Below are 144,179 nucleotides of genomic sequence, written 5' to 3'. Positions count from 1 at the left end.
CTCTCGATGAAAAAGGGTTGGCAGACCGAAAACGCGAATATTGCTGCTGTAAGGCAAACCGTTGTTGAATAACCTTCAACCATCAATGATGAAACTCATTTCACACTGAATGGACTTGTCTGCAAAATTGCCGCATCTGGGGAGAAGAAAACCATCGAATAATTTCAGAAAAATTATTACATCCACTAAAATGTACTGTTTGATGTGGTTTTTAAGCTGGTGGAATAATTTTTCTTCGAAGATGAAAATGAAAGAGTTGTTGACGACTGATTGCAGGGTTTTTATGGCTTAAGCTTGAAGGCAGTAGACTACTTTTTGTGGGGTTGTTAAAAATAAAGTCTATGTGAATAAGTCAACAACGATTCTGCAGCTGAAACACAACATTCAGACCGAGATTGCTGAGCTCAACACGATAATGTGTGAGCGAGCCCTTAAAAATTGTAATTCTCACATGACGGCCTGTAGACGTGAAACGAGCATTGGACATTTAATTGATGTAATTTTTCACATATAATTGAATAAACATAGTGAATCTTAAGAAACTAAATTTTTACACTTATTTTTTTAGGCGCGTCTTTTGAAAGATCCTTCATTTGCATGCAATTTATTCACTTTCAATGTATGTATGTATCCTTGCATCACAAGCCATTAAGATTAGAGGAACGGATTTATAATATTTTTGCACCAGCTCAGTTAAAGCTTTAAAATTCTAAGAGAAATAGTTATTTCATACCATTTACGTATACATTGTTTCCAAACACGTTGTTAACAATTTCATATTCACAATTTTTGTTCATGAAGCAATTTTATACTCTATATACTGCAATCTACTGAAGCAGTTGTTATGTTATTAAGAAAATCACTTCAATTGAATAAAGAACGGTTCTTGCAAGAAAGCTCCATCACATAAAAATACTCACAGCAATCCGACACGTGAAATATTAATCCGAAATTTAGCTAGCATTCATTTTATTTATGTTCGTAAAGTGAATATCTTAAATTATACTTTTTTATTAGTTTTTATATGAATTTGTTCTAATATTTTAAGGGTTTACTTATAGGGTTCGTATTGAACCCACCTGCAGAATCGCCCGTGAATTGAGGGACTCTCAATGCTAAGCTCAGAGAATCTCTGCTAAGCCAAAAAATCACAGTCTTAACACACTGATCTCCGATATAACGAGACACTGTCCAATAGGCAGTCATTCCTAGAGGATTAATTCGCAATCACATCACTTCTGCAGCAGCTGTTTATATAGGGAAGAGGAAGAAACGATCTCGTTACTTTTCTGCCATTGTACTGCTCTATCCAAACGTAGATTCACCATTTTAGGTAGACAATTTTTAATGAGTTATACCATCTTAGTACCTTCGACTCGTAGATTGTAGATGAAGAGATCAGACGGCATGCAAAATCTTATGACCCACCTACAACTACAATCAAATGTCAACATTGATAGTGATAATCGGCTATTGACCCAGAGGAGAGCAAGCAGCCAAATTGGGTATGCCTTACAATTCATACTGCCTTAGTTGTAATCAACCGGAGAAGAAGGAAACTATTTTCCACTTCCGCTGTGAATGCCCTGCCTTATGGTAGCCGAGGTTATTAGACCTTTTTGAGAACCTGGAAGAGCTGGTTGGTATAGACGTAACAATCTTATAATGTTTCTCAATCGCACAGACTGGATATGGTCGTGAACGTATAGCCCGTACAACTTCTTGGTGGCGAGGATGTGGCAACAAAATAATCCGGAAGGGCTAATTGGATTCTTGGAGAATCACCACTTTAATCAACCACCAAGCAATATTTCAGTACTAAGGAAACCAGGGATCTTCCAAAATGTTTGTAAACTTCACACTGGTTTTAGGAGAGATAAAGAAAAGTTAACCACATAGCATCACAGTGGACTATGAACCCGAGTGTGTGCATAGTGAACAAACGCTACCAAATCACCTATAAGTATGGTGTGAGTTTTGAGTTTTTGAATGAAGAATTCCATACCTGAGAGAAGGTTCACTTTCCTTTAAGAAAAAAAAAAACATTAAAATTCTGTATACAACTTTAATATGAAAAAGAATATTTTAAAACGTTGGAATGTTTTTTTTTATATTTTAACTGGTCCAACACTGGTTATTTTAGAAACATATTAGACTAGAGCTTTTTGTGGCGCATGAACTCATTTTTGACCGGAGATTGACATCGCTGTATTAAAAATACTAATTCCTAACATGGAAAATGGATAGAACACAAACTGGTTGAGCTGAAAAGTGAAGTGCTAGTAGTCTAATATAGTTCACAACCAGCACTTTTTCCTGCAGAGCATATTTTAAATATGCTTTACATTTACCTTGCCACATATGTATGTACATATGTGAATGCAGCTTACAACTAGTCGCCAGTCTCGTATGCAGCAGAGATTTCGGGGCTCAAATCCCCATTACTTTAGAAAACGTTCAAAAAATTACTGGTTCAAAGAAGTCAAAATTCAGAACAAAATCAATTTTTTTGAAGACTTAAAAGTTTGTTGGAATTGTAGCCTTCCAATATGATGAATCTTATATGAAAACAAGAGCAGGTATTCACAAATTCGTTAGAAGCTTTGCCGCCAGAAAAATAAGAAAAGCTACTTGATAAATTTCCGCACAGAAAGCTCCAATATAATATATGTATAAGGTTGGCCAAAAAGTCTTGCGGTATTTCCGCAAGCTTGTCTTTGCAAGCGCGTAGTTCTAGTTGTATTCGTCGCATCGGAGCATAGAGCTTTCTTGAAAGCTCTTTTCACGTGCTAACACGTGTTTGATTAATTGTTGTTTGCTTTTAGTCGTTCGTGAGTTATAGCGTCGCAAACATGGAGCAAAATAAAGAGAAAATACGGCATATTTTACAGTACTACTACAATAAAGGCAAAAATGCATCTCATGCTGCCAATAAAATTTGTGCAGTTGTGGACCCGATACAGTTTCCATTTCCACCGCACAACGATGGTTTCAACGTTTTCGTTCTGGTGCAGAGGTGATCGAAGATGCGCCACGGTCCGGAAGGCCTGTCGTCGAAAATTGCGATAAAATCGCTGAATTGATCGAAAGAGACCGGCATAGTAGCAGCCGTAGCATCGGCCAAGAGCTGGGCATGAGTCATAAAACCGTTGTAAACCATTAGAAGAAGCTTGGATTCAAAAAGAAGCTCGATGTATGGATGCCACACGACTTGACGCAAAAAAACATTTTTGCCCGTATGGATGCATGCGAATCGCTTCTGAACCGCAACAGAATCGACCCGTTTTTGAAGCGGATGGTGACTAGCGATGAAAAGTGGGTCACTTACGACAACGTGAAGTGCAAACGGTCGTGGTCGAAAAGCGGTGAAGCTGCCCAGACGGTGGCCAAGCCTGGATTGACGGCCAGGAAGGTTCTTCTGTGTGTTTGGTGGGATTGGCAGGGAATCATCCACTATGAGCTGCTCCCCTATGGCCAAACGCTCAATTCGGACCTGTACTGCCAACAACTGAACCGCTTGAATGCAGCACTCATGCAGAAGAGGCCATCTTTGATCAACAGAGGCCGAATTGTCTTCCATCAGGACAACGCCAGGCCACACACATCTTTGGTGACGCGCCAGAAGCTCCGGGAGCTCGGATGGGAGGTTCTTTTGCATCCACCGTATAGTCCGGATCTCGCACCAAGTGATTGCCACCTGCCTGTCCATGGCGAACGAGCTTGGTAGTCGGAAGTTGTCCACAAGAGAGTCCTCTGAAAATTGGCTCTCCGAGTTTTTTGACAATAGGGAAGCGAGCTTCTATAAGAGGGGCATTATGAAGTTGGCATCTCATTGGGAACTCGTCATCGAACAAAACGGCGCATATTTGACTTAAATCGCATTATTATAACCAATTTTATGAACAATTGAAAATTCAATAAAAATACCGCAAGACTTTTTTGACAACCTTATACATATATATTGCAATATTTTAATTTAATTTAGGTCCAGCATCCTGCAACCGTATCATTGTTTTATATTGCATTGGGGATCTTATTATAAATATACATAATGGGCGCTTTCACCCTTTATTGGGTGTTTTTGGCCGAGCTCCTCCTCTATTTGTGGCGTGCGTCTTGATGTTTCTCCACAAATGGAAACGTTTCTTCGCCTCTGAATGGCAGATAGCTTTTTATGAGGAGTTTTTCACGACAGAAATACACTCCGAGTCTTTCCATTGTTCGCCGAGGGGCGACAGCTATTCGAGAAAATCTTTTCTATCATTTGGTATTTCATGCCCAGGACCTGACATACCTGAAGTAAAATGTTTTCCGACGATGAAATGAACCTTTTTTAATTATATATATTATTTAATTATTCTTATACAGAGCACTTTGACTATTCTTCAATTCCTGGAAAATTATATAAGTACTCACATCTCTGTCCGACCCAACCATTTTCCATCGTTTTATCAACATTTTTGACAATTTGCATAAATAGCATAGTTTTTGGGCACTCACTCAGGTTTCTCAATTCTGAATGTAGTGGTGCCGAAGAGTGTATCAAATTTTTACTTTTTATGTACCTCTAAAAATGGAAAACTAACTGTTATTCAAGCAACTTTAAATCGCAGTACAGTCTGATTCGATGCAATACACACATCGTGAGACATACCTAACTCTCCAAAGGCATTCAGAACAGTTTCCTTCACCTAATATTATATAAATAATAAAGTTTTTTAAATGCTAGTAGCTAGAATCTTCAATAAAATTGTCCACTTATGCTAAGTTTCCACGACACGTAATCCGTTCTCTCAGTAATTCGCGAATTACTGTGTTTCCATGGCGAATTCGTTATTAATTTTGGCAGCTCTCTCCTTCTTCTTGTTCTTTGCTATTTTTATTAGTTGAGAATGTCGGTGATTGCGGAAAAGGGAATGTAAAATTAAAATTTTGCTTCATTTATTCCTTCCCTTTCCCAGCAATAAGAAAAAGGGGCAGTAAAGTCGGCGAAAGAGCCTTATTGCGTGAGTCGGGTGCCTGCTGTTCTTCCGGCCTTCATCCTATGAGAAAAATCTTTTTGCTTTCATTATTAAAATTTAACTTTGCTTGGCCATTACTCAACGAATATTAATTATGCTTTGGTTTACTTCCTTCATTTTGGATCGACAGCTAAAATCGATAAATTTCTGGAAAAATTAGGGAAGACAACAATTTATTTATTTATTTATTTTCAAGTTTTGTTTGTTTTGTTTTTATTCCTTTATTATTCCACTTGGGAACATAGAGCTTCAGCAAAACATTTATATCTTATTTTATTAACTGCTGTTCTCTTTGCAACATCCCACGTTTGGTTAACTGCTTCTAAATCAGGAAGGTTAGAACGCCTCCAGGTAGTTCGTGGACGACCGTCTATGCCCTTGAGCGTTCCATTCCAACGCTGTTCTGCTTATGCTTACTCTGTAGTTTCTGAGAGTGTGTCCGATCAATTGCCATTTACTACCTCTTATCGTCTTTTAGATTGGTTCTTGCTCGGTGATCCGTTCCGAGGGCATCAGATCCTCATTTCGGATGCCTTTCAAGTCTTTTCAAACCTTAGAATACAAAATATTCTTACAGACTACGCAGTGCGAATCAAGCTTAAAATTAGGTAAAATGTGAAATCCCTGAGCTAAGATGAAACACTAGAGATGTGACACAGAGGAAAACATTCGCAAATATTTAATTAAAGCAGGACTTTATTTATTGAAATTAAAATCTAAAGCATTGAAGACTCAGTTTAGTTCAGCACAGGCTTTAGAAAACTACTTCGAACAAAAAAAATTTTAAAGGATTCCGAATGAGGAAGAATTCTAGAGGGAATATTAGAAGTAATCTTTTCTTAAAGAGAAGGATAGTCAATAAAGTCAGTTATGATGTTAGGTTAGGTTAGGTTTGGCAGCCGCATCGCCAAGTGATGCCACTTAGACCACGAAATGGATCCGTTGTGAGTCGCAGGGGCTGGACTACATTTCTCCTTCCATATTGAACCATCCTGAGCTTTTGACAAAGCGTAATGTTAATAGTTATGATTTTAATGACAAATGAGTAGAGGAAGGCGAATTAGTTGGCAACGCGAATAGTCAGAAGTAGTGATGGAGAATATTTAGTGAGTGGAGAAGAAATTTTAGAAAGCGGTTAGACAAAATTTTAGTGTAAGGCAATTCGCAAGGTAATTGAGTGTGAATTACAAATGAGCTTGACTTTTGTATGGGGAATGACATAGTTCGAAGTGTAATTGAGAGAGCGAATTATGTGCTGTGCGCATCAGCTATTAATATAATTCTAAAAATATCAACGAGTGCTCCCCCATAACGATTTTAGAGACGCACCACTGTTTTTATGCACAAACGTAAATATGTAGTACAACCATTACTATTTTGGAGAGTGCCACGACCCATTGTGGACCCATCAGCGCGCACATCTTCATCTCCTCCTATGCGTAATCGTAGTCTAAACATTCGTAATTGCTTGCGGCTAAGAAAAATAGACAGAGATTTATTTACATATACTAATGTAATAATGCAACAAACACGCTTGTGCTGCTGTTCAGAGTTGAAGAAGTTATTATAATTTTCTTGTTGCTGTTGTGGTTCATTTTCAACTGGAGTGCATGGAGAATCGCTTATAATTTATGACTTGCAATGTTTTTTTATTTAGTTAAGCATATTTATTTGGATTACACTTTATAGTCATTATCATTGGTAAATAAGAAATTTTTGATTAACAAAAGCATAAAGGACGGTCGAAACTTTTAGAGAAATATGTTTGGGCTTTACGATTTGTCTACTGCAGCAATTTTCTGCATTTTTTTGTTTACTAATGAATTAAATATTACATTGCTTGAACATTTGAAAAGTACCGTTAAATGCGAAGTGAGGCAATATTAATCATTCAATTGTTTTTGAATAAGTTTTTTAATAAGCAAACAAAAAAAAAAGATTTTGAGTAATGGAAACTTTTATTCGAACTTCCAGCGTTTCGTTGTCTGTTCGTTTATATACTGGAGCTCTCTAGTTTACAAGCGTCAAATATAATTCACGTAAGACGCCATTTGCGAAATTATACCATCTTCCGACAGGGTGATTAATTTTTGCGCTATTTATTCATAAGGGCTTGGGTCACTGTAGAAATTGCAAAAATCGATATATATATTTTCTTCATTAAAAAATGCCCTAATATCTTAAAAATAACATACTTAAGGGCCTAAGCTGGGAAAATACTTGAATTTTGAATTTCGGTGCAGCTCCTCTCAGGCCCGAAACAAAATTGTAGCGGGACAGCGGGTAACGGGTTGACGGGTGGTGATCAGCTGATCCACGTCGGTCGGTTAAACACAATTGCGACGGGGCGGTTTTCAGCTGATATTTTGTGGTTACAATAAAACTAATTTTCTAGTGAAATATTTTCGTTTGCAATATTCGTGAAGTCACTCGTTGAAGCTCATTGTTACAAAAAACAACTTATTTCTAAATTATTGGTGTTTCGGGAGTTTTCTTGTGCAAATCGTGTGAACATTTGCTTGTTATTTGCCTGCTGTGGCTTGGGAACAAACAAATTTTCATCAAGTAATCAGAAAAGTAACCCTGAGTCTTCAACCCGTTAGAGAAAATAGAAATGAATCCTATTATTTTGGCGTTGTACAAATAACCCACGCCAAGAAATTCGCTCCCGCCACAATTTTGTGCAATTTCATGCTACTAAATGTGTTCTAATTTTGTCCGTTGCTATTCTGTTGCTGTGAACCCTTAAGTCAGATAAGTATCATACCGAAAGCTTTAAAGCTACAACTTCTAGGCGTTTTATCCAGCTACGAGATTTGCCAGCCCCCGGAGGAATGCTGGGTATAGAGTCCTAGTTTAACGCATTTTTTGTAAAACTTCAAATCGCTCGGACCCATAACTTGGTAAAATGGTACAGCTTGCCGTTGGTGAGTCCATTAGTCTTATCGTTTTTGCTGCTTCAGTCAAATGGTTAAAAAGTACCCTATGATCAAAAAGTACCGGGAAAGTGATGTTGACTGTTTTCTTCGATTGCCAAGGCGTAGTGCTTCATGAGCACCTTCCATCGGGCCAGACAGTTAATAAAGAATATTATTTATCCGTTTTGAAGCGTTTGAGAGATACTGTACCTCGCAAACGGCCGGAAATGTGATTGGATTCTGCATGATGATAACGTGCCATCGCACCGAACCAAAATTGTGCTGGATTATTTGACGCAACCCCAAGTAAATACCATCATGCAAGCACCGTATTTATCTGATATGGCCCCGTGCGACTTTTTTTGTTTCCTAAGTTGAATGTATCACTTCGTGGAAGGAGATTTCAGTCGATAGACGAGATCAAAGAGAATGCGACGAAGGAGCTGAAGGCCATCCCTACGTCCGCCTACCAGGGGTACATGGAGGAATGGGTTAAAAGTTGGCACATGTGTAATGCTTCAGACGCGCCATATTTTGAAGGAGATAAAATAAATTTGCCTGAAATTTAACTGTGTTTTGTTTCATTTACACATTTCCGGTACTTTCTGATCATAGGGTATACTAATCGGTGGAAGTTTGAAAATAATTTAAATAAACCATAAACTGCGACAATTTCAATTAAAGTTTGAAAAAATCAGCGTTTAATGCCAAATGAGAAATAAGAAAGTTGTTTCTCACAAATCAGGACTGGACTGACCACTGGGATAATTTAAGTAATTTTTTTTATTAAGAAAATTCTTTAAAAATAAACTGATTTGCTTAAAATTCAATATATATTAAATTATTTATTCAAAACTTTTTAATTGCCACAGCCATTTGGGAGCCATGAGGAAGAGCAAAACTAACAAAAATAACGAGAAAATACACTTCCACATAGACATGAAGGCAACACTATTCCGAAACAAATTATGGAATCATGGGAAGGCAACTCCAGCCATCAGCCAACCACACAGCACAATGCCACACACAGACTAAACGAAGGAAGGCAGCGCCCATTAGTGTCATTAACACCCAATTATGTTGCATTACTTTTTTTAATTTGAACTGCAGCGAAATTCCGCTCCAAAATACGGTTGAGCAAAGGAAGTGGCGGCAGCAAGTGGAGAATATGTAGAGCATTGCACCGAACACTATTTATGTATGTGGGTATGCGCTTGATCGGTGGCCGAACGATTTTCGTGCGGCAGCCAGCTTGGCTACCAGCGTTCAATATAGCAGCCAAATCGTCTCTTCCGCCGCGATCGCGTTGCTTGGCGCGCGTGAGGGGCGTTTCCGTGGGCACTTACTGCACACCAGCTAACTCACTAATTCACAAGCGGGCACATGAAATGCCTCTAGGGCTGTAGCAGCAGGTCTTTACATTTTCATCAGGTGAATTGTGCACATCAACAACGGCAACAACAACAATGGGTCTTATTGGCAACATGGCAACAACAGTGCCATCATCAACACCATCAACATAGGCGTTTGGGACTGAGAATGTGAATGCTGATGGCAATGCTGATGGTTATGCTTGTAGCAACATTTACTCTCCCAATTGATGATAAATAATGCAATCTTTCAATTTGTGGCACAACATTCACCTGTGTTGCTGTTCTTGTACTGCGCATAAATTTGTAATGCTGCCGTTAGTGGTATTTGTATTTGCCTTATTTGGCTCTAGGGCGGGCATATCGCAATGCTGCTGAAGCTTTTGTGGTTGTGGCTGTGGGGCGGCGGCCGCATGGCGTTAATTGCTGCATTTTAAATTGAAGCAAGAGGAATTAATTTGTTGCCACACGCATCTAGAAGCGCTAATGCTTTTCTTTTTTCTGTGATTTGTGATAAATGCTTCGATGCCAATGGTTTGAATAACTTAAAGCGAATTTGGAAAGTTTTATTTCTAATTGCAATAAGCGGTTTTTATAGTAAATAAAATAATTATTGCTGAGTTACTTTTATGCGTTTTGCACGTATGCGCATAGAAGCTGTAGAATTGTTGTGTATATATAATTTTTTCTTATTAAAACTAGAATTTGAATTACTTATATACAAGGTGGCGCAAAATTAATCAACCAATTTAGTCTTCAATAAAAATACCATTATTAGTGTTATTACTATAATAGCTTACTACAAGGTGGCGCAAAAATAATCATCCAATTTAGTTTATAATAAAAATACCGTTATTAGTATTATTACTATTATTATTAATGAAAATACTATTATTAATAAAAAATAAAAATCTACTACAAGGTGGCGCAAAGTGAAATATCCAATTTTGGTTTTGAATAATTTTTTTACTAAATAAAAAAAGATCTTAAGTAATGATAATCCTTATTCTGATCTTCGCACGCTCCATTGCTTATCTGTTTGTATAGGGCCAATGTACTGCTTTAATGATCCATTACTCCTTCCAGATTTACGAATAAAGAAGAGTAGTTTACCAGGGGTTGTAGTCCTCAGACTTTATTATTAATCTCCAATTAGTTGGCGCATAGTGCCAAAGTTACTGATTTCCACTTATTTCTATCGTTAGCGTTTTGTCTCAATTGAGTTCAGGTAAAGTATTTGCGGGTTATTTCGTCATGCATGCCAGATTTTCTTGGTCTGCCCCTGCGTCTGTACCCTTGTGGGTTCCACTTCAAAGCCATCGTTGGTATTTCTTCGACTGGTTTTCTGAGGTTGTGTCCAGTCCATGCCCACTTCCTCATCCGGATTTCGACGTCAATTGTAGCTTGATTGCGTCTTCTGTACAATTCAGCATTCGCTATCCAGTTTTTTGGCCACCAAGCGCAGATTATTGTGCTAAGGCATCGATTTAGGATACAAAGTTGGAATAAATGCGCAAAATATATTATGTCGCCTCATTCCACAAAAGGCAGGTAGGGAAAATTTACTTTTCTTGTACGCTATTCACCTCTTTACACGGTAGGCAGGAAGCATCGATAGGTTGCACAAAAATGTCGACAAAAACTGCAAGCTGGGTTGTATTTGTTGATGATTATAGGTGCAAAATCCGTTGGGATTGAAACCCTATCTGCTAATTTTTCAAAAGTTATTCATATTTTTATATTTCATGTTGGGACAATTTGGAATCAATATCAATAGTTATTTTCTAAATAGATATGTAAAAGTGTTGTATACTCAATACATGGTATATAATACGTATATCAATATTATGTAGCTATATTATATATAATAGTTACGATAAATGCCGCTAGGTGGCAGAGGGCAGTCGAGTGCTTCCCGCAATAAAAAAGTACAGTTTAAACTATTAATATTAGTGTTTTCTGGCAAATGTATTTTCTAGTTTTAGAAATTCTTATATGAGAAGATGAATTAATTATGAATAGTCAGCTGAATAGTCGGGTGAATAGTCAGCATCCGCTTTATAAATGCGATCATGAAGAAAATCGCACAAAAGTATGCGCTCTTTGTGGGGAAAAACTTATTTTCCAAAATAAACCTTCCCATCATTTCTTGCTATCTGAAAAACATATTGAAGTTATAAAAAAGCACATTAATGGTGAATTTAATATTTATAATAGTAAATTCCCAAAAAGTTTATGTAGCTCTTGCCGACTAACTATAAATGAATATGGAAATGATATTTTGTCCAACTATGCCCAATTACGAGGGTCTTAAATTATCAAAAGAAACAAGAACGATGGGTTGTAATTGTTACATCTGTCTAACATCACGAGTTACGAGTCATAAAAAACAAAAAAAAGGTAGAGGTCAAATTAGGGATTTCTCTACAAATATTGACGTAAACAAGTGTTTTGATGATACTTCGCAACAAAAAGATTTACTTTCTAAAAATGAGACAAAGGCAACTAAACCGAGAACTTCTACTGAGTTATGTAAGAGTTGTTTTCAACAAATAGGTAAAGGCATATCACATTCTTGCAGAGGTCCTTCTACTTCTAATGCTCGTAAGAATGTTTTGAATATAGTACAAAAGTTACCCGAGAAACAGCAGAACCAAATAATAACTAAAATTTTGAAAAAAAAAATATCCAACAATGATAACGAAGATAAAGTGTTAAATACTCTGGGATCGAGGGTTCGGGTAACTGTTAATAAAAAAAAATAAAAAGAATTAAGATTTTCTGCCGAAAGATTAGACAATTTCCAAGCTAATACTGGATCGTCTACAAATGATATAAAAAAATTGGCTAACTTCATTCGTAGTTCTGCTGGTAGAAACTCAGTTCCCAAGAATTACAATCAACATTTGTATGAAAAATTTAATATCCTGGAACACATTTATAAAGAAGGTTTCTACGAATTCGAAACATCCCAAGATGGTATTAAACAGAGACCAGTTGTGTATGCTACTGCATCAGAACTCGTAGACTTTGTCTTTGAAAATCGAAACATTGAACATATTGAACAATCAAAAATAAAAGTAATGGCAGATGGAGGACAAGATTTCTTCAAAGTTTCTCTTTCAATATCAATTCCAGAAGACGACTTGAAAGAAAATGACTTGGATAAAAGTAAAAATGTTTCAACTTACTCTACTGGTGGAAGTATGGCAAATAAACGCAAGTCTTTAAATTGCTTTTATTAGGCATAGTGCCTCGGATTAAAGAGACCTATGATAATTTTAAAATTTTGGTTGAATTGACGAAACTCAATGAGATACCATTTAAATTTGTTGGAGATTTAAAGCTCGTTCTATTGGTCAATGGGCAGCAAACTGCAATGGCTTTCTACCCTTGCCCTTATTGCTTCGTCACATTAAATGAATTAAAAAGTTATAATAAAATGATTGAAGAAAATTATATAAGCAGTGATGACAAAAATCTTGATTTAAAGACCTACAAGCATTTAAAAGATGACTACTTTAAATTCAAGAGCTTGGGTAATGACAAAAAAAGTCTAAAGAATGTCGCAGTACAGTAAATCACCCTTTATTCATTGAATACGGCACTACTGAAGATGATAACTTGTACGTACTTCAGAAGTGCATTCCTCCTGAACTACACCTATTACAAGGGTTTGTTAACCATCTTTTCTGGGACGGTATAGTTAAAATTGAGGAAATTGGAAAATATAGAGCGTTATTGTGGCCGAATAAATTAGGTATATCTCATAAGAGCTATCAAGGAGATATGTTTGAAGGCAATCAATGTCGAAAATTACTTAAAGAGGCCGATAAATTGCAGGATCTTGAAATTTACGAGCTTGCAGGACCATTTCGTTTACAGCCTTATATTGCTGCATTTAAAGCTATGAATAAAATTGTTGAAAAGTGCTTTGTTGCCAAAAAAGCTGATCTTACTGACTTTAACAAAAATTTAAAAGAACTCCGTGAAGCCTTAAAAAGTACTGAAATTTCTCAAACACTACAAATTCATATTATCCTGGAGCATTTGGAGGAAGCAATCATATTCTTGAATAATGATGGCTTAGGTTTATGGTCCGAGCAGGCTGGAGAGTCAGTTCATAGCGAGTTCAATAAATATTGGAATAGATTTAAAATAAATTTGCTAGATGAACCATCTTTTATAAGTCGCTTAAAGAAAGCTGTCGTTACATTTTCATCACAGCATGTTTAAATTTACAAACTTAAGTTTACAAATTCTAAATAATATATACAGAAATAGTAACACATCTTAATATCTAAAAATAAAAAAATTAAAAAAAATCTAAAAAAACAAAAAATCTGAAAAAAACAAAAAACTGAAAAAACATAAAAAAATAGAAAAAAAGGTACAAAGTAAGTTACCTCCACGTGGTGTAAACGTGGAAACGATTAAAATCGGCTAAAAACTTACGTAAGATTCTTTATTATTCTCTTGCATAATACAAATTCAAACGAGATTATACTTTTGATATTGATTCCAAATTGTCCCAACATGAAATATAAAAATATAAACAACTTTTGAAAAGGAGCAGGTAGGATTTCAATTCCAACGGATTTTGCACCTATAATCATCAACAAATACAACCCCGCTTGCAGTTTTTGTCGACATTTTTGTGCAACCTATCGATGCTTCCTGCCTACCGTGTTTAGCAGTGACCTATTGCTATTTCAACAATTTCTAAAGCTTTTGAATATCTTCTTTCGTCTCTATTTGCAAATTCTTAATACAGAATGTAAGTGATAAGAGTATAAGAGTAATAAATTATTCAATAATTTTAATACATTTAACACCATTAAAAAATATTAGATATTATTTACTGGTAATTGTCTCTGCTTCGTGCTGCTTCAACCAGCTGCCCAATAGTCTTTAATCCAGCCCACTCTTTTATGTTACGTAGCCAAGACATTTGCTTCCCTCCAATTCCTCGATGGCCTGCCCTCGATTTTACCTTGCACAATCAGTTGCAACAACTCATCTTTAGGACCACGCATAATATGACCAAAATATGCGTTTTTCGACGCAGCCATCTATCCTTTTTCGTTAATACTTCTTTGTTACTAACTTTGACTGTGCACGATATTTTCTTCATCCGCCGATAGCACCACATCTCAAACGCCTCTAATTTATTCATACTCGTAACCTTTAGTGTCCATTCGTCTGCACCGTACAACAAAACAGACCAACCTTACATTTAAGGTACCGAAGGTGTAATTTCATATTCAAGTGTTTATTGGAAATAAGAAATCTTCCCTTCATGCTTCAATCCGACAGCATAAATATTTGAATAGGTCATTAATTTTATCAGCCAATAGTGTGGCGTAATCGGCTAATCGTATATTATTTATTATTTCGCCGTTGACTTTTATTTCTTTGTTTGAATATATTGTTGAAGAAAAGATAAAATGTCTGACTAGGGAATGAAAATTCGTCAGTTTATTTGCGTCTTGGTTCCTGTATATTCAGAAAATTCATAATAAAGGGTGATTTTTTAAGAGCTATAGGAAAGTTTTTCAAAAAAAAAACACACGTAAAATTCAGAAAAATGCATAAAATTTTTATTTAATTCGATAGTACAGTCCATATAATTTAATGTTTGGAGATTATTTCATGCAAATGTTGACCGCGACTGCGCTTCAAATGGTCCATCCGCTTAGTCTAATTTTGGCATACTCTTTCCAATGTTTCGGCCGGTATCTCACATATAAATGCTTTAATGTTGTCTTCCAATGCGTTAATTGAAGCAGCCTTGTCTGAATAGACATGAACTTTAACATAGCCCCACAAAAAATAATCTAAAGGCGTTATATCGCACGATCTGGGTAGCCTATTGACAGGTCCCGAACGTGAAATAAAATGTTCACCGAACTCGCCTCTCAACAAGTCCATTGTTACGCGTGCTGTGTGGCATGTGGCACCGTCTTGCTGAAACCACATGTCATGCAAGTCAAGCTCTAGCATTTGGGCCAAAAAAAGTTGGATATCATTTCACGGTAGCGCTCACCATTCACAGTTACGTTACGATTCGCAGCATCTTTGAAGAAATACGGTCCAATGATACCTCCAGCCCATAAACCGCACCAAACTGTGACCTTTTCTGGATACATTGGTAGCTCTTGCAATTCTTCTGGCTGATCTTCACTCTAAAATCGACATTTTTAAAAAGTTTAAATAATTTGTAACTGGTCTTTAATATTTAAGCAGGTTTATTTCCAAAACTGGAACAGATATACGAGGTGTGTTAAAAAAGTATCGCGAATTTTGGATTTTCGCAGGTTACGTATATTCGAATTTCGATTTTTTTGTGGCGATATGTTGGTACTCATATCTCTCACTCATGCCGACGAGTTCGGCCATTTTGAATGTTCAGTGAATTGTTGACGGCTGCTTTCCTTACATGTGTTTCGGCTCGTCTTTGATTTTTACCTATTCAAAAAGATTTGATCCATCTGTACCAAATTTTGTGTAAAAAACGAAATTAAGTGAGCGGATGCATTCCGAATGTTGACTGTGTCATACGGAGAAGCTACTTTGGACCAAAGCAACGTTTATCGGTGGTACAAAATATTCTCAGAAGGCCGAGAAGATGTGAACGACGAAAAGTGTGTCGGACGCCCGAGCACATCAACAACAACGAACAAATTGATGAAGTGAAGCAAATGGTATTAGTAAATCGTCGAATCACCGTTAGAGAAGTTACTGAGGACCTAAATATATCGACTGGCTCGTGCCATTCGATTTTTTTCAATAATTTTGCATGAGACGGGTCGCCGCAAAATTCGTATCAAAACTGCTCAATTTCGATCAAAAGCAGCATCGCATAAACATTGCTAATGAGATGTTGGACTCTGTTCTGAACATAAATTGGCTCTTGCATCACGATAACGCCCCTGTTCACACATCGTTGCTTGTGCGCGACTTTTTGGTTAAAAACAACACACTAATGTTGCCACAACCACCGTATCCCACAGATCTGGCCCCCTGTGACTTTTTCTAGTTCCCGAAACTGAAGAGGCGCATGAAAGGACGACGCTATTTGATATTTTTTGAAATGGCATTAAAATTAAGACAGTTTCAACGTCAACTTGAATTTGTTTCTGAGCTAGTTTAATAATGTTGGTGAGCAGAACAACTTCCGAAAGTGGAAGCTCATCCTTTGGGGCATAACCATCCGATCGTGATTTGGGAAGTTTGTTTTCTCAAAATCAGCTTTCCCAAAACAAGTTTTCACTGTCTGTGGACTCAATTGCTTACATGTTTTGTGAATAAAATAAACTGATCGGTACCCTCCGTGTCCGTTAGGAGAGAAGACTCTGTACTCTGTACTCGTATATTTTCGTTTACTAGTAGAATACAGCCCTGAAGTGCGCTGGAGAAGGTCTATTGCACGGCTAATTAACATTTCAATACGAAATCAAATCATCTTAAAAGAGAAAGTCAAACGCTTGATTATTGCCTTTTATATTTACAAAAATGTACAACTTTTTTAAACTGAAATCAATTTATTATGTCCAATTTTTATTTCACCTACACAAGTGGAGAATGACTATTACAACTATTTGTCAAATATGTCGACAACAACTTAGCAGAAGTTATCATTCACTGGAAATTTGCATAGCTCTTTGCTGTGTATGTAATTTGTTATGCGCGTGTGTATGTACACAAGCATATGCATACACATACAGATGCGAACAATCATACTTGGATACATCCATACATTTACACATTTACACGAGATAGAATTCAAAACGCAGCATAGCATTCACGGTGTATTCATAATTCGTTTAACATTTTGTAAATCATTTGTTCGACTTGCTGCAGTGATGCAACATCTCTCCGCTTCAGCTGGATGCTTTGCATAACTCTGCTGCGCCAGTGACTAGCATTGGATTTTCACATTTGTAAGCCACAAATCTTCATTCAACTGACGCCCCATAACAATGGCAAAAAATGAAAAGCAAAGAAAGTATGAGTCAAGCGAAAAAAGAAGAACTCAAAAGCATGAGAGCAACCTGCCACAGCGTCTTGTGGTCGGATGTGCCCACATCCAACCTGCAGCATCAACCTCAATGGATGCATGTAGAACACTCAACTGGATGCGTGTATGGATGTGTGCGACCAGCAGATACATGCGCATGCCCTTGCCACACGGCAACGTTTGTACGTTCCAGGTTGTATGTTGGCATTGAAGCGTTGTAAAATTGAAGAAGAAGCACAAGAAGAAAATATAGAGAACTATCAGTCCAACTGACAAATATGCGCTGAGTTGAAGCAAATGCTGGTCGTCGCCACGGCTTGTTGCTGTTGAAGATGCGCAGGATGCCAAGGACGCATGCGGTGGATGCAAATATGCATGGGCTGACGTGACGCTCGATATGAATACAATTTCACATCTGTCTGCACTTGCGGATAATTTCGATCGCGCCAACCATAAGTCACACGCTCCTCACGCTTGAACCGTGCGCGGTTCTCCTGCACTCCACCGCTCTTCCTACTCTGGACTCCTACTCATAATACTACATCCAGCATACTCAGCTTTTTTTCTTTTTTTGTTTTTCCTTTGCCGTAATTCTGCTCTGCTTGGCTGACTTAAGCTGTTGGTTTTGGCGGTTGATTGGTTATTTTTGTTGTTGGCGCATTATTTATACTCCATTCATCCATTCACAGATGTGTGGCTTGCTTTGGATATGGAGAACACCAATCCTACTTGGGTTATTTCGCTTGTTTTTATTCATATTAAGTTTGGATGTGTAGCGAGCGTTTTTTTGTTAGCATCTTCCTTGGTAAAGTGTTTTTTATTTTTTCAAAATTTGCATATGATGACGCGTATGGCATTGGGCTAATTTAGTTTACAGCAAAGTGCTGCATCATCATTGTCAATGTTGTTTCTGTTGCGCGACTACATAGCACGACGCTCACTTTTCACAATCTGCATACCCCGTATTGTGAAGCAAATCCATAAAACAAGAAGAAAATTCTTTCGGAGTATGAGACGTGCGAACCTCACTACCGTTTTCGGTTCAAAATTAAGATAAGGTACTGGAAATACGTTTTTATCTTATGCTGTTTTCTTTTCTCGTAATAATGCCGCATTTATTCTGCTTGCGTCAGTCAAATTTGTGTATTCTTTGCTCAGTGTATTCATAGGGTTGCACTCTTCTCAAACGACCAAGCGCGTAGGATCAGAGTCAGAGGCTATTTCTTCACAGTTGCTGTTCGTTCGCCTAGTCAGTTCCAAGGAGTATTTGCTCGTAGGAGAGGCTTTCTGTAAAATTATAAAGCTTTCGTTGTTAAAGGTATTATTGGTGGTTCCCCCGTAAATGAATTTTTTACTTTAATAGTTTTAAATGATAACGAAAATATCCATTTTATAATGAATTCAACATTGCTCCATAATCGAGGTCTATATTACACAAGCCGATCCCATTAAACTTTGTGGGTGGGACGATTCTGGCATCTAGTGCTCTTCACTACCAAGTTCCATGTCGTTACGAAGTCGGTTTGCTTCTATCTGTCGTTGAAGGTTTTTCAGGGTGTACAACCTAATCCGAAAGTTTGCATATAAAACATTGGTTTTAAGTCATGCTTGCACTCATACACTTATTCTAGAGGCTAATGGAATCGCTCTTCGATCGTCCTTCTCCTTCGTCAGAGATTTCAAACCACAAATTAGGCTGACGTTGTTAAATTTAGCATTGAAGCGAATCGGGCCAATTTACTGGGAGAATGGAGATAGGCGGATGAAGTCTTGTCCTAATTACGAGCCCTGCGCCGGGTTCCGACAACAAAGTCGATCGCGAATGGCAAATGGTTTTTTTAGAGGAGCTTTTTCATAGCAGATATTCAGATGTAGATTTGTCATTGCCTACCGTTGGGCGACAGCTATATAAATATTAGCAAAAGCTCTTGTATCATTTGGTATTTCATGCACGGAGAGTCGAACTTTTTCACTTCCGAATGATAGGCACGTACCAATCCATTCTGATGCGGCGGGAGTTGTCACATGCCACACATTTTTTCACCCTTGTCCCATTCACTGCATTTGCCTTACTGCGGTGATGTTAACCTTACATTTGTTTACGCAAGTTGCCTTTGGAAAGTTTAGATACGAGTATATCGTATATTTAGTTTATTTTTGTCTGATTTTGAAATATCCTACAATTGAGCGAATCTATAGCTTTGTGTTGTGTTCCCTTATTTGTTCCTCCTATATGCCAACGGTGTTCTCACTATTGTACGCAACCTTGATAGTGTTCCCAAGTTAACCCGTTCAGCATCGCGGTTACAACTTAATTGATCGCTTGTAATCGTAGGCCACTAAGATGAGCTTCTTTTAAAGGATAAGGAGGTTAGATGGTGCAATAAAATGGGTGCGTTGATGTTATTGTCCAAAACCTCTGGCATAATGAAAGAGAATTGGGCAGACGCACTGTTGTGGTGCATGATCCAGCAGTTATCGGAGAGTTCAGGCGTGGCAGGTTAACAACTCCAGTCATTGTCTGTTCGGTAGGAACATATTCAAGATAAGTAGAGCAGTGACTATCGAAAAAAACGAAAAGCATTGCCTTCTGTTGCAATGTGGACATCCTCACCTTCGTTGGCCGGTTCTTTTCCTGCTTTAGCAAGTACAGCTGACTTCATTTGTTGGTCTCGTCATACTCAAACTTACATGCACTTGTTGCCTGGCAAAAACCGCTATTTTTGAAGGAATTCTGGGAGTGTTTGGACGGAGTTCATTCAAAGCTTTATCATTTGTAATGTGAGTCACTCATTTTCACGATACCACTAAAGAAATCGCTTTCGAAAACCACGCATGAAACGAACTATCGTCTACAAATTTCGGCTGCAACTAAAGGAAGCTCCGCTCTGTTCAGACCTATGACGAATGATGCTATGTCGCAGTTCTCGAGTTATTTGTAAATTTCTGGAGCTTAATTCTCAAACCTTCTCTTCTTTTTTTGGCGCGATAACCGTTTACACGATTTTGGCTGAGTTTAACAAAGCGCGCAAGTCGTCAAGAGGACTTTGCTACTCAAGTGCCTACTTAGTCCAAAGTAGCCTGACATTGTTATCGGTGTTAATGCTGATTCCTAAATAAACGAAGTCTCTTACAACCTCGAAATCATAACTGTCAACAGTTACGTGTGTGCCGATACGCGAGCCGCGACTGTTTGTTTGATGATAGGAGGAACTTCGTTTTGTCCTCGTTCACCACCAGACCCATTCGCTTTGCTTCTTTTCCCACACCTGCTATTATAAAATTATGGTCTTTCAACTTATGTTTTATTTTTTGAATTTTTTGCTCCGTGTTATTTCAGTGCTCAAACACGGTGCGTTGTTTGCTGAAAAATTGGCCTTATTTGTACGAGTGTTGCAGTCAAAGGGAGGATGCGTTGGCGGTTTAAGGCCTTATATGTAATACTTTTTTCACATGTCTGCTTTGCTACACTTTTGCGAAATGTCCATTTGCTGGCCTGGGAAAGTTCTTGCTGCGGTTAAGCCCTAACTTGCTGTCCGAACTGTCTTGGTTAACTTTATCCCCACCTCGATATTTCTGTTTCAGTTTATATATTCATTTGCTCACAGGTATTTATGTATGTGTATGTTTAGAAGAGCAGACACGTTGGAGGCCACATTGCAATGTGTCAGCCAAGTAAAAAAATTCCTCGTAGAAAATTAATTACCTAATTTAATTAAAAGCAACATTTAAATGCGTGAGCCAATCAGGTATATTTTACCAAACATTTTTTGCCATTTAATGGATCACTTAGCGTCGAGCGAAAAATGCAAAACTTAGTTATACTAAAATTGTATTTATTTGGGTAAAAAGCAGGTACACACAAACATATTACATATGTCTGTTAGTATGCTAGTTTAAAGTTGCATTTAATCATATATCTGTTCGGCACTGTTTGGCATTAAACCGCAACAAAAACGAATTTTTAATTGCCTCCAATTAAGTCATATAAAAAAATCGAAGTTCGAACAAGCAACCAAATGGGAGTTACCGACGCAACTAACCGCAGCAACTCTACAGTATTTATACACTTAAAAAATAGACAAAATAAACAATGTAACCACACACCGCAAATAGGCGAAATTAGTGCAACCGCCAAGCCAAATCGATGAAGCATTTGCAGCAGATTGTCAGCAACTTGTCAGCCACTGCGTTGGGTTTCCATTGGGGAGGGTGGCGGGCGCAGTCGCGCTTCTAGACCGCAAAGTCCGCGGGTTTAAAAATCGCATGCATTTGTATTCATCTATGCGTATGTGTATGTGTATGCTTATGTGTACGTGTATGTATATTGATTAGTTTATTATTTTAATAATTGCCACAAACTTGTTCGCTACAGCAACTTACAAATTTATATACAAACATCAATCCCTATTTGTGGGTATGTAGAGGGTCTTTCAATAGAGACGTTCAATGTTTAAATGTCAAATGCAAATAAATCAAATTTTGTGTGAGATATTCCATTATTTGAAGGAGCATATTAAGTAAAAGGTCTTCCAAAAGTGACGTCTAGATGTCAGTAGTGAATAATTCCTAGATCTGTAATCTTTCACATTTGCTAAACAGACCGATGTGCAATTTTAGACGATAGAACAACGCGTAAAACTTATTGAAACTAATTATGAAATGGTGGATACTTAAAAGCAACATATGCCAATTCGTGATTTTTTTGTTCGAAATGATCGTCCGCTGGAAATAATCGTCGTTTTGTATTTGCAAGGAGGTTGATGGGCTCAGAAAAAGCAATACGTAAGGAATTTTTTGGACGACTTCATGGAACACATTGGCCCTTGCAAACTTCGAAAATCATATGGATAATCCAGCAGTTATTTCTGAATTAATTACTCGTCTGGCTGTCCAATCATTTTGTAAAAAACCAATTACTAACCCTGGGAATATTGCAGTCAACCAACCAACTGGAGCTGATACACTCACAGCGAGGAGAGATGGCCGTCTTTGTCTACAGGGAGACGAGAAACTCGTCGAAAAACTCGCTTCTTTTGTATTCCATGCAAGAATCCAGTACGTCGACAGCACTCATAAATCTCTTGTGCACCGAATCCAAAAATAACCAACTTGTTTTTAACCTTCTTCGAAATGAGTCAAAATAAAGAGCAAAGCAAAAAAAATTTTCATAAACCAAAATATTTTCAGCGATTATTTTTACTTCTGTAGGTAGCTCAATGCATGCGAAAACCAATTAAAAAAGTAAAAAATCAAAAATATATACGTGCGATACTTAAAAATGAGTTATAAATGTGGTGCATTTGTCACATATTCCCATACAAATGCATATACAGATACACAGGGGGCAGCCAGACCCGAGGTGCCCAACCGAAGGTGTAATTTTTTAAATCCTTTTTTTTCGTCTTAATCGAGGATCCTTTTTAAAAGATTATATTCATAAATCGATAGAAAATTTAATTTTAGGTTTTAAATCTTCTACCGTGAAGTTTAAGTCATTAGCTGTTAATTCACGTCCAAAGTCGAAAAAGGTCTGGCCAGATCAACGGAGGGTTAATAATATAAAAAATGCAGTATTTCTTACAGCGCCCTCTTAAAAGTAGCATTCATTCCATAAAAAGTTTTACCGATACCCTTCCGATACTGAGCCCACACAAACATCAAAGACAAAACACATCGACAAAGAGCACGCGTAGACTCTAAGGAGATGATTGACAAGATTTATTAGTGAGCAACGCGAGCGATAGGATGGAATGGGATCAACGAATTTCATCTAGTGTAAAGCCAAGTGCACAAAAGCTTTCTGAACAGACTCTAATCTATTAATATAGACTGCATGAAACTGTCTCCAAACGAATACCTCGTATTCTAATCTGCGCCGAACTAAGGACTAGCGCAACAGTTTGAGAGTATATGCATCAGAAAACGAGGAACTATTTCGACAAATAAGGATTTGTATTTGCATCCTTACAAATTCAATTAACAAGAATTGAAGCCAATGGATCATTATTAATGCAGAAATTTCGTGAATCGGTTCTTCGAAAATGAAGCTGGTTTTTCGCGCATAATCATCTTTAGTGATGCAGCGCATTTCACTCTGGATGGGTTTGTCAAGAAATAAAATTTGTCGCATCTGGGGAGAAAAAAAGCTTCGAGTAATTTCATAAAACTCATTATTTCTTCTTCTTCTTCCTTAGCATGATAGTTCTAGATGAACTACTGCTTCCGCAACTGTCTTTCTTCAGATTTCTCGATCCGCTATCAGTGCAACGTTCTTCTCTCGAAAACTGCGTCTACCCATCTTTTCTTTGGTCTGCCCTCAGTTCGCTTCCCATACCGTTGTTTATTGAAGGCTTGTTTTTGTGCTCTTTGCTTTAACATTCTTGTGCCCAAGCCAGCGTATTCGTTGGGACTTTTTTTATTTCATAAAATTCATAAAAATCACTACATCCACTAAAATGTACAGTTTGGGCTGATTTTTGGGCTGGTGGAATAATTGACTCGTTTTTCTTTGATTTTTGTGGTCTGATCTTGAAGGAAAAACATAGACGATCTTTATATTCAACATTTCTAAGTTTTCTTAATTTCTCGTAATGGTGACATAAACTGGCCACTTTTGGTCTCCTTTTTTGAAAAAATATTAGACAATTTACGACCTTAATGAACCATTTCGATCCTTATATATTATACTAAGATTATGCCGAGATTTTAACTCTCATTCCATGAATACTCAGATGGGCCTCGCGCCAATTCAGTGAGCGCTGCCTTAGTACGCAGACGGGCAAAGTCGCGAGATCCTTCCGATGAAACTTGGTGGTGGTCTGCACCTTCTTCTAGCTGCCCTGTTAAGATCGTCGGGCTAAGATTCGGATATCTGGGCTATCACTTTTTTGCTACACCTGCGGATATGGCTGGTTTAAACAATAACCCCTGGTGAATTTCATTAGCAGCTTGAAGAAGTTAACGTAATAAATTTCTAATTAGTCACCATTTAGTCATCATCCACTGATCTCTGAAAATCTACGTTTTTTTTTAATTTTCAGCATTTCAAACGGGAAACTGATTTTGAAAAAAAAACAAAAACTTGATTACTTGCCCGCATTTCTCAACAATAAATAACCTTTCACTGGTGATTTGTTCAGCGCATTCGCAATAATATTGCGGACCTGGTAACATGGCCACTATGAGCTAATAATTCTCGAGCGCTCCTTTTAATACACCCTTTACACTTTTTTTTTCATATGCATTTTATATACAAGCACATACATCCATACACATGGAAACAGTTTCACATTTCAACAACAATTTTCCTTGCTTCGCTAATAGCAATTTCATTTGGGAGCTCCCAAAATCAACATAAAATGGAATCACCGAAATATCAGAGAATTGCAAATTTCATGACAAGTTAAATGTTAAATTTTGACAATTTTCCTTTTTTAACTTGCCTTTAAATATCGAGCAAAATCAATATTGATTCGCATTTCGTGCCACTAACTAAATCGGTGTATGCACCAACAACAGCTCATTGTGGCAATAGAAACCCACTTCGAATAGTACAGGGGCGGTTTATAATAATTTAAGGTTGCTAAATTTTCTCCCTCCCTATTCAGCGAGCCTTAAAGTAAGTACATATAAAATTCTGTAATAATTCTAAGCCAGATAACTGGCGCAAAATTAATCATCCAATTTTGTTTTTTTTACTAAATATTAAGTGCGCAACTAAGTTCTCGCTGTTTTTTTGATGAAAATACAACTTTATTCTGAAAAAATGGTTGCAAGTGAATCATTGAAAGTATTGCCCATAGCTGGCTACTACTTTTCCCCATCTTTCTGGTAGATCTCGTATACCTTCGAGGTAAAACTGTTCATCTTTTGAGGCTATCCACGGATCAAGCCATTTTTTGATGTCTTCATATGAAGGGAACTGCTGATCAGCTAGACCATGTGCCTTCGATCGGAGCAGGTGATAATCGGAAGGCGCAATATCTGGAGAATATGGCGGGTGGGGTAGAATTTCCCAATTTCGTGTTTCCATGTAAATTTTAACGGGGTTGGCAACGTGAGGCCTAACGGTGTCATGCTATAGAATCACTTTTTCATGCCTCTCCGCTTATTGTGGCCACTTCTCGCGCAGTGCTCGGCTTAATCGCATCAATTGAAGTCGATGCCGATTCCCAGTGATGGTTTCGTTTGGTTTTAACAGCTCATAATAAATAACACCAACTTGGTCCCACTAAATACATAGCATAACCTTCGCAGCATGAATATACGGCCCAGGCGACGAGGTAGAAACATGACCGGGCAGTCCCCATGACTTTTTTTCTTTGGATTGCTTTTCACCCGTCACGATGCGATGAAGAAATCCCTTCCTTTTTTGCCGCTGAAGCAGTTATTCACAGGCGAAAAAACGACGTTCAACATCCCTTGGTTTTAACTCATAAGGAACAAAATACCCCTGTTTCTGCATCATTGCCAAAGCATGCAATCGCTTGGAAAGGGATTGGCGGGTAACTCCTAATACTGAAGCAAGCTCTTCTTGCATTTGACAAGGATCCTTATTAAGCAATGCCTCCAATTCAGCGTCTTCGAAGGTTTTTGGCTTTCCTTCACGCGGACGGTCGTCAACATTAAAATCACCGTCTTTGAGGCAACGAAACCAATCTCGGTACGTTGTTTCACTTAAAACAGCATCTCCATAAACTTTTTGTAGCGGCGTTTTTTTCCGAATGAAAGAGGAAAATCAACACTTCCCGCAAATGACGATTATTTGGCACAAAATCGGACATTTTCACAAAACCAAAAGTATATGAGACGAAAACAAAATCACTCATGTGTCGAAGCAGTTTGTTTTCCATACTATATGTCTAAGCTTGGTTTATGACGTTTAGGTTATGTTAGAATCGACTAACACACACTGCTGGCGGCATCTATTGACAAACAGCGGGAGCTTAGTTGCGCACCTAATAATAAAAAAAATATTTTGAGTGATGAAAATCTTCATTTTGCCCTTTATGCGCGCCATTACTTGTCTGTTTGAATATTGCAACTGTTTAGTTCTCTTCTTCTTCTCTAGTTCATGAAAGTCAAATATAATTGGTGTACGACGTCATTTGCTAAAATTATAAATCTTACGATAGGCTGATTGATTTTGTGCCACATGCCATTGTTGGTGGAATTAGGAAAATCACGGTCGCATATTTCTCTGTAAACAGGGATACCCTTAACTTCATGACACCCACGAACATGTAAATGACTTCTGAGCCTACAAAGGCCTAAATTAAATCTTTTCATTTATATTTTCAGTCTAAAGTTAGGAACGAAACCACGAGACAACTAAGCTGAGATATAGATGAAACATTTGATTTTAGAGAGTACCTTCGAAAAATCGTTTTTTGTGACCTTTGACCTTCAATATCTTAAGACGCGGACACGATAGCATTTGTGACTTTTGAGACAATATTTAGGGCGACAAAACAAAGGTTTTTACCAATTCCCTGCTTATTATCTTTCATTCCGAGGTTGATCCCTTTTTTTACCTAATTTCACTGGGCTATTCTGCTTCTACCCAAATCTCGCCTGCTCTAGATCCGCTCATGGCTGGCATTTTAAGATTTATGACATTTACAAATAAGTCGAATCGAAGTAGTGACAAGCGTCTTGTGATACTTTATAACTGGCCCACTTGAAAACATTTACGATTGCAAATAAAAATCGAATGTTTCTGTTGTTGGTCTGGTGTAAATGCAGCAATCAAAATCCAAGTCGACATTAGGACAATTAGTTGCCAATATTTACAAAGAATTGCATAAATTGCAACATCGTGCCCGGACCACAAATCGAAAAATAAAACAAAGGAAATAATGCTCGTAAATATGTGATATGAATGGCAACAACCGCAAAAAGTCACAGTCAAATCAGTAAAATAAATTCAACTTGCTTGTCTGCACAGATTTGTTGTTGGTGGATTTAAGCAGCATTTGGAGAAACTGTATGCGATCTAAAAATGGAGTGTAGATAATGTGCCGGGCAGCACAACACAATTGACAACAAATGGCAGTAACGACAACATGTTCACGTCCATTGTTGCCAGCTCATTGGCTGATCGTTTGCCAGCGATCGGCGCGTATGCATATGTTTGACGCTTGCTGGTGACGTTTTGCTGAGCGAGTGATTTATGACAAGCTGAAGTGACACACGTACCTATGTACAACGAAATTGGATGGAAGGAGTGTTTGCTGCCACACATTGGCCTCGACGTGCCGGCATTCGCTACGAATTGGAGCCACAAAAATGATAGGCTTCGCGCTATATTTGAATGGGCTGTGGTTTCGAGTTATTATCTGTTATTTAAGGGCGAATTAAAGATGGTATAGATTGGATTGGAATGTAAAAAAGGCATATAAAAGGTGTATTCAACTTTTACTTTAGTCTGCTTTATTTTAAATGCTTAAATTATAGCTCATAACCATTTAATAACAATAAAAGGGAGACCCCGATTCGTTATTTAAAAAAAAAAGTAGCAAATAAAAATCTACTTTATCACCTGATTTTGGGTTAAATAGAAAAAATTAAAAGCTCTACGATTAAAAGTGTGGACAAATCTCTCCTCCAATGGTGCGCAGCAGCTAGAATTCAAAGCATGTCAATATCCGGGGCAATATTGAAGGGCAAAGCAATGGAACTTGCAAGGCAATTTGGCGGTGAAAACTTCAAGGCAAACACAGGTTGGCGTGATCAATGGAAGCAGAGGTACTTGAAAAGCACACTTTGCTTTATTCTAAGCAGTGCGTGAGCCAAAAAAAGCTGTGTGGTGATAGTGATGGTGTTCCTGACGCCAACTGTGAGAAATAGAAAACTACAAATTTGCCGAATTCACTAGAAAAATTTACCAGACAAAACATTAGCTTTCAAGAAGAAAACATGTCATGGTTGCAAAAAGAAAACAGCGAGTTACATTTATGGGTTATATAAAGGGTGGCTAAGTTTCAAGGGCCGGTGTTGATTTTAAATAAAATACAATTTTTTTAAGAAATTATTATCATTTCCCTTTATTATGATAATATTGGTATGGCTCAATTAAGTGTGGAATAAAATATCGGCCAAATGGCCTCGGCGGCACACCTCCATCCGATGGTCCAAATTTTCGATGACGCTGAGGCATAATTGAGGTTCTATGCCTTTAATGTGCCGAATTATCTCATCCTTTAGCTCTTAAATTGTTGCTGGCTTATCGACACACAGCTTTTCTTTCAAATAACCCCAATGAAAGAAGTCCAACGGTGTCAAATCACATGATCTTGGCGGCCAATTGACATCGCCGCGACGTAAGATTATTCGGCCTTCAAATTTTTCGCGCAAAAGAGCCATTGTTCCGTTAGCTATATGACAAGTGGCACCGTCCTGTTGAAACCACATATCGTCCACATCCATATCTTCCAATTCGGGCCATAAAAAGTTCGTTAACATCTCACGATAGCGAACACTTTTCACAGTAACTGCCTGACCGGCCTCATCTTGGAAAAAATGCGGCCCAATGATGCCGCCGGCCCATAAACCACACCAAACATTCACTTTTTGTGGGTGCATTGGTTTTTCGGCAATCACTCTTGGATTATCATTCGCCCAAATGCGGCAATTCTGCTTATTGACGAATCCTCTGAGGTGAAAATGTTCCTCATCATTGAATCACGAAGTGTGCGATATGCATTTTCATTTGAACGCCCGTTTTCATAATAAGCCTGAATAACTTTAACGCGTTGCTCGATTATGTATCTTTCCACGGTTCAAATTGAGTTAGTGTAAAATTGAAAAATGTCGAATGAAATGCAGAGAAAAACTTGACGCTTAGGTGTGGTTCACATTCAACATCGGCCCTTGAAATTTAACCACCCTTTATAATTAGAATTTTCAAAAAAATCGATTTTTTTTATGTACATATATTTAAAAATACACACAGGAAATTTAATATCGTTCCGGCGAATATTTTCGAAGTTACACGCAAATTTGAAAAGGCGTTTCAGAGGGCTTGAAAATGCTTTTCAAACTTTAAGCGCGTTTTTCTCAAAATGGTGTTTTCAAAGTCGGTGACCAACGTTACTCCAAAACGGCTAAACCGATTAGTCTCAAATTTTTCCACGAGCTTCTTAAATATATTTTTTAGTAATTAGTCGAAGATTTTTTTTCACCGGTATATATTTTAAACAATTTTAGGTCAAAAATCGATTTTTTTTTTGGGAAACCGCCATTTCATCAAAAAAATTATTTTGCTTATTCCTTCGAATTATTACTAGATTTAATATTACTTTAACGAAATCTGTTTGGTTTTTTAATTTCAGAGGATCCACTTCAGAGACATACTGGTCACTGTAAAAGTCTTTTTAGAGAGGAGCTCCCGGAGATGAGCTGTAGTTCCTTTCCAAATAAATATGTTTACTAATACTAATACTAATATACTTAAAATACAGTTAAAAGATAACATAACATGCGTACGAATTTTTAGATCAATAAATTTTAAAGTTTTTATCCGTTGATTATAAAGCAAATTCCAAAGCATGGATGACCTGGCAACTTTTTGTCAAGGTCAAAGAAATATTTCCATCACTCAAAACTATTTTTTATTCAGTAAAACACCAATTCAAAACAAATTGGACGAATAATTTTGCGCCACCTTGTACAATATTTGTTATCCAGCTACATGCGACCTAAAAATTACGTTGAAATTTTAATGCACTGTTGGATTTAGTTAGTTCTGAAATGTACTTAATGCTCTTACACAAAAACCTTTACTGACATCCTTTTAGTAATTATGTTTGGTTTAGAAAAACATTTTTTGCTTTGAGATTCGTGCAAGAACGAAAATTTCGCGTAAAAAAGTTTATTAGTGAACCGTGTTATTTGAAAATCGTGTAAAAAAAGACCGCGTAAAAAGTGTATTGGTGTAAATATTTGATTTCTTTTGGGCGAAACTATCTTGTAAGCCAAAGGGATGTTTGCCGTTGTTTTGTATCTACAATACCACTCTAGTAATGTACCCAGAATACGTTTGACTCTTACATTCACATTTTTTGCTGCAGAGCTACCATTGATAGAGTAAACATTTTTGGGCCGAAGCGACCGAAAGAATGCAATAATGCGCATACATACGTATTAGCTGCCCATAATATGTACGATCTTGTCGCCCATACAAATTACCAATCAACCTTTTTATATGTAGGTATGTGTAAGTATATATATGTGCCCACATACGGAAGTTCATAATATAGCTGCGCTATGATTGCGTGAAAACGGCATTGCAACTATAAATTTTAATTGCACTCCTCCGAATACTGCAAATCGAATCAATGAACTTTTCTCTACTTCTTCTTTAGTTTCTTCCGCGGAATTGAACTTATCACAAAGTGCAGTGTAATCATAGAGCAAACACCCGCCAGCTTCTTCTCTTCTGCATTTAAAAAATAACTCCAATTCATAGTGTACAGGGGTGTGCGTATGTTTGCCTGTGCTTATGCACGTGTATATGTGTGTTTATGTATGTAAGTAACTCTACTTACTTAAATTGTATTGTATCTACGCTCATCTAATCGTTTCAATCGATTTCTATTCAATAAATCAAGTGCGATTCGTTGTGCCGCCATCGCTGCTGAGTGCAACAAACTAGTGTACGAGGAGTAGCGTACTGTTAGTAGGGCAGTCCTTAAGAAAGTTAAGTGTAAATTAAATATATATTTTTGGAATTTCTTTTAAATCCTTGCATTACGATTAAATCTCGATGAATAGAACGCTTACAGACAATTAAATTTAGCGTAATTCTATGCGTGGAATTATCGTAAAATAAAACTTAAATATTTTTGTTTTTCTATACTAATATTATAAAGAGGAAAACTTTGTTTGTTTGTTTGTTTGTTTGTTTGTTTGTAACGAATAGGCTCAAAAACTACTGGACCGATTTTAAAAATTCTTTCACCATTCGAAAACTACATTATCCACGAGTAACATGGATTACATTTTATTTTGGAAAAAAATAGGGTTCCGTAAGATATTTGGATTTTTCGGACACAAACTGAAAAAAAATCTTATATATAAAATAAAGTCAACTTTTTGTGTGTGTTCGCTAACCGGCCGTGTCTGCACCGAATTAAACCAAACTTACACACATTGTTAAGAAGGTATTGAAGATGGTTTCCGTATAGTTTGGATACCTATTGGTGGATAGGGCTCGAGATATAGGTCAAAACGTGGACCCGGATAACCTTCGGATGTGTATGTACAATATGGGTATCAAATGAAAGCTGTTGATAAGTGCTTTAATACGGGGTAATTTTCATACCTATTGATGACTAGGGTCTTGAAATATATGCCAAAACGTGGACCCGCCGTGTCTTTGCACCGAATTAAACCAAACTTACACACATTGTTAAGGAGGTATTGAAGATGGTTTCCGTATAGTTTGGATACCTATTGGTAGATAGGGTCTCGAGATATAGGTCAAAACGTGGACCCGGGTAACCTTCGGATGTGTATGTACAATATGGGTATCAAATGGAAGCTGTTGGTGAATGCTTTAGTTCAGAGTATTTTCATCCGCTCCGTGGCTAGGGTCTCGAGATAGAGACCAAAACGTGGACCCTAGAATGTGTTTGTACAATATGGATATCAAATGAAAGCTGTTGATAAGTGCTTTAATACGGGGTAATTTTCATACCTATTGATGACTAGGGTCTCGAAATATATGCCAAAACGTGGACCCACCGTGTCTTTGAACCGAATTAAACCAAACTTACACACATTGTTAAGGAGGTATTGAAGATGATTTCCGTATAGTTTGAATATCTATTGGTAGATAGGGTCTCGAGATATAGGTCAAAACGTGGACCCGGGTAACCTTCGGACGTGTATGTACAATATGGGTATCAAATGGAAGCTGTTGGTGAATGCTTTAGTTCAGAGTATTTTTCATGCCGCTCCGTGACTAGGGTCTCGAGATAGAGACCAAAACGTGGAGCCTAGAATGTGTTTGTACAATAAAAAAAAAAAAAAAAATAAATAATTGGCGCGTACACTTCTGTTAGGTGTTTGGCCGAGCTCCTCCTCCTATTTGTGGTGTGCGTCTTGATGTTGTTCCACAACATTGGAGGGACCTACAGTTTCAAGCCGACTCCGAACGGCAGATATTTTTATGAGGAGCTTTTTCATGGCAGAAATACACTCGGAGGTTTGCCATTGCCTGCCGAGGGGCGACCGCTATTATAAAAATGTTTTTATTAATTTTGCTTTCACCGAGATTCGAACCAACGACCTCTCAGTGAATTCCGAATGGTGATCACGCACCAACCCATTCGGCTACGGCGGCCGCCCCGTGTGTTTGTACAATATGGATATCAAATTGAAGCTGTTGGTGAATGCCTTAGTACAGAGTATTTTTCATGCCGCTACGTGACTGGGGTCTCGAGATATAGGTCAAAACGTGGACCCGGGTAACCTTTGGTTGTGTATGTACAATATGGGTATCAAATGAAAGTGCTTTAATACGGGGTAATTTTCATACCTATTGATGACTAGGGTCTCGAAATATATGCCAAAACGTGGACCCGCCGTGTCTTTGCACCGAATTAAACCAAACTCATGCACATTGTTAAGTAAGTATTGAAAATGGGTTTCGTAAAGTTTGGTTGTAATTCGGAGCAGTGGCAACGGGTACAGCGTTCTTTTGAGCCAGCCATAATGACGCTTACTTTTTTAACGCTTGGGGCGGAACTGAACTGTCAAATTGCCAGTGTGAGTTACAATGTGTCAATATTTCTTTCTGATTTGGATGCCATAAGGAAAAAACGTAAGTACAACATGTAAAAATTGTTTGTGAATTTTTTTGGAGTGGATTTTGGAACAAGTGAATAGTTTCTTACGAAATTTGAGAATTTAATGTGAAATCCGAATGAAATTATGTGTTCGTGGAAAAAATAATTTTTTTCGCTTTTTTTTTTTGAAAAATATAAATGGATAATGGTTAAAAAAGCTCCAATGCTTAATAAAACATATAAATTAAAACGAAAAATTCATGGATGATCAGGAAAAAAGACAATTGTTTATTCATGTGCGTTGATTTGAAATTTAAAAACAATCTTCTTTTTTCCTGATTTTCAATTTATATTTTATATTTACTCAAAAACAAATAGAAAAACAAAAAATATTGTTTATGCCAAAGCGCTTGAATAAAGAATAAAGAAATAAATAATATGAAAACCATATATTTTCTGTTCTAAACCATATCTATTCTATATATTTTAGTGTGCCCAGCGAAGGGGGCTGGGTTTGCTAGTATTTAATATTTTTTTATATACTTATATATGTTTGACCGAGCTCTTCCTCCTACTTCTAGTGCTCTTCTTGATGTTGTTCCATAAATGGAGGTTAAGGTACACTCTGCCAAACTACTGTGAAAAGGTTTACACCCGAACAATTTGTTTTTAAATAATAGACATTTATTATAAAATTCACATTTTCGCTCTTTGCTCCAGGGAACCTCGCGATCAGTTCAGTTTTGGCTTACCTTATTTGAAGTGAGAATTTCCTCCAAGAGATTCTCGGGCCCTCTCACCTATGGAAACATTTTTATTTAGTTTATTTATTTCCAGTATTTGTTCATAACTTTCCAAAATTGAAACGTTATCGGCAAATAAGAATCCAACAAGCAAATGATTTGTAACTTTTTGGTTCCCCGCATCAGCATTAATGACTGATAAGCCAGATGCGGTTGATGTCATAGGTGACCTCATTCGACGATATAAAGCTGATTATCTTGAAAAATGTTACGAAATTGGAAGACACAAAGGCATGGTGGTCTAGAAAAAAACATATGGTTACACGAGTTTGAATAAATTCAACCTTAGCTGTTTGAAAATTTAAACAATCTTGCAAAACCTTCACTATGCTGTCTCAGAAAATCTATACTGTTGATATGATGCATAGTACCTAGTAACACTGGTAGACCTTAGCAGCTTTTACACTCTTCGAATTGAGCTTCAGAGACTATTAAGACTTGGAGTAAAATTCTGGTCCAGCATACAGTATGAGGGTTACGTTCTCTAAAGCAATTTGATTGCCATATAATTTTTTACGCTCTTTTTACACTAAGTTGTTATTAGAGAACTATTGCTCTAGTAACCTTCGGCATACTATTTTTTAGCTATATTATATAAAATATCAATCATACAATAATAGTTTTTGAGAAAGATGCATCTATTAAAAAATAAGAAGTATGACACCTTCTTCAAGCTTTAAATTGTTGAAGTATTGTTTTTTTATTATATATATATGTAATAAATTTTTTATTAGTTACGGATATATCGTGCCTATTACACTTTTGAAAGCCACGACTTTGAGGTAGACATCCATTTGTTCCTTTATCATTTCAACCCTCCTTATGTCGAGGGTATATTTGTACAGATGCTCTTTAAAATATAATTTTTATTTACCCGGACTCATAAGATATGTAACTGGTTTGATTTTCCAATCACGGCTAATTAATGGAACATATGTAAATGTATAGTAAGGCAAACTAGCCAAAGAAATTGTCCTACGAGCCATCATGTGAAACCCAGCAGGCGTAGAGAGAGGATGGCCAGCGCATACCTGGAGAAAGCAACTCGAATTCGAGCTTGAGAAACTTGAACTATGGCACTGAGAAAGTAAAAGGGTTGCTAACGACAGAACGGATTGGAAATATCTTTTTCCAGAATTTTGCTCCTTAACGGATTAATAAGTCTATATATCTATGTATAAATATAATGAAATGTACTAAATTTGGTTGACTTTAAATGCAATATTTTAAGAACTGCACATTTGCTTTAGAGTGAGCAATGAAAGCTGTATTAAATTTTTTTTTTCAATTGCCTCATTTTTCTTTAATCCTTTCATTTCTTTTTTTATTTTTTATTTCTTTGATTATATTAAAAAGGGAAACACTTTATAATATTAAAAATATAATATTAAGTTTTTTGGTTTTGAAAATTAACGGTTTATGTAAGGTAGGCGTAACTATTGGCTTTATTTTAAAGTTTACCAAGTAATGTTGAGATTCCCAATTATTTACTCGAGTTAACCGTTGATAGAATAATCTAACTAAAACACGTTATGTACGTGCATTGCATATACATATAATTCAGGACACCCCTAATGTAAATACTACGTAATATACACCGTCACAACAACAATAACCACAATAGCAACAACAAAGGCAATAACAGTTTAGGCATAAACACGTAACAAATTGGGAGGTTAATTAAAAAAATATAAATCATACGGTATTCGTTTTGACGCAGCCGTATCTGGCTACAGATTAGTCTGCGTGCTTACCAACCGCCATGAACCAGTCAAAATTTAAGAAAATTCGTTGGCAAATGACTATGCAAGAGACAAGTATGATTCGTGTCTGCGAGCAGCGCATTTCTCCAATTGCATGCATTGAATGAAATCTGAGAAGTGCCGAAACGGCAGCAAATTGCAGCCACATTAATGGCGACAGAATGGCTACCGCCATCACCAAAGCCATCGCCATCGCCTCCACTACTCATACTTATATGTATGTATGTACCCTCGCCACAAGCAGCGACAACACGGCCGCCATAGCACAAAATGATGAGATAAGACAATGTTGGCAAATAAAATTAGAAATTTAAATAAAACCTGTCATTATTCAGATATTTAATACTATCCATGTCGAATTATACAGATGCTCGTAATTTTGTTTGTTTTATTGGATTTGTGAAAACCGGAATCGGGTGGCGATTAACAGATAGTTTAGGATTTATGTCGAAATTCAAGCAATACACGAACAGTAAGAGAAATGTCATGTGATTTTATGAGATAACAACCAGTGGACTGGTTTACTATATATCAAGATTCGTAAAATCTCAAATAAAAGCTTTGAAGTTCAGGCGTGTGATTGATGAACAATTTTAATTTAATTGCGCTTTCTGGAACCTATTTGCCCAGCATCACGAGTAGTATTTTCGAAGCTAGGTTTTCTGTGTTTTCAATTCTGAATCAGTTCAAATATATGTACGTATATATAGATATACAGTTTTACATTCTTTATTAAGAGTTTGACAAAGCTTTTCCTCCAATTTCACTCCACAGGACTCGGACTATTGCTATTGCTATAACTCGAGTTATTGGCTTTAGTAAAAAAAATTATTTAAAATTAATGTTAGTATGTACTTAAATAACTTTTTACTTTTTTGAAATCAAATTACCCCAATTTCGAAATGTTCTGACGTTAAATTATTCACGATGACTTGCCAAACCTTACTGAACAAAAATGTTAACTCAGTTTGCAATTCTCAGCTGTCAAACCATAGTTTTCGATATCGCATGAGAACTGCGATTTTTTTAAACTCTATTGAACATTTCCTCATTTGGTCTCAAATCGATCTACTCGTATAGAAGTACTTTAACCATTTATACTAAACGGTTTTCTAATAACAGGTGTTATTTAAATATATAAAAGGCTATCGAGAGATGATTAACGGTTTTTTATGGCCAGAATTGGATGGTATTGATCTGGACAACATTTATTTTCAACAAGACGGCGCTACGTGCCACACAAGCAACGAAAGCAATGATCTTTGACGGGAAAAGTTTCCGGACCGTGTTATCTCTCGCAGAGCTGATCACAATTGGCCACCGAGATCTTTTGATTTAACACCTTGTGACTTTTTTCTTTGGGGCCACGTAAAAGAGAAGATCTACCTCAACCGTCCAGGGTCGATTCCAGACCTCAAAGACCCAAAGACCACTTTGCAATTCGGTTATGGAAAATTTAATTTGAAAAGTATTTTGTCCTGTAAGCGTGGTCGTGGTGGTCATTTGCCTGACGTTATTTTCCACTATTAACGGCATACCTTCCTCTTTATAATGAAATAAACATCCGATGATTTATATTAAAAAATAACATTTTTTTTTGAATATCAAAATAAAACCTCTGCTTAGAAAATCCTATATATCTAAGAATTTATAATAAAATTTAATGGCCCTTCCGTCATTTAATAGAATTTCGTCGAACAATTTAAAGTAATATTTCTCATCTATGTAGATAATTTTAATTTACTTTTTAAAATCTGCAAAATATTAGATTCAGAGCAATGTTCAACCAAAATATTTTCACCACCCTTGAAAGGAGAATCCAAAAAGTGGTCAATGGGTTCAGATACCTTCACTGGAGGGGTGAGTAATTCGCTTTTCACCTGGTTGCGAGCCATGGCAACATACCAAACAACAATGTGGAAAACGAAGTTGGCGCAGAGCACAATCCGGTTCAAATTTCGCCAGCAATAGGTTAGGATTGACACTCGTTTACCTGCAAGCTCTTTGCAACGAAAAATGTTTCCAAACAAACGGAAACAGAATGGAAACACCTTAGCACCTTTTTCAGAGCTAAATTCATATAGACAAAATGGAGCAAAAGATAATTATTTACAGCCATGGGCTCTTCCAAAGTGATTTCTGTAGAAGCTGCAGAAATATAACAAAACCACACATTATAAAACTCCTTCATATGCACCATGCGAATGCCTCGTACTTTGAAAGAGGAGGCGATAATTCATTCATCTGTGAATGGTCTGAAAAACACTATTAATTCAAAGATATACCAACTATTCAAATTTATTATTAAAGTGCGCTAGAAGTGACTAAACTACCTAACATAATAAGCAAACCTACAGAAGCTTGCACATTAAATTGTAACTAGTAACTCTAGGATCTTGAAATAGAGTACTGTTTCGGAAAATTAGAAAGCAGACTAGTAAGTGATGCAAGGCTGTGAGCCAAGACGGGTAATCGGGTCTAAGCACACAAGCGCCTGTAGGCATTCTATGCTCAGAAGCTGAATAGAAGTTTACAGCAGTGTACACTGCACTGATCGACACTCGACGAACGTAAAACATGGATCTTATTAAAGCTCATAAAAACAGATGCATTACTAGACAGTGAACCCTTGGTCATATGGAACCGACGCTCGGAGCCACGATAATGATTTTTGTAGAAGCTGTTGAAATGAGGAAGAGGGACAGTTCACCGGAAGTTTCTGTGAGAGTTGCGAGTGTTTCAGATTTCTGGAGAGGCTTATTGGATTCGCCAACAGAAACTGTTAAAGCTTAAGGGTAAGTAGGCGACATTACGTTATATAGACCAAAACTGATCCCTAGTGTTGCCAAGAGGGTGTATGGACTCTTCAAATCACACCCTTGCTTGGTGCACATACTGTTTCGCAAGTTTAAGTACTATATAACTCTGATACACTGATCAGCGATAACCTCTAATTGGAGGAAGAACGCAGAATTACTGCAGCTTAGTCACGATCAAGAAAATGATGAGCAGTAACACGGAAAAGGTCCGCGATGCACTTAACATAAGTTTTGTTATCAGCTAGGCCTAGAGCCCCATTTTTGTCTATTACTTGGTGTAAAACAGAATGCTTCATGTACCACAGCTACTAATATACTTACACAATCCAGCCTTGTATAATGCTGATTTTTACATTGCATGAGCGAAACATGTTCTTCTTCTTCAGCATGTTAATGCATTCCTCAAGGTATTTGTCTTCGATGTCGTTGAAATGCTAGCTAAGTGAGCATTAGTTGGTTAAAATGGGATTTTTTGTCTCACCTACTTACATTACCTTCCATGTATTACAGAAAACTGTTTGTTTCCATACTAAAGTTTCATGACAGAAAAGTAGGCTTCGAACCGGCCACCCACCGGCGCAAGCGAGGGTGGCGCAATGCGAGACATTGTTAGAGTGATTTCGTACGTTATTGGGCACCTAAACAGAACAGCACAGAACTCACTATTAAAATATCAACAGCTATTTTACACTCCCAAAGGCACAGTTTGGTGTTCATTGTCAAGCAGTGAAATAACAGACCAAATTTTTTTGACTCGTCTCTTATCGCCGTTGCTGAACGACTAATTTCAGTCAATAATGAGTGAACATTCTTCCCCCGGTATGCACACAGGGTTTCCAGGGTTTCAGTAATTCGTTACTGCGTGATTTCCTGTCTAACAAACTGATAAGCCGTTACGATGACATAACCTGGCCACCTAGGTTTCACCCCGATCTTACCCCTTTGGACTTTTTTCTGTGAGGGTACCTCAAAAAGTAAAGTCTTACAAAATCAGCGACTATCTCAAAATAAAAGAAATAAATAAAAGGAGTGAACTTTTATCGTTGATAATTATTTTTTTTAATTTAGATTTAAATTCCTAATTCTGGCACCGGACATCCTGTACTCTTGCCTGTAAGTAGATGAAATGGTTGAGGTACCACTCTGGCATTTCCCAAGTAGTACTAAAGCGTCGTTTTGATACCATTATGAGACCTCTAATGAGGAGATATCTAATGTCAATCAGAGCTGTAGATTTAATGCTCCGGCTGTCGAAGAAAGGAGCACGTAGTGACCTTAATCGTCTAGCAACCAAACTCGGACATTTACAAAGAAAGTGTTCAACGGTTCCCTTCTCTGAAAGGTCCCTACAGCTTCTGTAATGGGAGTTAAATGGTGAACTTAGCTTATTCGCGTGTGTGCCGATCGTTCAATGACCGGTAAATACAGATATGAGTTTGAAAATTGAATCTCGTGGAGTCTCCAGTACTTTCTGAGTCCTCCGTATATTGTACGGGTATACAGAGCTTTCGAAATAGAAATAGAGCTCCATTTTTTCTGCGGTTGCCTGAGAAATAAGTTGTGCAATTTCCATTTAACGATAGTCAGGGGGATGTCGATGAACGGGTAGGAGGACTCTGAGACCAATTCAGTCCCTTTCCTGACAAGCTCATCAGCAATTTCATTTTCCAATATATGCCGTTGTCAGAGAAATGTTATCTGCACACCCAATAGATTTGATCTTCTCCTTACAGTAGTTGATTAACTTGGATCTTCACCATGCGCCGTCGAAGCCTTGATTGCGGTTTGGCTATCGGAAAAAATGTTAATATCTCCCTCGTTTCGTAAGCATTTTGCATGCCTGCAGGAACACAAAACACTAAGCAGTATTCGGCAATTTTATGGAAATAGAGAAATTGGCTTATTTAGAGAAAACCCCCTGCTCCGACTCCCGATTCCCTCTTGAAACCGTCAGCGAAGACAGGGGTACCAGCCACTCTTGCCTGCAAAAATTGATAATCCATGCGAGTATTTTCGCTGTAAAAAATAAAAATGCGAGTAATCTGTGTTGCATTTGGAATTAATAATTTATTTACTCAATGAATTTCTAATTTTTTTAAAGAATTATTCATGGCTTAACATATTCTTTTATTTTTTGTAATTTAATTTTAGCTCTTAAACATTTGCAATTCACATAATGAGTATAATAAATTTTCGCTTCTATCATTCTACCACGCTCTTTCTCTTTTTAATTAGTTATTTATTTATGTAGCATGTAAGTATGTATGTATTCCATTATGTTTCGTGTCAATGTGAATAGATTTATGAATGCACATGTGTGTGTGTGTGGGTGTACACTCTTACAGTTCTTTGCAGTGGCTCTTCAACTATCCACCTCTACTCATCTGCTATCTCATGTGTGTTGTGTGGGAATTTCACTATTTATTTATAATTACAGTATATGGTACGTGTATATGTATTTGAGTATACGAGCATGAGCATATGATGGGGTGTGATTTGAAATGGAAGATTAAATAGCGTAAATACAAACAATTTAAATTAATACAATTTATACATAGAATACAATTAATACATTATTATTAACTATTTTCGAATTATTTGAAGCTTATATTAAGTGAACTCAAAAAAGAAAAAAAACACAAATTATTTAGTTAATGAAAAGAAACTGAAAAAATAATTACCAAACGGTATTTGATGCAATTAATTAGAATTTTGTTGGTGACAATTCAATTTATGGAAATTAAATAATTCTTAATTACATATGTATGTATGTGCGTATGTACATATATCATTTTATTTTTTCTTTAGAGACGCACATATTTTAAGGTTAATGTCAGTTAAAATGCCTTTAAAATAATTTCTTTACTTCATTCTACATACATATACATTTTTTAACGGCATTCCAATACATACATACAAAATTATTTACAATATTACAACAATTTTTGGATTTAATGGGTTAAATAATTAATATAGTAATATTTATTAAGTTTGCTTGTTATGTGTTATGTGTTATTTGTGATTTATTCTTATTTTTGTTTTTGTTTAGTTGTTGTGGAGGTAATGAGTGTCGAAAACTAAGTACTAAGTCGAATAAGCGCACGCCAAACAAGCGCGGCAATACTTGCAGTTGCTCGTACATGCACAGGCTGAATGTGGAGAGGGGCGCGCTGCATTGTTTGGCTTGTCGGCTGAGCGCACGCAGTGGCCCTTCGGAGAGGCGTAGAGGAGTGCGTTGATTCTTTGCATGTTGAGTATTTGATTAGTAGCAATTTTAGTTGGAGTTTAGTTCTTTTATGCTTTAGTTTATACTTCTCTGCTATATACAATACAATAAAATACATAAATAAAAATGGCTCAGCAGATATTTTTGTTATTGGGAACAGCAGGCACTATTTGGTTTTGTATTATGTATGTATGTATGTAGATGTTCATTTAGAGACTCTCGCTTCGCTTTGACTTTGCGCCACTTTCTTGAGTATAATTATTTGCATTTTGATTAGTTTATCTGATATTTTATTAGACGTTTTAAGTTCACATCAGCACTCGCTTTAACTTTAAAGTTTGCAAGTTTAATATCTTTATTGGGTTTTTGTTTATTTCCCTGCGCAATTCTATTTGTGGCGGAAAGTTCTTTCTTAGCTCTTATAGATGAATTTCTCTATGCAAAGCACCAAGGAGGCGGGTATAATTATAAATTTGAAAAGCGGCACAATTTTCAATTTTTACATGTGAAATGTTAACAAATTCTACTTCTGAGATTTTAAGTTTTTTATGTATTAATTTAATGAATTTGTACTAAAAAGCCTTTTTTGAAAGTCAAGCAATGTTTATTTTCCCAACACGATTGTTTTTGTTTTTTGTAAATTTTAATTTTTAATGATGTTCTAAGAAAAGAGCAGCCGTTTCAAGCTTACGTAAAAAGAATGTTCCAAGCTTTCAACTAAAAAGATGTGCGAAACTTAAGAATTTGAAGATTTAAATACCTTTTTTTTGTGAGGCTATATTTAATGCTTCAAATGAGGTTTGAATGAAGATTTTGAAATATACACTTTAATACAATACATTTTAAACTTTTTTTAACTAAATAGAAACATTAAAAACAGCTTGTTTTAATTAATAAAAAGTAAATTATTGCATTTTCTGTTTGTATTGCAGTTGCAGATCTTCCCTTCTCACAACTGAATACCCCAGACTAAGTTAAATGATCAGGTAAAAATTACGTGCATGTCTAATGCTTCAATGTATGCACTTCTTTTGTATATATGTACGAGCGGGTGTGAGTATGTTGCGTAAAAGTTATTTGGCTTAATTCCCAATGCTTTGACTGAAAGTCAAATAATTGCGGCACATTTTTCGCATTACAGTAAGTAGCCGCCGGCAGACCACAAACTTTTTCCAAACTTGCCTCAAACGCCCGTGGATACCACAATAGGTGCAACTCACAGGCAAGTGAGCCTCAAATATCTTCGTGTTATTTTTTTCCTGCCCCCCTTCCGCTCCCGCTCTTGACTACTTCACCAATTTCAATAAGCAGTCGCCGCACCTGGATGCATTAGATGGTGATGATGATGATGATGACCGAAATGATTGAGCGGATTCATCGCATCAGCGGCTGCCGGCGGTGTTGCTGTGTGATACCACTCACTGGGCGGATGATGTTGTGCGGCCGGATGATAGAGCAGATGATGATTATGATGACCGGTGACAAGCATTGAAGCGGCTGCGGCATTACTGCTGCTTGGTGAACCTGCCTGCTGGTGATGATGATGATGCGTGCCGGCGGCCGTGAGTGATGGTGGTGGTCCGAGCGGTGGTGCCAAGTAAGCAGCTGCTGAGGAGGCCATCAATTGAAGAGCTGGTGATTTAGTTGAATGGTTGTTGCTATTACTGTTACTTGCGCCACCACCGCTGCTGTTGACGCCGCCGCCGCCGCCGATGGAAGTGTGATGCGAATGTGTGTGATGTAGATGTGAACTGCTGGTGGAGCTGCTGCCTCCGCTAGATGCACCCAAATGGATGACGCTATGCATGCCACCAATGCTGTGATTGCTCGGTTCCGATTTGATGGAGTGCGGTGAAGATTTGTTACCGATGCCATTGTTGTTATCAGAGGTTAAGCGTGCAGACGGTGGCGTTTGTGCACCACCGGTAACAATGCTGGAGGAAGAGGATTCATCGCCGTCGCTCTCGTAACCATGTGAGGGTGATTTCTCATCTAAATTACCATGTACCTGGAATGATGATGGAAACAGCGGATAAGAGGTGATGAGAGGGAGACAAAGGAAGAGAAAGGAAGAGAGAGAGAAATTGATTAGTTTTAGATGTAAATTATGATCGGTAGTAATTCTGACCAGTGGTCAGCAGAGTTGAATGTTAATTTGAATTAGTAAGACCTCTGTTAGCCTAGACTTAGACATACTTTTACTTGGGCTAACCTACCATACCAGCATCACAAGCTTCTGGTTAGCCTGAACTTCACTTAACTTAGAAAACATAAAGAGCTGTAGGTTTTGTAATTGTAATGAAGTGCTGAGTGTTTATTCTTCATGTTACCGTTTATATGCTCATTATGAAGCGTAGGATAGGTTTTATCCCAGCATCGGGTAGTCCCTTGAGAGAGTCAAAAGAGTAATTTCCTAACTGCCGAGGTCTACTCCTAACTAAGGCTGCACAACCACAGAGGAAGTGATCTACTGTTTCTTCCTCGTCTCTACAACATGTGCAGTATACTTGAAAAAATACTATTAGCCTATAAGTGTTCCTACCTAACAGCGAATGACCGGTGACACAAGCCACGACCTTCGAGATGTTCTCTCTTGAGATATTGAGCAATTCTCCTGACCTTTTCTTATCCAAATTAGCCTGGTTGTACCACAAATACTGTACCAAAAAAAACGAGTACATTTTAACTTAAAACCGTATAAAACAGCTGGTATCAATTACAAGAAATGGGCACAGTAATACATTACTTCAAATGTCTGAAAAAAATTCATATAAAAGTTTAGTCTTAATGCGACTTCATTCGGCTTAATTACTCTTACAGTAGAGTCCCCTTTCTCCTCTTGCTAAACGATCTAAAATTGCAATTTTGATTTTTTGTTTTTCTCCATTGGGCCAAATAAAAAAGAAATTAGAAAAATTTTGACTTACGATATTAAGAAGGTAAAAGCTTTTTCTATTGAAAAATAAAACTTTACGACTCTCACTTTAAACATTTCAATCCAGAAATCAAAATGTGCTGCTTATTGCTGCAACTTGAAATCAGCAAAATTTAGACTCGTTGCTTCGTATAAAAACAAACAACCCCGCCAAAATAAAATTTTATTTCAAAACAATTACAGTTTACACCTTTCAATGCGAAACTCAGAATGATGTAATAGCGACTTGTCGATGGTTAGGTTGCACAATTACAGAGGAAGTATCATGTACAAGGGGAATCCCCGAATTGCAAAAGCTCACTCTAAAAACAAACTACTTGCATCTGGAGATCTAATGTAGATCTAGCTGTCCTTTAACTCCATAAACGTTATACGTCAGTGGACCAAATCGCGTGAGCTCCAGGATTTTTGGATACTGTCTAAATGCGGGTTTCTTAAACAAGCCTTAAGATATAGTTTTGGGGTGAAATACAGAGCGCATAACTCCAAAATCGTATAAAAATAATCCGCATAAAAAGAGGACTTACAGTATTTTCTTCTTTCCATGACCTAGTGGGCTCCTGGAGAATATTATTTTTTATCCCTAGTTTGCAAATTTCCGTAGCAACTCCAATATTGCCTCTCTTTTCAAGCAGTGGAAGATAGGATACTAATCTGACTAGCTTTTGGGCTTTGCAATTTCCTTTAATATCTCTATGACCTGGAACCCCTAGAAGGCTGATCTTGACGACGGTGCTAATATAATTTAGAGCTACCAGTCATTCCTGAGCAATCATTGATTTTAGTTTTACTGTCTCTATAGATGGAACTGTCCGAGAAGACATTTATAGTAGCTTTCGTTACGGCGTGTGTGTTAAGATAAACAGTTACAGCCATTATGGTTACCGGTCAACATTTATGGGAAAGAATTTTTAGAAAATGAAATCTGCACTCGTCTACTTAATAAATAAACTTGTATCATTGATAATTTTTTGCCACCGGACACCCTGTATTATGCATTGTGCGGTATTGAAAAATTTTAAAATCATGTCAGATTACCCCAAAACATTTTTTCTATATAACTTTGACTTTAACTTATCGATTATCTCATTTCGTTAAAAACCACATTGCAAATAAATTAAATCTTGAATCATTTCTTGTAAGTAGTTTAAATTATTTAACTTAATTAAGGACAATTCAATGACAAAAAAATTTTCTTATTATAAAAGTTAATTATATTCTGAACATCGGAAGGAATACTCAGACAGACTGCGAATTCGCATCATAGAGACACGATCGGAAGTCTGTGGACTCGGGATAGTGGACCTTGGCATTAGATGCCCTAGTTCACACTTCGTGTTAACTTACCTTCATGTGTTTACGCAGTGATGAGGGATGAGTATAAGATTTATCACAGCCATTGATGCGACAGTTGTACGGTTTGTCGGATGTGTGCACGTGCGAGTGCTTCTTGCGATCCGAGGAGTTAGCGAAGCGGCGATCACAGCCCTCATGTTCACATTTGAACGGTTTCTCGCCTGAAAGAGCAGAAAAAAGAAAATATTTCGTAAGTTTAGGAGGGCAAGAGATTTGAAGGATATAGTACTTTAGTCATAAATATTTAATACACACACTTGCATACATATGCACAGTGTGAACTCTCGCAACCGACACCTCTATTAGTTGGATATCTCTATTAGCTGCACACCTCATTTGAGCAGACATTTTTTCTATACCAAATTTTATGTATCGGAAAAGCTGAATGGCGCTGAGTGTCCTAGGTTTCACTGTATTTCATTGTTTAAATTGTTTCATTTGAAAGAAATTTTCGAAAACACAAACTAAACAAAAATGTTGTTAAAGTTTAAGATCTTATTTTTTCATTCATTAAATCTTTGTGTTGTCTCCATTTGTGGAGCAACATCAAAATACACGCCACACATAGGAAGAGGAGCGCGGCCAAACCCCCAGAAAGGGTGTAAGCCCTAATTATACTTATTTATTGCATATGAACCTTTCCTCTTTTTTTCAAATATTTGTGTAACGCTGTGTGGTCTCTGTAGTGCCACGAATACCCCTTCACAATTTCACAACTTGCAGTCAAAATAAAATAGAAAAAAAAATCTGTTTCTTTTACAAGTTTCAAATTTATAGCCTCGTTTGTACGTTAAACAGCCACAATTGGACTGATGAGTGTCATAAAATGCTACACCAACACCCGCACCAACAAATCATTAAAAAAACTCGTTTTTTTGCATACATTTTTTATCGCCTCTACTTTTTATTATGCTCGAAATGGTCACGCTTTCGACCAACATCGCCTTGGTGGCAACGATAATAAACAAGGGGGAGAGCAGGCAACACCACAACGTTATTTTATTTATTGTATACATGTGCATATGTATGTGTGCATATTGCTTGTTGCCATCTCTTTTGTAGTACTTTGCCTGGACTTGGATTTTTGCGCGAACACTAAATAAAAATATAAAAAAACCATAATATATTTATAAATCGAATTTATTTGTTTCGATCGAAATTCGCCTGTCTTTATTGGTTTTCTTTAATATTATTATTGTTTCGTTTTCTGTTTTGTTCTTTTTAGTTCCTTTTTGTTTTCGTTTTGTGAATTGCCTTTCTTTAAGCAACTTTGCTTGTTGCTGTGAATTTTAGGAATTCCTGGTATTGAGATTTGTGGCAAAAAATATGATGCTGCTGTTGACTGCCACTAGGCAGTGATAAATAATTTTACTTTTGCCATCTCGTTGCCTCGCTGCCGGGCAAGCAAAATTTATGGCAGTTCAAAATTTTTCAGCAAAAATCGTATGCAAAATAAGTAATTCAATAATTCTCAGTTTTACTTTGTTGAGAAGGGATATGAATGTATGTGCGTTGACAACCTGCGGCTCCATCTGGTGGTAAGCTTTTTGCCGTCGGTGTGGTCCTAAATTATTGGAATTTAGGGAAGCTGCATACGGGTATGCGAGAATATTTTGAATATTTTGTGAATTATTATTAGTGTGTGAATGAGATGAAAGAACATTGAAAATTGAATATATATATTTAAAATTATATTACACAGGCAGGCGCTGAAAGTCCTTCGATTGGAAATCGGCAACATTTGCTAAATATTTTTGGCCATGTCAAACGAAAAGACCAAAAACTTAATATGAAAATAATAAAATAAGCATCAGATGCATTCAGATAAATCGTTGTTATAATTTTAAGTTTTTTTATTAAATATTTTCAAAAATATTTTCGAAATTTGCTAGTGCGATTTCTAGTGCATGCTTGATAAGGTATTTGTATTGAAATAATTAAATTAAAATGACTATAATTTAATTTATGACTATAAAACGTCAGTTTCCTTTTACTTTTGCGTTTGAAAACTATATCGGAATCGGCATAAAACTTTAGGGTTCCTCTATTTCTGGAAAAATATCAAGACACACACCACAAATATGAATAGGAGCTCAGCCAAGCACCAACGAAAGGGTATAGCGCCGATTATTATTAAATTAAATATGCCAAATTATTTAAGCCTTACATGATTCCTTTAATATAGGAATTAGTCTTAGAATTCGTAAGGTTAAGCGAAATTGCATGAGAGTTTTAGAGGAATATGTTCTAAACTTTTTTCAAACAACCGATTTTTCCACAATTTTGAGTGTTTTCTGGCAAGAACTCACGATCCACCACGCCGTTGTAATCGAACAAAACAATGAGAAAAACCGAACATTTGAAATAATTTGTCGATCGTTTTCGGTTTTAGCTCTTCTGACCATTTCCATTGCAATGCATTGGGACGATTGAGCTTTGATGTAGACCTCGCAATCCTATACCTTTGTTTCGTCACCAGTTATAAACCTTCTGAGCAAATCTAAAGCATCGTTGACTTGTTTTAGTAATTTTTTTTTAATTTTTACCAATATAACAGAAACAAAAACAAAACAAAAAAACACAATCGAAAGTAAAGCATATTTACGCAAAGAAATTTGAAGTCGCCTTTTGCTAGAGCAAACCACGTATGTACATATTATATATGAAAAAAAGTCGATAAAATACAAAGGAGTAATAAAAGCCGCAATCATCAAGTAATGAGACAAATTGGACTCTAATTTACAAAACAATTTAAGGTAAAGAAGCTTAAATAACTTATTGACTCAAAAACAAAAAAATTTGCTATGAAATTAATCGAGCATGAAAAGCAAGAAATCGTATGCTATGTTTCCAAGGGACGTAATTTTTGTGCAAAAGCTTCTTCTTAGTGGACAATAGAAGGAATAAATTAATATTTAAAGCCTTCGTTATAAAATAAAGTCAAATCGTTGTTTTAACTTAACTTATCGTTGTTTTAACAATACACACGTATTTAACTCATTACGGGGTTTCTTAATGTCTCGCGAAACACTTGCAAGGAATAAGAATTGCAATAGGTGCAACGACCTAACAACAAAACACATGTAGACAAATATTTCCAATCTATTTGAAAATTGCTTCAAAAAATATATTATGCCAAGAGGTATTAACCGTAAGTGGTACCTTACTATGCAAAACAAAAACAATATTACCACCTGCTAAAATGGGGTAAAGCTAAAACGCGATAAAATTATCACACCAGATGGCATAGAATAGTGAGCAACACTAAGTAACTATTTGTCGCATTGCTTTTTCGAGGACATATTCACATACGAGTACAAGTGTGTAAAATGAAACGTAACGTACTGAAAATGCATACAGAAAAATCCAATTATTCACGCTTTAGACAGAGATGCCTTTAATGAAATCATCGAATGGGCTGACGAAAATTGTATGACAGATATTGGTGTTGGTGAAAAGCAGAGTACAAGTATTGGAAATAAACAAAAAAACTAAAAAAATTCGTATTGTTTTAAATTACAACTGCGAGTGAAAGGTTTTATATTTGTGCCTTAATACAAATAATTGGCCAGTAAATATTTTTTTGGTACTTAAAATGCAATTTTTCAAGTTATCATATAAGAGATATGGCCGTAAATATACGAAATAACTAAATATATATACGAGGTGTGTTCAAAAAGTAAGTTGACTTTTCAAATTTTATATTGATTTTTTTCAATTAAATTTTTTTTAATGTTTTCAATACCTAAATCACAATTTTAGAAGTTTTCTTATAAGTGGTTAAAGGGTAACGACACATACGAGGTGCGTTCCAAAAGTAAGTTGGCTTTTAAAATTGCGTAGTTTTCTAAAATTTTTCTAGTATTTAAAAAACAATATTTTAAGTTATCTGGAGGTATATATAGTTAATACGAGGTGTGTTCAAAAAGTAAGGTACTTTTCAAATTTCGCTAGCAATATACTTTAAATTTATTTTGAAATGTATTATTTAACAGATAATCAGGTTAAACGCGTGTGGTAATCGCGATGAATTTCTGCTATCAAAAAAACTAATTAGAAAATCTGAATTTTTTTAGCAAAAACGCCTTTTCTTCCATACAAAGTACAGCACAACCTTTTTTGTATGGAGGTAAAAGTCTGGGCACCGTCAACGAAAAAAATTGCCAAAAATCAGTGGCTATTTGAAGTTATGCCAACTTCTACTTTGTTGCCAAAATTCACTTTGCTCTGAAATAAAGGGCGATAAAGTTGCATACGTAGAAAAATTCTACAAATTCTGATTAGATTGAAAGTTTTGATGAAATTTTGTGCAAAGTTTTTAACTTGAACTTGGCCTGTCTGAATTAGTGTACATAAACAAGCGGGTACTGTAAGGTATGCAAAGCGTTTCCTGGTATTATTAAGTATTTATATTATATTATATTTATTTTTATTTTACTATTTACACAACTTATTTGATTTCTCTAAAGGTGTAGGTTGTGGCTAATCTGCACTTCTTGCAGCAACTGCCATGAGAAAAAATACACAGAAAGCCTAGAATAATAATATTATGCCACAGTATTTTTATGGAATAATAGTAAGAATAGAAAAAACGAGCATTATTTATGTTGCATTATAAAATGCAGACAAAACACCAGCGAAATTGGGGCAGGATCAAGCAGACAGCAACAAGAAGAAAATGAGAAAAAAAATAAAAAAATAGCAACAAAAGCGATTAAATACATGGAGAGGCAGCAAAGCCAAACAACACAGAGTTGCCCCGAAAACCGAAGAGCTAAAAAGGAATCGATAGACTTGATGAGTACAAAACAATTTGGGGGAAACAATTTTATAGAAATTTCTATGACGTCTACAAGCAACTAAACGTAAGTTTGTACAGCAATAAATGCATATAAGAAACGCTAAATCCAGCCAACGACGAAGAGGCATAATTCAATGAAACCTATAAATTATGCTGGATAAAAAACAAATAATCACCTGTTTAGAGGCGGGGGACTCAAGCGCGCATAGGCACACTCTTACACACACACACACACGAATACATGCCCATCAAAAATAATAAGTGACAAAAACTCACACACCAAACTCATATAACAAAGGTCATAGTTGCCACAATTTTCGGAGACACCAAATAGTGGAAAGAGATGAACAAATATTTAAAATTCAAGTGTATTTTATAGCATTACCTATGCACTATTAAATAAAAATTCGATGACGACAAGAATCTATAAAAAGGTCAGCGAGTTAAACATGCGCACATTGGGTCATAAAAAGGTGAAGGATCAATTTTTATTTGAGTTAAATGGGCAGTCACCAAATGCGCTCGAAAAGAATGGGAAATAAAAAAAATTGTGTGAGAAATGTGAAAATGTGTTATTTTATGGGTTATTAAAAGGCATAGAAATAATTTGTTAAGCATGAGAGATAACCGAACACTTAGGACTAAAAATGTCGGCTTTGCTTTTGCGCGCGGGACTGCGTTTAATGGCATTTATTAGCCATAATTTATATACTAATAAAATTTAAGGTAAATGAATTGCAATTGAATTGTGTGTAGGTGGTTTCATAACACATACACATATAATATTTGGAATAAAAAAATAAAAAAACGCGTAGTTATTTTGGGTTTAATGGAATCGAGTCAGATATTTAGGGAGTTTGTTTAATTCCAAGCATTTCTGGGTGCTCGGACAATAATATATTTATAATGCATTGTTAAATTTTTAATAAAACGGTTTTATTTCAAAATTTTTGGCGCAAAATAAGTCACATCTGTATTTATATTAATCTTTGTGCAATTTACATATTTCAATCAAACGTAAACATAAATTAAAGTTAAAATTAATTAAGTAAAATTAAAAAAATTTATTAATTTTATTATATTAATTTAAAAACTAGTTCCACTTAAAACTAGGCGTAATTTTCATAATACACGATTATTTTTAGCTGTTAGTATAAAATGTCTTTAAGGCTTTAAAAAACGGAAAAACTCTAAAATTTCGTCGTATTTCAGTGCTGCATCATACCTTCGTGGCATAGAGTCTATAAGGTCTTTATAACAGCATTCTTAAACAGGCTCTTTTACTAACTTCCATTGAATTGGTTGGTTTCCGATTGGCAACACTTCTTTTGTTGTCGGTCTAAGAGGTTGAGGTTGATTTTAAGGAAAATCTTCAAATACTCCCACTTCTCAAAAACAAAAAATTCCAAAAAAATAACTCAGTGAAAATTTACAAATATTTCACATTCTCAAAAACATATTTAATAAAAATTTTCAAATATTTCACATCCTAAAAAAAAAAAATAATAATGAAAATCCTCAAATACTTCTTTTACTTCTCAAAAAAAACAAAAGAACAATTTTGCAAACAAATTTTTAATGAAAATGCTCAAATAATACCACTTCTGAAAAAAAAGAATTTCAAAATTAAAAAAAAAATCATTGAAAGCCTTTACTTCTCAAAAAAAAGTTTCAAAAAAATATTTTGTGAAAATTTTCAAATATTTCCACTTCTCAAAAAAAAAAAAAGCTCAAAAAAAAATTAATAGAAACCTCAAATACTTACAATTCCAAAAAACAATATTAATGAAAATCCTTAAATCCTCCAAAAAAAAAAAAGATCCAAAAAATATTTAATGAAAATTATTAAAAACTTCCACTTCTCAAAAAAAAATTTCAAAAAATATTTAATGAAAATGGTCAAATCCTTTTATAACCAACAAAACATTTAAAGAAACCCCTTAATTACTTGAATTTTAATTCACCGATATTTTTTTAAATTTTGATTGTTCGATGGTAAATATAAAAGCCACTTTTCGAAAGGTTTGGAAAATTTCAATTAAAAGGTATTTAGTGCGATGCTGAATGGAATAACAGCGTGCGGTAAAGAATGTGAATCTATGAATGCAATCACTTATAACAATAAGTACTACGCACTTACTGCTATATAAAACAGTTTGAGTGAATAATTACATGACATTACACAAGGTGGCATCAAACACAGAGGACAACGGCAGTAACAACTGACCAGGTATTCACATATGTATTCATGCTCTGCAGGGAAATCCATTAGTGTCGTACTGTTCACGCTAGCTACGCGATCGATTTCTTTCTCATACAAAGTGGCGCAAAATTAATCATCCAATTTCTTTTTCATAACTTTTTTACTAAATAAAAAAGGCTTTAAATTATGCAAATATTTTTTCTGACCATGACGCAATAAAAAAAACATAGTTAAAGTCTTCCGATAGGGTGATTAATTTTGCACCACCTTGTGTGAGTATCTACAAAATATGTTTTTGTCTAGATCGTTTCGAACACTATCAACACAAAATGCAATTTAATATTTAGCAGTAAAAGCACTCAGTGATTGGCACTGAATGAAGAAATACACATAGAGCGAAGACTGCATGCATGAATATTTATTTCGATGAGATGTACATTCATATTTCCTTTGTGTGAGTGCGGAATTTAAAAACTAAAAGTTCCAAACGAGGAAGTAAGATTGGATATTAGTAGTAAATAATTAATGAATTCAAAGTGCAGATGCTTTCACACACTTGGGGTTCTGTAGTAGACGACGGTCGCTGAAAGTACGAAGGTATTTTGAACCCAACCTCACCCACCAAAAAACAAAAAATATAGCATTAGATCAGACCGTTAACCGACTCTCAGCAAATTTGACAGGGTCAGTTTATTGGGTGGCGTAACAGGGGTCATGGACACCGGTTTGTTTTATAGAAAAACTGAGATTGTGTTGGTGACATACGAAAAAAATCAACACAGCCTTCGCTCATATTACTTCGTTGCTGTCTAAACAACGACTCATTGGACGAGTGTATGAATACGTGTGAAATGAGCGCGCAGATTTCTGCTGCCGAATTCCCTATAATGTCGAAGTTACGCTCATAAATTGGCTTCGGAAGATCAAATCTCGTAATCTATCATCCTTGACTTGATCTAGTAGCAATCCTACGTATCGAAAGGGGAAAAACTTTGTCTTAATCATTGCAGCTGAAAAACAAGAGTTTTCACAATTTTGTTTTTCACCATAGCGGATAGCTAATTCTGGTAATCTATCATTCTTGGTTATAATTACCATTTGCGCATCGATAGTTAAATTGACCGAGACTGGGCTTCTGGGCAAACTCCATTATATTACTTCCGCAAAAGTAGTGATTTCCCCTGTATTATGCAATGGTTAATGTACTCAAGTGAGTTGTTGACTAATTCCTCTGTTGCACAGCTGTGTTGGATATTTTTGCAACTATCATATTAAAACTTTTTATTTCCCCCCGAGCCACTAATATTATGAGCAATTGAGAGGATACAGAGACTTGCGCTTATTGCGGTGCTGCTACCTGGCTCTCAGTGACTTTGACAGAGCCAGCTATTGCACTGACGTAGTTGTAGTTTTGTTTACATTTTTGTATTCACAAACCACAATTTTATTTTTATTATCTTTTCTGTTTACATAAACCTAACCTATTACAATTTGGGCAACTCCTTCATAGCTCTCTCACACAGCTGAACTGTAAGCACTTCACGCAATGCTATGTTAGTTTTTCCATTTCATTTTGTATGTATTTTTGTTTTTATTTAATTTTCAGTTTTTTTTTTTCAAAAAACGTACACAATCCTGTTTTGAAATCGCTTATCTAACTCATTTGCAGCTCATTATTTATTCGAAAATCGCGGATGCTCACCTGTCCACAAATTTTCAGCCTTGACCTTAAAAAAATGTTGATCCCTATTGGCTTTTCTCCTGAAATTGCTTTAAACCCGTTGAAAGCTTTCACTACCTGATTGTATTTTATTGGTCACTTTTAATAGTTTTCTTTTTTTATTCATTCCTTGTATCATAAAGAAATTATCACTGCATAGCGGGCGGTATTTGTCCACCAGCGCTTTGACAATTGAATCTACACCCACCGCTTATTGCGGATTAGCGTGACGGAGGCCACGGCCAACACTTCTGTCCAGCCGACTCTGCCGACGGCCATTGAAGCCAACATCGCCTGACTATTGGAGAGTTTATTAAAACTTTTTCTACAGTGTTCGCCTCAGCTGTCTATCTCTGCCCCCACTCTCGCTCCCTCTCTCTTCCGTTTTCCTTAGTTTTGGCTCGCTGGTTCGCGCTGTTGAACACGTGGAGATCAATACCATTTGACGACAATAATCGAAAAGTTTCACACTTCCAGCTTAATGAAATAAATATGACAAAAGCCACAAAGGTTTGTTGGAATTTCTCGCTTGTTTGTTTGTTGTTGTTATTATTGTTGTCACTACATGTGGCTGCGTATGCTTAAAATTCTTTTTTACTTTTTTGTCCGCTGCTGTCACTTTTACTTTGACTTTTCAACTCAACACCATGCACATATGTATGCTATGTATGTGTGTATGTATGCTGTGCCTGATTCCACGCGAAAAGCGTCAACTACGGCTTAATGCCGTTGGAGGGGGAGGAGTTTAACTCCTGCTACTGCGTTTGTGTTTTTACTCCATTCACCACTTGCGGCTTTTGCTTTTGTCAACATTTTCTCACTTGCCTTTTTATGACGTCTGCCACTGGTGTTATTGTATTGTAATTGTTGTTGTTGTTGCTATGGCATGTAATTTAATACTAATTTATGCCTTTTTAAGTATGTTTAAGCGGATGAAAAGTTTTCGAACAAAAGTAGGCATACACACAATAGCACAAACGCATATGCATTCATACATACATACATGCATATGTAATTATGTTGTGGCTGGAAAAATCATAAATGTTGACAAAACAGGTAACAGATAATTGAGAAGTTGCAGCAATTCGGTAGTAATTTCTATATAATTTTTTCCAAAAGAATTTTTTCATTTAATTTGTGGACAAAAATGAAATAGAACTAAAGTAAATTATTTAAAAAGTAATTAAAGAAGGTTTTATTATTTTAAAGCCTAAAATATATTAATATATTACAATTTTAGAAGCATGTGCTATTTTAACGTTATTTTTATTTTTGTACTTTACTAAAAATATGTGAAACATTTTTGTACTGAGGTTAGGGCTACACGCAGCAGTAATTTATTCCAAAACTTTAATAACATTTTTGTATGCAAACAAAACATCTGTGCATTGCATATCATTTTCTGCTTGAGTTCTCCTCCATCCATAACTGCCTAATCAGCGCATTTTTCGTCTCCTTCAATTTGTTAGCAGTTCATATCCACTTAATTGGGTATTTCCATTTCCCCTCTAACATCCTTTACAAAATCCCAGCAGATTTACTCAATTTTCATACGCAATTTAACAATTTATAACAATTTAACGACCATTTAACAATCACCCCCCTCCACTACTCCTCTTCTTACATGCACACACGCACACACACTTCTCATGTTTGTTGGCATGCATCGTCGTTGTCAAATCACATTAACCGCTTGACAGGCGGCACATTCGTACATACTCCCTCACTCTTTGCCCCTCTCTCAACGCAAACGAATAAGCTTACGTCAAATGACTTGTTTCATGTATGTATGTATATTTAAGAGCGCGTAACAAATTCATTTATTACGGTATTTAGGTGTAACCAAAATAAAACATTGACAAGAGTAACTTTGTTACAGTTATTGTTGTTGTTATGGTTCTAGTTGCGTACAATTTGACCTAAATTTAATGACGTTTCGGATTATGAGGGTTGACTTGCCGTATACATATGTACGTATGTATGTATCTGGTATACTTATGCACATCTAATGTCAAATGTCAGTGTTGGTAAATCATACAGCGAAAATTTCGTGACGCGGCCTACTCCACATGCTTAGATTCGTATGCACGACTACGACTATTTGATAAGCGGAGTTTTACAAATGCCCGAAGTTAAATGGCTTTATTCACCGATAAGTCTGCAAAGGTCAAAACCAAAATAAGCTGTTAGAAAAGTTTAATGCATGAGTTTTATTGAGAAATTGGTTTGTGGTATATACATATATGTATATATTTCCCCTAACTCCTATTGGAGTAATGAAGTTTGGAGGTATATATCCCAGTTAGTTTCATGTAAGACCAAGTGAGTTCATGTCGGAGTGGAGCGTCAGGTAGGTGAAATGGTTGAAGTACGACTCCGGCACTCCTCAAGTAAAACTAAATCGTCGTTTTGATACCATTATGAGACCTTCAACAGCCAGCCAGAGCTGTTAATGCAAAATACTGAAATAGGATGCAAAATACTGAAATAGCTTTGCTATACCTACACTCAAAGTCTACCTCAGGGTCGCCTTGGGGGCTTTCTCTATACTTTGATACTGTTGTGCTCCCACTACAACCGGCTCTGATGTAATCTCATTGAGATGCAGCGCTTTCGCTGTTTATAGCGTTGATCTTGAGGCCAGTACCTTGAAGTTTTTCCTGCATGGCTTGAGTAAGCAGTTTGAAGTCGCAAAGTTTATAAGTTTATTAAGCAGATATCAGCATTGCTTCCATTGCAATGTTTGCTATTTCGGTCGGATGTTTATATGTTTATGGCTACAGTACAAAGTATTTAAATATAGTTTAATAAAGCAAAAGTAAACATCTCAAATACTTTTAGAGACACTAATTTTTCTGTTTATTTATATACTAGAACTAAAACAACTGTAAATGTGCTGTTGTGAGACTGTGGGCTTGCGGATGTGTTGCTTGTCAAAATTCCGAAATTCTTTCTACAAAAAGTCTGTATCTCTTACGAGCATAAATGCAATAATGCGCGATATTTTTTCCACTTCTTTGAGTGTATTTTGAAGACAAAATTCTTTGTACAAAAGGACATTTTAAAATTTCATATTCATTGCGAAAGTTTACTTTTATAGATAAAAAAAATCTTTTGCAAATTTAGCATAAAAATTGCTTGGAGATGCAAAAATTCCAAGAACAAATCCATTATTTTCCCGGTAGCTGGCTGTAGTGATCGATATTTCGTAAAGTATCGATCAAGCAATTTAAAGTTTGTGCGTGTTGTCAAGGTGACATTTCACACTAAAAAAATCTTTTGCTGTTTTTTGCTTGTTCCATTCAGTTGCGAGTTACAGGGTGTTAACAATGGAAGTCAACAAAGAGAAAATTCGGTACATTTCACAATTTTTTTGTGACAAAGGCGAAACTGCAAGCAGGCCGCTGAAATTATGAATGGTGTTTATAGTGCCGATACTGTAACTGCTAATTATTTTGCTTTCGTCGATTCCGATAATGCCGATAATGTCAATAAAAAAAATCACCATAAAAGAGTTTTAAATAATTTGCGCAAAAATCTCACGCAGAAATAATGGATTTCTTTTTCCCCAAACTAATATTTTAAAATTTTTTTTCGTTATTTTATTGGCATTTTCCTATGTTTTCTGCAGCAACTTTCGCTGCACTCTCTTTCGCATTTACCCAAAAGATTATGTCTTCGCCCCACATCAATGTTGTTGGAACTTAATAAATTCTTGGAAAATCGCTTTAATATGCGTCAATGTGTTTTTGCAAAAGCCTATAAACGATTATCAAAACAAAGTAAATCTCAGCACAAACATCAACCAACAACAGCCATTACCAGCATTTTTGCTACCACCACAAAGCGGGTCGAACATGTGAAAAACCAAAATACAATAACACCCCTGGCTTTAGGCGCCAACCCGTAGCACATATATACATACATACACACACGCATACAAATGCAAGTATATGTGTGTGTTTTTATGCAGCAGCTACCTTATTTTTGTTGCACAATAAGAAATAAAAAAAAAAACATATTGTTCCTGTGACGCAGATAAAGCACAACATAAACATACACAAAAAAGCACACACGCACGCACAAATTGTCGGCTGAAATGTTCATTTTCTAGAGAAGCTTTACTGCTACATGTCGAAGTCTGGCAATGACAGGCGTACTGGCGTAAATATTGTGGTGGAAGAGTAAGAGGCCGCAGAGGCATCACTATACAATTTCGCCCATGTGTGCTTGTAGTTGTGTGCATGTGCGTATACGCCCCTGTGTGACAGTTCATACGGAGAAAAGCGAGGCAAAGCAAAAGCAACGAAATGAAATTTCAACCCCCGAAAATGTTGCCACCACCCAAGCGTCCAAAATATCCAGCACACAGCCAACCAACCACCCAACCTCCCACCTACCTCACACCTCACTCCCTCGTTCAACACGCGTTCAACATTATTATTTTGCATTTTCCATTATGGCGTTTATGCGTGTACGTTCGTATCTTCACCGCCGTGGTAAATATAAAACAGCCAGTCTGCGCGTAAGCGTGGCAGAGTTGCCAAGCGCACTGGAGCGGCGAAAAAGTGAAGCGCATCAATAATGGGGAACAAATAAACTACGTAATTTTTATCATAAAAATTATTATGTAGATATTAATAATTAATGATAGTTGAGTTTGAGTTGAGGTGCTATGCTCCACGAGGAGTTCAGAGTAGTAGTAAGCAAGTAATAGGTGGGCTTAAATATTATGAAAAAAATGATAAAAGCGCGACTATTAAAAGAAATAACGGTCAACAAACAGGCATCAAATATATTCGTACCAGATTTCAAGGTAATATGTAGTAAAAGTACGAGAATCCTTGCCTGGGCGCGAGTTGTGCGGCGTCAGCTTGGAGGTGTGACTTTTTGCTTGCGACATTTTACAACGGCCAAATAGGCTTGCCTTGCCGCCTTCCAATGCTGCAAAAAAGTGGCGACTGCGGCTGCTAAGTGTTTGTATGTGCGAATGTATGTAGTAGTGGTAGGAAATAAGGGCACTGAACGTTGGGAATTTCAGTATTTTGCCGCCTGCGCTTGGCAGTTCCGTAAATGCGTACTTAAATAGACGCCTATTACAATGCTTCGTAAATATCCATACATTATGTGATTATGTGCGTCTATATTTACATATACATATACATGGCATAGCGAGCTCTTTGGGGCATGCTGCCAACATTAAAGTTCACGCTGCCAACATACAGAAATCGCTTCTTTCATTTACCGTTGCTGCTTTACTTCAACTTTTCTTCGACTCCAACTACTTTTGGCTTCATTCACTGCAGTCAGCCACACTACTTTTCCGCTGTTGGATTTACTTTATTGAAATATTCAAATAAGATTGTCGATTTGCAGCCTAAAATGAGATTTAAACGCTGAGCCCCCAGCTTCTTCACTTCCCTCTTTTCATTTTTATTCTACGCCATTTGAGCTGTTTGCGTTTCATTTTGGCCATTGTGTTTGTGTCGTTATGTTCCATGGCGCATGAAAACTCAGCTAACAAGAAATAAGGAAAAAATTAAATAAAAATTGGATAAGTAACAAAAAGCCGAAAATGCGGGTAAGTTGTGGCAAAAATCTTCCTGCGATTTTAAGAATAGCTTTTGCACATTTCCATAAGGTTTTTTGTTATTTTTTGTTTTTTTTTTTTTTGGTGTGTTATATAATGCATTATACTCGTACATACATATTATTTAAATAATGTATATATGTCAGTAAGTGCATATGTATGGTATGTATGCAAATGTGTTATATACCTTTTTTGTGTGCGCACAACAAAGGCAAATAAGTAAGCGATGTGGCTGAAATTGACATTTTATAAATGGCGAAAAAGTCAGGAAAATTACTTTTTACACTTCACATGCATACGATTTAATGAAATTTTGCGTAGGTATAATTTATTTGTACGTATTTTTGAGCTGTAATTTAAGTCTATTTATAGACGGAATTATATATCCCCTGGCAATGCGGATTTTACTTATTTATTTTGATTATATATAAATATGTACATATACACACTTATAGGTATATGCACATGTATGTACATATACAAAGATATGTATGTATATATGTACATATGTGCATATACAAAGATAAATTGTAAAATTTGTTACATTAGGCTGGAGGGAAAAAATCAATTAATTTTTATTTTTGAGCAAATCATTTGAAACTGTTCTATGGTCGATCTTTAGCTACTGGGCGTTGCTACGACTACTAACATACCGGTCAATTTCGATTATTTCTGTGATTTTATCGACATAATCGACGTTATCTTTAACATCAGCACGTCATTTCTGATACAGTATCGGCACCATAAACACCTTCCACAAATTCAGCAGCGTAGCTTTCATTTTCATTTTGTTAACACCCTGTAACTCACAACTGAATGGAAAAACCAAAAAACAAAGATAATTTTTTTATGTAATTAATATTTTGGGCGCATCCTATCTTGTTCATTACGAGCATTGCACATAATCAATTGAGTCTTGGAAAATTTTGTTATTCTTTAAATTTTTCATATCCGCCCTGGTTCCCAATTACATTTGAAAAGCATAAATCTTGCCATTACGCATAAAACTCAATTTCATTGCAATAACTTCCATGGCTAGTTTTGCAATAGCCCATTTTGTCAACCCGACTTTTAAGTACATTTTCGGGAGTTTCAACACTTTTCTCACCGATGACAACTTGCATTTCATGTTTCAACGCTTGAATCGTATCTGGATGATTGGCTAACTCTAATTTTCCGAAGTCTTTCATCTGAGATACCTGTCAAGGCAAATTTATTAATCTTAGTAGCGATAAATCAGCTGATTTGATTTTTTTTCTTTCGCCGTGTCCATGTGGCTGTCAGCACAGAATGAAACAAGGCGAATTCATTTTTTGTTTTCTACTTTGTCAATACTTTACTTTAACAATCAAATGTACGAAACATTATTGTTGGCCTAGTACCACAACCTTTAATGAATGCGCCTTGATACCTATGGTGTCAGTAATTTTACGCGTAATAGATTTCAGCGCTTTATTCAGCCGACAAATATTATAGCTGAAGGTTATTGCGGAGTTCAGTCTTTGGATTTGCTCAATGATCTCTTGCATTGTTACATTTTTTGCATATCCACGCTTGCTTGATCACGTTAAGACTCTCAAATGGAAATGAGGGAGCAGATTTCTTCAAAACTTTCACAATTTTTTGTGAATTTCTGTGTGAGTGTTCTGTGCTTCACATATTCGGTTCTTCCAATGTTAAAAAATACCTGAACAAGTTAACTTCAAATGGCTTATGAACAAAGAATGAATTAATCTTTCATTCAGCCTTATCAATCAACCTATCAACCAACCAATAACGAATGATAAGTTTTGCAGCAAACCTACAAAGTTGAACCTCTAATTTGAAGCGCCAAGAACAATACCCTAAAGCTAATCAGCAAAAACGCGACGCAAATGATGGTCATTTGATTCCATTCGTATTTATGGGCGCGTAAGCTAAGATCCTTACTTAAAATTGTCCACGTAGGGAATAGGACAATAAGTTGAGAACAACAACGAATCGTCATTTCGGTGTCTTCTTCAAGAACAGAACTTCGAGAACAGATTTATCCTTAGTAAACAGATACCAGCACAGTTTGCCATTCTCAGCTGTCAAACCATAGTTATCAATATTGATAGTTCTCATGCAGCTGGGAGAACGCACGATATTATATTAAGTTATGTACAATAATAAATTACAGTACGCGATACTCGCTACGTGGCTTTCAGTCGTTTACAATAATTTATAATTTTATTTATATTTAATAACATTTCATTATCCCCTGTAAATATTAAAATCATAAAAATCAAAAACTAATTGTGAATATTTAATTTTCCTCCACACCTCCGCTGCCACCCTTCATTCGCGTTCATTGAACCCGCAGTGCCAGTGCATATAAACAATAGCTACTTTTGCGCCTACTATCACGCATCGTTTTAATTAAACGAAATCGTTTATTCGTATTAGTTCGATATGAAATCGATGCAAATACACACAAATAAATAACTGCTTATTTTTAGTGTGCCACCAACAATGTAACGCACAACAACTACTCGCGCAACGATCATATGATGTAAATGCAATCAGCATTAGACAGGGGGCGTAACCATGGCATGTAAATTGTGACATGGAATAAAAATAACAGCAACAACAACAGTAAGTAAACACCACAAAATGACAACGCTGATTAATTAACACGCAAGCGTAACTACCAAGCGAGCGAAGCTGACTCAGCAAAGCAAAAAATGAGAGAATTGACAAATGAAATTAAGAAAATGTAGCAATTAAATAAGGAAATAATGTTTAAAAATAAATTATGAAGGTATTTGTAAAATGTATTGAATATGTGGCGGCGGCAGCGGTGCAGGCAACAGTGGTGAATGCAAAGCGAGCTCTGGTGGAGCTGACAATCGAGTTGGGGACTCAATTCACTGCATCCAATGTTGCGTACTGCGGCGAATGGCCGCCGATTCACTCGAAAGGTGGCAGAGATTAATGACGAAGCGGGCAGAAGGCAAAGTGCAAAGATATAATTTAAATTAGTATTAAATATTGGGTAGATCGGTAACGATCCGTGGGAATGAATGTGCAATTTGCAAAATGATTAATTTTAGCCAATATTTTAGTAAAATTAACCTAATAAGATATTTATAACGCATAAGAAGTTAATAATGATAAGGTTTTTTGCAATAATTTTTGATAAATTGAAATTTTCAAATTATTTTGTTATATGTAGAAATCGGATGTTTATATACATATCTACATCTAAGAATGATAGAATACAAGATTGTGTCTGCCCAAGTGCCGTGACGTCAGTACAGAAAATATGAAAACATAAATGAGAATAAGCGAAAGTGGGGGAAAGGCCAAGAATTCGTGCACACGTATATCTGCACGTGCATACATTTGCTCACAAAGGCTGGTTTATTTTCTGTACTTACGCACACCTTGGCAAAATTCGCCAAAAGTAAAGTAGCGGTGGAAAGCAGAAATTACTTTATATGCCTGCAAACGTATGCTCGGAAGAAGGTGGGGTCTATATAAGGCGGTTATACAACCTATTTTATCGTATGGTTCGGTAGTTTGATGGAATGCTCTAGAGAGGGTACAATTCCAAATTACTCGGCAAAATACAAAGATCAGCCTGCGCAATAACGGTCGGTGCAATCAGATCATGTCCTAGAGAGGCTCTCTATGTACTGACACACGTTATTCCAATAGATCTACATATTCCAATAGATCTACGACGACAACCATGAGTGCATTTAGGTTAAATGAAGCGGGTCGCTGGAAAGAAAAAACTTATGGTCACGCTAGTCTATTATTGCGACAAGCTCAGTTAATCACGGTGAGGACTGACTACATCGTCCCGATGGTAACTGTCAATAGGAATTTTGACACACTTGGATATTACAGTCTATACAGATGGCAGTAAAATGGATTGTGGTGTTGGAGCTGGTATATACTCTCATAGACTTAGAATGGAAAATCTGTGCGTCTCCCTAATACTAGCAGTGTCATCCAGGCGGAAGTACTGGCAATTGGGGAAGCTTGTAGGCTATTCTTTCGGATAGCCAAGCTGCAATCCAGGCACTGGCAAGAGGGGGATCTGCCATGAATAGCGTTCTTGCAGTACCGGTATTCCAACCATTAGGCGCAGTCAAGAATGCAATTTCCCCAAAATATCTTCGAATCGCAGATTGTAGATGGAGAGACCAGACAAAATGCAAAATCAGCAGGATGTTATGGCCCACCTCCAACCACAATCAAATGTCAATATTGATAAACATGAAACGACGGGACGCCTGTAGACTAACGGCAGTCATAACTGGCTTCTGGTCTATCGGAGAACAAGCCGCCAAAATGGGCATGCGTCACAACACATAGTGTCATAGTTGTAAACAACCCGAGAAAAAGGAGATAATCTTCCATTTCCTCTGTGAATGCCCTGCCCTATGGAAGGGCAGAATGTTAACCATGGGCAAACCGCTATTCGAGAGTCTCGAGCAACTGTCTGGCTTAGACGTCAACAACTTAATAAAGTTCCTAATCCGCACAGACTGGATATAGTCTTGCTATAAATAACTGTTAAACAAGTTGGTAACGAGGATGTGGCACCAAATGGTGCGGAAGCGCTAATTGGATTCTGGATGAATCACCACTCTAACCAACCAACCAAAGTAGCGGTTTTCGGAAGACACCACCTTCTGTATTTTCTACACTGGGTATGCAAATAAGATTAAATTTTATTAGTTAATAGTTTTAATTAAAAATAACCTGTGAAAATGTAAAATGCCAAGTGGGTAATTCAAAATGATGTGTTTTAGATAAACTATTTCAATTACTTGCGCTTTTTTTTTTAATTTGCTCTACATTCAAACAAAAGTCATTTTTGCTTAACAAAAACCCGAAAAAACATTAAAGATTAAAATAAAAAAAAGTCAAATAAAAAATTAAAATTAAAACAATTTTTCCAACTATGCAAAGTTTGCAATAAACAATTTGAGTGCTTATTTATGTATGTATGCATGCATTTTCTCTATTCCTAGCGCCTTACTGCTTTGACACATCGATTTGACATTTGCCAGTTTCTGCAACAACAACGAGAGCTGTAGTAAAATCGATTGCAATTGGAACAGAAAAACACAAATCACAATGGAAACTGTGGCGATTTATAAATGGCAAACGAATAGATGTTAAATAACGTTTATGTATGCGTGTGTGTGTGTGTTTAGGAAAAATAACAGAGTCAGTGAGACAGCCAATTAGACAGCACCTTTTTTCGTTTTAAGAGTATTTCATTTCAGCTGCGGCTGACAGTTTTGTCGCTTATGCTAAGCCGGAAAAGCCAAACCCCTAAATATCGAAGAACGGGAAAAAAGGAATGTGAAATAGTAATAGTAAATGCTCAAAAAAAGGGAACTAAAACTGCAAAAAATTAAAAAATATTGTATAATAGTAAAGTAAAATCCCGATAATTTGCATTCGCCAGGGGCCAACTATAATTTAGGAATTCATAAGGTTTTTGAATTTGTGAGATTTCGTTTCAGCGAAGTTAAAATAAGAAAACAACGAAGTACATAGAGGGCAAGTTTGGAAGTTTATAAAGAACTACGTTTCTCTTTCCCTCTTAAGTTTTCATACAGCAAAGTTAAGTTAAATAACGGAAATTACGTCAAGACTAACTGGAACTTAACCACTTTATCCCCTTATGCAACGCTTTGATTTCATAATCAATCGAAATTTAATTTCTATATCACCACAGCGCTGCTACACTATCATCGTAAAATATTTTAATAATTATAGGTATCACTCGCTACATTTACGTCAACTTTAAGCTGACAACTGAAATTATTATTTTCGATAATTATCATTACTGATTTTGCAAGCGAGATGCCAATAATGATTACCCTAACAAAACTACTGCAATGCTCATTGCATTATTGCCATTTGAAACTTCATTATATCATTTTTTATAAGTATTATCCTCAGTCCCATATATCCCTCCATCTTTGCGGCTGTCACAAACACGCACATGAACACTCGCACTCACACTCTCTAATCCAGCCGTTGTCTCTTTGCCATTTTAGCTACTATCATTTTTCAACATTCTCATCCTCATTGTCATCGGCCTCATAATCACCATTCATACGCAACGTTACGCAACCTTCAGATGCATAGGGATGATTTTCATGCCTTTCTGCAATACTTTAAATATTATATATGTATGTATTTACAGCCTTCCGCACAACCCTCGCCAGCCGATATAAATATTTTATTATGATTGTGTTTGGTGTTGCCGCTGCCGTTGCCGTCGTCAGAAAACCGTTGAGGGGCAGCGAGATTTATGATTTTTGCATTTCGGTGTTGAAATCTTTTCGAATGTCTGTCTGCCTGTCTGTCCGTCTGAGTTTATAGCCCGGCGAACTACCTACTTTCAAGCGCTTATACTCTCATCCTCCTCATTTTAGCATTGACATTTGGTATTTTGTTTGCACACGAATTGTCAAGTGATACGTTAATAATTGACACTGGGGTCAGTTTCCACCACACTCCATTCACATACTTACACCAACAAACAAACAAGCAAAACAAAAACACACTCTGCTCTTCTACTTTCGATACTTATTTTCCATCATTTACGCGTTCTTCATTCGTTCATAATTTTCTATGCGGTTTTCCGTCTGTTTTCGATTCAATGAACTGAGATTTTCAAATGCAAACAATTGTTGTTGGAACGGTGCGCATGTGTGTTTGGCCTACAGTTTACGGTTTGTGGATTGAGTTCGGTTTGTATAGGCTGAATTGGGTTGCGTTGGGTTGGGTTTTGGTTTCGGGTTGATTTAGTTTTGACGGCAATTTGGCTACACTTTGAATATAAACAAAGTATCTACTCATAGATTTAACGGCTTGGCATTCTGAGAGCGATAAATAAGAAAAGGCAAGAGGAGGGAGCATGATGATTTTTAGAAAACTTTCAAATGAGGAATGAAAGAACAAAACAAAAAATAAATTTTACACTTGAATAATTAAATACTAAAGTGGAAATGAATAATGAATGTAATATTTCAATAATTGCTATTATAATGAGGGTGGCGGGCGGTTGCTTTTGTAATGAAAAGAAAAGATAATTATAAAGATTTTATTACTACATAATTCAGCAGTGTGCATGGCGGTAAGACTTAAACTGGAAGGCCTGCGGAAAACGAACCTCTCTGAAATGAATCTGTAACGCACCTGAATTCCGTTCAAAAATTTTCAAATAAGTTCTCACCTAAAAGAGAATAGAGCTGAGCACAATTTGACGTTAGTGAATGCTTGTCTCTCCCCATTGCCAGCTCAAGATTATTTATGACGTGCATCAGGTAAATATTCCGAGAAACGTTGTGTTGCTCAATACCTACGGCTGGGAAATCAGCCGAGCTTTTTCCAAGCAAAAGTGTTAGACCCTTGCAAGGCCCATACATCCATATTATGAATAATAGCTTCTGATTGAGGTGCAATTGCGGCCGCCGTAGCCGAATAGGTGACTACAATTCGAAAGTGCTCAGATTCGAGTCTCCGTGCATGAAATATCAAATGATGGAACAAGTTTCTTCTAATAGCGGTCGGCCTTAGCAGGGAATGCAAACCTGAGAGCGTTATAGAACTTCTTGCCCAAACTAATATGTGGAGCAGTGGACAGAAGCTGTCTAAATAAAGAAGAAGAAGAGACGATCTCCCTGCTCTATACATACGAAGTTTCATCACTTTAGGTAGACAATTTTTTAACGAGCTGGCAGATCTCTGCACTGCGGAAATCTTCTAAAACTTTTGAAAAAATCACGTTGGTCGTATGAAGATGAAGACAAGTTCCTCATGCGGTATGAGCCTGAATGTGAGCCATAGCGTAAAGTCGCTACAACCTAATCTTTCCCTCGTCTAAAAATTTACCCCTCCTTCGTATCATTCTGGCGTATTGAATCATAAATATGACAAGATTTCAGTGATTTTTTTTCTTTTCCTCAACATTTTCATTCTTTCAACTGTGAGCTCATTTGCACCTGCCCCATATTCATCCCAAATGCTCATTGCCAACAAAACAAATTGCATTGCAATTAAAATGCGTATTCCCGTGTAATGTAAAGAAATATGTACGGATATATCATCCAGCCATGCCAAAAATGGTGATGCCTGAAGAGTTGGCATAGCCGACTGCCTGCCAGTGTGCCGCACATGCCTACCTGCCCCTGCCGTATTCATCATCAATAACAAAATTAAATTAATAAAATTACTGCCACTACTACGAGTACAACTACGAAATTTCAAAGGACACGGCTTGAAGACCAAGCACTCTCTTCTTCTCTATGTATGCATAGATGTAAGTGGACCAGCGCAGACTAAGAGGCCGTGCAACCGAAATAAGAAAGCAAATAAATAAAATAAAATAAAACTCCAAACCGTAATGCAGTCATGTTAAATGGTGAGCGGGTGTACCACAGGCAAAAATGGTTGTATATGCCGGTGGCGAAGGAGACTAAAAATGAGTTAAAGAAGAAGCAGAAGAAGAAGGCAAGTGCTTTGGCAGAGCTTACAACCGCACTACGACTGGCTGTGCATGACGGTGGAGATAGTGCCGCTGATGGCACAGCTAGCTCGCTTCGTGGCGATGATGGTGGTGCTAAAACGTTGATAGACCATTTATGCAGCATTTCACAAGAAAGCAGCAAAACAACGCAACCCCCATACCCCTGCTCTAACTCGTTGCATACAAATTGTGGTCTAGCAAAAACAATAACTGCATGTCTGCAATTGAAAGTGACTAGCAACGTGCAACGACATCGAAATGAAGTAACTGCATGGAACGCACACACATACGCACACACACACATTTGAACGAAAGCAAGTGCAGCAAAGAAAGCGTATTGTTGCAGACAACTAATAGACAATGAGGCAGTCAACGAGACAATGCACGTCGGTGCGCATGTTGAGGGCAAGAAAATGTGCTTTACATATGTACATAGGTATGTATATAGCAATGAACTTGCCTACATAAGAGTTGGCTTCAAATAGTCACTCAGCCAAAGCGATTGTGTAGCACAAATTTCTACAAGCCAGCTTTAGGTGCATCGCGCTTGTGTGGCTGGCTGGCTGCTATGCCACATATTATGCAAACATATACACACATGTGTATGTGCTACAGATGTTCTTGGCAGCAAGCAGCTATGCGTATAATAAAATCGTAGTCACTACAAATAACTAACTATTTACTGCCATTATGCAACTCGAGTTTCTTTAGCCAGCTTTCGTGGCGTTCTAGTCAATTTTTTGCATATACATACTTATACATGGGCATGTAGCATGTGCATGTATGTGAGTGCGTAAGCACATATGCCACTACTTACCTCCCTACACATGTAATAACCGCTCGAATTGCTTTTGCAAAGATGAGTGGCGTATAGCAGGTGATTTGGCCTGCCATACAATTTAACTTTCCAGAACTGAAATGACTATGAATAGTTTTCTGCTGTAACACCATACTCACTTAGTATTAGTATGGCTTAAATGCATTTGTTTAAAGCACTTTTGGACATCACATTTTAATATACTTTTAAATTAATATTCCTTACATGTGAGTTTATTGAGAAAATTTGTGTTGAAGAGGTGCTATTAATTTTGTGTTTAAAACATTTCCATCTGCATATGTCTACATATATATGTATATACTTTTAGTGCCTCGAAGACTATAAAGAAAGCAAAATATTTAAATAATTTAGTACGGAAATCTTGAAGGGGGAAGGCATGCGCAGAAATGTACGTAAAAGAATATTTTTTACCTTAAAGAATGACTGAATTATGGTTATGGCTATAGGATGGTATGAAGTACATGGAGGGCCGCGATTGGGAAAAAGTGGTTAACGACCAACTCAAATTTTCGTGAAGAATTTGTTTGAAATTTCTCATCAAAGTATGGGCGAGAATGTCCCAATCCACTTTTATCTTAAAACAACCTATATTTTCATATATATGTATTTGGCCGAGCTCCTCCTTATTTGTGGCGTGCATCTTGATGTTTTTTCACTAATGGATGGATCTACAGTTTCAAGCCGATTCCGAATGGCAGATATTTTTCATGAGGAGTTTTTTGATGACAGAAATGCACTCAGAGGTTTGTCATTGCCTTCCGAGAAGCGCCTGCTTTAGAAAAAACTTTTTCTATTATTTGGTATTTCATGCACGGAAATTGGAACTTGCACACTTCCGAATGGTAGTCATGCACTAGCCCATTCGAGTACCGTGGCCACTATTTTCTTCAAAAAACGTATCAAGTCTTCAGGTAAAATCCGGCAAACTGTCGATTCGTGAATGCCTAATTGTTGAGAACGTCAAGATGTCGATGTTGATAGTTGTTCAGCAACTCTTTGCGCCAAAGCAGCCAGCCAACTTTCGTCTGCCACTGCCAGTTCTTTTTCTATCCTCGATTGAACCAGTTTTTTTGAAAATTTTCCACCTACCTTTGAATTGTCGACTCATTCGGACGATTATTTCCACCAGAAAATTATGAATTTTGCGATATGTTGTTCTTAAAGATCGACTATTTTCATAATAAATTTAAAAGTTTGGAATTATTGCAGCTCAAGGACCTTAAATTACGGAAAAATATTTTCACAGGCCGTACCAATTAAAAAAAAAAAATAAACAAAAAAGAAGCTTATCAGCCGAAACTAACGAGAAATTGCCAAAATATGCAAATATAAACCGAAATGGGGTCAAAATGAACCCACATTTCAAGTTATGTATGAAGTTTCAAAAAACAATAATTAAATTATAAACAAAGAATAAACCACTCACAGAATAAAAAAATTAAGTTTGCGTGATCGTTCGGCAAGCTATAATATTTTTGTTCTCTACTGGTTTTAAAATTGGAGGACTGAAATTATCGACACCACCGACTGAATGATGACAACATTCAATGAGGCGTGCCTTGAAGTATTTGAGAGAAAGATTCTGAGTAAGATTTTTGGGCTTTTGCATATTCCCTACAGCGAGTATAGCAGACGATTGAACCATGAGCTATATGAGCTTTACTGCAACGTAAACATAGTGCGCTGAAAAAAGCATGCCTTGCGACTGCTGGCTAGGTCAGTCTGATGGGGAGCCCTTCGCAAAAGACTCCTCCGCCAACCTTTCCTTCTAACTTCGATCCATCCGTGAACAAGTTCACCAAGCCCTGCCCCCAAGTGTAGCCCCCCGTCCACTCTTCCCTTGACGGGATGTGAGCGGAGAATGTTCCGGTTGGACTAAACGAGGGTATACACTGGTCTGTTGACAGAGGGATGAACTCAAAGCTTCTAAGGATGCTTGAGTGCCCATAAGGGAGGTTGAGCTTATAGCTCCAGCCCCTCAGTCTGATTGCGGTACATGTAGCGGCAATTCTGCCTGCGATATCTACGGGTACCACATTTAACATTGCGTTGAGCGCCAGAGTAGGAGTCGTTCGAAGCGTCCCACTGATTCCAATGAGTGCCGACCTCTGAACTCTTTCCAGCTTCTTCACCAATGTCGTCTTCTCTAGTGAGTTCCACCAGACTATGACTCCATATAACAAGACAACAGTGGCGGATCCACGCCATTGGAATCATGCTCTAAAATTTTTTGTTTCAATTCTGTATGAGTCAAGTTAAAAAAAACAATATTTTTTTATATGCATTAGCAGTTTATTAAATTTTTCTTCCAGTTTTAATTTATTTTATAATAAAAACAATTATAATACGACGGACGCAATTCAAAATTTTGAATAATTACACAGGCCTGCGTAATTTCATTTTTGACCAATTTCTAAAACGGCTACGAGTGTCTCTTGAAGTTTTTTTTGTGCTGAAAACGAATTTGATCTTGAAAATGCTCCAGCACGTCAGGACTTTTGGCAATTTGTGGTTAAATAGTCAAGAAATGCCGATTTTGGACATCTTTATGAATTTGTTTTGAGTAAGGTAAATTTTTTTTTTTATTTTCCACAACGGAATCGCAAAGTAATACTCTGTAGCTTTAAAATCCATTTTTTAAAAGACTTCTAGGATGAATGAAAAAAAAGTTATACTATTTTGAATTTAAGACTTTTAGACATACATAACAAGTTTCAAGCGAATTACATTAAATTTTCGAAAGATCGTCCGCCATATTGGATCAGCCATTTTTAATTTTAAAAAACTAACACCAGATTTGTAATCATCGACACCAATGTCGAACATACATAGCTTTCTAAGAATCTGTTGCGCCATTAAAGAGGGCGTTAAGAAAATGAATTTGCATGTCTAAAAGTCTTAAATTCAAAATAGTATAACTTTTTTTTCATTCATCCTAGAAGTCTTTTAAAAAATGGATTTTAAAGCTACAGAGTATTACTTTGCGATTCCGTTGTGGAAAATAAAAAAAAAATTTACCTTACTCAAAAAAAAATTCATAAAGATGTCCAAAATCGGCATTTTTTGACTATTTAACCACAAATTGCCAAAAGTCCTGACGTGCTGGAGCATTTTCAAGATCAGATTCGTTTTTAACACAAAAAAACCTTCAAGAAGCACCATAGCCATTTTAGAAACTGTACCTCGCAGGACTGTGTTATTAAATATCTTTTTGACAAATCGATAGATGATGAACAATATACAAGAGGTTTTAAACACTTTTAAATTTTCGAGGCTTCTCAAAAAACTTTCTGAGAATTTCCTCATCAGTTAAATCAATGCGATGATGGATGTTCAAAGATGCAAGACCGTTGAGACGCTCCTGTCCCATTGTGTTTCTCAGATAATCCTTTATCCTTCTTAAGGTCGAAAACGATCGTTCTGGAGTTGCTGTTGTCACAGGTAACACTGCCAAAATTCGCAACATTTTGTTGACGTTTTTGAAAGTTTCATTATTCATGATCTGAAAAAATTGCTTCTGCTTAAATTCTCAATAGAAATATTTATTTACCTTATTCTGTTCAAATCCACAGTTAAATTGCTTTTTCTATATTAGGAGTTACTTACTGATAATGCATCAAGTGAATTTTCGATGTTCTGATTGCGGATTCGTTGTCTCCACATTTTGACTTCTGAAATGAAATTACTCTCGGAACAATCCAATACTTCTTCGTAAAATAGGTAAAGATCGGCGCATTTTTTTTCATCAAATTCTTGTTTGAGAAACAGCTGTCCGAAACTTTGAAAGACTGTTTTGTGTTTTTGAAACCGACTCTGGAGATGACAAATGTACGTATCGAGAAGTGGAATGTAGAATGCGATTTTGTAGTATTCTTCAACTGTTTGCGTTTCAATGTTGCAACGGTATTTTTGTCCTGGGCATCGACGAGGCGTTTTCATTTCAATTTCGTATTTAGAACAAATTTCAGAAACTTTTTCATAAACAATGTGGAAGCATGAATCTACGTTTTCCCGCTTTTCCTTGAAATCATTCAAAGCATCATCAGCCAATTTTGTTGCTTCTCCTAGATCTTGATTCTTCAACTGCAATTCTTGACTTAATGGTAGAACGAGGGAATTAATCGATTCCATTATTTGGCAGGACATTTGAAATTCGACTGTGAAAATTGCGGTCAAAAGTTGAGATGCTGTGCGCGAAGTATCTCGATCCTTCCATGTTTTTATTTCTTCTAACGCTTCAATAACAGCCGGTTGAAGTTCGACGTACGTTTATACAACTTCATGAGATTGAGCCCATCTTGTAGGACAGATAGACTTCAATTTTTTTTCTACTTTTTCACTTTTATTCGTCATTTTGGCAATTTCGTTCTTCAAGATGCTTTGTCTCTTGGGCCAGTGAAAAAATGCTTCAATTGATCCCACAGTCCCCAACGCGTTTTTAATACTGGTTACTTCGCAAGATGCATTAATTGTTAAACAGAAGCTATGTGCAGCGCAATGCACATAAATTGCAAAAGGGAAAAATGATTTCAAATAAGCCTGTGCTCCGTGAAATTCGCCACTCATTGCTGGAGCTCCGTCATATCCTTGGCCATACATAAAAGAGCAATCCACGCCGATGTCGATCAGGTAATCCTTGATAGAATTCGCTAAAGCTTGTCCAGAAACGTCAGTTACAGTTACCTTCTAAAATACCCCGGACCCCCCCCTTTATGAAATCCTGGATCCGCCACTGCAAGACAAGCTTTACAATAGTATTATACAGCCAGAAAACAACTCGAGGCGAGAGGCCCCATCTTTTGCCAATTGCGCCCTTGCACCCATAGAAGGCGATTGTTGCCTTCCTCACCCTTTCCTCAATATTGGGCTTCCATGTAAGCTTGCTGTCAAGGATAATACCTAGGTACTTCACCTTGTCAGAAAGCATCAGAGGAGCGCCCCCTAGTGAGGGAAGTTGAGCTCTGGGTATTTTATATTTCCTCGTAAATAGGACGAGCTCCGTCTTAAGAGGATTCACCGACAGGCCACAATCCGTTGCCCATCTAACAACTGCATTCAGATATCCCTGCATCAAGTTGTACAGAGTATCCAAAAATTTTCCTCTAACAATTAGTGCCACGTCATCCGCGTAGGCAATTACCCTGCAGCCCCCCTTCACCAGGTCCTCCAACAGATCATTTAGAACAACAGCCCAGAGGAATGGTGAGAGAACCCCACTTTGCGGAGTGCCTCTACTCACCTGCCGGTGGATGGAGATACCGCCCCACTCTGCCGTGACAGTTCTGTCGCTAAGCATTTTGTGGATAAATCTTATAAGGTCGGTTCCGACCCCTAGTTTACCTAGAGACCTGGTAATTGCCTCCGGGAGGACGTTGTTGAAAGCCCCCTCAATGTCGAGGAAGGCGCCTACCGCAAACTCCTTCTGAAGAAGAGACTCTTCGATTTCTTCCGATTGTATGTAGGGCATATTCCACCGATCTACCCTTGCAATAAGCATGTTGAGTATGCGACAGCCGACCCCGAGGAATTTCGCTTCTTATGTGCAGGTCAATCAGTCTCTCAAGGGTTTTCAGTAAGAAATCTATCTCTGATACCTTTTTTTTAATTTCCAAATTTTTAAAAATTATTTATTATATTTATATTATCAAATATAGTCCTAACTTGCATATTTCTCAATTTTAGTTATAATAAGTAGCAAAAAGCAGTAAAAGAAATTAATATAATTAATAATAAATGAATTTAAACTTTCCAAGATTGATCTGCCAGTTACAAAACTATAAACCAGTTGCTGCAGTGGCTTATTAGGAAAAAGACTTAGTCTAAGCTTTTTGCAAACATATGCGATTGTCAGAACTATATAAAAACTAATTAATTCCTTAATGTTGTAATTAATGACTTAAAATAAATATGCAAATTGTGCAAAGGAACACGATCAAGTCAGTTAATGCCATATCAAATAACAAACTACAAACTACAAAACCTAAATAAAAAAGAAAACATTTATATTTAGAAGTAACTCAACATCAACATCCATCTAAGATAAACAAATTTCCAAGACAAAAGTCAAGGTAATCTTGACTTACCAGCACGCATGGAAACTCTAGTGGGCATGTGAACTCAGTGAGTCAAACCGAGTATCAGATTGGATCGCAAAGAGTAGGTGATTGAAGTGAAGTGAAGTGTGTGAAATGCAAGCAGGAAGTGTTGCTAATATGGATAGTAATCCAAAAAACAAATACACAAACAAAGAGATTCTTATGGCATATGCTTTGCAGAGTGAAATGCGATCGATGACTTGATCGTCACTCTGAATGCCATTTCTCACTCTCGCACTCTTTGCTGCCTTCTTCAAATGCGACAAATTCCTTGTTTGCATTTATTTGCTGAAGTGCTGATGTAACAATGCCATACACAAAAGCATACAAGCAGTCTTTCAATTGGAATTAGAAAAACACGCAGACAACAAAGCAGATGAGGAAAATATTGTATGAAGTGAATATTCTGAACACAAGCATGTAAACGAAGCAGGTAGTATGGCGAATTTCGCCGACCTTCGAAGGATATCACCAAAGAGTGAAAGAAAAATAAAACGAGAGCAGAAATATTTTAAAAGTAAAAGGAAGGTAAAACATGTGTTGAGTGTCGGCAAACTCCATGCGCTAAGGGATTTCGGGCAGATGATCTCTTAAAACCGCAGTAAACAGGATTACGTGCACAAAGGTAAAGCAGATTTATACGTATGTGGAGCAGATGATAATGATGAGTAGGCTTTACACGTTAAGTAGGCAAGACTGCCAACACCAAAAAAACCAACAAATACACAAATATCTTTAAAGGCATAGTTAGCTGCAGAAAAAAATATAATAACAATAAAGGCCAAGGCGAACCACTTCATTCACAGCTGAGCAAAAAAGCCGTAGATTGTAAGTATGCATGTATGTGTGTATATTTTCTACCACTTTTCTTTGCCTTTTGTCTTCCCTTTAGCAACATTGACAACGGCTTAATGTCACAGCGCATTTGCGGAAATCCTCAAATGAAAAATATACACATCCGCACATGCACATGTGAACTTATTTAGCATCCGAAGAATGCCGATGTGACCAAGCAACACCGCCTTCTCTAATAGCTGTAGCTTAGCATTTCATTGGAGCACCGATCAGTTTACTGGCTATATGACTGTTAGAGCATCGTGTATACCTACGACATAATCTTAACGAAGGAGGAGAGCGATCGGTTTCATTTGAGATCCCGTTCCCGTTACGCTTATCTGCCAAAGGTGTTGGCTCAACAACACTCATTGTCGCATGCACACAAACAAACATGAAATTAACTACGCCAATTGAAGATCGACATACATATGTATGTGTGTATGTGAGGCTGGTTGCAATTTAGGCCCTTAAGATTTTAATCTCCGCAATATCAGCGAAGGTATCTTTAGGTCAATGCGTAGTAAATATGCTCGTGTACGAATACTTTGAGTGCCAGTATTTTGTTTCGTCAAGTAGAAGATTTTTTTAAAATTAAAATGTCATCAAGATTGTCATCAACCACGGCACAGACAAACGGACGGCGCAGGATGCACAAAGTTTTACTTTCGGCTCGTTAGCTGTTAGCTCCGCTGTCAATGGCTTATTTACTTGCTGCTGACTGTGTTTATAGTTGTCAACTTTAACAAGATTTCTATGTTGATAAGCATCGTTCTGTGTCGCCGCACGTAGGCTAATTGTGAGTTTTGATGTTGCGCCAGAGCGTGCAGTAGTGGTGTGGCAACGTGTTAAGTTTTTGATCTTAGAGAGTTTTATTTGTTTATTTCCTGCTTTTTATTTAGCTTGTTTTACAGACATTAAATACTGTAATTAGTTTAGATTGAGTAACGAGATGGCGTCATCCGAACAAGTCGTAAAGTGCTACGGATGGGATTAAACTATGTTGAATATATCTCTAGAATTAACTTAAAATCAAACATATGATAAGGAGTTGATTGTCGATTAGGAATGCAGGACTCAACTTAGATTAAAATCTCGACGTAATTTATGAAAGCTAAAACGTGGCATTTGAGTCAAATGGCAAAATCAACTCAATGTTACGATGGCTACAACTTGTCCTTAGCCATTTGAAATAATAATAGGAGTTTTGCTTAAGAAAATCCATTTCAGAGTTTTCTATAACACTTTTTACAGATTAACCAACTGGATATAGATGCAGCAATGATTGAAGAAGCGAACTCAAGATGGTAAAGAACAAGCTCACGCAGGATTGCGAAAATCATGCTACGCAGGCACAATGTTAGGACTACAAACTATATTTTAAATCTTCCCAGGAAAGAGTGTAAACTTGTAGTGGGGATACTGACGGAACACTATTTTACTCCATCGTACGCGGCCAAACTGCTTAAGTGCTGCATCATTTTCAGCCTTAGAAAGTGTGACAGACCAAAAAATTAGCAGCCTACTTAAATTATCTAAACTGTGCATTAAAGATAAAATATAAAATAAACTCTCCGTACAAACACTTGGTATCACTATGGATCATTTTCTGGTCTAAGAGCGATCTACAGGATTGTGGGAATGAGAATATCTGTATTGCCTTAGGAACTTTACCTTCAACAGTTCATATGATTCATTCAATAAATGAACCGTGTTAGCAGCCGAACTGACAATTCTTCACTTTCTTATCATATGTATATGAGACCGCTCCTCTTCTGTCACTGTACAAATTTTCATGCATGGCAACGAAGTTGTTTTGGTTTTACGATCTTCATCTCACTAAGAGATATTGCGGATCAGAGGATCAGCAATTTGCTAAAGCTCTCTGAACAATGCGCTTGTGCTACCTTGCAATTACCGAGGTTGTTAGATTACCAAGTTTGGTCATCCGAAGCAAAATTGTGAGAGTAACTTCTACTGCCACGCCACTGGGAGCTCGACAGCATATTTCTGTCCACTCATTTCATACAAATTTACACACTAATCGTTGCTCAGCACCATGGAGAGAATAATAATGTGGCGCCGTTCATGGAACAGCTACTTTGCTCTCAGTGAATTTGACAGCATCGCTCTGTGTATGCGTCGCACTTGTGAAATTTATTCGTGTGCTGTTTGTATACTTTTTTCTTCTTCTTCCATTTTTGTTCGCATTTTCACAGCTCTCTCATGCAACTGCACCGATGTGATGTTTCGCACTCTCTGATGGTAATCTTTTCTCGCAAACTTTTCTATCATTCTTGATTGTTCAAGAAGTCAGTCGAGTGAAGGCTGCGTTGATTTTTTCATATATCACCAATACACAATCTCGGTTTTTTCATAAACAAATCGCTGTTGTGACCCTGCTTGCGTCAGCCAATAAGCTGATTCGTTCAAAAGCGGTTAACGGTCGCATGTTGACCACGCCTCTTCATTTTGTACATCGTATGACAACGCGTAGTACCAGTTCCCGCTTACTTTAATCACTGGCAGAAGGAGACTCTTTATAGAGAAGAAGCTAAACATTTATTTTGATTAACAGTTAAGTCAAAGCGAAAATCTTAAAACAAGCTGACACAGGGGCACAGGTACAAATCATCAGCTCTAGCACAGAACTTACAGCTTCCAATTTGTGTCAATTCAGCTCACTCTCTTCTATTAAATTATGTATTTATGTATATTTTTAAGTCTAGCATAAATTCTAATTTGTACTAATTTATAGCCTGATTGGTGAAAAAGTATCAGATCGTAGCAAATCAATTGCAGTCATCAACCCAAACAGTAGTAGTCAGTAAAGTATGTAAGTATCAGCGACCGCCAGACAAGCAGACGGGATCAGACGAGTGCTGAAAATTACACACACTTAAACAAATTTGAATGACTCCCCTACATAAATACTTCCAAACTATTTATACATGATTTTGTAAGCGACGCCCAGTTTTTTGGTTCTTTCCAGTATACCAGCCACTACAGCGGCCGCCTTGGCTGCTGAAATTCAATACGGCTGAGAAAAAACCGCAAGCCAACACTTGAAGTGCGAGAAATCCGGCAAACCATGGTGGAGCGCCTACAAATTGGCTACCGCCAACGAGGCGCAAATGGAGCGCTAAATTGTTTGCTGCCTTTGTATTGATATATAGTATTGTATTGGTTGTATGCGGATTCTTGTTGTTTTTGCTTGTGCTGTGATTTTAACACTCGCGCCACACACTTGCAATAAAATACGATATCTCAATATGTATTTACATTTATTTATTTTAAGTATTTATTTGCTTGTGATGTAGGTATTTGGAGCAGGAGTCGAGCTCGGAGGCGTCAAGTCGTTCACTGCAAACAGAAATTGGCTGCTGCTAACTCACAACGATGAGTTGCCTAATCGTTGGAAACCACAAGACGTAAACCAAGATGCGAGTAAGAAGATTAAGAAGCGTGTTCGTGGGGCACTATTTATGCGTAAATTTTACCGACGGCATATTTTACTTTTGAAATTTTCTAAAGAGGATTTTCAGAACAGAGTTGTTGATAAATACTTTTAAACTTAGAGACATTTAGTATCCCGACAAATACGACTTTAGTTTTTTTAGAAAAATGAAGATCGTCGGAAGGAAGAGAGGGGATTATTTCGTAAAATATTATGTATTCAGTTATTTGAGAAAACTATTTTTTTGCTGCTACAAATCCACAGCCACCTCTCGGAATAAGATAGTGAATGGAGGGAACATCCTGCCAACGAAAAATTAAATATTTAGCCCAGACGGGATACTGCAAGTGATTTTTTTGACTCCCCTTTTATTTTTGCTAACCTATCAACATCACTGGTTACTTATAAATACCGATATTTGTCATGATAAATACTCGAGGCGGCCGCCGTAGCATGACTACCAATCGGGAGGGCTTCGAATCTCTGCGCAAGAAACAAATGATAGAAAATGTCGGCTTAAGGGGGGGAACCAGTTTAGACTGATCAAAAAATCGAAAATTTTAAAAGGAAATTCGTATCATTCCCGATTCTATGAGCACTTAAGTGACCGCCCGTCGATTCAGCTCCGTAGCGCGCGGTAGTTAGAGCTGCGTTTTTCTCGAAACGACTTTTTTCAACTGGTGGGCGCTCTAGCTCAAAAACTTATCGACCAATCGTTATGAAATTTTTGGGGAGTGTTCTTTATTCAATTCAAATTTTTATGAACCTAATTCTTGGATTATATTATCATCAAACATTTTTTTTTAACCAAAATAAATGAAAAAGTATGGTATGAAAAAATTACATTTTGTTCAATCGCCTCAAAAACATGCAATTTTCAATATTATTTTAATATATCAAAATTAGGTTCATATTCTTAGGAAACATGTTGTGAATGAAAAAAGAAATTGTTGTTGATTACAGAGAAAAATTACAACTTCAGGAATGCCCACCAGCCAGTTACTCGGATGGCGATCGTCCATGAACAGCATGCTCTAACGCCACTATTTCGGGCGGAAATAGCTTGGAAAAATTGAAAAGTGTACTTAAAAATATGAATAAAATACCCTCTAAGTTTAAACAATTTCTGATTATTACGAAAAACACAAAAATTTCGGCCTCCTAAATCGGGTTCCCCCCTTAAAGGAGGAACCTACAGGAGGGAGGAGCTGAGCCAAACACCTAACTGAAGGGAAGTTTTTTTTTATGTATGACGAAAAATCTATTACCACATCTGTTTAGCCGCAATCTTCAATCCTGGACTGAGCGATTTTGATTCCCTAAAACTCACCAATACCTTAAACCCAAAGGGTGCCTCATTTATCGATAGGAATTGCACATACATACAGAAATATTTATATGTATATCAGAATGTAAAAAAAACGATCATTCCTAGGAAGTTCAGCAAAATAGATATTCACTCCCTTTACCATGCTTCTCGCTATTAAAGTGTCAACAAATTTTTGCGTTTGTCAAATGTGACAACTGTCACCTGACTGAGTGACCACAAAACAATACTAAATAAAACTAAACTTAAAATACTCGGAAAATAGAAAGCAATTCTGCACAATGTTTTTACAATTAATTGCGCCCAAAGAGAAGCGAATAGCACAAAAATGTCACTTTGACGTTAGATATTTAGGTTATGTTTTTGCGCTACATTATGCTTACGTAAATAAATACATAGCCGAACACACACACAAATAACCGGAGCAACAAGAAAAGGGCACAAAACACCAAAAATTAAAACAAATAGAAAGTCTCAAAAATAAAAGCTAACAAAAACAAAGCAAAAATGCAGAAAATCCAAGCAGTTGGAGGCGTCAGAGCGTAAAGAATTTGTCAACAGCGGTATTAGCATACTTGGTACGTTATTTTTGTTGTTGCTCTTTCTTTTTTTTCTGATGTTGCTTTTAATTTTTTGCTGCCGACGCACCGACTTGACATGAAAATTAAAATTCGGTTCGCTGCGTTGTTGTTGGTCGTATTGCTTATGGTATTATTTTCGCTGTAGTGTTGTTGTTGTTTCATGTTTTTAATTTTTAACTTGAACCTGTCAAAATCATTTTAGCAAAATGCAATGTAAAACAATTTTTGACAAGCGCTACCAACAAAATGTTGAGGCGGAGGAGATGATGAGAGGGCGTGCGGGTGCGTACGGAAGGCAGGCGTGTGACACATAGTCGAAGCATAATTTTGTAAGTTCGTTTGTATGTAAGCATGCGTGGATGTGTGTATGTATTTTGAGACGTGGCTGGTTTTTAGATTATACGGAAGGCAACGTCGTGTGGGAATTTATTAATTAATGCATGATTAGGGAGTTAATACCCCTTGTTGTTGGAGTTTTTTTGTATTTTGAAAAACTTGAAAAATTAAAACCCTACCTTTTTATGTTCGTAATGCAAATTTATAATTTGAATAGTCATATGCGTGTTTGGAAAACAATTTTTTATCAAAAAAATACAGTCAAATCTAAAACAAGTATGAAACTCATATATTTTCACAGAAAAATGGTTTGCGCAAACTTTTCGTCAATAATTTGAATATATATGTACAGTGAAACCTCAACGGAAGGAACTCATTTAACCCTTTGTGGTCGTATAAAATTTGGACGACACCCAGGTTTATGTACTGGTCAAAACTAATTTCCGTTGAAAGAGCAGTGATTCACAACATTTAAGATTGAAGCATAAAGAAGATTCTATAAACAAATATAGTATAAAATTAGTATGGTCACTTGCTGTAGTGACTGAGAGTAGTCATACGACCGAATGGGAAAATAGCTTTCGTGACTCAGAGTACACATATACCGCAAAGGGTTAATAAGCGGACATGCTATAAGCGGACCTCACACCCAATAACAATTGAACCGATAGCGTGCGACTATGAGAGACTTCACTGTGAATATGTACATATGTATGTATAGGGATTTTCCAATAAGTGCGATTCATATGGTATAAAACAAGGTATGAGCGATTTTTTTAAAGGCCTTGAAAGGCCAATGCAATGCATGCATGCATGCAATATGAGTTTATTTAGGGTCGCAAAATGAAATTCTCAAACTCTTATGAAATCCACTTAAGAATTATACGCTGTGTAAGAAATTTTTATTAATTTTTGTTTCCCTCATACCAAAAAAAAAAGATTTTCGGTTCTACCCAGACCAATAGTCTTAGGATTTGTTGATAAAAGCAAGACTACATAGCCGCCTTATAAATTCTAACAAGCATCCAGGAATCTACTTTTGTGGCTCTCAGCCAGTATGAATTCTTTGTCTCGGAAGTCACTAATTCATCGATCGCGGTTTAATAGACTATTTGTTAAAATTCTTTCCGTAATAATATAAATAAAAAATATCAAAATAAATATATTTAATAAATTTATTTTAAAAAAAATTGCAAACAAAAAATTGTTTTATTAAATATTTTTAGCTGCGAAATTCGTTGAATCTCCTGTTTTGGTCGATTTTTTCCACCCTCTACTTATTTCTTCTACCTGCATTCTTGAATGAATTTTATGAATAATGATTTCATTTTTCCCATAAAGTCATTTATTCAAGTCAAATATGGATTTTAGTTTTGCTCATTTTCTCATACCCTCTTCATTACCCAACGATTTTTTCGCTTTTTCTTGGCGGCTTTGTGCAATTCGCGTTGAATTTCATAAGTAAAATGCTGTCTGAGTTTTGAGCTCCTCGAATGTTGTCGACTTGCCGCTTGTTATTTTTGTTGTTGTTTGTTTATTGTTATTGGAGGTATACTCACAGAGTATACGGCCGTATGTGAGAGATTTAGAGGATTAGTCAGGGTATAATATTGCGGTATGAAAGGAATTATAAAAATTCTTAAATATGTATGTTTGTATATTTGTATGTTGGTATGTAGGTATCGGTGTAGTTGAACACGCGTTTCAGTGGATACTATGTGCGTTGTTATTGTTGTTTTATATCCACTACTTGTTTGACTTTTTGCTGTAGTCATATTCCTTTGTTGTTTTTGCATATCGGTCGACTTGTTGTTGTGGCAAATAAAATGCAAGATGACAGTTTAATTTTATGGTTTGTCTGTGCTGATCAGTTTATGAGAAATTTTCGATTATGATACGATAAGAGAGCAGTGCATGCATACGAGTAGATACATACAAAAACAAATGATATTTAAAATTTTTTAGAAGAAGTATAAAAAAGTAAAAAATCAAAACTCAGATCTACTCACAGCGGCCGTAGGCGTAGGCCCGCTTTGGTCAAATCTGCAACAGCCGGCAAAGGAGAGCATTAACGGAGGTGGACTGGCCTTCGGCTGCCCCCAAGAATTTGTATGTCCTTTTGCGTTTTGTTCGGTTTTCCTTTTTTAATTGTTCCTCCCCTGTTTGATATATGAGCCAGTCACATTCAGTAGTTTTGCATTTAGTGGAATTTATGAGTGGCGAATTTTACCAAAATAGCAGTTCAAAGTGTTGTTTGCACGCAATCGACACATATCCGCAATCTCTATGCGTTTAAGTCACGGAATGTCTTTGCCAAAGGTTATGTACTTTTTGACAACTTTTTTTTTTTTTTAATATTTTTAGCGAAATGGTAGCAACGTTTTCGGTTGCAGAATAGGGCGTGCGTTTTCTAACTGCGCATATAATTAATTTAAATGATAACAGGTGGGGTGAGTTAAGGCGGTTTGACTGAGAAGCTGGATTCTCTAGGAATTTAGAAGAGAAATTGAAGGAATTAAGAGAGAAAATAAATGCTTGTATTGGTATATTTGCAACAAAGAGAAGATTTAAGATAAACCAAAACTTTACGAAGCAATCGCTTTTATAGTAAGACGAGAAATCTTAAGAAAATAAAAGACAAGTAACGAGAAGAGAATATATCGAAAAGCACTCGGCACACCTCTGGAAATCAACACTTTCAAAAGTTTAGAGACAACTTCGAATTACTGATTTCAGGCATACTTTTCATAATTTAGAAATGGTTGCGAAGCAATTGCGTTAAAAATGTTTTCCTTATAAATTAAATTATCAAATTTATATCAAAATTTAAAAAAAATGTTGTGCAAAGAAAAATCGCAACAGTGTCAATGAAAAAAATTAAAAAAAAAGCAACAAGACTTCTCAGCACTTCAAACTTATCACTTTTTTATATTAAAATTTAATAAACTACAAAACTGCATACCAAAATTTTTTCTAGAAATTCTATAATAATTGAAATACGTAGAACTGAGACGAAATGTTTGAGGAAATTAAAAAAATGCACCTTAAAAAAGAAAAATAGTCCAAAGTGGTAAAAATGTTGTTCTGCCATCATTTGTCGTGGCTGTATACTTATAACAGGCGTCCTGTGGCAGAAATAGGTTTCAAATTTAAAGTTTCCCATAACCAAAGTGACAATTTCAAACAGTGGAACATTTTTTTTTTTGGAAATCATCGAGCAAGCACTTTCTGGAGTGGGACAGTGCCGCTTATCGGCGCATGCTGAATTATTGTTTTCTGCTAATAATGAGAAAACATTCTTCCTCTAGTACACACACAGGGTTTCAACGAGATGGTGCCAGATACTGCGTAAATTCTTCCGTAACAAATTGAAAATCGATAATCGTTGACATATCCTGGGTACCCGAGTCTTAACTTGATCTTATCCCTTTGAACTTTTTTCGGTAGGGTTACCTCGAAAGTAAAGCCTATGAAGCAAACCAACGCTATAAGAAAATATCGTTTGCGAGGTTAGTGCCATCTCGACATAAATCCTGCAGAGAGTGTCAAGGAGCGCAAAGGGCAGTTTCGGAGAGTGTATCCGAAGTAACGATCAACATTTAGAGGAAATACATAATTTTTAAAGAACGGAAACTAGAGTGGGCTTCAATATAAAAAACAAAATACAATTTTATGATTAAATTTTTTTTTTAAATTTAGCTGTAATGAGGAATTAATTCTGTCAATGGACACCCTGTAGCTACTTATATATTTTCTATGGAAAGCGTGTCTTTTTGTGACAAGGTATCGCAAATGAAGTAAATTCGTACTATACATTAAAAAAATGTATTTATAATATTTATTTTTTGCCCATATAGCCATTTGACTAAGGCACAAACTGTGAGTGAGAGTAAGTTTCAACAAATAAATAATGAGCAGATGCACAAATACATGCACATATGCATATGTACATACATATAATATAATTGTATGTAGGCATATGTCCAACAAAGGGAAAGAGTTACACGCGCCCCCTTTTCCGCTGAGATAGCTGGTGATTTAAGCGGCTCAGGCATGCAACGTTGCGCTTATCAGCAGATAATAAAAATAACCAGTAACAAAAAACTATCTTTTGTCAACCTACCATGCCATGAATATTATTTGAGACGTAAAAAAACAAAAAATGTAATAAGCAAAATACAAAATGGCTACTTAAACTACCAACAACCCTTTTACCGACCATTTCCCCCGAAAGCGATTGTGTCACACATCTACCCCTGCTACAAGCGCTTAGCTAATAAGGGTATTAATAATAAATAGCAACAACAAGAAATAGCAAAACAAAAGCGTAAAGTGACAACAACAAACAACTGTTTTGACATTTAAAAGTAGTTTTCTAGCATGCTTGACTGGCAGCGTAAAAGCGTAGCAAACGAGCGGCGGAAAATTATAAGAGGGATAAAAGTGCACTTATGTGCATACATAGAAAACATATGCATGTGTGTGTGTGTGCATTGCGTTTAATACAACCCCAGCATAACGAGCGTATCCGCGTTGTCAGCTTCAAATTGTCACTGTTTGTTATTCAGGTAATCTTCTTCTTCTTCGTTTTTTTACTCAATTTTGGCTGCCCAATAATTGTTAGCGCGATTAGTGCATTTGCAACGCATACATTGTATGTGCGTAAATTGTTGTTGGGCTCATTAAGAGGTCTGCACGGCTAGTTTGCAGCAAATTATGAAAATATTCCAACAAAAAAAGGAAAAACAGGGAAAGGATTGTTGTGAAGAAGCGGCGCAAATTCAAATGAGTGTTGCTTGTATTAATTTAGTACTCGCAATGGAAAAATATGAGTTGGAATGGGTAGCGACAAAGGGTTGAGCCGAAAAGCTCACGTGTAGTGGTACGTATGTGTGCATGTACATTCATACAAGCATATGTAGATATGCATAAATGTGTTTGCATGTATGAATGGATATGTAAATATTTATCTTCTATGTACTGAGTTTTACCTTTTAATTAAGCATTTACAACAATTTGACGCCATTGTTATTTACACGCATTTACCTACATACCTAAATATTTATAGCGATCATGTCGTTTGTGTAGCAGTGAACCACCCTCCTCGTTTGTAGTGCGTGAGTTTGAGGCAGCTGGATGGCTGAGTACACTAGTCTTCCTGGCTCGGCTGCATTGCTTATTAGTGGTAGTGCCAAGCAAATGTTGTCGAAACGCGGTCGAATAGCTTTGTATCGAATTATTTGCAGTTTCCCAAGAATGCCACAAATTCATATACATAAGTATGTGTATATTTAAAAAAAATTTCGATTTCGTACTGCAAGGGCTCTGTATAAATAAGATTGGCGAAGACTAAAATGATCAGAAATAAATGTGAAAGGCTATGCAGATGCGCTAATGAAGAGAAATATTCATGAATTTAATTAAATGGTCCAACGATATTGCTTCATCTGCGCAAGCAACCACCTTGCCACCTCTTCTCTCCAGTTCCTTCAACAAGTCGTTAAACAAAATAATCCAAGCAAATGAGAGAACACCGAGAGTGTCCCTACACACCTGCTAGCGGAGAGAAGTGCCGCCCTACTTTGACACGCCGCTCCGTTGCCAAATATTTTGTAAACAAACTTTTTAAGGTCGATTCCGATCCTCAGTTTCACGGAGCACATTGTTAAAAGCTCTCTTAATGTCTAGAAAGGCACCCACTGTGAACTGTTTTTGAGAAAAAACATCTCGATATCTTATAGTATCTACGATATCTAAATAATATTCAAGGCAGATTCCTTCGATCTGCCTTTACAGTAAGGACAAACGCCCGCGAGAAATTTTACTCCTTGCATGCAGATTAGTCAGCTTTTCAAAGTCCCTCAGCAGGCACGATGGGCCTTAGGTAAGAATGTAACTCTCACAACCCGCCACGATCTAGGTATCTAACCTCTATCCACGCAGCTCGCATAAATAGGGAGCAATCAACGACAAGGCACTAATTTCTGTAGTTGCGCAGGTGTGGTGCCATCGGGGCCAGCAGACTTGATATAAATTATCGACCTTTGAAGTGTACAGACTTTGCGCGTACAGCCTCTCCTGGGTGTTTAGCGGAGCTTCTCCTCTTATTTGTGGTATACCTACAGTTTTATGCCGCCTCTGAGTAGCGTTTTTTCACAGCTTTTTATGACAAAATACATTTCGAAATTTGTGATTTCCTGACGAGGGGCGCACGCGTTTTCTACAATTAAGTGTTTCCTCACAAGTCACAGTTATCAATATCGATAGTTCTCATGATATCTACGTCTCTTCTTTCTCGTTTATCTTTTCTGAGCAGATTTTTTAGAATATCTGCGTGTTATGTTTAAAGTTAAGAACTAAAATTTTGTTTGTTTCTTATTTTGTTTGAACACAAAGGTTTTTTGTATTTTATAAGTAGAATTTTTATGTGGAAATTGTATTTAAAATAAGAAAATAAACTTTTTTGGTTTTAAATTTCAATGTTCCTTTTTGCTATCTTCCCATTGCATAAACAACTTGTTTCTTCAAAAATTTGTGAAAATTATCATTTGGAGCTAAATTTGAAGGGTTTAAAGAAATTTTTTTTGTGCGCTTATCTACCCTTTCAAACTATTCCAATGCTCTTTCTCTTGTTTTGTTTTTTGCATTCACCTCCATAACCATGGCTTGCGCCTAATTTGGCTATTAATCACGAAATCACTCTGCAGTAAAACGGAAATTTACGCTTTCACGTGAACATAAAATAACAACGAAGTATTTCATACAGACCCATACGTATAACAAACACATACCTATGTATGTGTGTATAAGTATATTGGAACATTAAAAAGAAAGTGTGGAAATTGTAAAATGAATGCAAATTCAACGAAATTTTGGCCGCTGGAAAAAGGGGAAAATTCAATAACGGCGCTTATGTATGTTGAGATAGATAGAGAGAGCCAGAGATAAATAGAGAAATAGAGCGCACTAAAATCGCTTGCTTTGGCCCTTGCCATATAGTCTTAACTATCTACAACAATCAAAATGATTGCTATTGGTTACTTGTACATATTTTAAAACTATTAAAATTTTTGAAAAAGTTCAAAGTATCTTTAAGTTACAAAATTATAAGATTTAAACGTTTGGCATTTCGCGTGCCGCTTTTCGACTCTCAGTGATTTGTCAGTAACTGAGCTGAGGTGGGTATGAACGAGATAGATAAAATGTATGCACTACATAGTGGTTATAAACAAAGACACCAACAAAGTAGTATAACAGTAGAACGGCTGATTATACTCTTTTTATACTTTTATATGTTCCCAAAAGTGGCAACCTCCTTTGCCTTGTACTTGGTTGGTTTCTAGAGCATTCAAGAAATAACAAAATACCCGCCATTGTTTTTTTTTTGCTCTCCTACAGCTACCTTTTAGTTGTAGTTTGGTTGTAACTAGATTCTTGTTTACAAACAACCTTTTTCTTTGAACTCTCTTTTTTGTTTTCTTCTTTACTGCATTAACCTAACCTAACTTTTGGTTTTTGTTTACAAATCTTAACTATTTTGGCACTCTCTTCATAACTCTCTAGCACACCTCACCTTGGGATTAGTAACCGCAAAGTTGGGCTTGTTACACATTTGTTTTTTTGTTCACATAACGGTTGTTTTCAAGAGCATAAGCTAACAATCAGCGGTCGCTCGGGTGATAAGTAGAGGAAAAGCAAACTATCGTGACGAGTTGTACCGACATAAAAGCTTATCGGTGCAGCGAAGAAACTGTTATTCCAATTTATCATCGTCATACACTGATCAAGCGTACTGTAAATGCACATACGGATGTAGTAGACAAGAATGATAGAATACAAGATTGGGCCCATCAGAGAAGCGTGTCGTTACACTGATACAGTTTCGTGAGAGAAATGTGATGAAAGAGAAGAAGAAAATACCCAAACAACACACGAATAAATTGCACAAGTGCGATTTAACACCCAGCGATTCTGCCAAATTCACTGAGAGCGGAATAGCGGTACGAGGTGAGCGCCACCTTTGTATCCTGTACATCTTGTGTACTAGAGCTCTACACACACGGCTATCGATTGGTGCGAGTAGCTCTATACTCGTTAGAATTTTATTCAGTGCTCAATTTCTCAATGTTCACGCCGTGGCAAGAAAGTGTGTAGGTATGTGTATCATTTCTTGTTTTTGACAGTTTCGCTTACTCTTCCTTTTATTTGTATTATGATTTTTATAGAGTTGACGTCACAGCGAACTCGGTAGGCTGTATTCTATTTTATCCGTATTTCGTTGCTCATACGCCCGGGCTGTTCGAAAACATGCGTACAAAATCGAGGGCTCTAGTATGTGCAAGTATTCATTCATACATTTGTTTATAAGTACGTAATAAGCATAAATTCGTTCTAAAAAGACTCACGTGCCTTAAACCATTTCAACGAACTATTGTTGCTGTGAGTGATTTCGGTATAACAGAATTCATTTATGGACTCAGTGAGAGCATTCAGTACTGCACCGCTTCATACAACACAGGATCGGCTCTTACTCATTGTTCATACGCTCACTATTGGTGCCGCTCGTGTTATTCGCGTGTTAGTGGTTGTGAATGGAATATTTTTCTTCGACTTATATCCACTAATACCTTTGCAATGACTTAAAAAATTGAATAACTGCAAATCTCTGATACGCATATTACTATTTATCCTTGGTATTGAAAATGGGCGATAACGATCAATAAATACGACTTTGTATATCTGTTGTAATTCAAATTGGTTGTGCGGGTTAGGCTAAGGCCTTTTAGGCTAAATTATAAACCAAAAAAACAAAAAAAAAGATGAAAGACAATTTTTGAAAAATAGGCAGTGCCCACTTTTAGGTATAAGCGCGTATCTTGGAATCGATCCAATAAAACTCGCTCAAACTTAGTACACCTACTGCTGACCACCTCGTTTAATTCCTACTTTTTATACAGTAATACTGAATTTCCACTAGTCCATCAGATGTTACAACTTATAACTCTTATGGAATATGAGTTTGTTTGATTACGAAAAGTAACAGCCAATGCACCAAATTGGGCACTTCCTTAATAGTTTTTTTTACGAGTATGGCTCTGCCTCAAAAAACTGTTACAACTCACTATATTCAATGCCGCCAAGTCTCTTTTGTGATATTTTATAAGTTTCAGTAAACCGCGTTCACATGGAGCAAATGTTGTTGCTTCAACTTTGCGAACTCTCTCTCGTAGCGTTTACACAACAAGAACAGCATTTTGAAGAATGAGAACATGAGAACAAACAACAAAAGTTACCCTGTATGGACGCGGTCTTACTAATGCTCATTAAGTGCTTCCAAGCAAATGTAGAATTTCTACAGCTCTTTTCTAGTGCTGCCAACTTATGTTTCTTTATTCCAGTTGCTTCATCTATTCGCCACCCACTAACGCTCGGAATTTCTAAAGCTGCAATTAGTGGTGCCGTACCTTAGCCATAACCGTAACCGTCGCCGTATGTATCTATTGCATTTTGGTTTTTCTCCGTAACCATAAGCAGTTGGAAAATACTTTACATTTCCTTTGACATTTGCGATAAAAATTTGAGTATTAGAAATGAACGACGAAAAATTAGTTGACTTAATGGAAAATTATTGGAGCTTTTATGACAAAATGCAAATGTTGTCATAAACTCTACTTCACCCATAATTACTAAATCTTGACAAATGCTAACGAAAGATTTTAGCACCAATAAGAGTTGACACTAATTTTAGAACCAACTTTACATTTACTTAATCCATAAAACTCTTTTTAAGATGTTTGCTGAGTTGACGTTCGTATATGAGATTATTTATGGAACTTTTTTTGTAAATTTTCTTGTTAATTCCCTTACGGTATTTTCGCCCCTTACTTTTATTGCATTATGAAAATTGATGGCTATGAAAAAATTTGCATTTCCCCAAAGCCAGTTTTACTCATCTCCTTGCTACCTGATTTTAGTCTTAGCTCCTCAAGAATTTATGCGTGCGCATAGCAAATATGTCATTTAAATTGTTTTTAAAACACGTAAATCTCGAACAGAAAAAAAACAAACGAAAAACATGCAAATGTAGAGCAATAAAAGAAAAATATATTCAAATTCACATTCTGTGTCTTTGGGCATTTCCACGCCTGCTGCTGCTTCGCCAAGGAACATTTACGTAGACGTTTCGCATAAGCGCGTGTCCGCCATCTTTGAGCATTTGTAATAGCATATATGTACATATGTATGTGGTATATGCACATATGTATGGAGGTATGTGCGAAGAGGGCACGCACACATATGCGCGCTTTTAATGTCGTACTTCACATTTGACATGCAAACACTTTTGCTGTCATTTAAGCCAGTTTTGGCCATTAATTTAAATTCATGTGTCGCTGACGCCACCACGCACACGCACATACGCACACATAAGCTCACCACCTCGCCAGCTACTGCATGCGCATGCAAGGGCGTTATAGTCTCGAAGACACTGCGCCCGCGCCCGCGCCCTTTCTACATGCACAAACTCGCACAAATGTACATAATGACATAGTACTATTTTTTACTTAGTACTTCCGATGGATATTCAACGTGCCGTAAAGCGAGCAACTGGGTTTTTTTATTTTTATTTTTTTTCAAATAATGCCTTATTCTTTCTCGCTTTTATTGCTTCTTCTACCCGTTCTAACTGCCAGCATATGCCTAACAGGAAAATGTTCCTATATATGGATGTGTGTAATTTTTTCTCGGGTTTTCCGGCACATTGCCGTATTTCTTGCGTATGCCCTCCACCACCTCTGCTATCGACCAGAGTGCTAACAATGATTTATTTACTGGCATTTCTCTGCAGTTCTTAATGCTTCGCCTGCAAAGTCTAAATTGCCGTAGAGAGTATTTTTCAGATCATTGTAAAATTGCAAGTTTTATTTATTTCCTTACTGGAACTTCCTCTTAAATGAAGTAAAGCAGTAGGCGGTAAGCTAAGAAAATATTTAATGCAAAATCCAGTTAGAAAAAAACAGGCACCGCAGAGAGGTGGAGGAAAGATATAGGTATATGTATTGCAATTTTTCTTTAAAGCGGTAGTACCGTTTTAATTTTAATACACTACGTACCTCCTACAGCCAACACTCGCATATCCTTTAATCAAGCGTAGCCAATTGCAGAAAGTGCTCACACACACAGCCATGCAAATGCCTAGACGTCTTGTCAAAGTGCAATTTCCCAGCAATGAGTCAGTAAGAAAAACCAGCAGGCGCGACAGTCTAATAGAAAAGAGTATCGCAAAATTCCAAGCAATGCCGACGGGATATCATCAGTGCAGCATTCAGAACACCCCATGAGAGAGGGAGAGAGTCGCTGCTCCTAGAGAGAATGAGAGAGCGAGAGAGAGAGTAGCAGTATTGCAATATGCAGTGTGAACGAAATTGTCTTCGGCATATCATGTCAACAAGCGGCGGAACTAATTGATTTTCGGCACTGACAACTGACAACTACAGCAACGGCAACGGCAACTACGAAACAATTGCATGCAATTTGACTAGCAAGCAACAACAAATCAAACAGCAAATTGGGCACAAGATGGTCCAACTAAAAACTGACAGGCTAACTGATTTGACTTGACTGCAGCACACGAAGTGACTTTTTGGTGTCTGCCAAATGTGCACTGCAACGTTTTGACCCGTACTGTGCAGCTCAGCCCCGAAATGTGAAATACCTGCCACTATCGCCACATCAGGTTGTCATTGTTCTGTTTGCTTTTAAACAAAAATTACTAAAAAGGCATGCATAAACACATACATACATACATATTTGTGTCCCTGTGTGTGTTTTACGTTTTCACAAAGCAAATTCTGAGAAGGATCACTAACTGAGCGGAGCTCACGAGCTGACGAGCTGACTAACTGACTAATTGGCAGTCTGACTATTAGGCTCATCTGCTAGCTGTTTATCATGCAGACTAGCCATGGACGGCACCAACGGGGGATTTTGGGGTTAAAGTAACCACTTTTTTAGAACCTAATTAAATTATTGCAAAAATAATTATCCTTTTTTTTTTGATGACTCTGAAAAGAAATTTGACGCAAAAGCAAATGGAAACATAAAACATCGCTAACGTTTCATCTGCACTTTAATTCAATGATTCACTATAAAACTGAAATTTCAAAATAATTTTTTTCTGGAAAGAGTCTTCACTCACCTTAATATGTATAATGAAATATAATTAAAGAAATTATAAAAAACTAATTGATTTTCGTGAATTCGTATTGTAACCGTGGAGCAGGGTACCTTAATCAAGTGAGAGGGTGATGTACTTAAGAAGTGCAATGCCACATGAGCGCTTGAATGTAGCAGTACTTCTTGATATGTATCCATACTCAAGTTTCCATGGTGGGAAACATTTTAGAAACATTTTTTGAAAACAACCGACGAGTCGGAGTCAAATTATATTTTTTTTCATGCGACTAAATGCCGATTGTTTGGCAGCGCACAGGTACTAAGCTCAGTGCTGAAACACCAAATGAGAGAATAGTTTTTTTCTAATAGCGGTGGCCACTCGACAGGCAATGGCAAACCTCATCAAGAAAACCCATTTGTGGAACAACATCAAGACGCATGCCACAAATACTAGGAAGAGCTCGTCCAAACACCCATTCATATGCCTTTATTTGTTCCAATTTGATTTATATTGAATTTGTTTTCATACATTTTTTTGTTTTCATAAATTTTTTTTGTTTTCATTATAAATCATCAACGTTTTTTTATCACATTGAGAGAATTTTATGCGAAACCCCCCGAAAAAAATACTGACTGCGCTGCGCGCCTGATGCTAGCGCAAATTGTTAAATTGTCGGAATTGGATGACTGTCTCAATGGCTAACTGGCTGCTCACCTCGTTGACTGACATTTGTATGTTTGGCCAACAGAAGAGTGCAATAAAGTCATCAATCATTGACATTTGCAGAAAATCTGAAGGAGAAATAAATTCTTGAATAGTCTGTGCATTACTAGGTTGCAGCGTTTTGTTGCAGCAACGAGTGATTTTAAGTGTGCAATTGTCGAAGTTAGACAATCTATTGAATGAGCAAATGTGAATGCTTTTCAATGTCAATTTACAGCAATGCACTATGGGCCAGCAAACGACTAAGAGTGGGCAATATTTGAAATCTTATCAGAATGGCTAAAATCTAAAGAGCCTAGGATTTTTTTAGGGACATTGATCACGAAACTGGAATACCCTGGCATTTTGGGGATTTTCATCAAGCTATTTACTTAATAGTTAAAAAAAAAGAATCTGAAGTTGGATATAAAAATTTCAAAATAGCGAATCCAATACAGGTGGCATAAGAACACGCCTTTAGTTAACCTACATAAAGTGTACTTTCAAATATTTTCAAATTTTAGTTTTATAGTGAAACATTGAATTATAGTGTAGGTGAAGCGCCAGCGATGTTTTGTGTTTCCTCATCATCTGAAAGTACAACCTTATCCAAAATACTTAAAGTTTCAGATAGTCCACTGTCGCCAATTTTTTCCTCATGGTCTTACACAAATGTTTCAGCTCAATCAAGCACCGGGGTAAATATATTTTACCAGAGGCGGAAATAGAATTCAATTCAATTACATACATACTAAAATTTCTTGAGGATTTTGTGCACAGAAAAATATTCTGACCCCTTGAAGGGAGCGCATTAGATCTTTCAGGTGGCGTGCTACATCCTCTCATAAAAATAATAATTCCTTTTTAATAGGGAAGAAAATGCAAAAGTGAAATATGTAGTATTTTCTGGAAAACAATTTATTTTTCTTATACACCGAATTTGGAAATTTCAAATAAAACTCTTTTAAGCAAAATGAGATTGAAATTTTAATATTTAAGCAAATGATACAAGATTTTAATAATAATTACTTCACATCCATTGTGGTTATTAAAAAATAAAAATTCTAAGGTTGAATTCTGGCCGTTTTTAGTACCTTCTGGCCCTCTGTGCAACGGTAAAACTAAAGGTGAAAAATTGAAGAGCAAGGTAAACAATTTTTCCGAGAAAGAAAGTTGGAAAGGAGATAAAGAAAAGTATATAAAAAATTGTATCCAAGAGTGCAAACATATTTTCAATTATAAAAACTTACAAAATTAGCACTCCCCTGTTTTTGCCAATAAAATAGAATAGAAAAAGTCCAAAAAAGGTCTTACCTCACTGCAGCGAATATTTCAAGACTCGCATGTGTGTATTATGTGGAGTAAGTGCAGGTAACACACATACTCAAGCTGCTTAAAAAGATACTCTTGTCAGGGACATGTAAACTACAGATCTATAAGGCCAATAACAAAGTATGGATGTGAAACATAGGTTCGATTAATAAAATTTTTTGGATAATTTCTGGTTCCCTACGAGAACCTGATGGGTCTTATAGAATAAAACATAACAATGAGATGGAAGAACTTATAAATGACCAAAACATCGTGCGGTTCGTGAAGGCGCCAAGTCTTTGATGCCTATGATACGTACTTCGAATGTATGGCACCAGAATTGCCAAGAAGACTTTTAACTTTCGCGTTTTGAACAGCGGAAAGCGTAGACGGCCAACAAGAACGTGGGCAGATAATGTGGAAGGTGATCTACGTACTATGAACGCACGATGAAACTGTGCAATGAACCGAGACATATGGAGCGCAATAGTAAAGGAAGCATTGGCTCACACTGAGCTGTAAATGATGCGATAATGATAATGATGAGGTGTGAATTTGGGCCACTAATTTTAGAGGCAAATCCCTCAGTATATACAATATCAAAAAAATATGGCAAATCCCGTAAACAAGTCCTTAAAAAATTAGCGAGTATGTTTTGCTAACATGAAAGTGTGATAATATTTATAAAATCATAGAGGATAAGATGGCTTGAACACGTGTTTAGAATACTCAAGGAGGGAACAACTCGAAAGAAGCTGAATTACGCCCTGTTGGAGATCAAAGAAGAGGGCGCCCCAAAAAGAGATGGCTCGAATACATAAAAGTTGAAGCTAAACGAGCGACGGTGTAAGGAGGTAACCTTAGATAGAGAGAGATGGGGCAAGGTTGTGAATGAAGCAATGGCTGTGAATATGTAGTAACTATTGATTCATCACTTCATCTCAAGAATGTTTTTCCGCTCCTTAGGCTTCGGGAACAGCTGGAAAAGGTACAAGCACACCACGCGAACCTTAAAATCTGGCGTGTGATATGGGATTCAATTTTTACATACAAAAGCAGCACCTTAAAAAAGAAAGCTAAAGCATCTGGCGGCTAGCACTTTATGTCTTTTAATGGAATGATTGTTTGTAGTTATTGTGAATAAATGACCAAACTAAAAATAAATAAAACAAAATTCAAAAATCTAGAAAGCATTTTATGGAAATTGTTATCTATTAAATCATCGGAGGAGTAGAAGAAGTTGCTCGGGGTATCGAAAATACCCAAAACTGACCTCAGCACAGGCTTTTGAAAATTTTACTTGAACAACTTTTTATTATGAATGTGTAATTTATTATTATGAAATTAAAAAATTATTAATATTAGGAATTATGAAATTGAATGCAAAATGAATAAAATCCAATGAGCAAATTGCCGCATATTTTATTTAACTCGGATAATCCTAACTAAATATGTTAATTTCATTTTAGCAATTAACCGAAACTTTTTACTTCCCCAACTAATAATATTCGGCATTCTCGTGCATTCTCTGTAAACAAATAATTTCTATAAATGACAATGCAATACACAAAGAAATCTTTCCACTAAATCCGTTAATGTGGCTCTTTCTCTATCATCCGCTCTCGGAAGTTTCATGTCTTCTATTTAAATACTAACGCCCTTTATTTACTTAATTTAGCTACGTTTATAAACTTGACACCACTACTTATACATTCTCCATTCCTTTATGCTCATTTTTTTATTTTACAGTTACTTCTCTCTTTTTTTGCGCCAACGGCAGCGGTGCCATTATAATACCATTAAAACAAGTGTTGGCAATTCACTTGCAAATGCACAAGAAAAGAATTAAAGAAGACGCGATCAAAAATAGAGCAGCAGTGCACTATAATTGGCTTTGTCGGAAATGCATTTTGTACACTTCCGTCGTTGACGCCAAGTGGACATGACTCATTTACCCATTTAACTACAACCAAAGCACGCTGCCACTTTCTACAAGTGTACGTAGGTACACCAACAAACAGAGCATCACTTCCGTCGAGTGACGGAGCTGCCGAGCTGTTCGCACAATAAACGACCAAAATGGCGTAGCACTTGGATGGGTGGTCGTCGTGAAAGAGTCTGTACTAGCACTATGAACTAATAATAGTTTACACTGCAAGTACAACAACACTAATGGAGTGCTGCTTTGCAAATATGCAAAGAATGCAAAGAGGATAAAAAATATATATGAAAGTAATAAAAAGTGAAAGAAAAAAATGTTTTACATAAAATGGCGTAATAAAACCTTAATGAGACCAGAAAAGTTGTTAAGTGTGTGGGCGCTTGCTGAGAATTACCCAAGTGAAACTACTGTTAGTTGTGAGTATTTGCTTTGGTTGAGTGGAGTAGCTGCTGCTGGAGCGCCGTAGGTTAAATAAATATAATATGGCGCCATGTACTCAGTAAGTAAAAAGGAGATTTTGCAATTTGTGAATGCAAAGCGGCAGCAAGTAAAAGTTAGAGAAAATAGCAGTGCAGGGTTTAATAAAATGAAGTGGTGGTTGGGAGAAAGTGAAAAGCGAAAAAAATAGAAAGCAAGTAAAAATGGTGGAAAAACTAACGGAAAAAAATAACTAGTAGGTAATGGGTGAGAGATTAGTGGGATTTTTGTTTTAAGTTTTTGGTCAGCAGTGTTCTAATTAAAAGAGCTGAATTATGAGAAAATTCATCGAGAGTGCAGTAGATATTTTTTTATTTATGATAAAGTTGAGAGAAGGTATATCATTGAAAAGCTTGTTGTCATGGTTCTTTGTTAATTAATTTAATAAAAATGCTACAACGAGAATTGGTGAAAATTTGTTTATAATAATTAAAAAAACCGGAAACGTAAGCTCACTTTTTATTAATATTATTTTTCATTCTTCATTTAACCTGTTTGCGCAAACATCAGGCAAACAATACTCAATACGAAATTGTAGGTGTTAATGAACACTGGCGTTTACCGTGTTACAACAAAAAAGGCAAAACAAATCCAAATAAAACTACAACCAAATCCAGTGCACAAAAACCGAGTAGACTAGAAGGAATCATAGCAAGGACAACAATAACAAGAACGAGTAAAATAGCAGAATGCTGGAAATCAAGCAGTTTGAGCAGCAGTGGCGAATAGCCGACGCTTGACTTGTCGCCAATGGCAAAAACTACAATAGCAATAATAACAACGAAATGTCAACGATGACAACAACAATAACAACCCAACAAGGAACAACACCATCAGCAACACGGTCACCAACAGCCATACATACCAGACTCGTACCATAGCATGCCATACACACTGCCAAACCGGAAAGTTAGGGCGGAGCAGCTGAAGCAGCAGAATTGCTTGCAGGACTTTGCAAAGGCCACCAGAGGAGACGGGAAGGCTAGCTGTGACTGCAAATGAAGATGAACAGGAGGAGTGATTTAGCGGTGAACGGTGAGCTCCGAGCGGCGCACTATGGAATGAGTTAGGAGAAAGCCTGGTCATAAAGACATTTTTGCGTAATCATAAAATGATCACAAATGCAAATGTAACATTGTAAGTATCATTCGAGTATTTAATGCCATTCTTTAGGAGATGAAGCGCACTTTAATAATTGATACGATTTTTTTGTATTTATTTATTGAAATACAGTGAAAATTGCGGTAGAAGTAGATACAATAAAGTTGAAGTTTTTTTGAATTTTAGGAACAAATTTAAAATAACTTTATTTTACTTTTGTTGTTTTTTTTCACAAATAAAGGGACCTACAGTTTTACGCAGCCTCAGAATGAAAGTTTTTTATGAGGAGTTTTTTTCATGGCAGATCAAGGCTATCAGAAATAACTATTTCATTCAATTAATATTTCATGTACGTAGATTCCAACCTAAGCACTTCCGAATCGTAGTCATGCACCAACCCATTCGGTTCTGTCAGCCAAATACAGCAATAGCTTCAGTAATATTGCATTGGGGGTGAAAACCCTAACTTTAAAGCCTTAGTGCCGATTTACACAGGGAAGCATTTGGAAGGCCATTTTGTTCGTGGAAGAAGGACGGACGGCGAAAAGACTCCCGCTTTATGCCTTTATTCGTATTTTAAATCTTAAAGTTGACCGCAAAACAGTTTTTGACAGTTGCTTCATTCGTTTTCTTCGTTTGTGTGTGAAAGTTAGTGTTGCTGTCCAATTAAATGGAACAAATCCACGATGGCAAGCATTAGAACGCTGCTTAGGATATGCATAATGATTTTTGCTAGTAAAGTAGGCATGATTTAAAAAACTTATGGGGCATGTTTATTCTATTGCATTCTAATTTTTTTTTTTCATGATACTTGAGTATCTAAAATTAAATTTAAGTTAAGTATTTGTATGTGAACTAATTTTGATTTATTTTTTTTTATTCAAGTTCATTTATATATATATTGTAGGTAAATAAAAAACAAAAATGTATTATTTAATCAATCCAGTTTGCCTTCTTCATTGAAATACTTAAGAAACTGTTGATGAACGTTCTCCGCTTTACATGCTCGTGGGTCTTAGAATATGACTGAACCAGAAGATGCAAAAACGAGAATTTCCAGTTTCTCCCTTTCAGATGTCTCTGTGTGTAAATCGGCACTAAGAAGTGAAGAAAGATGGCACCTACTGGAACGAGGATACAAAAAGAGATGTGCTCATTTTTCAAAGACGTAATAAGAGTCTTGCGTAATAATCTTGAATTTAACTTTTTAATTTTTTTATAATATATTATATTTTTTTTTTATGAAATGCAAAATAAATGCTACTGTTTACTTTTATTTTAAAGTAATCTTGATGAATTAATTTTTTTAATTATTGTAATTTGTGATTTCTTTTTCAGATAAGGAGAAACTCTCTAAAAACATCATCTCCTATAATATTTTATTAAAAAATACTATTGGAAACCAATTATTTTTTCTTTTCTTTCCATTTAATCAGAAAGTGTACATTTTTCCAATCCTAATCCTGGTATATATCTCTACCTAGAACTTAATGAGATACAAAACCTACAAATGCAATCTTAAATCTCCATGATTTACACTGCCCGCGCACAATTTCAAGTACACAACTTTGAAAACAAATATTTTCGATCTGCAAATGTCTTATATTGTCCATAGTGCGGCGTGTGAAGAGTGACAGCAATTGCAAAACGTCGGCGTCTGCATTTAATAAACACTCAGAAATAACTAAGCAATGCAGGAACGCACACATACACACAAACTCTGTTAAGCATGTATGAAGATAGCAAACAAGTCGAGGGCTCCGATAGCTGCAGTTGGGGAGCTGTGAATAAGCGCAGACAGTGTGGCCGAGCAGCAGACGGACAAAACTGGACATTGTCATAAAGTGTTGGGAGAAGGTGCAGCGGTTGGTTGCAGACATGAAAACCACACACAAGTACACGCAAATGGTGAAATATGCACGAGACAAAATTATCAAAACAAAAAGAGACGTATAGATGAAATGGGAAATAAAAATAGAGAAAGAAGAGGTAAAAAAATGAATATACAAATGCTGGAAGGCCACTCGAGGACAATGTGAAATTGCCTCTTTTACATAAAAGTATTTACTAGACCAAAATACTAAATGAGGTGTTGCAAGCTGCGTCGTTTTAGTGCTTGTGTGTATGTGTGTGTAAATATTTTTTGTTTTTATTTTGTCAAGTTAATTTAATTTAAATTTTTAATTAAATGTTTCTTGAATTTATTTGATCCACTCAAGTGTGGCAGGACCCTAATTTTTAAATAAATGCAACAAATTCGTACTGATGAGTACTAAGAAAGTCAATAGTTTTTAAAAAACAGTTTTCTGTCCTTCTTATCTTGTTGTAGTGGTATTTTTACATGCTACGCAAACTCAGAGTGGCAACCCTGGATACACGTAATTCCTCATAAACACTATAAGACCTCGATTTATAACTTTCGTGAAGGCTGTTCTGAAGCAGATATAAATACACTAAAAAAGAAAATTACTAATAAACACAAGTTTGCAATTTCATTAATAAAATCCCTTACTGATGTTTTATTTATAATTTGTTTTTGTTTTTTCTTTTCATCTTTTTCATAAACTTTTTATAAATGGCTTTGTAAAATTGAGTATTTATTTGTCCATCGTCGATCACTATTTTTATTATCATATACATTCTCCTCCCATTTGTGTGTGTTGTGTGATGGCAGATGATTTGCTATGAGTAGTTTTTTCATTGCAGAAATACGCTCGTAGGTTTGCTATTGCCTACCGAGAGGTGGCTGCTGTTAGAAAAAACTTCCACTATCAATTGGTATTTCGTGTACGGGGTTTCGAACCTGTGCACTTCCGAATGGTGGCCACCCACCAACCCATTCGTTATTATGCGTTTCATATTTGTCACTTTCAAAAAATATACAAGACAATCATTTTGACTCGAGTTACGAAGTTTCTGCTATTTTAACATTTATTGTTCTGGCAGTCTTGGATTTATTTTTACTTTCATGCTTAAATCATATTGCAATTATTTGCATCAAAATAAATTTCATCCTCCACGTAATAAAGCTTATTCTTAATGCTCTCCGCTCACGTTTTACTGTTTTACTCCAAGCATTTCAATGCGTCAAGCAATGCTCCTATTTAAGTTTTCAATTAAAGTTTACTTGGCACAGGCTCACCTCACTCAGGCGTTAAACACATTTCTATGTATTCACAAAAATTCTTTTTTGTGTTTGTGTACTTGTGTTGAGCAAAGGAGTTTTGAAATTTTCCAACATACAATAGCCACTACGCACACCAACAGCCAGCAAAAACGGATTTTCCCCATCAGCAAATAAAGCTGCAGCCTAAAACAAAACAAAATTCACCTTTGCTGTGGTTGTTGGCGTTGGTACTATGGGTTATTATAGCTTTGCACGTGTGTGCGTGTGTCACGACCAAGTCTTTGTTTTATTAACGCCATTTTGTGGTCGTCATAATGTTCTGAAGCTATGTTTAATAAACACAACACAACCAACAATGGTGACAAAAAACTCGGCATATGTACAAGTAAGTAAATACAGCAAAGCCGACGAGCAAAAACAAAAGGCTCGGCTTGTTGGTTGGTCGATCGGCCGATGGGTCGGTATTGCAGCTGCTGCGCTGCGTTTTTTTTGTGCATATGTGTGTAAGTCAATTTGTGCGTAGGTTGTTGGTGCAAAGCGTATAAGGCAGAGCTGGACAGGCGAACTTTGCTCATTGGTTTTATTACAGCAACATATTTGTGATGATGTTGATGTGCACCCTTTGTTATTAAAATGAGTGGCGCAATTTTGAAGCAATTATTGGTTTTGTTTTCGCTATTAAGGACGCTTTTGGGCTTTATAACGTTGATTTTGGTTTTTGTTATGTATATTTTCCTTTTTAACTTAGCGTTGCCGGGTCGTATGGCAGGCTATGTGTATCCTTTCATGCTTTAATGGTTTACATTTCTTTGCCCATTCAGTTTTTTTTATATATCAATGTTGGTTCATATTTTGCGCGTTTTACGAGTACAGTGTTAAAAGCTATCGCTGTCATTATATGGACGCTCATAATTTTTTTAACTAATTTATTGCGCTTTAAAATTTAATATGGCTTGCCACACTCTCAGTTTGGTACGACTTTTTCGTAATAGACTTGCACATATTATATTTTCTTATTGAATCATACTCGTATTGGGTGTTGAAATGTATGAGATTTTATGTTATGTGATTTTATGCATTGAGCAAATAAAAAATCTTGCACATAAAAATGATTGCGAAATTTCATTGCAAAATTGTAAAACCATAAAAATTTACTAGAGCAGTTTGAGGTGTTAGCCAAAAGGCCATGAATATGCGTGAAGGTTTTAGTACAACTGAGACTTTTCTTCTTAAATACTAGTAAATATTATAGCACACATATCTACATATGTACATATACACAAAGGTGGTGCAAAATTAATCATCCAATTTGGTTATAGAATAACTTTTTTACTTAATAAAAAAAATAGTTAGAGTGATGGAAATCTTTATTTTGAGCTGTATGCACCAGACCGTTGCTTCTCTGTTTGTAACTGCAGCTGTCCAGTTCACAAGTGTCAAATATGACGCCATTTGCAAAAATTATAATCTTACGATAGGATGAATAATTTTGCGCCACTTTGTATTTTCGCTAAGTATTTATCTGAGATTTGGGGGAAAATTTAGTTTCCCGCTTTCAAAATTATTAAAAATTTGTTTGCTTTGAGATTCCTCGCGACTTAATTTCTAATGCATTTAAGTTAAACTTCCCAAATGAATTTTCTGATATTAATTTCCAGGCGATTTTTCCATTTAAAGTGAAGTTACTAGAGCAACTGATTCGTTTTATTCTTGATTTTTAGTGGCTTTAATGCTAAAGATATCTGCTTTTGTTGGCTTACATTCCGATTGAAATTCTTACCAAATAGCAAAAAAGAAAATATGTACATGCAAAATTTGTTTTTGCACTTCCGCTATCGCCTTGTCTGGATTCGCTTTGAGTGATTTCAATTTTGTTAAAAGTATTTGTTTGTTAAATATTTTGAAAGCTGTCTAATTCTACGACTCCGTTCGCAAAAATTATAAATCTTCCGATAGGGTGATTAATTTTGCGCCACCTTATACATATCTGCCAATTGTGCTCCATGGCGGGGTGTTGGGCTTAAAAAAGATATTTTAAGAAACCCTTTAAATACATGTTTACTTGTTTATATATTTTTTATTGATGAATGGATTTTATACAAAATCCCCGAGAAAAAAATCCTTATTGTGCGCCTGATATATGCACACCTAAGAAGTGCATTTAGAATGTTTAGGAACTTTCTCAATGTATAGAAACATATTCTTCTTCTTGATAACCGACACACCAACTGCATAGAAACTACGTATAGAGAATATATCTAATATCTACATCTATATAAACTTTTGCTTGTACTATCAAGCGATGTTTATTGTTTAGCCCCATTTAGTTGCCTCATTCCGTTTGTGTTATTCAAAATCATGTCATTAATATGGTTTATCTTTGATAAGCTCCTTACAGAGTTGATGAGGCTGGGAAAGACAACATTTTTTATCAAAACAAAAAATTGTAAACGAAGCAAATTTCGAAAGAAAAATATGCATAACCCAGGTAAGCAAAAACAATTTGAGACGCTGAAATTTAAAAAAAAAAAATTGTATTTAAAGCTGTTCAATGCCGAATTTAATAAGTTCATACAAAACCAAATACATAATTCCTAAAATTTGTAAAAACATCACTTGTGTAAAATAAAAAAATCTAATACATAAAAAAATTGCATAAGGCCATTTTCAAAAATAGCCTCTAACATTCATTATCATCCAGGCGTTTGCCTGTTGAGCATAAACCTCTCGATTGATTTCCAATTTGTACATCTTGTGCTGCTTTTATCCAATTTGTCGTTATTCTTGTAATGTCATCGCTCCATTTTGAGGGCGGCCTTCCGATTTTCCTCTTGTCTTCTCGTGATCTCCCTTCTAGGATTCCCTTTGTCCATCTGTTATCCGCAAAGCGCACTATGAGGCCAGCCCATTTCCATTTTGCTTTGGTAACTCTTCCGATTCAGTTGGTAACTTTTGTTTTTTGTCTCAGAACTGCATTATGGATCGTTCCATTACTCTTTGTATATATAAATGTAAGTTCCTATCGTTCCGTTAAGGAGCAAAGGGCTCTTTGAGCCACGTGCAATTTATGTACAGCACTGCGTAGTAGTAGACGTTTCGCACCCATAGATTACAACGGGTAAAAGGTACTGATCATAAACCTTTCTTTTAAGGCATATTTACTGCAGCTGCGTCATTTGCAAAAATTATAAATCTTCCGATAAGATTATTAATTTTGTGCCCCCTTGTATATTCTTAGATTTCCACTAAATTTCGCTCGTTCTTCCCTTTCTTTTTGTTTGTTTATTTGGTGTGCTCACGTTACGGCCCTCGGATAATAAAAATAATAATAATAAAAAAATAATAACATAAGAAAAACAATACAACAATAAAATCAAAACAAATGTCCATTTATTACGTTAGCAAATCAGCTGCTTCTGTAAAAATCATTGAGATCAGAATAACGGTTCGCGAATATCACCACCACCTTCTGTATGCTCTTCAGCGTGGTTACGAAAAAAAAACATCATAAGACTTTACAAAACACAAAATATTAAGAGCGCAATCATCGCTGACGGGCAGCATGAAATATGATGAGCCAAATGCAAATGTGGTTACTTCAAAAAGATTTGAGCAGTGGCTACCTGCTGCCAAAAATATCTCGAATATGCAAATGTGTTTTCATTTTCGATTCGATTTGTCATTTTAGCGGCGGATAAAGTCGATTGGAAATTCATAATTCGATTAATATTCGAATGTTTAGGTTTTTGTGTTGCTTTGTATTGGCGCGAGACACAATGCGACTCAACGTTGTGTTGTTATTATTGTTCTTGGCCTTATTTGTAATATTGCAAGCAAACAATGGATTGACTGTTTTTTTAGTGCTCGCGTTTCTTTTGTGTGAGTGTGTTTTTATAACGAAAATCTTCTTTGTTTGACACCTACGAAAATCACACGCTCCAAAATGTTGGGGGCCAATAGACATTCGAAGTGCTATGATATAAAAGTTTTTTTTCAGGGAAAATAATTTTAATAATTTACTACATATTAAAAAGAATTATTACTGTTTTTTGTTTTTTTTTTATTATTTTTTTTTTAATATTAAATGCTCCATAAGTGTATTAAATTAATACTGAAACAAGCAGGTTATTTAGAGAACTGCTAAGGAGCATTTTAGTAATTTTTAATACATTTTGCATCCATCGCAAGGCAACTTTGTGTAAGAAAATATGGGTAAATATGGCAAGTAGCAGCTGAAATCGAGTGCCTCTTTAATTGTTTATACGACGGTCGTTTTAAAAGTCCATGCAAAATTAAAAAATACTTAATTGTTTGGGATAAACCTTTTTACTTTCCCACATAGTATATTTTTAGTCTCAGGCATCGGCGCATCCTTGCTGAGGAGACTCTACACTTCGAGGCTCATTGGGGAAAAAAGTGGAAGGATATCTCGCTAATGTTAAATATGGAACCGCTCAAAGCTCTTACTTCTGAGTCCTTGTCTGCGTTTTTCGCACTTTTTTCGTCTCTTGTATGCTAACTTAGCACTTGCAGATATTAAATATTTCAGTGATGATTTTTCTGCCTACGCTTTTAGCTCAATTTTTCGCGAGACCATTTATGAGTTTTCTTTCTACCGCCTGAACAGTTCGTAAATTGGGTGTCCCTGAAAACATCCAACACGTCATAGGCATCTGCCAAATCTATAAAAATTCTCTTTTTAGGCTTATGCGCTTCGTCCAACGCTGTTCAAGTTTGTTGCTCCCTTCCTAATAAAAGGATTTGTCCTTTCTGCAATCACCTCCTCGATTAAATAAAATCTTTTTCCCGCTGGCCATTCCTTTAAATTGGGAATCAAACACATAGCAGGGATTCGAGATGGAACCTAATTTGCATTAATTTTGCGACCTCAACTGCTAGGCGTGACCTGGTGCGTTGATGGAAAAGGAAAATCACTCGGCTTTCTCGATTCAAAGGAATGCCAAACACAAAGAAATGAACTAATCTGACTGAAACTTTGTGTGTGTTCTTTCAATAGATGCTACTAACTAAACCTAACCTTGATATGTGCCAGTAATGCCATTACTCTGACCTTTCACGGATATTCTAAACGAACCTCGTATATTGTATACCTTTGATAAACTAAAGCGGCACCAAATTTTGTGTGTAGCTGCGAAATCCCGCTTGCTAAAATGTGGCAGCAAAAATCAGCTGACTTACTTAAGTCCGTTTTATTTACACAAATAAGAAAAGTGCGTTTTTAAATGCAAAATAATAAAGACGAGTCTAGCTGAATATGCAAAAGATACCATAAGTGCTTATGAATAATTGTTGCCAATTTTTTGCCTCAGAAAAACACTCAGCATCCATGAATTTCTATCTAGAATACATGTATCTGTCTATGAAACTATGAAGTTTTGCGCCTGCATATTTTTTTATTTATTCTTCTCTTTGAGAGCAAAAATTAGGTTATTCATCAGAAATTTGTTGTTGTCTAATTATTGCTTGGAAAGTACAAATTAGAATGCATGAAATGAACTAGAAAATTATGTACATATGGATGTGTCTGCTCTTACATTGACTATTGCCTTCAAAACAACAGTCATATCGCCCAATAATCAGCCTTTTGCGCTGGCACTGCTTCGACTTCAACTTCAACTTCGACTTCTGGACTTCTGAGTTAAAGCCATTTGTGGCGAATGATTTGTGTGTAAAATTGCATATCATTGGAAAGTAATTAAAATGTTTTAAAGCGTAGCCACTTTGAACTTGTAAACGCTGCACTTCACACACACACACACACATGTACTTGCATATTTTTTACACGCTTTTCTCATCTTTCCTTTGCTCAATTTTTACTTTAACTTTTTCAGATTCCTTACTACTTTTTCTATTTTATTTTGTACCTTTTTTATTTTTTATTATTTTATTATTATTATTTTTTTTTTGTTGCTTGTTCATCTTTGGCTGGGATTTTTAGACATAATGATGGATTAATATTATTTTTTGCTGCCGCTCGCACCACATTCATATGTATGAGTACAAAATCTATGATGTGGGCATTGAACATTTGCTCTGTGTGTGTTTGGTGTTGTTGGGGGCATGGAAACGCATATTAAAGCATTGATTGGCAATCATTACGCGGCAGTTTTTCAATTTCGGCATTTTTTCTTTAGTAGAGCGCTATTATTAGTACTTTTTTTTTGGCTATGCTATTATTCGATTTCATGTCGGCAACAATAGCAAACAAATTGTTTCCCTTTTTAGCGCTTTTATTTGCTGTTCTTATTTTCTTTTTTTGTTTCTTGAGACTTTAATTGCATTTTGATAGCATTGTGTATTCGAATTGAAGTTTAATATACTCGCATGTTTAAGAATAATTGTTGTCTGTGTGGTTTTTTGAACAAGCAAGCTTTTCAATACGAATTTTTATGTTCTTAAATTTTTTAATAATTTTACTTTTTCATTATTTCTTTTCACATATTTTTTTCCCCCCCAGCCATTTTATATTTTTTCGGTTGCGATTTTATTTTCATGTTTTGCCGAAAATTATGTATTGAGCACTTTTTTCTTAATTTGCGAACAACTTAATTTTAATATTCTTTTGCTTGAATTGTGTAGCTAATTTGCTGTTTTTTGGAGTTTATTAATGTAGACGATTTTGAGATATTAAAGTTTTTGCGTGAAAAGTTCAAATTGGGCTCAAATGAACTTTTGGAACCTTTTGATCGGGCAACCTATGTTATATATAAATATTTATTAACTATTGCTCCTTTGCTTTTATGGTAAATTTTAGTTAGGTAAAAATAAAAAATAAATAAATAAAATAAAATAAAAATTAATAAAAACATTTTTCTAATAGCGGTCGCCCCTCGGCAGGCAATGGCAAACCTCCGAGTGTATTTCTGCCATGAAAAAGCTCCTCATAAAAATATCTGCCGTTCGTAGTCGGCTTGAAACTGTAGGTCCCTCCATTTGTGGAACAACATCAAGACGCACACCACAAATAGGAGGAGGAGCTCGGCCAAACACCTAACAGAAGTGTACGCGCCAATTATTTATTTTTTTTTTTTTTTTAAATATGTCGAACAAATTTTATTTGGCTCTGTTGTTTCCAAGCGTTTTCAATTATTTTACAATATTTGAACGTTAACAAGTTTAATATATATTTATACATATATCCTGTACCACCGTGTGGATAAAGGCCTAGGGCTAACCACCCATTGTATCGGAAATAACTTGTTACTGAAACTTCAAAAGAAGATCGACTTCGAAAAGGCACTTGACCGCTTAGGTTAGGTTAAGTTATGAAGGTAGTCGGTCGAACTCACTTAGACCTTACAGGTCCATTGTGATAATACTGTCATCATTTTGTGGATTTTATGAAGCACGGGACGTTTTCATAAGAGAATCGAAAAAGTATCTATCTAGAAAACCAGCTCTGATTTTAGCTAAGGCTGAACAATTGCAGAGAAAGTACACAACTGTTTCTTCCTCTTTCTCATCTCTACAACTTCTATAATATTCAGGAGAGAAAGTTTCTAGTCTCAAGGAATGCTCATCAAATAGCCAACGACCAGTTATATAAGCCACAACTTTCGAGATATCCTCTCTTGAAAGCCTAAGCAATTCCTTGTATTTTTCTTTTATTCTAGCTGTTGCGCATGTCTCTTCATCTTACAAATGCTGATTCGATACTAAATAATTAAAATTAAGCACTTACGGGCGCACAATAGATCAGTCTGGTTGCAGTGCATAAAGGCCTTAACCGTACAGCCATTACCATTATCATTGCCTCAATCAATCAAAAAAGATTATTATTAATTTTATTATTGAGCCATAAAGCTCTGTGCCAACTGATGTGGTCTACTGTGCTTGACCACAAGCCCAAAGTTGGAGGATTCTGATGAATTTGAGCGCCTTTCCAGGTTGTTAGTTCCATATCACTAATGGATTTAGAGTCGCACTACCGAGTGCTGCACATTCGCAGAGAATGTGGTGAGCCCAATCAGTAAAGAAACTATAAATATTACAAAACAAAACTGAAATGTTTTAAATGCCTGAAATATATTTTTTTATTTTCAACACTTTCCGAGCCAATTTGTAAAGGCCAATTGCCCTTTTTCAACACCTTAAGTAGCATGCCAATTACCCACTTGAGCAATTAAGACACTATTCGGTGTGTAAAACAAAAAAATTTCACAACTTCCACAGGCACATTGACCTCGTGCCACACCTTCGAATTGAAGTTATTTTATTTTCTTCAATGCTACGCAGCTAAGCAAAACCTCGATTGCCACAGGGCACACGCGCTCCTCGCCACTTGAGATGCCACTTGAAGCACTGCCACCGGAGCAGCACAGGCGCAGCAGCAGCACCAGCACCGTCAGGATGGTTTGCATGCTCGGCGGCACGGCGAGTGTTGCGGTTATACAAAACACGCTTCATTAAACACTTTTACAATTGAGAAAATAAATCAAATTTCAATCACTGATTCTTATTGTATAAAGTACCACCACAGAGAGATGGAGAGCGTCAGTGAGTGAGTGAAGGCGAGCGAATCAGCCTAAATATTCAATTGTTTGACCTCATTTGGAGTGCCGAGTATTTATTTTCCAGTTAGTAACACATGTGCAAACATATTCACATTCAAGCATACAAACATCTGCATAGCATTTGGGAGGATAAGCGGGCGTATAGACGTTGCCTGGGTTGACACGTGTCAAAACTTCCGCTTCGATCGTAAAGTATCACAGGAAATGAGCGTTTTTGGGGCGCTAGAGAACATAGCCACACAAGCACACAATGAACTACAACAGCAAAAGCAGCAAAAATCATTAAACATTAAATAAGCATTTAAAGGAGAGACATCGAAAATGGGGTAAAATAATAAAAAAGGGAAAATGCGGCTGCAAGGTGGCGAGGTGACAGCAGCGGCTTGTCGCATTGACAATCACAATAGATTTTATATTGTAGGACATTTGCAAATGGCAATGCATGAAAGCATTGCGACTACTGTTGTTATTGTTGGTGTCGGCAAATCATCTACTGCTGGCCAAAAACTTGAAATGGCACATTAAACTTTTGATTTAGTTGAGTATCTGCTATTGTTATTGTTTTCCGCCATTGTCAACGCTTTTTGCCACTACGGATATGTTGTTTATTATTTCTCCTGGTTGTCGTGTTTATTTTTTACTCTCGATATCTACTTATATGTTTGTATGTATGTATGCGTGCGTTTACACTGGATATGCGTTGCATGCCGCTGCGGCTTTTGCTATGTCAAAAGCGTTATGATTTACGATTTCGGGCAACCCCAGCCACTTTTCGTTAACGATTACTGATTCGCAGATATTTTTCGCCTTTTTATACAAAATAAAATCGCAAAATTTCGCATTTGAAGCAACATTGAAGTTTTGAATTGAAGCTAATTTAGTAGTGAGAGAGCAAAAACAAAATCGATTTTTAATAAACTCAACTAAGTGAGAAATGGAAATTTATGTACATATTTTTCCCCATGGGCGACATACATATATTTATTTAAAAAAGTTCTTCATAATTGTCAAAAAAATTGTGTAATGCTTAGCACTGGTCGAGCATATAGATTTTTCGCATGGAAGGTACAAAATTCACGAAATAGATTTACTAATAAAAAATAGTTGAAAGTTAGGCAATTTACGGCGCTGCAAGATGTCAGATAATGCATCATCAGCTTCTAGGTGTTAGGAAAAAGGTCTAGGCAGACGTATGTAAAGGTTGCATACTATCACCATTGCTCTTAAACATCGTCTTGGGCATCGTTATGAGGAACGCCATAAAAACTGAAAGTGGGGCCTGCAGAGTCGGCTTCCTGACCTTGACTATGCGTACGATATTTGCCTACTGTCACATACGTTTTCTGCCATAGCAATGCAACTCTAATCGGTGCAGAAAGGCGCCGCTAAAGTTGAGCTGGTTTTCACACTCAAAATACTCGTCGATTCCTGTTCGATGGTACCCAGCTGGAGGAAGTGCAACATTCTGCTAACTGGGCAGTAAAATCTCGGTGCCAGCTAACACGAGCGAGGACATCAAAAACCGCAACATTTGGCTCCCTACGTCCAGTCTGAAAAGCATCACACGCAACGCACAGGCTGAGCATCTTTGATGTTAAATAATCTTTACTCTATGCCTGTGAAACGGGAAATACAATAGCGACCGATATAAACGCATTGCAAGTTTTAACTAATCGAAGCCCTCCTAAAATTCCGAAAATCTTCTGGCCAATCTCGAATGTTAATCTGCGGAGATCTACTCAGCAAACCCCAATACCCCTTGTTATTTGCAGTAGAAAATGAAGTTGCATCGGCCACGTCCTGCAAACAAGCTGTGACCTGTCAGAACTCTACCAGTGGCCCATGTAAGTATGTACTTCTCATTTAACTCTTTGAGCAACATAGTTTTGAATAATCGGTTACCACAAACCGGTAACAAATGTTTTTAATCACTAGATTTGACTCAAGACTTGGCAAAAACAAGAAATAAACTTTTAAAAAGGTGGAGTGAATATTTGCTGCTTGCAAAGTGAGCCACAACTGAGCAAGGCATAGACGTCTGCTATTACAAGGCATAGGCGTTATATTAAAAGATTTCAAAATATTGTGGTATAGACCACGTTCCATCAATATTTCATTCCACATGTTTAAAAACATCACGATCCTGTATTGCGTGCCAAATATCGCGATGATTACTGGCCATGAAGGGTTTGTAATAACTAGAGATCGGATTTCGGACGCTTGGAGTGTTTGAGAGAAAGATTCTGCGCAAGATTTTTGGACCTTTGCACGTTGGCAACGGCGAATATCGCAGACGATGGAACGATGAGCTGTATGAGCTTTACGACGACATAGACATAGCGCAGCGAATAAAGATCCAGCGGCTACGTTGGCTGGGTCATGTCGTCCGAATGGATACAAACGCTCCGGCACTGAAAGTATTCGATGCGGTACCAGCTGGTGGTAGTAGAGGAAGAGGAAGGCCTCCTCTGCGTTGGAAAGATCAGGTGGAGAAGGACTTGGCTTCACTTGGTGTGTCCAATTGGCGCCGGTTAGCACGAGAAAGAAACGACTGGCGCGCTTTGTTAAACTCGGCCAAAATCGCGTAAGCGGTTATCGCGCCAATTAAGAAGAAGAAGAAGAGATCGGATTTTTATGCAAATTGAATATTTTATTATGATAAGTTTCTACCTAGGTGCGAACTTCATGTGATGTTAAACAAAATATGCACTTGCATAAGAATCCGATGTCTAGTAATAACAAATAAGTGGCTCACATTTTAAGCCATTGCGGCAGAAAGAGGTAAGCGATAGTAAACAGTATTAATATCATTTGTAATACTCAGTGTGCTCGCTCTTAACCGGACACTTAAGGGGCTGAAAAATTTGTCCGCTTATGGGAAGTGTCCGCTTATGAGAAAAGTGTATAAAAAGTTAATAATATGTTAGAGAAGAGTTATTCTATTGTGGGTGGGTTTTCCACTAAAGGGAATTAAATTTACAAAAAATTCCTAACGATTTGTGATATGTACCGAAAAAGTGTCCTCTTATGGGAGGTGTCCGCTTAAGAGAGGTGCCCGTTAGGAGAGAGTACACTGTAATATAATTATTCATGATTTAATAACATAAATAATTATTATGAATGATTATATTTCTAATAAATAAATAAAATGTTGGTGACCCTACTGCTTATAAGATTTGCATGTGAATTTAGAAATCTTGCAGCGGTTCCAAATAAATCGATGAACAATCGCACCTATTTTTGAGAATATTTTTCGAACGCGGTGTCATGTATTTTCTCCTTTAATCGCCTACTCCACATTTTTTTTTATATGGAAGAAATCACCCAAAACACGTCTGTAGAAAAAATTCTCGAAAATCAACGCGATTTTTTAACTACTTGAAACTTGCACTTTATTATACCAAAATTTCATGGCCTATAAAACTGCATACTCGAAATTTAAATTTAAATAAAAATTCTGAGTAAAAGTTTGAAATTTTGATGAAAATGTACCGAATTTTTACAAATTTTTTACAAAGCTCGAATTATTGCCTTATACTCGTATGATTCTTGTTGTATTAGTAAATAAATAGTCAAAACCTCTCAATATATGGTGTACACAGATAACAAGCATAATTATTGCAAATGCCATGATTTTGATGATATAAGGTGGCTCAAAATTAACCATCCAATTTTGTTTTCGAAAAACGGAAATTTAAAATTGAATCACAAAATACCGAGATCGTCTTCAATCACACCTAATTTAACTGACCTCTACTCGCATGTCAACACTGCGTGTCTTTTTAAGGTTGGAAAACAATGACCCAGCTCATATAAGAGCTACCTATAAAATGTTAAATTTGTTTACTAGAAAGGATGTTTAGCAGGAAAAATGCCTCTAATACATAAATCAATGTCACTTTTTAAATGAATTCAAATATTTGTAGGATTTGTGTGAATTATATAGAGAGAATACCAAATTATAATAAATATAATAAATAATAAAAAACAAGTTTTACTAAATAAAAAAAAAATATTTTGGGCAATGAAAATCTTTATTCTAATATTTGCAAAACTTTTTCTCACTTTGCATAGACTAGCAATCTTCCAATACGGTGATTCATTTTGCGCCACCTTTTATATTTTTATACCCGCGGACATAATCATCTTACAAATTATGCGTCTGCTTTCATTTACTTGCATATTGTCTTATACAAGGTGGCACAAAATTAGTCATCCAATTTAGTTTTCGAAAAACTTTTTTACCAAGAAAAAAATAATGATTTTGAGTAGTAGAAATCTTCATTTTGACTTTTACGCACTCCATTGCTTGTCTGTTTGTATAATGCAGCTGTCTGGTTCACAAGAGTCAAATGATATTGGCGTACGACGCCATTTGTTAAAATTATAAGTCGTCCGATAAGGTGATTAATTTTGCGCCACTTTGTATTTTCGCTAAGTATTTATCTAAGATTTGTGAAAAATTTGACTATTTAGGTATTAAAATTATTAAACATTTTTTTGCTTTAAGATTCCAAGCAACTTTATTTCTCATCTGCATTTAAATTAAATTTCCCAAATAAACTTTCTAATATTTATTTTCAGGCGAATTTTCCATTTAAAGGGAAGTTACTGCAACTTATTCGTTTTTTCCTGCTTTTCAGTGATTTACATGCCGAAGAGAGCTGTGTTTTTTTTTTGTTGGTTTGCTGTTGTTGGTTTATTTTTTTTGTTTACATTCCGAGCGAAATTTTTACCCTCAAATAACCAAACTGCAAAAAAAAATATTTTCATGTAAGATTTGTTTTTGTACCACTGCTATGAACTTATCTGGGCTCATCCGGAGTGATTTCATTTTTGTTACACTTTTTTTGTTTTGTAAAATATTCTAAAATCTAAAAAAAATATATACACCAATTTGCTTTAATGATTTAGTTTCTCAAACGGTCCAATCGTTCCTTTTTTGACTCAAAACTACATTAACTGTACTTCATACCAGTTTTAGCAGATGTTTTTGGTTTGTTTTGGAAATCACTTTGAAGCACACAGAGCACACATATTATTTAGTGTAGTAAAGAAAATGTCTCGCTACCTGGCACTGCACATTTGAAAACCTTCCATGAAACCCGGCGCTGCATACCAGCTTTCTGCTGTCTTTCTGGAGAGAGAACAATTCGCAAATGCGCTTGCACGCCCAAAAGACCAACCTTGCCCCGAAAGGCTTAAATTTTTGTACATCCGCAACCATTAACGCTCACGCCTACAACGACACTGCCTCAAAATTACTTAAACCGATTAGCAAACAATCAGCAAAACACAGCACCAATAAGTTAAAACAAAATAAAACAGAGCAAGGCACACAAAGCAAGTCCAGATAATTGAATTGCAGTATAATTCACTGTTATGGGCGGCTAGTAAATCAGCAGCGTATTTATTTTCAGCAGTGCTACCACTTTTGATCTGCACTGCTAATCGATTTGGTTTTTTGACTTTTCCAAAGACTCACCTGTATGTGTCCTCTTGTGAATTTTGAGATTCTCGCTGCGCGCAAACACCTTGCCGCAGCCTGGATGTGGACAGGCGAATGGCTTTTCGCCCGTGTGCACGCGTATATGATTGACCAGCTTGTATTTTGCCTTGAAGGGGCGCCCGTTGCGCGAGCATCCAATCCAGTAGCAGGCGTGTGTAGTGCACTCCGGTCCGCCGACGTGCTCCACCGTCAGATGTGTAACGATGTCATGCATGGTATGGAAGATTTTGTTGCAAGTCTTGCGTCCATTTGGGCCGCCCGGCTGATCGGGATCCACCCAAAGGCATTGCATCTCCTGCTTGATGGCCGACGCTGCCGACGGTTGGTGTCGCATATAGCGCAGAAAAGCGCCCGCACCCGCCGGATGCATGGACATGGCGGGATGTTGATGGTGATGAACCGTCGGAAAGTTGGTGTGGTGTTGTGCGTGATGTGCATATGGGTGCGCGTAGTCGGCCATGCCCATGCGCATCTGATGTTGATGGTGATGCGCTGCAGCCGCATGATGATGTGCCGCCGCATGGAAAGGGTGATTGCTGAAGGACGTGGTCAGGTCGGGATGTTGTGCATGTGTGGCAGGAAAAGAGGAAAACAGCATAGAGTCTGCGGTTGCGGCCGTGGTAGCGGCACCTTGGCCAACCAGCTGCGTGGTGGTGGCGCCGGTCATGTAATCGTTGTCCGCGCGCCGGCCAAGCAAAAAATCACGCGGCGATGAATATGCCGTACCAAGTTGTGTATTGAAGTGGCCGTAACCGCTATTCTGATAGGCGGCAGCGCTTGCAACGGAGGCGCTCACAGGCGAAGACATATCGCTAACGCTGGCGCCCAGCGACATGGCCGAGGACATCAGACCGCTTGTGTCCAATTGCTGCGCCTGTTGCTGTTGCGCTTGCTGTTGCTGTTGTGCTTGTTGTTGTTGCTGTTGTTGTTGCACTTGTTGTTGCACCTGTTGTTGCTGCTGCTGCGCATGTTGCTGCTGTACGCTGCTGCCCAGTAAATCCGACTGATTGCTGGGTGTAGTTGGTGACATACGCAGTCCATAGGAGGCCAGGTGGTGCTGCGACGGCGTAGGGTCGATGAACGCATTCATCATCATTTTGAAAGCTTTTTCGGAGAATAGAAGTGGAAGCGCGGTGGCTAAACTTCTAAGCGCGTGATATCGGTTACGCGGGTACGCCAAAAGTGAGAGCGCGTATTTGTTTTGAGCACCTATTTAACTTTTTTTAATCACAACAAAAACACTACAGTAAAACACTTTCGCAAACGTTTAAATTTCGGTTTGAGTAATTTCTGCACTTTTCCAATGCGTCAATTTTCGCACATACATAAATTCAATAAATTTGTTGTAACACACTGCGTTCGTTTACCGTCGCATTTGAGGTTTTTTGCGTATGTAGAAAATTTTTATTTTTCTCACTGAGTATTTTTAAGACAATTTTTCACTTAAATCGACTCATTCTCCCGACCGCGCTCCATCATGAACAACGGTTCAGTATATCCATTGATCCGTGTATTAAATGAGCGACAAAATATTTCTAACTGCGTTTGCGTTCGTTTCCGTTAGCGATCTGCACGATTGGGAATTGCTTATGCCACTGCATAAAGTCCCAAGCATACGGCCGAGCGTACCGATCCGAGTGATATCATGTCGTGTGTTGTCGTCGTAGAATATGCTGTGCGAATGCGGGGTGCACAGTGGTTGGTTTGACTCCTTCGGCATACGTACGCAGGCTAGCGCACAGTTGGTGTAGAACGATAAGACAAAAAAACAACATTTGGCCCCACAATCATTGTGTGCATGAACATGATGAAGCTTGCACTCGAAGATAGACGTCTCAGACTGACTGGTGGCTGGCTGCGTGTAGCAGCGACTCCACAGGGTAGTGGTAGGTGGTAGTAGAGATGATGCTGCTGCTGCTCGCTTGCGTTATGGCGTTACTACAAGGCACAGCACGGTGCATCTGTGCAATAGCAAGAGATCGCATGCCACATGCCGTGGCTTTTGTTGCACGTACGTAAGCAGCACTGAAACCTGAGGTGAGTATAGCTGCAATGAGAAGGCAACAGCTGATGTGCGGAAAACTGGTAACAAAACCAAATGTGTGAAGAGCACAACTCGTTGCCACGAGAAATACAAAACAAACAATACAAAACCGGCGTGGTGAATAAGCCAACTTTCCGTATGGTGGATTGGAAAAGCGGAAGAACTAGTTTGATAACAAAAGAACGACTTTCCTAAGCGAAAAAAAGCAAGCATGCAGTTCAAAATGGCCGTTGTGGCAAATAGGAAGAGTGCGCAAGAAAGAAATAACACATAACGTTACGGAAACCCTATTGGACAGTTGGCAAGCAGAAAATTTGAAGTGAAATAGCAAGAGTGTTTTGTGTTACTGCAACAACAACTAGCAGGCGGCCTGCTTGGTATACCAGCGAGCGTGCGAGCAACAGAGTAAGCAATGTTTTCGAAAAATATTCGCTCTTTCATTCTTGCAACCCATTAGTAGCAAAACTCTGCACAACAATGGTGGTTAGTAAAAAGAAAGCGAAAAAACCCCAGCAACAACAAGAACTCACGCCCACTAAACGCAGGCCTAGCGATGCGCTTCAGGCAATTACTGCGAAACGGCATAAATAAAAGAAAGCTTGCAACATGCGTGGGCGTGTTTGTTTTGCCATTCCCTCTACTCCTCGCTTTTGCTTTCAATCAACTCACGCACAGCCGGACCAACCAGTAGTTGCATGCGTAGGCGTGTCCACGCATGTCACCTAAGCAACCCCATTTGGGACTAAAGCTGCCACACGCAGCTCCCTACGGCCTAGTACCTGCTGCTACAACAGCAATTGACAATGCTGTGATTGGTCGGCGGCACCGCGGTGCATATACACACATGCTAATAAAGCCATATCATAGCAATGCGTTGCCAGGCGGTCGCAGTGCGTGCCAGTTTGGGGAGCTAGGCATCGCTGCAAGTTGACCGTGTCATTGACATGCGTCTATCTGGTCGTAGCACTGAAGTGCTATATGGATAAGCTGCTAAGTATATATGGACAAATTGTGGCCCATTGTGAATACAACCATCAAGCATAATCAACTGCTTTTGTTGCACGTACATACATACATACACACATATGCACATATTCACATATATATGTATCTATGTATTTATGTTCATATGACTGTAGCACGCGTAAGTAATGCATTGAAATTTAAAAAAAAAATTCTTGTGCTCACTCTTGTTCGCTTTCTGTCACCCGCGCTCTCCCGCTTCCATTCTTTCTCCCTCTCGTCCTCCCTTAGCCTTGATTAATTGCGCACAATTTCAGTTTTGGCGTTTTGTGGTAATTTTTCATTCTAATTTTTACACTCACTTCATTCGCCGGTAATTATTTACTAACGCTGTTAGTACCATTTTTCTTTTTCATAGCTACATTCATTTTGTGCTTTCCACGTATAATACATATGTGCATACATATACATACATACATATTTGTCTTGGTTGACCGATTGAGAACCACTGCTTCACCTGATCAGCTGGCATATTTAGTATTCAATTCCGCAATTTCTATAGGAACTTAAATTCAAGGCTATGCGGTCAGTCAACTCAACTACCGATATTGGCAAAAAATTCTCTCAAATGTTTGCATTTATTTCAACTCTGCGCTATTGCACTCTTATTTGCGCTACATAACTTAGAATACATATATACACATACCTATGCACATACATGCATTTTCCCTCCGACTTTCTACACTCCCACTTTCTTAACAAACATACCTATGTACATACACACGTGTATAATCTCAGTGCGTATTTCTCTTTTGTCTTCGATAGTGTCATAATCCAAAAACAAAATTTTGTTTGATAAGTATGCAGAAATGAGCTCAAGCGCTTCTTTTATGCTGTGTAAAAAATTCATGACGATATTTGCAAAAAATTCTCTCAAATGTTTGCATTTATTTCAACTCTGCGCTATCGCACTCTTATTTGCGCTACATACCTATGCACATGCATGCATTTTCCCTCCGACTTTCTTAACAAACATACATACACACGTGTATAATCTCAGTGCGTATTTCTCTTTTACTTCGATAGTGTCAAAATTTTGTTTGATAAGTATGCAGAAATGAGCTCAAGCGCTTCTTTTATGCTGTGTAAAAAATTCATGACGTTATCATTAACAGTAACTCATTAGATGAAAATAAGCAGTTTTTAACAGAGAGGCATTACAAATTGAAAACTTGGCAGCCGTTTCTCTCGACATTTCGGTTTTTTGAGTGATGACACTATTGGAGTAAATGAGAGATGTGTTCTACCGCTATGCTGCGCTCACACTTTTTATGCGCTTTGTTTGTATGTATGTATGTATATGTTCCAATTTGCCTAATTTTTTTCTCTCCTACATAGCTTATCAACCAGACGTACATATGTACATATGCATTCTCGTAGCTAAACGCCAAGTTGTGTACAAAGTGCAAATAGTTTAATAGTATTAGGGTAGTCGACATATATTCTTGAATTATAATTTAGTATTTAAGCAATGAAATTTGTAAGAATAAATTAAAGCTAATTAACAGAGTGGAGCACAATGCAATAAAAAATAAATGCAATCACTACTTCTTCAGAGGTAGACAAAGACCAAAGGTGTTCGCTTTTAATTTAACAGTTTACAATACAAGTTATTACGCTAAAATTATTCTATCATAACTGCTTTTGATCGCTTTATCTCGTTCTCATATTTATGTGGTTGTTTTGGTTTAGAAACAAAAAATATGTCTTGTGGAAAAGCTTTGTCTGAATTAGAGGAGGGCCAATTTTAGCACGAAAAGAGAGGTCTTACAATGCGAGATATTGCTTTAAAATTAAAAAAAAGCAAAACGGGGCTTTTACATTACTTCCTTTTGAAAGAAGAGAAGTGGGAGAAAACCAAAACTTGTTCTTGTGATGTTCGGGAAATAAAACATTAAGCTATAAATAAATCGAATAACCGTGCTGAAATTAAATACATCCTTACTTTGGAAGTTACTACCCCGTGTGTTGAAAAATTTTACAAGCGTATTCCAGTCTAGAATATATAAAACGAGTACCTAACGAATCGGATCATTCTAAAATGTATTGGCTTAATAAGCGGAAGAAAAGAAGCTGAGAGTGGCTCGTAATTTCGGAGAAGCTTCTGTTATGGTTTGGGCCTATATGTTTCATATCCACAAAGACGAATAGTATCAAGTATATAGAACTTCTAGAGGAAGTACTTATTACATTTTTATGATAATTTCCATGAGGAGTGGATTTTCCAGCATGACAACGCTGGCGTTCATCATCCAATTTTAGAATGAGCAGAATCGGTTTTCAAAAATGGAAGGCAGTTTGATAGCGCTAAACCCTTAGAAGTGCGATCATTGTCGAATTCTCAAGAATTGATCAAAATATTACAAAAAATCAAATCGACGCCTCGATAACTTCAACAAGGAGGATCCAACACAAATTATAATACTAAACTCCAAATTATAAACTAACCCCAAGAAATCTATTGTATTTGTTTATTTTAAATACAATAACATTGGTCTTACTTATGATCTTATAAACTCGGCCAAAATCGCGTTAGCGGTTATCGCGCCAATCAAGAAGAAGAAGAAGAAGACTTTACCTTCCTTAACAATAAATTTAAGCATCGTAAAATGTGTGCTTATTTTTGAATATTTAAAATTAAATTTTAATTAAAACATTTATCATTAAAAGTTTAAATATTAAAAACATAAATTGTTGGCCCTAAACTGATACTAAAAATATAAAAAAATTAGTTGGCATACTATTTTTTCATGTAAATATGAGTAGAATCTTCTAATTATACCGCACCAAAAGTAGGATCGATTGAAAACTGAAAAGGTAAAAGTCTATCCACTGGCGCAGAGGAAGCGGTGTATTTTATATTAATTTTTTTTTTTCATAATGGGAAAGCGGTGCAAACCATCAATGCGCAACATCGTCATTCAAGTACAAAATTACTTCGGTAATCTATATATTGGTTTTTCATCCAAAAAAAGGAAGTTATTTACAAAAATTTCGCAGATGGGCGAATACCTGTGGACTCCTCATCGAATTCGAGAAATGATCTAATTGCACTTATGGAAGGTTGCAAATTACTTTTTTCTCCTACCGATTGCCTTTTAAACTCCAGCGCATATTCTTTAGCTTTACTTCGGATGTCAGCTAGAGTGTATGACTCAGGACTTTCCAGCAAGGCTTTGCAAAATTTTAATAGATATCGGGAATCATGATTAAATATATGTATATCAAAATAAAATTAAATATTTTTCAAACCTTTGCAGTAACTTTGATTGCATTCGAGTATTGATTTCCGTAAGAAATTATAAGTTTTCGGAAGGCGAGAATAAAATAAACAAAGAACATATTTTGTTCTCTTTGAAGGAGGTCGATAGTTTCTGCGATAGGTGCATTACGGTTACATATTCTTCCAAATATTCATTTTCTTCCTCATTAAAAATAGAAATTTACAGCTTAGTTCACCCAACCTATTTTTGACTTCTAGAATTTCATAAATGCGAAGTAAATGATTCAGCTGTTGACACACAGTGGTAATTTATTTCGCTGGATTGGCTTTGATATCGTCTAATTATGCCGCCTATACACCAAGAATCATTTTTATCATCAAACAAGTTGAAAAATAATATCGGACATAAAATATAAATTCAAATGTCATATGTTAAAGTTCATGTTTCACTGAAAATTTGGTGATAAAGGTTTAGGGATAATGCAATATTTTTTCACTATCTCTCCAACTATATTTTCAAGGGAACCTAACCCGTGTATTATTGAAAATTTTAAACACTGATGGTTAGTATTGCAAAGGGATTATTTAAATCTCTCGGCTCAACGTAACTAATTGACTGTCGTCCAAAAGCTGATAAGCGATAATGCGTACAAAACAAAACGTAAAAACTAAACTAAAACTTAAATAGAACAAAAGTAAGAAGATATCTGCATGGGCTTCCGTCAACAAGAAATGTATTTATGTGTGATGTATCACATGTCTTAAGCCCAAGAATGATAGAATGCAAGATTGCGCCCATTAGCAATCGCACAAAAATGTGAAACCTGCAACCCGAAAAAGAAATTAGGTAAACAAAATGTGCGAATTTAAGAAAATCGCTATGTATGTAACGTCACGTAAGACTAGCGAAGGCGGAGACATCAACATACTTTCAGATAGTCAGGCGGATTTGATAGCCCTTCTATCAACTCTAACCATCTTGAAAATGGTAAATGATTGCCTGCACCTTCTTAAAACATTAGGCACTTCACCATTATTATGTTGGGTTCGTGTGCATGAGGGATATAGGGAAAATTAAATTGCTGATAATTTAGTTCAGTCAAACCCAGCTCTATCTTAAGGGGACAGATACCTGTAAACGGCCTGATTTTCATCAATTTCATTAAAATTATTTAAAATGAAGAAGTCAATATATATTTTATATATATTTTTTAAAATTGTTATACAGTTTATTTATACATTAAAATAACATAATTTTTTTTTTAATCATTTAAAATGGCGGATGTACACTCAATTCTTCCAGGAAGGTAGCAGCGGAGCTTCTCAATCGGCGGGCATTGTAGCATCGGCGTCAGTGACCTGAATACAAAAAACCATAAATTTTTTTGTTTGTTAATGTCATAATTTCTATATGAATTAAAAAAATTCGCGGAATAAAATGCTAAAAAAAAATAATTTTGGGGCGAATTTTCCTACTATTTTTGCTTCGAAAAAATTATTTTTTGGAAAAATTCTCGAATTGTAAATTCACCTAGAAGTATTATAATATCATAAAATTTCAGGGAGATCGGTCAATAACTTTTCGAGTTATCGTGTACGCCAATTCGAAAAATATAATTTTGAGAAAAACGCGTCTAAAGTTTGAATACAACATAACTATACCTCTCCCAGCGCTCGAACGCAAAGAATAGAGTCGTCACGGTTGACGATCTATAATTTAAGAAATACTTAAAGGTATCAGTCCCCTTAAGTTTAATAAGGGAACTGGGTTTGAACTTGTGGAACTGTGATAAGTAGAGCGCACAAAAGCCCCTGAGGTCGAAGCGCGAAACTCAAATTAAATCTGTCTATAATTTCGCTAAAATAGGAGCAAACATGCCTCAAATTGACCTGAGCTTTTCTGTAGACTTGCAAAAGGCCACTTTAGCGAATTCCTCAGAGAGTGTGAAGCAAAAAAATTCGTAGAAAAGTGGCGAAATTCTCCGCGGTCAGCGAAAAGCGAAACAATTCCTTTCGCGTAGAGTAGGTATAGTTAAGGCTTTTAACAGGTTACCTTACAGGCCATTGAAGCCTGAGATATCACTAAAACAAATTTGGACTCTCGGAGACCATCATTCGTCGTTTCTATGAAATGGAGACTGAAAATTCAGAACACATTCTTTGTGAATATCCTGCACTAGGTGGAACAAGGTTACACAATCTCGGTGGTATTGCCAGGCATTCATATAAATTATGGAAAAATAAACCCCAGCTAAGGTTTTTAAAAATCCTTAAAATATAGGGTTTCTCAGCCGGCTTTGCACAATAAATCTCTTTTGGTCGCAATGCCCAGTAGCCCAATAATAATAACAATAATAACCTGGGGATTTTTAATCCTTAGTCCAAACTTTGAGGGTGTATTTGGGACTTCATCTACAGAGTTTTCTACGAGACGTTATCAATAAAACGGTCCGCGGATGACATATGGCAAAAATAAATTTTTTGTTTTTTGGTAGGACTGTTATAAGCTTACATGGCAAATTTCAGCGTGATATGTCACATAGTTTGTTTTCTGTGCTACTGTAAACAAGTCAAGCTCGAGTGTGTTCTTCGAATTTAACGATGGAAATTCAAGTTGAACAAAGAATTTGTTTGAAATTTAATTTATTCATTAACAAATCAATACAATATAACTTAATATTAAGAATACGGTTTACGGCTTTGATAGTAGGAAAAGAAAAGTTATTATAGATTAGGAGAAAAAAAGTATTTATTATGGAATAAAGAGAAGAATTGCAGAGAAAATTTTAATGCCCTAATTCCATGCAATCAAACACTTTTAAAGTAATCATAGGCTCGTGCCTTATAGTTAAATCTGTTGAGTCCAGTCTTCGCAGTGTCGGGTAATGAGTCCCCCCCCCCCTCTAACAGAGTTAATGAAAAAAAAATCTAGCTGATGTTAGGTAATTAAATTTGGGAACAATGAAATTGATGTGCCTCCGAGACCTTGCTGGTATCAACTTCTCTAACACATAGGCAGGTAACTTGAATATCCCTAGCAGGCAGATAATTTTCAAGACTGTAACCCAGTATCTTTGTTCGCCAGGCAGAGATATGCTAATATCTACCAAGCCCATATGCATAACGCGTAGCATTACTAAATGCCACATTAAGTCTGTGGCAAGATATGGCGCCCAGTTTGCTATATACGATCTCAGAGTAGGTAATGAGTGGCATAATTAGTTGGAGAATTAATTTGCGCCTCGTTTCGTATTCACTTCCCACAACCTTGTTTATATGGTCAGTGCAAGTAAGTTTTGAGTTAAGAATCTTCGTCTTCTTCTTAACGTCACAGTCCTTGGTGAACCATTTCTTCCTTCACAGCTTCTTGCCATCGACCTCGATTTACAGTCACCTCCCTCCAATATTGCCCGCACATTTTCCTAAAATCATTTCCCTCCATTGGGCGAAGATCTAGCACCTTTCTCGTTGATCGCTCCCTTGGCATTCTAGCCACATGTCCCAGCCATCTAAGTCGTTGAGACTTATCAAATCTTATTATAGTTTCTTTCTTAACTATGTCTTCCAGTTCGGCATTATGCCTAATGCGATAAGTGCCATCAGCCAGTCTAAGCGGACCATACATCTTTCGAGCGCTCTTCTTTCAACGCACAGTAGCTGCTATGCCTCGTTAGCTTTCAGTGTCCATTGTTCACAGCCATATGTAGGCACAGGCCGTATCAGTGCTTTATACATTCTTCATTTTTGCTCACGCGATAATATTTTAGATCTGAGACATTTTAGATTTATAAGCATATAATGCTGCTTAGTTGGCTGCCCGTCATTGATTGCTACCGACATAGCCCCAAATTATTTACCTTGTCCATAAATCTAGGAAACTGGTACGTATCCACAATTTAGGGATAGTATCAACATACGCCACACTATTTATTGCATATAGTTAAGACATATGGCTTTGGCGCATTCACACATAGGGAGTTATCATAATCCCCAGCAGAAAAGCAGATGGAACTCTGTTTATTTTGAAAGATAAATCGTCAATGAAACCAATACGACTGGACAAATACAATAGTTTGTTATACTATATCATCAGCGAACGCGTGGACATTCACAGCTAAGAGGGAAAGAAATTGTTCAAGCGCCATACTGCTCAGAAAAGGAACGTCATTGATAATTTTTTATGTTTGCTCACAGCTGCAATTGGCACTGCTACTGCCAATTTGACTTTGGTTACATTTTTTTACTACTTTGCATAACTATTGCACGTTGTGCTCCGCTTTCTTAAACTTTCAATCCAGCCGTCAAGCCAGCACAGCATTTGGCCGAATATCAGTGCGCGCACCTTTGCCATTCGCCACTACTTTAGCTGTCATTGCGCCCATTGCACAACGCTGTCATTATTGTTGTTGTGGCTTTGTTGTTCTGTAATCAATATAACTACTTGTAATATTAAACAAAGCTGCTGTTACAAAACTGTTTACTGTTTTCGGCGCTGTTTGTGTTTCATGCCGAACCGCGACTACCAACTGTTTGCCACTATTTTCACTTCATTTCTCATTCGACCAGTTTCCGCCCAACTTGTTAACTTCTGCATACTATGCGCACAATTTGAGAAAGCAAAAACACAAAACTATCCAGTACCATTTGTGGAAATTAGTCAGTGTCCGTCCAAGCGGTTGGATGCAGACAGGCAGCTACCAGCTGCCCATTTTGACTTCTGCATTGTTGTAACTTGCCAACTGTGTACATACTTGATAGCCATTTTCTTTCATTGCCATTCTCCGCCGTAAGTTTAAGGAAGGTCTAGCCAAACGTAAACGTACGTGCATATATTTACTTGGCCATGCTGCCATATTGCTTTCATCAGACCACGCTGTCAATGTGTTGACAGTTCCGAAAGCATTCGTTTCGGTTGGTTGTGTGTTTTTGTGTGTAATGTTTTTGCGCACAGTCGACTCCACTAATGATTGCAAACTGGATTCTATTATAGCCGTGTGATTTGTTTGTTTTCAACTGTAGTGGCGGCGGCTGTCAATGGATTTCGGTCGGCCAACTGACATTTCAATTGAAATAAGTTTTATGACTTGATTTGAAAATTCCTTTTCTTGCAAATGAGGTTTAATTGCGAAACGCTTAAAAACTTTGGCCTTTGATTGCAAGTGCAGCAATTTTGCATGCCATGCACACACATACATACATACACACAAGTACGCCCGCTTACAAAATCCGACACTACTATATGAGAATTCTTCCATTTGTTAGTGAAATATGCATAGTGTTGTGTGGAATTTTTAAAAATTTCTATAGTTCTTCGGCATGCATAAGATTTGTGGGAGTGGGTATATATAATATTTCATAACTCCGATAGGTGCCAGTAGAGTTAACTCTCCGATTTTCGTAGCAACAGAAATGCATAACAACAATTAGTTTTCCTTTCCAACTGAATTTCAGAGTTTAAGCGTAGAAGATCAAACCTCTAGTGGACGTGCAAATGTGCAACCACGCCAGATATCATTCCGCAATTGTATAATATTGTTTGAGAAGGTCCAAGGCTGACTAAACCGGAAATTGGCGATGACTATAGGCAGCTCAGATGAATGAATACTCCTGATTTTATATGAAGAACTACACATTGAGAAGCTGTTCGGAAAAGATAGTGCCGCATGTTTCCCAAAAATCACTTCAGAGAAGGTATACAAGCATTAGAGGACTATTTGAATAGGTGTATTGAGATATTTAAAAACATTATAGGCCTCTTAGATACGCCAAGCTTTAGTAAGCGGCGAATAGATGAAGCAACTGGTATAAATAAACGGATGTTCGTTGGAACACCGAATTGCCTCACTTAACGAATGACAGCGAAGATGGGATATTGAAGAAGATCTCAGGTGCTGAGCTAACTCAGTTGCTTCCAGTATAATCTGCATAGGTTTGGCCTCTCCGCTGCACCACATTGCCTTACCTGCTCAGAGGAGTTTGAAGACACACGCACTCTTCTACTGTTTAAGGTTCGCAAGAGAACGTGAGGAGTTAGCCACGATCTTTCAAAACATTGCTGGGATGCTACACGCAAGCTTACCAAGAAAGTTTCGCGTACGCTACGCAAGCAAGATGGTGAAAGGTGAACAATAGAGCTGTTTCAGCTGCTGCAGCTAAAGCTTAATAATATCAACGCCCTGGGCCACGTCTGATTACACCGAACTTTCTGAAAAGCACTGAACTGAATATGAAACAGCGTACCAGAGGAGGTCGACTCAGACGTACCGGCGATAATTACAGACGCTTGAGTTAACGACTCACGACCTTATCATACACAGATAGGTCGGTAAGGCACATGCGATTATCGCACCCTTTCGAAGTTTTATGTGCGAAGAAAGTAATTTAGACTATCAGCGACGTATAACCTCCAGGCGTCATAGGTATAGAACCTGGACGCACTTTTCTTTTGTGGTTAATAGACACAATAACGGGTCCACCCTGGAAGTAGTGCAAATGCGGTCCCGGGGTGGAAGTCAGCCGAGGAGTGGAGGATTGTTTTAGTGGGAACATGCCCCACATATCATTAGTGCGCCGGCATGAACCAATATTTTTCTGACATTTTTATCCTGTGTATTGGTAGCACTGGAAAAGAGATCAAAAAAATTACATTGTTCTGAAAGCACTTAATGAGAATTAGTAAGGCCCGTTCATACAGGGAAACATTTGTTACTTCAATTTATTACTTGTGATGATGGTGCACTGTCCACTGCAATACCCTTTGTGTTCTTGTGCTTCCCAATGTTGTTGTTTACTATAGACTAAAAACTAGCAATTGCAAGATGTGTAAACGAGACAGAAGAGAAGTTGGTAGCACTGAAAATAGCGCCGTAGCCGAATGGGTTGGTGCGTGACTATCATTCGGAATTCACAGAGAGAACGTCGGTTCGAATCTCGGTGAAAACACCAAAATTAAGAAAAACATTTTTCCAATAGCGGTCGCCCCTTGGCAGGCAATGGCAAACATCCGAGTGTATTTCTGCCATGAAAAAGCTCCTCATAGAAATATCTGCCATTCGGAGTCGGCTTGTAGGTCTGTAGGTCCTTCCATTTGTGGAACAACATCAAGACGCACACCACAAATAGGAGGAGGAGCTCAGCCAAACACACAAAAAGGGTGTACGCGCCAGCTTTATGAGGTATAACCATACTCGCTAATGGCGAATTTTGCTCGTTAACTTTGTTGTTGCTTTCACATGCAAATTTTTCTCAAGTGAGCAGAGCACAGAGATCGCGAGCAGAGAAATGGAGAATCGACTCGAGAGGCGCCAATTAGTGCAAAAGAAAACGAATACCATTTAAAAATTCACATTATTTTATTTCTTTGGTTAAATTTTTATTTCATTTCTATTTTACTTTTATTTCTATTTTATTTTTCAACTAACCTCTTCGCAAATTTATTCCATTTACTCAAAAAAACGCAGAAACTTTTTGTATTTACAATGTGAAAGCTTTCAGAGCACAAACTTGTCATACTCATTCCGTGGAAAAGCTGCATTTTTTCCATGCCAACTTTAAAGGCAAGAACCTATTCTGGGCATTCCACTAATAAAAAATACGCAAACCGAGTATAGCCAGTTGGCCATAAATCTATTGAAGCAGGAGTTCACTTGTACTTTATATGACGCACATGATGTTCGAGTAAATACTTGCTTACATGCTTATTTAAACACCTCAATCACCAGCGAATAGGGTGCGCGTGTTCCCGAACACTTAATATTGAAATCAGCATTCCAACACTAAAAATAAACAAATGGACAAACATAATTAAATGCCCTAAAGTTATGTTCGCATGCCATCGTTAAATATATGGGCCCATAGTGAAACTCTGTCTCAACCTCCACCAGACGTTGGAAATCCCGCGGCCATAATGATGTGCGCACCACAACAAATAACAACAACTAAACTACGCAAGTGAAGAAGCGCAAGAGGAAGCAGCGCGGAGCGAACAAGTGGATGAATGGTTGAAGCCTGCTTGGTGTTAAGTTGGTGTGTAACGTTGCCAACAGCAACAGAAGCAACAACGAGGATAGCAAATCAGTAAATATATAGCCAAGTAAGAGCCAAATGTGTACTGATGGTGGGGTAGCCGATAGCCAAAGAATGGCTGAATGGCCTTTTGGAAGGGGGGAATTTAGCAGCGTTTAAACGCAAGTCAGCTGTCATAAATTCGGGTTGTCCACGATTGCATTGTATTATTGTGGGACAAACTGAACGCCTGCAAATTGTTATATGTGTGTATATGTGTGTATGTAAATATAGCCAATGGGCACACACGCCGCATAGATAAATGCCTGCTTTGGCGAACAGGTACGTGAATGCAACACCGACACAAGCGAGCAGCAAGCAGCAAGCAACAGCAGCACCAACAGCGGTAGTCGTTCAACGAATGGCCGGCAGGCGATCTTTGACATTTTTATAAACCAACTCGCAAGTTCATTGAGACATTGCATGCAAGAGCGTCGAATGCTGCCTCTAGCGACTGTGTGCGCCGCGGTACACTTTCAATTATGTTTCGCATTTGAAATTCATTTCGTTAAAGCTTGGCAGCCATTCAGTCAGTCGGCCTATTGCTGATAGCGCCCAACAACTCAATTTACATGATTTAACAACATTGCAAATAATAATAAACAAACACGCCCTGGTATTTGAATATCGCATACATGCAGACATACACACGCATTTAGCTACGCGTTTAACGATGTTATTAACAGATTTTTACGACCACTTGCGGTTATCAGAAAACGACGTCTTCGTGGATGCGGATGCGAATGAGCATCTTTTCACAGCCCAAGTTGCTTGGGCTATAGCTTGCAGTTTACGATGCTAATCCTGCATGGCGTTTTACCGCTCAGCAATGCTGTAACTTATGTGCGAAGTTTGTGAATTGGCAATCGTTTGATGAATAACTAATGCACCGATAAAAGTTGCTTAAGGTGTTTCCTCATTTGTGTTGACTGCAATGGGTGCTTTAAAATTTTCTATGTGCTCCATAATGACACTAATAATAAAATGATATGAACGACGAAATGGCAAAATCACTTCAGAGTTTCAAAAAGGACAAAAAAAATATTCAAAAATGCATACTCGTTTATTTATCAGATTTAATGAATTTTCAAAAGAGAGTTATTCATATGAGATTAAAAAAATATTAGTTGGGGGAAAAAGAATTTCATTATTTTTGCGAAGAATTTTTGCACAAATGTTTTAAAACTATTTTATGGTCGATCTTTAGCTCCTGGTTAATGCTACGACTACTAACATGCCAAAAATAAGTGGAGCTCGGCCAAACACCTAGCAGAAGAGTACGCGCCAATTATATATATATACATATGTATATATCAAAAATGCCTGAACTGAATAGACGAACCATAGACCATAAATTTCATTTACAATTTCAGCGGCCTGGCTTGAATTTCGCCTTTATCAAAGAAAACCTGTGAAATCTACCATTGTTAACACCCTGTAACTCACAGCTGAAGGGAACGAACAAAACACAGCAAACGAATTATTTTTAGTGTGAATTGTCGCCTTGACAACGAGCATAAACTTTAAATTGTTTGAGCGATACTTCACGAGATATCGATCACTCCAGCCAGCTACCGAGGATTTCTTTTCCCCCAAACTAATATAATTGGTCTTATTACACCTTTTGTTAGGTGTTTGACAAAGCTCCCCTCCTATTTGCGGTGTGCGCCTGGATGATGTTTTCCATAAAAGGATTGGCCTTCAGTTTTACGTTGCCTCCGAACGGCAAAACGTTTTTTATGAGGGCATTTTTTGAAATTTTGTACAAAATTAAGAACTACAAATTTTCATAAATATTTCAAACTTCTTAACCAAAATTTTTAAAAAGACGAATATTATATTTTATAGCCCACTAGCAAACCCGGCCCGCTTCGCTGGGCAAAGACACGGTGGGTCCACGTTTTGGCATATATTTCGAGACCCTAGTCATCAATAGGTATGAAAATTACCCCACATTAAAGCACTTTCCGACAACTTTCATTTGATGCCCATATTGCACATCCACAACCAAAGGTTACCCGGGCCCACGTTTTGACCTATATCTCGAGACCCCAGTCACGGAGCGGCATGAGAAATACTCTGTACTAAAGCATTCACCAACAGCTTCCAATTGATATCCATATTGTACAAACACATTCTAGGGTCCACGTGTTGGTCTCTATCTCGGGACCCTAGTCACGGAGTGGCATGAAAAATACTCTGAACTAAAGCATTCACCAACAACTTCCAATTGATACCCATATTGTATATACACATTAGGGTGGTCCAAAAAACTCAAGTTTTTTTTAGAGACCTAGGGACCCTCTCATTTTGTTACATCTAATAAAATAATAATCTATGCAAAATCTTAGCACCCTAGAACATATAGAAGGCAGTGCTCAACAACGTTTAGTTTTCATAAATTTCTATAAAAAACTCATACTTTCGGGTAATTAACGCCTTTTTTTGTTTCAGGTTTGAACTATATTTCAATCAAAATGACTGCTCTTAAGACGCGTCAGACGGACAGTGTTTACTTAATTGGTGTTAAGGACTTAGAACCTTTAACAAAGAAGAACCAACTTCCTACAACAAACAGCGTTGAGCACTGCCTTCCAAGTGACTTATGACCTTGAAAATTTAGCTCTTTACTTCTTATATCAAATAGAAAAGAATTGGGGGGTCCCTTGGCTTTTACATCCAACTTGAGTTTTTACCATAGGATCTTGGACCACCCTAATACACATCCGAAGGTTACCCGGGCCCACGTTTTGACCTATATCTCGAGACCCCAGTCACGGAGCGGCATGAGAAATACTCTGTACTAAAGCATTCGCCAACAGCTTCCAATTGATATCCATATTGTACAAACACATTCTAGGGTCCACGTGTTGGTCTCTATCTCGGGACCCTAGTCACGGAGCGGCATGAGAAATACTCTGTACTAAAGCATTCACCAACAGCTTCCAATCGATATCCATATTGTACAAACACATTCTAGGGTCCACGTGTTGGTCTCTATCTCGGGACCCCAGTCACGGAGCGGCATCAAAAATACTCTATACTATAGAATCATCAACAGCTTCCATTTGATACCCATATTGTACAAACACATCCTAGGGTTACCCGGGTTCACGTTTTGGCCTATTTCTCGAGACCCTGGTATCCGATTCTTAAAATTTTAAAACACAAACCATCTACTGAATATTCCAAACAAAGTCTAAAAATTTGGTTTGGATAGGTGAGCCCGTTCGCGAGTTTTAAGCGAATATAGGGACAGATTTTCACATTTATATATATAGATTTGATTTTAGTATAAAAAAGTTTTATTTTTGCAGCAGTCATAGTTTATTTTGTTTAATAGTCATGCAAAGTCACGGTGCACAGAACACGAAAACCGCTACTACGTCAGAAAGAAGAAGAGAATGTACTTTTTTGTAAACATTCAGTAAATGGCTTGGTGGAAATTGTAATTTTAAGATTTGTGATTTTTAAATTGAACAAAACAATTAATGTGAAATGACGCGAGTTAAATTATAAAAGCAGCAATAATAACAATGCATCGAAATGCAGTTTTTCTGCTGATTACGCCCTGTGTATGTATGTATGTATTTATTTTCTTGAGTCTGTGAGTTCCCAACTTGCTTCCGCTTACTCTTCCTCTTTTTTAGTTTGTTTATTTTCAGCACTGACGTCACGACAAGTGGGAAGGCGCAATGTTGTATTCATCATTCTTGCATTTATACCCAGCACGGGAAGCATAGTCAGTGTAAATTCGAAAATTTGAAGGGAAGTCAGAAATGCGTTTGTCATTTAAAACAAGCAAGAATACTTTATTTAAAATTAAGGAAAGCGTAATAGTACTGACACGAAATTCAGTTACACCTGTATATTTAAACAATCTTCAGACGTATATAGCAACACCAAGATTGGTCATCCTTTCGAAGCTGTAGAAAGCTTAAGCGTGGACACGCACACCCTGCCGGACGTTAAGGGCAATGTGACCACAGCTGAAATTAGAGCTACCTTTGCGCAAAATTTAAAGGAATATTTAGCTGATGGCTCTGATATTTCCGCTGCTGATGCTTCGAACTTGGTCAACTCGGATTTCATCACATGCAAATGCAAAGTCATTTAAATAAAAATAAAAAAATAAAAGAGATGAGTGCAAGTAATTAAAAAAAATCTTTCTTGCCAATATTTAGGGGCAGAATATTTGAATAACTGTAAATGAGTAATACATGAAAACATAATTTCGGACATGAGAAGTGCATATGGTTTTCTAAAAAACTGCATATCCAGTACTTTCCGTTTAAACCGTATTCGCGTTAAGACGAGCTTGCATCTAAGAGGAACTAAATCAGTAAGTACTGGACGAATTTCGAGAAAAGCAGCGCACTTTTCGTCACCTAAGACAATCTCGCTTACTGCAAACTTACGGCTTGGCTCGCAGAAGTTTATATTCAAGCCGATAATTTATTTAGTTATGATCGGCTTATTTTGCAAAGTATTCAATAGATCAATAGCTTAGAAGTGCATTATTAAACGATTATAGCCAGGCCGAAAAAGGCACAAATTAATCATTAATTTTGTTTTCGAATCACTTTTTTAGTAAATAAGAAATGATTTTGAGTGATGGAAGTCTTTATTTGCACTTTTGCAATTTTTTCGGTTAAGTAGAAAAGATGATATCCGGCAAGTAGCTACCGCTACTGTTGATATACATTATGTATCGCATTTCCCATGACTTGCCGCAAGATTTGCGGTGATAACTGTTCTCATTCCTATTGAATATTTTCACTAAGGGCTGAATAGCAACTTCAAATAGCCCCAAGAAAGAAGTCAGGGATGGATGAATTGGGCAATGCCAATTCGCCAAAACAGGAGATTTCGCGATCAGCGTCCAGTTAGTGCGACACGATTAGGAAATCAACGCTATGCCAACACCACCGAACGATTGCTGGTAAAAAAGTCGGCACAAATAATCTACGCCCTTGCACTCCGCACCTAATTCTCCATTGCTTGTCTATTTGTATACTGCAGCCAGTCTAGTGCTTAATTGTCAAATATGATTGTCGCGTACGTGGGCCATTTGAAAATTGTTTAACATTTTGGGTGATTAATTTTGCGCCAACCTATATAGAATAGGTCAAAGAAGTCAATAGTCTCTATAATTTGGAATTTGTGCTGAAAAATGTTGAACAAAAATGGTTCAAATGTAATAAGAAAGTAAAAAATTTTGGAACTTTTGGTTTTTAGTAGGGGTGTGCGAATATTCGAAATTTCGAACTATTCGAAGCGAATCGAACCGAATTATTCGATCCGAGATTCGACTCAAATATTCGAATGGTTCGAACTATTCGAATGGTTTGAACTATTCGAATAGTTCGAACTATTCGAATTATTCGAATGGTTAAAATAGTTCGAACTATTCGAATAATTCGAATAGTTTAAATAATTCAGATAAGTCGAATATTTAACTGAGTGCATGCTTTTTTTTATTTTTTTAAACGATTTTTCTGAAGATTTCAGGTCTAATAAAAGCAAAATTAACATGGCTTAAAGTTCATTGTTTAATCTTCGGTTAGGATATCATTATTTTTATAGAATTAGTAGTTTTAAATAACTTGATATAGGTTTTAAATGATATCGATTCTTCTAATCGTACGTATCGATCGACACATGAAATGATTTCTATCTTAGATGAATGGTTAATCACTAATCTCTTATGCATATTACAATTCTCCACTACAGTATTGTTCTTAAACCTGTTTTCTAATTTTAATGAGTGTACATTCAAGTTTATACTTGGAAGCTACATATATCTGCTTAGGAAAGGAAAAAATAATACTAAAGTTCATGAATAAAATACCATTAATTTCATATCAAAAAAATGCCGAATGCAATTGGCTTTTCCAAACATATAGTATTATTTTACATGACAAGTGTATCTACAGCCACTATCAACGAACTATTTGGCGGACTCCAAGGACTATAATTATCAAGTCTGTGAATAGTATCCACAGCTACTGATCATGTATTACTTTAGTGAATATGTGTGAAAATATATTTGTTGATAAAATATTTAAATATATTTGTTGATAGAATTACTATAATAGAATAACCTGTTTAGGATTTTATTTCTTCGGATAATTCAAATCGCTCGAAATATTCGAATATTTCAAACTATTCGGAAATTCCGAACTATTCGAATATTTCGAACTATTCGATATTCGACTCGAATCGAATGGGATTCGCACACCCCTAGTTTTTAGAGGCCTTGAAGAGTGCTTATTAAGGGGGGGTAAGGGTTTGTATTTAAAAAAAAATAAAAAAATTTTTTTTCTCTTATCTTATTGTTAAACATTTCAAGAATATATTCCTAAAATTTTATGTCGATCTGAGCAAAAGTCTTGAAGTTATTGTTTATTTAGCCTCTTGTCCTTTATCAGAATATCTCTGGCAGCTACGGGTGTTTTTTAGCTTACAAACTTTCAAACGCGTTTTTCTCAAAACTGCTTTTTCAAAGTCCGTGTTCACTGTCATTTAAAAACTACTTGACCGATTCATTTCAAACTTAGTATACATTTTCTACATATAAAATACCTCCCCCCAACGTTTAGTTAACATTTTTTTTTAATTTAAGAGTGTTTTACACCCTCAAAATGGCGGAATTTTTTGCGGAAAATTGTAGTTTATATTTTAGATGGCCATAAAAAATTTTGAAGTGAAAAAAAAAATAATCAGAGAACGTTGGGGGGAGGATTTGATGATACTTTAACTAAATTTTAATGCTTTTTGATTTCAGATAATTTCCGACCGAGATATAGTGAACACCGCAAATTGTTTTTTTTTAAGACGTTCTGGGAAAAGCTTTGTCACCGGCTGGTTTTTCAAAATTTTCTCATAAAAAAATTACAGAATATTGTTAAAAGTATACTTAATAATATACAAAAGGTTTTAGTAAATTTGCTCAATCCACATTTAAAAAAAAAATTCACAAAAAAGATGTTTTTTTTACGCTGAAACCCTTACCCCGCCCTTAAAATAGTTCACTAATAATTTGGCATAAGCAATGCGGTTCTGAGAGGAAAAGAATATTTGACTCATTGGCTGAAGTTGAAATATACATGCACAAAATTAATCATGCAATTTTGTTTTGGAATAATTTTTTTAATAAATAAAAAACAGATGACTTTGAGGGATGGAAATTTTTATTTTGATCTTTACGCGCTCCATTGCCTGTCTGTTTGTATACTGCGGCTGTCTGGTTCACAAATGTCAAATATGATTCACATACGAGGCTATTTGCAAAAATTATATATCTTCCCAGAGGGTGATTAATTTTGTGCCACCTTGTAAATATGTTATTTTGAATATATTAGCTTAAAGTGAACTTCGCTTAAAAGGAACCTATTTTCTAGGTCCTTTGAAGCGCAAGTTAAGCGGAGAGTACTGTACATTTATTTATATTCTAAGAAAGTAGACGAAAAAAACATTTTTTTATTTAGCAGACAATTTCAATATTCAATAAGTGTGCACATATATATGCATATGTACATAAATATATGTACGTATATTGAATAGCACTATTGTATAAATTCCTAAGCCGCTAATTATTGCGCCTGTGAAATTTATATATCATTTAATTTTAATTTGCTGATAATTCCGTAATTTATTTCGGCCTCTAACATATCAGCCTTTTAATTAGTGCAAACGAAAGGTCTTAATAGCGCCATAAATCAAATGAAAATTTCAATCGAACAATTCGTAAATAAATGAGGCACTCGAGTAAAGAAGAAATTTCATTTCTTTTCAATTTATTTTGTATGAAGATAAATAAATAAATCGGGCAAGTGCTAAGCAGTGGACGCAGCGGGAACCAGTCACAGCAAATGCGGATTCGAATTTTGGACACTACTCTTACAATTGGAGACGCATGCTAGCCGCAAACCACACACACACACACGCACCCAATGGTGCAGTGTGCGAAAGGGCAATGCAAAGGAATAAGAACGAGGCTGCCTTACCTACAAATAACAATTATAGTAAATGTATGTATGTACATATGTATGAATATGTACCTATGAGTTTTCCAAAAAATGCTATGATATGTTTATTTGTAAGTTCTGAGTATTAAATATGTTTTTAAATTTAGGCCCAACACTTCCTTGAATTATTTACCGCACCAGTGCGAATAAGTTTAGTTAAATTAATCGTATTACAGTTAGCAAGCAAGAAGCAAACACACATCACACACATACTCACGCATCACATACATACATACACACGTACTCAACGCACTTGTTACAACCGCCAGACCCGCTGGCGCACAACGCTAGCACTTGTTACACTTCGGGTGCCTGTAAATCTCCGGCAGTTAGACAAGATAAACAAATCCACCCACAATGAAGCTCAACAATCAAATGCCAATTCATGCGGGGTGGCGTTCCAACGCGTCAATCCCGATGATCAGCCGCAACGATGTGCAACGGAAATGTTATTCTTTGTAAATCAATCCGAGCGGCCTTTCTTCTGCACCTACCACATAAGTATGTGTGTTTGTATGTATTTACGGTCGCTCGTTCATCCATCCATCCGTCCGCCGGTCCGTTCATCTGGGACCGCCTGTTGCTGCATTCCATGTTATAAGCATTGTCAGTCTTGCCAATTTGCGCTTCACATCGAGGTTTTCGCCCAACTTATTTTTTTATACGAAATTTTCCATTAAAAAGAAAGTATGCGCAAGCAAGCGTTTACAGTGTGGCGCGAGCGCTCCAAGAGCACTTGCCACACGCTGTGTGGGTAAGGACACCTATCCCGATTATTGACGACTCTTTTCGGAGGTCACCGATTGTATGGCATCTTTTCCTAGTTTGTTTATTTAGTTCACGAAAATACGCCTCCTCCCCGCTGAGTTTAACCAAAATGCATATATCTATTGAGGAATTCTTCGATTTTTTCTGCATTTCTATTGTGAGTGTTAATTTTTTTATGTGTGGAAAAATATTTTCATCGTTGACAAAGGAATGCAGTTATTTTCGTATTTGCTGATTAGTCGGAAGTATATGTCGCACTTATTGCGTTGAATTTAATGCATGTAATGGGTGTTGTTAAATTATACGTTCATTGTAATGGCCATGGAAAAGCTCTCATCAAAAACCGCTCGGAGGAAAACCCACAAAACGCACAAATAGAAAAAGGAGCTCAGTGAAGCACCCAATAAATAATGTAAGCGCCAATTGTGCATACACCACCTTGATCAATAAGTTCCTGAAATACATTTAAAAAATTCAAAAAACAAATTTATTCCTTAAAAGTGATAATTTATGCCAAATTTATTTCAAAGTGCTCACCATCAACTGCCACACACTTATGACGGCATTTAATTCAGCTCTCCAAACCTTTCTTGAACTCTATTTTCGGTATAGCCAGCCATTACATTGCTTCCTTTCGGCTATTAAACCATTCCCCGTAGTGGTTTTTGCCCCCATCAGACAGAAAAGTATCGCAGGGAGCCATTTCAGGGAATTCGATGGGTGTTGGAAGGTATTCGTTTCGTTCTTGGTTAAAAACTCACGAATAGTTGTGGCAATAGTGCAAAATCCACTAGTTGACAACAGACATTTTCATCAATTTTCGATGTCGATGACCTGCCACTATAGTCGTCATCCTCCATTGACTCACAATCATTTCTGAAACGTTCATGCCACTCGTAAACGGCTGTCGGCTGTTTTACGTAGAATATCATTATCGAAACAATTTCTCAATGAGTTTGGCCTTTGGTACAAAACTGCGTACAGCAAACAGCCAAAGCCTATTTTCTATACATAGGTAATACGGGCTGGCCTTCGGGAAAAAATAATCATGTGATTGGACTACCCAGTATATGTTAATCTTTGTTGTGTAATAGCTATTCCATCATTTTATCTAATATTTAAAATTTAAACATCCAATAATTAATATTTAAAAGATGTGTACAGATATCATCTCAGGTAATAAATCAATTCCAACTGTAATGAACTCGCGACGTGTTAGGTTAGTACCTTCGCCAGAATCCAGTCAACTCAAACAATAAATTTACGTTTAAGGACTTCACATAAAAACTCTACACAGGAAACCGTAAATGAACGAGTCATAAATCACCAGACATCCAATAGTAAAATTATTGTAACAAACGAAAACTGTTTTGGAATTCTTGGTAAACCAATCCGTGACGAAACGAAGTCAATTCCTCGCCCATTGACTCAGACTGATTGCTTATTTGCTTACGGTTTGACTTTTGGCGCGCAAGTACTTCATGCCAGGTTCTCAGGATCAGGTAAGAAAATTTACTCTTCGTTGCGAGGCTGCTGCAAAATCAGCGACAGAAGCATACTAATTCTCTTCAGCCACGCTTGGCGTGCCTAACTACATTACCGTGACCTTGAACCTGAATACTGGTTCTCTACTTGTATATGGGAATTTACATGGGCGAGTAGAATTCGTGAAATATTCGAGGGTTAACGCAGCTGCAGTTGCAAATTGGGCAAGCGAATATTGTTTTTGTATTGCAAAAAATAAAAACAAAAATTAAGAAAAATTTATTTGTTGCCACTGAATACGCAATTGATGTTTACTATTGTGTCACTCGTAGGGAAATTAACTTTACAAATTACGTGCAGCCCACGAGGCAGCGATCGACTGACTTGTAAAAGTCAAGAGCGCAGCTAAATTTGCGACGCTACTCATTTTCCGAGGTTTTGCGACATGCATTTTTGTTCGCTTGTTTCGTAGTGCAAACATTGCACTATGGGCTGGCATCAAGGAAAAGCGGCCATAAATCGAAATCAAAACATTTTTTCGTGAAACTTGGTATATAAATGTTTTTGGGGTCGCTGATGTCGAATCTGAAATCAGATTTTAGAAATTCAATATGGCGGATCCAATATGGCGACCGAAAATTTAAAAAATCCATATTTTTATACAAATATTTGCATACATGGGTTTTCGAGGTCGCTGATTTCGAATCTGGACTCAGGATTTAAAAATTCAATATGGCGGATCCAATATGGCGACCGAAATTTTAAAAAATCAATTTTTTTATACAAATATTTGCATACAGGGGTTTTTGAGGTCGCTGATTTCGAATCTGGACTCAGAATTTAAAAATTCAATTGGCGGATCCAATATGGCGGCCGAAATTAAAAAAAATCAATTTTTTATACAAATATTTGCATAAAGGGGTTTTCGAGGTCGCTGATTTCGAATCTGGACTCAGAATTTGAAAAATCTTTATACCAAGCGCCTAAGTTGAAAATTCCAGCACTTTCATAAGCCTGTTATTAGCCTGCAAAGTTTGGTGAACATTTGCAGTTTCCAGAGCCTACCACGAGGAGGTTACAGGTTTAGAAGACTCCACTTTTATTTTTTTTTTTATTTTTTTTTAATTTTTTTTTTATTTTTTTTTATTTTTTCTTTATTTTTTAAATTTTTTTTTACGGTTTTTTGGTTTTTTTTTATTAAAACGATTTTTTTTTAAGATTTTTTTATTTTATATTTTTCTTAATTTGAAAATTAAAGATATTTTAGGAAAATAAAATTGATTTCAACTGAAAATATTTTTTTTTGCTTTTTTAAGATTTTTTTTTTTTAATTTTTTTATATTTTTATATTTTTTTTATGATTTACTTTTTTTTTATCTCTTTTGAGGAGTGGCCGTTACTCTTCACTTTGCGGAACCTCTGGTAATGCGAGTAATGCAATTACTGCAGATGGAAGAGGCAATTTTTTTCGTTTTTGTAGTCGTGAACTCAAGCTATGAGACGCTATTAGTGGATCTGAGGAATCCATAGAACGCAAGAACATATCTTGCATTGTAGCTTCTCGACTACATTTCCGACTGTGCCGCTCACGGTAACACTTATAATTTTTATTGCGGGCTTCAGAAGCTTCTTCTGCAAACATTCCTACAGGTAAAATACTATTTTCTATAATCGCAGAGCCGTGAATTAATATTTTATTAACCGTCGCAGGCATAAAATACCAATTGTAGTTCGCAACATAAATTCTTGCAGTCTGATGGCACAGTATATTGAATTTATTAGGATCTATCGGCAGATGGCAGGATAAAGCCATTAATATTATTGAAAAGTTGGTTACTAATTCTGTATTCAACTCTAAACAATTTGCAAAGACTTCTGAATTTTGAAAAGCCCGACGAGCTGAATTGCCATCATTACTGTTTCCGCAACCTCTATCCTTGGGCATGTCCACTTTCAATCCCAATTTCTTCCACAAAATATCTTGTATTTCTGCTTTTCTGCGCGAATATTCTTTTTTATCAACTTCGTTTGAGACTCTCCACTTTCTTATATTTTTCCTGTATGAAATATTTAAACAGCATTCCAAAATTTTAATCCAAGCGTGCAATGGACTTATGCCATGCTGCAGGGAGCCAGTAATTGGTAAGAAAACATCTGTCGCAATATTGGAAAGATCATTGAATTGTTTTGGTGTCGCGTGGCAAATTGGACATGACTGTGATGATGTTGTGTCAGTAAGTGCATTTAAAACTTTACCATCTATTAGAGTCATATGCAAAGAAAAATGTAAACGTATACGAAAATGTTGTACCTCAATTTCCAAGCACTCG

General features: G+C 36.7%; 2 protein-coding genes across 2 annotated transcripts; both read right to left on the bottom strand.

Moving 5' to 3' along the window:
* Positions 1-41,223: 41,223 nt before the first annotated feature.
* On the bottom strand, positions 41,224-118,821 carry LOC129253238 (pair-rule protein odd-paired). The gene is made up of 3 exons (XM_054891532.1): positions 117,189-118,821; positions 46,017-46,186; positions 41,224-43,742 (listed from the first exon to the last, which is right to left on the bottom strand). Exons 1-3 carry the CDS (start codon positions 118,306-118,308, stop codon positions 43,035-43,037), a joined length of 1,998 nt encoding a protein of 665 aa, XP_054747507.1. The 5' UTR covers positions 118,309-118,821; the 3' UTR covers positions 41,224-43,034.
* Positions 72,818-73,617, bottom strand: LOC129253240 (52 kDa repressor of the inhibitor of the protein kinase-like). The gene is made up of 2 exons (XM_054891533.1): positions 73,311-73,617; positions 72,818-73,206 (listed from the first exon to the last, which is right to left on the bottom strand). The coding sequence occupies exons 1-2, from the start codon at positions 73,365-73,367 to the stop codon at positions 72,955-72,957; spliced, it is 309 nt and encodes a 102-aa protein (XP_054747508.1). The 5' UTR covers positions 73,368-73,617; the 3' UTR covers positions 72,818-72,954.
* Positions 118,822-144,179: the final 25,358 nt, after the last annotated feature.

The sequence above is a fragment of the Anastrepha obliqua genome, chromosome 1 (assembly GCF_027943255.1).
Source record: "Anastrepha obliqua isolate idAnaObli1 chromosome 1, idAnaObli1_1.0, whole genome shotgun sequence".
NCBI lineage: Eukaryota > Metazoa > Arthropoda > Insecta > Diptera > Tephritidae > Anastrepha > Anastrepha obliqua.
This window is presented reverse-complemented; position numbering and strand designations above follow the sequence as displayed.

Excerpts from the sequence above, each read along its gene's own strand:
- LOC129253240 (XM_054891533.1), bottom strand. The coding sequence starts at position 73,367 with ATGTGGAGACAACGAATCCGCAATCAGAACATCGAAAATTCACTTGAT. Across the intron at positions 73,207-73,310 it reads ATTCACTTGATGCATTATCA|ATCATGAATAATGAAACTTT; the intron begins GTAAGTAACTCC and ends CAATTTTTTCAG.
- LOC129253238 (XM_054891532.1), bottom strand. The coding sequence starts at position 118,308 with ATGATGATGAATGCGTTCATCGACCCTACGCCGTCGCAGCACCACCTG. Across the intron at positions 46,187-117,188 it reads TCACAAGAGGACACATACAG|GCGAGAAACCGTTCAAATGT; the intron begins GTGAGTCTTTGG and ends CTGCTCTTTCAG. Across the intron at positions 43,743-46,016 it reads CACTGCGTAAACACATGAAG|GTACATGGTAATTTAGATGA; the intron begins GTAAGTTAACAC and ends TCATCATTCCAG.